At 41.3% G+C, this 143,761-nt stretch overlaps 7 protein-coding genes and 1 long non-coding RNA gene across 18 annotated transcripts in view; 5 read left to right on the forward strand and 3 right to left on the reverse strand.

The window, feature by feature from the left end:
* The window catches only part of LOC147313713 (zinc transporter ZIP3-like), a 6,808-nt gene extending 4,234 nt beyond the window's left edge, over positions 1 to 2,574 (reverse strand). Inside the window, exon 1 of one of the 4 annotated variants that reach the window (XM_086263473.1) lies at positions 2,264 to 2,574. The gene's annotated coding sequence lies outside the window, so the exon portion shown is untranslated. Of the gene's footprint in view, positions 1 to 1,715; positions 1,886 to 2,263 lie in introns of those variants that run through there. The other 3 variants (XM_086263472.1, XM_086263470.1, XM_086263471.1) reach the window with 3 other exon arrangements.
* A 7,790-nt stretch (positions 2,575 to 10,364) lies between these two features.
* sgta (small glutamine rich tetratricopeptide repeat co-chaperone alpha) lies at positions 10,365 to 26,412 on the reverse strand. 3 transcript variants are annotated; one of them, XM_086263476.1, is made up of 13 exons: positions 24,279 to 24,413; positions 18,235 to 18,352; positions 17,895 to 18,081; positions 17,635 to 17,738; positions 17,131 to 17,221; positions 15,323 to 15,422; positions 14,866 to 14,970; positions 13,561 to 13,696; positions 13,416 to 13,478; positions 12,298 to 12,335; positions 12,055 to 12,219; positions 11,844 to 11,967; positions 10,365 to 10,876 (listed from the first exon to the last, which is right to left on the reverse strand). In XM_086263476.1, the coding sequence occupies exons 4-12, from the start codon at positions 17,671 to 17,673 to the stop codon at positions 11,856 to 11,858; spliced, it is 849 nt and encodes a 282-aa protein (XP_086119602.1). In that variant the 5' UTR covers positions 17,674 to 17,738; positions 17,895 to 18,081; positions 18,235 to 18,352; positions 24,279 to 24,413; the 3' UTR covers positions 10,365 to 10,876; positions 11,844 to 11,855. The 3 variants fall into 3 exon arrangements, with proteins under 3 accessions (XP_086119602.1, XP_086119601.1, XP_086119600.1); XM_086263475.1 differs by lacking the exons at positions 17,895 to 18,081; positions 18,235 to 18,352 and adding an exon at positions 26,374 to 26,412 and having other exon boundaries at positions 24,279 to 24,462; XM_086263474.1 differs by lacking the exons at positions 17,895 to 18,081; positions 18,235 to 18,352 and adding an exon at positions 26,294 to 26,406 and having other exon boundaries at positions 24,279 to 24,462.
* A 1,151-nt stretch (positions 26,413 to 27,563) lies between these two features.
* On the forward strand, positions 27,564 to 35,994 carry reep6 (receptor accessory protein 6). 4 transcript variants are annotated; one of them, XR_015124982.1, is made up of 8 exons: positions 27,564 to 27,775; positions 31,089 to 31,182; positions 31,740 to 31,878; positions 32,093 to 32,261; positions 32,350 to 32,492; positions 32,966 to 33,046; positions 34,113 to 34,135; positions 34,584 to 35,994. XR_015124982.1 is itself a non-coding variant. In XM_086263481.1 (8 exons), the coding sequence occupies exons 1-6, from the start codon at positions 27,643 to 27,645 to the stop codon at positions 33,036 to 33,038; spliced, it is 693 nt and encodes a 230-aa protein (XP_086119607.1). In that variant the 5' UTR covers positions 27,565 to 27,642; the 3' UTR covers positions 33,039 to 33,046; positions 34,113 to 34,135; positions 34,584 to 35,994. The 4 variants fall into 4 exon arrangements, 3 of the variants coding, with proteins under 3 accessions (XP_086119607.1, XP_086119606.1, XP_086119608.1); XM_086263481.1 differs by having other exon boundaries at positions 27,565 to 27,775; positions 33,024 to 33,046; XM_086263480.1 differs by lacking the exon at positions 32,966 to 33,046 and having other exon boundaries at positions 27,565 to 27,775.
* An 853-nt stretch (positions 35,995 to 36,847) lies between these two features.
* Positions 36,848 to 50,175, forward strand: lg15h19orf25 (linkage group 15 C19orf25 homolog). The gene is made up of 3 exons (XM_086263484.1): positions 36,848 to 37,063; positions 37,592 to 37,776; positions 40,057 to 50,175. Exons 2-3 carry the CDS (start codon positions 37,635 to 37,637, stop codon positions 40,236 to 40,238), a joined length of 324 nt encoding a protein of 107 aa, XP_086119610.1. The 5' UTR covers positions 36,848 to 37,063; positions 37,592 to 37,634; the 3' UTR covers positions 40,239 to 50,175.
* apc2 (APC regulator of WNT signaling pathway 2) lies at positions 41,280 to 83,650 on the reverse strand. 2 transcript variants are annotated; one of them, XM_086263477.1, is made up of 14 exons: positions 83,433 to 83,650; positions 72,204 to 72,365; positions 64,790 to 64,880; positions 63,016 to 63,370; positions 62,489 to 62,597; positions 62,233 to 62,346; positions 61,316 to 61,390; positions 53,226 to 53,324; positions 52,677 to 53,082; positions 52,290 to 52,388; positions 51,503 to 51,642; positions 50,998 to 51,192; positions 50,593 to 50,807; positions 41,280 to 49,991 (listed from the first exon to the last, which is right to left on the reverse strand). In XM_086263477.1, exons 2-14 carry the CDS (start codon positions 72,342 to 72,344, stop codon positions 44,480 to 44,482), a joined length of 7,551 nt encoding a protein of 2,516 aa, XP_086119603.1. In that variant the 5' UTR covers positions 72,345 to 72,365; positions 83,433 to 83,650; the 3' UTR covers positions 41,280 to 44,479. The 2 variants fall into 2 exon arrangements, with proteins under 2 accessions (XP_086119603.1, XP_086119604.1); XM_086263478.1 differs by lacking the exons at positions 72,204 to 72,365; positions 83,433 to 83,650 and adding an exon at positions 66,878 to 68,965.
* LOC147313718 (uncharacterized) lies at positions 57,618 to 60,827 on the forward strand. Its single transcript, XM_086263479.1, has 5 exons — positions 57,618 to 57,851; positions 58,431 to 59,238; positions 59,496 to 59,652; positions 59,756 to 59,793; positions 60,127 to 60,827. Exons 2-5 carry the CDS (start codon positions 58,515 to 58,517, stop codon positions 60,684 to 60,686), a joined length of 1,479 nt encoding a protein of 492 aa, XP_086119605.1. The 5' UTR covers positions 57,618 to 57,851; positions 58,431 to 58,514; the 3' UTR covers positions 60,687 to 60,827.
* LOC147313719 (uncharacterized) lies at positions 75,909 to 85,618 on the forward strand. Its single transcript, XR_015124983.1, has 3 exons — positions 75,909 to 76,034; positions 80,758 to 80,914; positions 85,339 to 85,618. It is a non-coding gene; the product is annotated as an uncharacterized LOC147313719 (long non-coding RNA).
* Positions 85,619 to 88,674: 3,056 nt separating this feature from the next.
* Positions 88,675 to 103,514, forward strand: diras1a (DIRAS family, GTP-binding RAS-like 1a). 2 transcript variants are annotated; one of them, XM_086263485.1, is made up of 4 exons: positions 88,675 to 88,884; positions 97,453 to 97,637; positions 98,148 to 98,318; positions 98,594 to 103,514. In XM_086263485.1, exons 2-4 carry the CDS (start codon positions 97,500 to 97,502, stop codon positions 98,882 to 98,884), a joined length of 600 nt encoding a protein of 199 aa, XP_086119611.1. In that variant the 5' UTR covers positions 88,675 to 88,884; positions 97,453 to 97,499; the 3' UTR covers positions 98,885 to 103,514. The 2 variants fall into 2 exon arrangements, with proteins under 2 accessions (XP_086119611.1, XP_086119612.1); XM_086263486.1 differs by lacking the exon at positions 88,675 to 88,884 and adding an exon at positions 91,387 to 92,045.
* The last annotated feature ends 40,247 nt before the right edge of the window (positions 103,515 to 143,761 follow it).

A 143,761-nucleotide genomic window follows, 5' to 3' on the forward strand; every position in this document is an offset into this window, starting at 1 on the left:
AGAATGATTAGAATTTAAATAAATGCTCCTGTTCACGTGTATTAATACTACTTTACTATTATATTGTTATGACATGAGGTTCAGTTAGATTTGCACAAAAACAGAAAAGTCCTTCAAAGACCTGCTTTTTAATTTCACAGCTTAAATACATTCAGCCGTATTTTTCACTTTTATTTGAGTAAATAAGTTGAATCTGTATTTCATCTTCTACCAGTTTAAAAAAAAATACAAGTATCTGTACTTCTAAATGAGTGAAGAATGTATGTAATTATACCATATGGGGAACATATAAAAATATAGAGTTTATGCATTACCACCACCTGGAAGTCGATATTTTTGCATATTAATATAATTTTAACTCTTATATCAAATCTTATATTAACTTTCGAACACTTTATGTACACCCCAACTTACACTACCATTAAACTAATCAGAAGTATAGTACAGTGAAAATAAAACTGAAATTTAATTTACTTGAGAGTTTCTTTGTAATGGAGCAACACAAAAAACAGCTGCAGAGGTCATCTCTTATGTACTGAACAGGGAACAGGAAGTCTCTGGCTAAAATCTGGTTGGATGAATCCAGGTGCAGATGTATCACAGCTTAATCTGGTTGGTTTGTTAGAGTCTGCATTGTTCTTTTGTGAGACAATGCCAACAGTTAAATGCCTTTTTGGTGCCTTTGGAGTTTATTTCCTGGTTTGTCATTATTTCCTCCTAAAACATCAGGTGTATGATACACCCGTTTTATCCTCACCAGTTAATCTGGATCACCGGCGCTGTGCCAAAAACGTGACTGTCTGTCACAAAAGTATTGCTGACATTTCTATACGTTTTCTATGTTTAATGCTGTATTATTACTTATTTTGGTAAACAGGCTGACATCAACAGGATTTACAAAGGGGTTATATGTATAACAAAGAAATAACCTGTTTTGAAAGACTGTAATATTGTACCTACTTTGTATTCTACATTAATTTTAATTCAGCCCTATTTGGGTTCCTAAAATCCTTCCATAGAACTGCTTTGTTACATTTGTCGCCATTCCTGCTGCACTCTTGGCCACATGTTTTACTTTTTAATCTCAATCTCAATGAGAATTATCACCTGAGTTGTCGCCTTAACACCAAATAGCAAATATGAAACAGTGGCTTTGCAGGTCACCTAAAGCAGGGGTGTCAAACTCAAATACACAGTGGGCCAAAATTCAAAACTGGAACAAAGTCGCGGGCTAACGTTAATATTTATTGAAATATATTTATTCCTCCAGATATAGGAATGAATCTTTTCTTATGGACTCAAACACATTTTGCTAAAAAACTGAATATGGAACAAGCAAAGCAAAGCTTAATACTAAACAAAATATATATTAGCTGTATAATACCAGTAGGCCAGCTCTGATAGTAATTTGGTATGGCTTCGCGGGCCAAATGTAATTAGGCTGTGGGCCAAATTTGGCCCGCGGGCCAGAGTTTGACACCTATGACCTAAAGCAACACCTGAGTTTAGACACCACTCGTGCTATTAATACATTAACTATTATCAAATATCGAATTTACAAACTTAAATATAGCGTTTCGGAAAAACTGTTACTGAGGGAAAAATGATCTGAATGTTAGGTCATTTGTATTGTCATATGTAATCAGAAGGTGGGTTTTCATTAGTTTGTGGCAGCCATTAAAACGCGTTGTTGTCGCCTTTGACACAGTTACTACCTTTAGTCAGAACACAAACACCGCGAGCTCTCCCATTGTGGAGATTACCCCATTCACCGGTTTTCTGTCCCACTGGTTTTATCCGTTTTTTATTTGTTATATTAATATATAATATGATGCGGGAGAAAAACATGTCAAACCACCAAGCGGAAATACATGCTACTTCCGGTGGGTAATTTCATAATAAGACAACTGGGTCCTCCTTTACGTCTGACAGTCTAATCAATTTGTATTTATTATTGTAATTCAGCGTCACAACTTGTAATCACGTCTTTGGTCCCATTTCATCAAGTGTGTAATACAAAGATGAAAGTTTACACAAGGCAAATAACCGCACTGTTTCCGTGCGAAAACTGTCTAACAGCGGCTAACTTGACGCTAGCATTAGCTTTCTGTCATTTGTTCATGGGGGGCTAAAGAGGCTAACAAACCGGTGTGGCGCTCAGGTAGGGAAAGCAGTTGTTTTCCTTTGCTGTTCACGCTTAACAGCGGCTTTAGCTCCGAAACAACAAGATAAACCGCAAATATCACTCAAACACCGTGTTTACCTGTTAGAACATCCGCTCTCATCTACTGCAGGTGCACAATAATACTTCCGCGTTTACATCACGCAACGCAACCCCCCCGGGCGTGATGACGTAGTCCACAAACAGGGTGACGTGCAGCGTCCTGGCGTGACAAAGGATGGAGACGCACGACCCCTGAAAGGACCAGCCGAAGGAAAATTGTTTTAACGGATTTTTAAGTATGATTTTTTTTTTCCTGTCCATACATTTTTTTAACATATTCCGTTATATGAAAAATATTCAAATTTGATATACGTGTAATTTCTTTAAGGTTTTCAAAAGTGCTAAATATTGTGTCGACCATGTTGTTATTGTTTTCGATTGGTGTGAAATTAGGTTAAGAGTAGTTATTGAATAAACTGGACTTCCTCTTTTTTCTTTTTATTCCTTTGAGTCATGAGAAATGGCCAAACTCTGCCATTCCTACTTCGGGTTTCCTTCTCACTATAATTTCTCCCCTCATAAATGTGTATGTTTTCCTGTAAATATATATTTCTTTCAATATTTTTTTTTAAGTCAACCCATCTTACATTTGACACTTAATTAATTAAATCATCTAGTCCAGTGTTTTACTGGACTCAGTAGACTTCTACTTTTGGAACCAGCGTTTTCTGTTTTTTCTGGCTCTTGATTTGTCTTCTTGTGACTTTTTTTTATTCATCCATCCATCCATCTTCATCCGCTTTGTCCGGGGCCGGGTCGCGGGGGCAGCAGCCTAAGCAAAGAGTCCCAGACCTCCCTCTCCCCAGCCACCTCCTCCAGCTTATCCGGGGGAATACCAAGGCGTTCCCAGGCCAGCCGAGAGATGTAATCTCTCCAGCGTGTCCTGGGTCTGCCCCAGGGCCTCCTCCCGGTGGGACATGCCTGGAACACCTCACCCGGGAGGCGCCCAGGGGGCATCCTTGTCAGATGCCCGAACCACCTCAGCTGGCTCCTTTCGATGTGGAGCAGCAGCTGCTCTACTCTGAGCCCCTCCCGGATGGCCGAACTTCTCACCCTATCTGTAAGGGAGAGGCCAGCCACCCTTCGGAGGAAGCTCATTTCTGCTGCTTGTATCCGCGATCTCGTTCTTTCGGTCACTACCCACAGCTCGTGGCCATAGGTGAGGGTAGGGACGTAGATCGACCGGTAAATTGAGAGCTTCACTTTTACACTCAGCTCCCTCTTCACCACGACGGACCGGTGTAGCGTCTGCATTACTGCAGCTGCAGCCCCAATCCGTCTGTCGATCTCCGGCTCCCTTCTCCCATCACTCGCGAACAAGACCCCGAGATACTTGAACTCCTCCACTTGGGGCAGTAACTCATCTAGGGCTGCCACAAACGATTATTTTGATAGTCGACTAGTCACCGATTATTTCTGCGATTAGTCGACTAATCAGATCATCATCCATTGGATGTAAAACGTACAGCTTATTGCACCAGCAGCATCTGCTCTTATATAACTATCATTAGCTTACAGCTTTAAGTGTTTAAGGTCTGTGCTAACTAAAAATAAAGACAAGATGATAGTTTATTACATTTTAATGAAATTTGCAGATTGTTTCGGTGAAGTTTAATAAACTCCTTGCTTTCTAAAATATAACAGGACACCGGAGTAAATTCTCCAGCATCTCACACTTCTGATGATCAGCTGTCTGCTTGACGTTTATTCAGCGGTGTAAAAATTATAACTTTAATCTCAGCCAAACAGGAACAAATAAAATACTGAAAAAAGCCAAACAATAACATTTTTAAGTTATCTAAGTGACTCATATATCATGTTTAACCTGAGTAGCGAAAGACTGTGGTGGGTTTGAAAACGATTTGCTGGGAGTCCGGTGTTCTCACGGCTCTAGTTAGCCTAGCCCCCGGCTAGCTATCGAGCTAGTGGGTAACAGACGTCTCCGAAAACGTCGGAGCGCTTTTGAAAATATGTGGTGTCCTGATAAACTGAGCAGATATTTGAGGTTTGCACAGCTACATTCTCGCCTGAAAATATGTTAAACGTTTATTTTGTGACCCAGAAAGAATAATAAGAGTAATATTAAAACTAACTAGCTGCCGCCATTGTTGGAAACTAAGCTGGGCTGCGCTATGAATTCTGGGACACAGCTGCTGCTTCTTCTTCTTCTTCGGGGTTTAACGGCAGCTGGCATCCTTGTACATGCAGTGCTGCCATCTTCTGTTTCAGTCCGTTATTACACTCTTAAATCCTGCTATTATTCCTGCGTCTTTTGGGATCTTACAAAGCTTCAAACGACGCGTCGACTATTAAATCAGTCGTCGACGATTTTGATAGTCGACGTAATCGTGACTAGTCGACTAATCGTGGCAGCCCTAAACTCATCCCCGACCCAGAGTGGGCACTCCACCCTTTTCCGGCTGAGAACCATGGCCTCAGATTTGGAGGTGCTGATCCTCATTCCCGCTGCTTCACACTCGGCTGCGAACCGTTCCAGTGCGAGCTGGAGGCCCTCACCCGATGAAGCCAACAGAACCACATCATCTGCAAAAATCAGAGATGAGATTCTGAGGCCACCAAAGCGAAAGCCCTCCGCCACTTGGCTGCGCCTAGAAATCCTGTCCATAAAAATTATGAACAGAACCGGAGACAAAGGGCAGCCCTGGCGGAGCCCATCACCCACCGGGAACGAGTCCGACTTATTGCCGGCAATGCGAACCAAGCTCTTGCAACGGTTGTATGGTCGAATGGCCCGTAGCAATGGGCCAGACACCCCATATTCCCGCAACACCTCCCACAGGACACCCCGAGGGACACGGTCGAATGCCTTCTCCAAGTCCACAAAACACATGTAGACTGGTTGGGCAAACTCCCATGCACCCTCAAGTATCCTGTGTAGCATGTTGACCTATGTTTGTATCAGCCACTAGATGGCACTGTGTCGCTGCAATGTGTGTAATTCACTGGCGAGCAAGAAGCTTCAGGGCAAGGGAAAAGAATAAGAAATAAAGTGGAAGCGGAGCAGAGATCAGTGTGTGCGTGCAGTTAATAAGAAGCTCGGTATACATACAAAAACAACACATGGTGTCAGAGTAGCGGATTCTACGCAATCCCTCGCCGTCGGACAGCGCAGACATGGAGGCTTACGGCGTTCCCACACCGCGTATGGATTGGGACTCCAGCAACCTGCCCGAGGCATGGCGGCGTTTCAAGCAGCACGCCGAGCTAATGTTCGCTGGTCCTCTTCGGGGGAAGGAGGAGGCAGACAAATGCAGCTACCTTCTTCTATGGGTCGGTGAGAAAGGACGGGACGTCTACAACACGTGGACGCTCACGGCAGACGACTCCCGAAAGCTTCAGACGTACTACGATAAGTACACTGATTATATCATACCGAAAGCTAACCCAATCTACGCCCGATATAAGTTTCATGAAAAGATGCAGGGTGAAAATGAGACATTTGAACAGTTTATTACGGAACTGAAACTACTTGCTAAAGACTGTGGGTACCCAAATACAGATGAAATGGTCAGGGATCGCATTGTATTTGCCACTAACTCGCCACACGTCCGAGAAAAGCTACTCAGCCAAGGCGCAGAGCTCACGCTAGAGAAAGCTATAGATATAGCACGATCACACGAGCTAGCAAAGCAGCAGCTAAAAACTATGGGTCACTCCAGGGGCCAAGAAACTGTGCACGCCATCGGCAGGAAATCACACAGACAAGAATATCAAACAAGAAGCGTGAGACCAAAAGAACACGCTAATGCAACACTAAAAACGTGCAGCTATTGTGCCGGACAACACAGTAATAAAGACACCTGCCCAGCAAAAGGGAAGCAATGTGCAAAATGCAAGAAAATGAACCATTTTGCGAGAGCATGCAGGTCAAGACTCCCTTCGCAGACAAAAGCCCACCTCAAATCAGTACACACTGTGAGAGAGAACATAGAAATGTCAACTATGGACACAGATGAGGACCAAGACTGTTTCTACATTGATAGCATCACCATAGAAAATGAAGGAAGAAATGATGAGCAAGCATATGCAGACATGCAGCTTGGTCCCCCCCCACAGACAGTGAGGTTTAAAGTTGACACTGGGGCGCAAGCAAACAATTCCAGCTAACATGTTCCAGACACTCTTCCCACACGTGACACTGAAGCCTGTCACACACAAGCTCACAGATTATGGGGGACACTCACTCAGCGTGGAAGGAAAATGCCAGTTAAAATGCAAACACAAAGACAAGACCTGCACGTTGGAATTCCATGTTGTTAACACAAGCGCCCCACCTGTATTAGCAATGAAAGCTTGCCGTGACCTTAACCTGGTAAGGATCGTGATGGCAGTGACGGAGGAAAGAGGCAAGACAACCAACAGTTCACAGGCAATACTAGACGAATATGCAGACGTATTCAAAGGGATAGGAGAATTTCCTGGTGAATGCAGTTTCCATGTAAATCCAGACGTTGCACCCACAGTCAGCCCACCTCGTCGGATTCCCATTGCTCTGCGAGCCCGACTCAAAGACGAGCTCGACAACATGGAAAGGAATCAAATCATATGCAAGGTCACAGATCCTACGGACTGGGTGAATGCACTTGTTGTCGTGGAAAAACCCAAGACGGGCAGACTCGGAGTATGTCTGGACCCCAGACCCCTCAACAAGGCTATACAAAGACCCCATTACCCTCTACCCACCTTGGAGGATGTCACCACAAAACTTGCTGGGGCCAAGTATTTCAGTGTTTTGGACGCCAGATCAGGCTACTGGGCCATTAAGCTAAGCCACGAATCATCTCTGTTAACCACATTTAATACTGTGTTTGGCAGGTACCGCTTCCTCAGGTTGCCATTCGGCATAATCTCAGCCCAGGATGAGTTCCAGCGACGCATGACGACAACCTGAGGGCCATGCTGCAGCGCAGCAGAGAGAGAGGTGTAAAACTGAACCCTGACAAGTGCACCATCTGCGTCAAAGAGGTCAGTTACTTCGGTCACACATTGTCACACGAAGGGCTGAAACCAGATCCACAAAAAGTAAAAGCAGTCCAAGACATGGCGCCCCCACAGAACAGGGCAGAATTGGAAACAGTGCTGGGGATGGTTAATTATTTAGCAAGATTTGCCCCACACCTGTCAGAGATAAATGCTCCGCTCCGCCAGCTGTTAAAGCAGGACAGTGAGTTTGTATGGGACAAGAACCATGACAGAGCCTTTCAACGAATGAAGGAGCTGATCACTAAAGAACCAGGCCCAGTTCTCTCCTTCTTCAACCCCAAGAAAGCGCTACGACTCCAGGTCGATGCATCCAAAAGTGGCCTCGGTGCTGTGATGCTGCAGGACGGCAAGCCAGTCGCCTACGCATCCAAGTCACTTAACAGCACTGAGCAGAACTATGCCCAAATAGAAAAAGAGCTGTATGCTGTTCTCTTTGGTTGCAAGCGGTTCCACGAGTACATGTACGGGCGACATGTGACCATTGAGTCGGACCACAAGCCACTCGAGTCCATACTCAAAAAACCACTAGCATCAGCACCACCACGGCTACAGAGGATGATAATACAGCTGCAAAAGTACGACATCAGCATCATCCACAAGCCAGGGAAAGACATCCCGGTAGCCGACACGCTCTCCCGGAAATCCATAGAGTTTCACGACAAATCACTATGTGACGGGATGGATGCGCAGATCCACTCAGTCCTCAGCAACATGCCTGTCAGTGATCAGAGACTCTCAGAGATAAGAAACGAAACAGCCCAAGATCCTCAGCTCAACAGCCTGAGACGGACCACATTGAGTGGATGGCCAGATAAAAGGTCTCAATGTCCGCCTGACATTCAGGAGTTTTGGAACCACAGGGATGAGATCTCACTGATAGACGGGATCATGTTTAAAGGAGAGAAAATGATCATCCCAAAAAGGCTCAGAAAGGACATGATAGATCGGATTCATTCCAGCCATATGGGCATAGAAAAGAGCAAAAACAGAGCCAGAGACCTTCTGTTTTGGCCAGGCATGGGAAAGCAGATTGAGGAAGCCGTCGGAGCCTGCAGCACATGCCAGGAGAGACAAGCTGCTAACCCCAAGGAACCCCTGTTGTCACATGCAATACCAGAATGACCGTGGCAGGTCATAGCCACCGATCTGTTCACTTGGAACTCGGAAGACTACATCATCATGGTAGATTACTACAGTAGATTCTTCGAGTTGGAAAGACTGCACAGCTGCACTGCAGAAGCAGTGATCCACAAACTAAAGTCAGCCATGGCTAGGCATGGTATTCCAGAGTCGGTGATTAGTGATAACGGTCCGTGCTATGCTTCGAGTAAGTTTCAACAGTTCGCAAAGTCATGGAGTTTCACCCACACCACTACTAGTCCCCATTACCCACAGAGCAACGGCCTAGCCGAGAAAACAGTCCAGACAGCAAAGAAACTTCTGGACAAGGCCAAAGCGGAACATAAGGATCCCTACTTGAGCCTATTAGAATACCGGAACACCCCCGTGGACAACTTAAAGTCGCCTGCACAACTACTCATGAGCCGGAGACTTCGCTCCATCCTCCCTGCAACACCAAAACAGCTGGAACCCCAAGTAGTTTGCCAGCAAACAGTGCGTGAGAGGAGAGAGGTCTGCCAGCAGACTTATTTCAACAGAGCCGCCCGACCTCTGCCTCAACTATATCCTGGCACACCGGTCCGGTTCCGGCAAAAAGACGGTTCCTGGAAACCAGCTGTGGTCACAAGTTGTGCCGACACGTCCAGAAGCTACAACATAACCACAGATACAGGACAAGTTTACCGGCGTAACCGCCGACACCCCCGCGAAAGCAGGAACAGCGTAGGAGGTGAGGAGTTCATTCAACCAACAGGCATCAGCGATAACAGCTCTGTGGTATCTCAGCCCCCGCCTGTGGAGCCCCCTGATAAAGACATTACAACACCTGGATACACGACTCGTTATGGGCGTGTTACCAAACCAAGACAGGTCTTGGACCTGTAATATTGTAAAGGGTGCAGGCGGATCGCTGCCCTAGAAAAAAAAAAAGGCTGTTTATATGTTTGTTGTTCCAATGATGTCACTAAATGCATCTCTTTATTATGTTTGTGATATAGCCAGTATTGAGTCGAATGCTATGTTATCAATGGATGTGCTCAGGATGTTATTCCTGTAATTTCAGTTGCCTTAGAAATTTTACAAGCCTGAGTTGTTTTTTTTTTTAAGAAGGGAGATGTAGCATGTTGACCTATGTTTGTATCAGCCACTAGATGGCACTGTGTCGCTGCAATGTGTGTAATTCACTGGCGAGCAAGAAGCTTCAGGGCAAGGGAAAAGAATAAGAAATAAAGTGGAAGCGGAGCAGAGATCAGTGTGTGCGTGCAGTTAATAAGAAGCTCGGTATACATACAAAAACAACACATCCTGGAGAGGATAAAGAGCTGGTCCAGTGTTCCGCGACCAGGACAAAAACCACATTGTTCCCCCTGTATCCGAGGTTCGACTAGCGGACGAACTCTCCTTTCCAGCACCCTGGCATAGACTTTCCCAGGGAGGCTGAGGAGTGTGATCCCCCTGTAGTTGGAACACACCCTCCGGTCCCCTTTCTTAAAGATGGGGACCACCACCCCAGTCTGCCAGTCCACAGGTACTGCCCCTGATCTCCACGCAACATTGCAGAGGCGTGTCAACCAGGACAGCCCTACACCGTCCAGAGCCTTCAGGAACTCGGGGCGGACCTCATCAACACCAGGGGCTCTGCCACCAAGGAGTTGTTTAACTGCCTCAGTGACCTCGCCCCCGGAAATTGGCGGGTCATTCCCCTCATCCCCAGACTCTGCTTCCTCCTCGGAAGACGTGTCAGTGGGATTAAGGAGGTCCTCGAAGTATTCCTTCCACCGCCTGACAATTTTCTCAGTCGACGTCAGCAGCGCTCCGCCAGCACTATACACAGTGCAGGTAGAGCACCGCTTTCCCCTCCTGAGACGTCTGACGGTTTGCCAGAATCTCTTATTTTAAATTAAATTAAATCAACACTACAACTCGGAGCAGCTATAAGAAGAGACTTCACTGAAGAAGAGGAGCTGCATTAGTTTTGCTGGTTGTAAATAGATAACCACACTTTGGAGGAAATGAGTAAAATGTTGAGATGGTCTTTTTATTTAAACTGTGTTCAAACAGCCTCCCTGGTGCCTCCTCAGAGCTTCGTGTGACCGAGGAGTCATTAGTTCATTTACACTAAATTAACCCTGACACTCATCCTCACACACATACACACTCATACTCTGACACACCCATCAAAAACAACAAAAATGCATTTACAGGTACACTGTGTAGTTTCTAGAGGATAAGACTTTCCAGGTTTCTACAGTTGCTTAACATCTGGTGTCCAATATCCTATCAGAACTTCTCTGATTATTCTGCATTTGATCTAAAAACCACACAGTTGCAGGAAGTGGGTGGAGTTTTCGGTGACGTGCCTCCTGAAAGACAAGGGAGGACTCGCTTGCGCTCTCTCTCTCATGCAGGAATTAATCAGCGATGGAAAAACAGAACTTCTTTCGAGTCCTCCGAGTTATTATGATCCAGATCAGAAAGAAAAACAGGTCAGACAGTGCGTGCTCCTCCTCCTCCATAAACCCGTCCCACCTGAAATAAATAAGGAAACAAAAATATAAACCCTGCCAAAAGGAGAATCAATAAAGTCACAGCTCCACATTACAGCATGAAATTATGAACATCTTCATGTCTTGAAGAACACATTTTTTGTACTTGAGTGTAAAAGTCTTACACGATCAATATGGTCACGCTGTATTTTCAATTATTAGTTTTTCTGTATCTATGAGGACTCACCTAAACACAGGCTATCGGGGCAGAGATATATATTTTAACTGAATGTTTTTACAGCTGAAGGTGAAAAATATGTAGAATCCCTTTTATCTCATAGATCAGTGTGCTATAGTGCATATGACTTTTTAAATTCCAGCTTTCAGTGTCCTCCTCCTCCTCAGTATGTTTGCTGTTACAGGCAGATATTCAAAACTTCGCTCTGAGTTCGAGGTGAAGGCACTGCTAGATTTGCCTAAACATTGTGACCAACGCTGAGGCCTCACAGGAGGCCGTCAGCTCTCCAGCAAATTTGCTCTGTATTGTGATCAGTGATCACTGACATGATAAAAAACCATTTACAGGAAATAATGACAATGATTATGGTTCAGTTTCATGTGTACAGACACAAGCTAAGTTTAAGCTACTGCTCTAAGTTTGTGCTAAGAACAAACTTTAAGATTGTAAATATGCGCAGGAGTTCAGCGAATAGCAGTTATTACCAGGAACAATAGTGGATACATTAACATTACATTAAACTTTGATGTCTTTGTTGCTGTGGTTCCATTTTTATGATAGTTGCCAAAAACGCAAAGAAAGGAAAATAAATCTTACATCACACAGACTGTAATTAAATAACTTCACTGTCTGAGCTTTTCTATGTTGCATGAACTATGCAATCATGCATGACTGGTTGTGACACCATCCGGATGAAGCTCATCTCATACACTGTGGATGAAGAACAGCAGTAAGACCTGTGGTGTGTTAAACTGAATTAGTGTGTATTTACTCTATGCGAGGGTCACGGCTGCTCCTCATTCCCAGAGCTGGGTGTCTGATTGCGCATTTGACTCCTCAGCTGTTCGATGAGTTCAGGGTTCTGCTGCTGCATCTGCTGAGCGAATTGCTGCCCTCTGCAGAAGCAAACAGAAAGGCAAAATCACCTGTTATTCATTGACACCACCAGCTTTAAAATACAGTCCCTGTGCTCTGGTACGTACGCCTGGATCAGTCTTGATAAATCTCCAGGTGCTGCAGCACTAGGAGCTGCTGGTGCAGCACTAGGAGCTGCTGGTGCAGCCCCAGGAGGCGGGGCTGCACCTCCTCCCCCTCCAGCGCCCCCACCTCCCAGTCCACCATACGCTCCAGACATCATCCCGGACATCCTGGAAGATAGGACAGGAAGTTAACTCTGAAAAACCACAGAGGAAGAATGGATTTCAGATGAAGTGAGACAGACTTACAGCTGCTGAACCTGAGGGTTGTTCATCAGAGACGAGGCCTGCAAAGAGACAAGAGTAGGATGGAAAAATTTACCGAGTAGAAACAGAAACTGTAAATACCTAAATTAAAAATAATGAGCAATGCTGATAAATTCTCAGAGTTCTCACTGTCTATGTAAGCTGCAATTTAATCACTGTTCAAATGTGTCTGTGGTTTTTTCTGGTCATTTCTGAAATTCTACACTTCTTTAAAGGAGTGTCTTGTAATTAAGAGAAAATAAAAAACATTACTATACCAATGCTATGCGTGGCTGTTGAGTCAACAGAACTCATTATGTTGCTGTGTGCATGTATCTTTTAGAAATTAGTATCCAAGTGAGTTTTACCTACCAAAACTGACAAGACACACACCAGCATTATATGTGCTGTATGGACTAATAGGCATGTTACAGTTTCTGCATCTGAAAGGTCGTTAGGTTCTGACGAGGATGCAAATTTGGCCATCATACAGATTTGTGATTTACTATTGAAAATAACCAAATAGCAATAGCATGTGAATGCTATCAAAACCAGATTTTTTCTAGCATTTACAGGAGCAAGCAAGATAAGGTTAGCCACCTACACCGCACCAACATGTTTACTGTCAATTAGGAAAGTTAGCCGATAACGTATTTTGCCAAAATCAGGAGACCTCATTGACTCAAAGAACTATATTGCATGAAACGGGATTCGATTTTGTGTCAGCAGAAAGACAAACAAAGAGCTCAGGTTGGAGTTTGTGTGGCTTCCATGAACTGAGCTTGGCTTCACTGCCCAAAACTGGCTTTCTTTCTGCTAAAGTAAGCCACACTGATAATGTGGTACCCAATGCAGCATGTTGCTGGCTAACCTTCACTTGCTTGTTTATTATCAAAATAATTTCTGAAGTCACATGACTTTGTGCTTTTGTATATTAGAGGCAAACTCTTAGAATGTGGTCTCATCATTTGTACGATGGTTCGATGCAGCAGAAAAGGTGATTTAAAGGAAACCGAAACAAGAAAATTAGCTGTGAGCTCTGACGAGTGCAACTGGTTCTGATGGCTGCCAAAACTCCGTGACCGCTTAGAAATGTTACAGGCCAAACACTCAGATCTCACCATGTTCATGAAGCCGGGGTTACTCAGCAAACCAGCTAGATCGACTCCGCCCAGCCCTGCAGTCTGAGAGAACAGAGACAGGTTCACGTAAACACAGTGCTGTCGGGAAGTCGGAAATTTGATCCCTCATCCTGCCTCTTCTCACCGGACTGGACGTGTCCATCTTCTCCTCTGCGATCTTCAGATTGGTTTTGTAGGTGTCGTTATCTGGGTCGAGCTCCAAAGCCTTCTTATAGTAACTGACTGCTTCTGTGTGTTTGTTGAGGCTGGCCAGAGCCAAACTGAAACACAAGACGACAAGTCAGGGCCAGAGACAGCTGAAAACAGAACGCAAGGAGCTTCCAGCTTTTCATTCTTCATGCTCTAATGCTGCATGTTTGTCTACTTAAACAACTGCAAACTCCTGTATAACTGGTTAAAAATAAATAAATAAATAATGTAAAAACTTTGTGGAAATAACTTTGTGCTGGCTGACTTTGGTTTTACGGCTGCAGTCAGCACTGACCTTCATTTTCAGTAAATCTGCCACTTGTGTTTAATAACTGACAGTTTTCTTCCAAAGGCAGTGAAAACACTTCATAAATATCGTAAAACAAGATTTGTTTATTTGACCAGCTTCACAAAATCCAAAGATATTCAGCTTCAGCACAGAGCTTCATTTATGAAAACTGCAAACTTTACTTGTTCCTAAAATACTTTTACAAAGGCAGAGTATAAATACTCATCATCTTAAGAAGACACAATTTTTATATTTTATTTTACTATTCAACAGATAAATCCTGAGATCTGAAGGAGCCAAACACTGTGAAAGCTTTCTTTTCTGATGCTCCAAAGTCACTTATTAAGAAAATAAAAGTTATAGGAAAATTTTTAAGTTGGATCTCTTTGTGGAATCCATTTGTTCGAAGAACCTGGTTTCATTTACGTTCTTTTATCCCCAGTCTGTCTGATTTTAAAGGACATAGAGACAACAATCCTCTGATGAGCCTTTGTTGCTAATTCGTCTGTTAAAAATAAACGTGTATATGTAATGGAGAAAACTACAGCCGTGATGCAACAGTGTCCAGGGTGCAGATCAGAATCAGAAATAGTTTATTAATCCCGAAGGAAATTATAGGTTACAGCAGGCAGCAGGCTAATGGCACATGCGCACTTACAAAGGAACCCTCTGACCAAACTTTACACAAACATGTCAAAGAGTAGGCTGATAGGAAAAAAAAACACCAAGATTTGCTATTAGCTCGGGTCCACACCAGCAGGTGGCGCTGTGAGACGCATCCTTGGTGTAAAAGGAAAGCTCCTCTCTGCTGCCTAAGAATAAAGAAATGCCTTCCTGCAGTTTCCTCTCTGATAAACACAGGACATTTTTTCTACATGTGAGATGTTTTTGATGTCAATGTGAAATCGCTTCACGGCAACAATGAAAGACAAAGAGAAGATGCTGTCATACCCCATCCGCCCATAAGCTTTGCTATAGTTGGGGTCGATGCTGATGGCTCGTTCACAGTCCTGCACGGCTCCTGCGTAGTTCCCCAGCTTACTGTAAGCTGCAGCTCTGCACAAAAAACACACAAAAACTAACTGCTTCACGTGAACGTCAACAATCTGAACACAGCAAAACAACTGCAACAGAGAATTTGCATAAAACAAACATAAACAGCACAGAAAAAATCGTTTCTAACAATATTGTCATGTGACAAGATGTGAAGAATTTGTTTTCTTAAAGGACCAAACTTAAAGGTTTTATGTAACAAGGTATGTAAAAATATCTAAAGTGACAAAACAAGTGAAAACACATGAAAAGTGTTTGTTCTTTTGTTTCTGGTTCATCATCAAATACAATTTTACTGTTTTTAAAATAAAATGAACAACAAATATTTAGTGATGCTGAGGAAATGCTGACCGACCTGTTGCAGTAGTAGACAGCGTTCTGAGGGTTGATGGCGATTGCCTTCGAGTAAAACTCAACAGCAGCTGCAAAGTTGTCCACCTTCATCTGGTCGTTGCCTCCAGTCGAGAAAACAGAAAAGAACAAAAACACCTCACTCACCTGAGCACTGTGCAATAAACTTTATACAGCAACGTCACTCTAATGTCATCTCTCACTTGCTGTCCTTGCTATCATTAGCATTAATTATTATTACACAATATTTATTCCATTCATTTGGCATCACTGATTTTTCCTAGTATTTTGCTGTGTAGAGATACTAATGCTATAGTATCATGTGAAACATAGACTTTTATATTTACTTTTAAATGTTATCTTTAACTTTCTCTATTTCACTTTTTTTAAGCTATTTATTTGACTTTATTTATTTTTTACAGACACTTTTTATGATTTTTTTTTTTACCTTATTAAGTAAAGTTTTTGTCACATTACCCTTTATTTTACTGAGCTACTCTACTATAAGCTTAATTTTTTTATTTTAATTGCATTTATTGTTTTGGCTGCTGGAATCTCCCAACTTCATTTTAATCCTCTAAGTGATGACGTGATGAATCCTGCTTCCAGGTCCAAACTGCTCCGTGTTTATTAAGGCTGTTGTGTTTTTAACATGTTTTAATACTTTGTACCTTGTTCTAATCTCAACAAGCCCATAAAAACAGTCAGTGATCACTGTCGGCCTCTCTCGGTTTTAATCATCACTGTTCATTTTACAGCTCAGTGTTTAAACCCTTACGATGTAACTGCAGCCCAGCAGCAGTATATGAATGACTAACCTCGTATTGTGGATGGATTATCTCAGTTGTTCTCCTGCTGAAGTTTGGTCCGTTTACAGCATCCTGCCATGCGACTGCATTTGTCCCTAACTATCAGGAACCCTCAGGTTAACTTTTATCGAGTGGAAAAAAGTTAGCGTTCATCCTCCAGCTTCACTGTGTTTATGCTAACATAGCTGTGTTGCTAGTGATCACGTAGCACATCATTATATAGCAGCTAACCCAACTTAAGTAACCCTACAAACGTCACTGCTGTTTAGTTTTCTGTCTTCATTTATGTTGGAAGTGATAGCAGAGCTGTACGTTTGAATTTATTCATAAATCTCTCAGTCAGAACGTGCTATATCATGCTTAGGTGGAAGCTAGCGAGCTAACTTCCTGCTAACTTCTAACTCTGTTAAATGTAATAAATCCTGTTTTCATGGATGCCTGGATGTTAAACTTCATTGTTACACCTGGTAAAGCAGCAACGCTGATCATTTTATTAAAGATGAAAGAATTTAGACAGTTTTTAACTCTCAGTGATGCTGCAGTGTTCATTTGACTTTATAACCTGCAGCAGAGTTTGGGCCTGACACGGCTGATGTCTGACGTAAAGACCAGATAACAATAAATACATGTCCTCTTATTTCTATACTGAGGATAGATGATTAGACAGAAGTCAGCACTTTAGCTTTCATCATTAACCTGCCTTGAGGCCACTGTTGTTGCCTGCTTACATCAACAGTACTGCATTTGTGCTTGAGTAAATTATCACGTAACTTTACTTCTGACTGCTGTATTTCCAGTTAATGTATCTGCTCTGCCTCTGTGAGTCTCTGTTATAGAGTGTCAGGAAAACCAAGGGTTACTTCCTACAGCTTTCCAAAAACCTGATTCAAGGAGCTGCAGGTTCATTTGCATCATCTCTTCCTTGTACCAGCTTAACCCTACAAATGAACACAAAGACAAACTAGCTGCTCTAGATAACGTGTTCACACCAGCCTGGACTCACCGTCACTTTTGAGTCTTTCAGCCTCTGCTTTCTGTTCCTCTGTTGGGGAGTTTGGGGTGGAGTTGTTGTTGACCTGCGACTGAGCTGAATACTGTCAAACAAACAAACACTGGGTTAAATGAGACTTCCTGTAAAACAACTATTAAAAACAGACAGACGGACTCTTCAGGTGTGCAAGATCACAGAGAAACACTTAAAAAAAAATGCTCATGTAAAATTAACATCTGGTGCAACCTGCACTAAGGCCAGTGCTCCATTTAAACGTTTAAAGAATGGCATTTGGATCTTCACCAGTATGTAATAGCTTACTTTGCCTTTTGTAAGCCACAGCAAATAATACTGATATTTATTATGCATTTCGTTTCAGCTCTGGCTTTGGAAGAACAGTGAAATTAACTCAGACTTGCTGCAGGACATTGATGCAAAGGCCAAAATGTTCAGACTTGTCATCTCTGCAATACAAAACAAACCGTTTGGAAAGTTGCAAGGGTCTTCTGCGTTTACCTTTGCTGTAGCGGAGGTAAAGATCTCCGGTAACGTCATGGGGACCGCGAGACTCTGGTCATCGGTGGAAACCTCAAACGCCGTCTCCAAACACTGAACAGCAACTGAAAAACAATAAGATCATGTCAACAACAAGCTGGTTCTAAAAGATAAAATAAAAGAGCCACACAAAAGGAAGAACGATTCAATCTGTCGTGATCTTTCAACTACTCCAAGATGTGGAATCAGAAACATCCCTGTGTGTCCTGAGGTCTTCTCACCTGTTGGGGAGTTGGATCAGGTGTTGGGGGAGGATAACAAACAGTCTGGGAGCACGTATGGCCAGGTTTACTACTGCAAACTTGGTTCTGGTGTAAAAGTATTGTTGATATTTACTGCGAGAGCACAATGGGACAATGGGAATGGGAACTGAGGTTTGTTGTGACTGACCCTGTTGCACATCTATTTCTGGAAGTTCAGAGAGGAGAGTATTTAAGTCAAGCACACAAACTGATTTACTAAAAATTGCATGTCTTATTTTTTGCAATTGATAATGAACTGACTGACAGTGTTTAAAAAGAAAGCACAACTTTTGTAAATCACCTGTAAAAATAAACACACCTATGAGTGCTATTTGGAAATTGTGCTCACATGGCATCTTGCCCAATTTAGTACATCTGGCCCACAGTGAGGTATTCTCTTAGAGCATCTGGCAGAGCCTGAGGTCCTTTTCCATCCTCTGAGGGGAAACGTGGATTAACTGAGGTCACAGAGTTAGTTAAAAAACTATTTTGTGACTGGACTTTATGCAGATGTTGTTTGTCTTGAGCTCTTCGGGTGTTGTGAGGGTTTCCTGGTTGACACGTCGATAAAATGATCCAACTGTTTCAGAGGCACACTTGAGGACAGCGACTCTGGAATAGCCAGATATGGTGGTAAAACATTCCGTGGCATAAATGCCTTTCCCTCTCTGAAGCCTTTATTATACTTTGTGTCTAGAAGTCCACTATGGTTTGCTTAGGTCAGAGTGATATAAATTTTGTCAACAGATATTTGCAGCTGTCTTGTGTCCACAACAGAGCATCATAAGAGAATGTCTATGACAGAGTAACGGAGGAGCCATTAGGTGAACCTCAAATTCAGGAGAAACAATCAGGTTTTCATACTGATTGAGGCGTATTGGACCAACTCTTTATCCTCTCAAGGACACTTTGAAGTGATGGTTTACTCATCTAGACACCATTTGTTTTGTTTTTCTCGAGAAAGTATTCAACGGCATCCATGTAGTGTTACAGCACGTGTTACATGTGCTATGTAGAGCTGAGCAATATAAGATTTTTTCATATCACGATATGTTTTTTCATTTCAGGCGATAACGATATCTATCACGATATAAGCCAAATAACTATATTTGTAAGATTTAAATGTGCCGTTGCTCACAAGTAAAATGTGAAATAATCAGCAGCTTGTTTTTATTTAAATATTTATTTCCCATAATAAGTTCAACAGGGTAGATGTACTTAAGGAACATGAGACTTTTTCAGATAAATAAAGGCAAATATTGTAAACTACACTAAAGGCAGCCGCTAAAGCGTTTAAGTTTCAAAATAGAACAAACGAAACAGACTAAATTGTCAATTCCACTTAGAAACAAAATATTAATTCTACAAATAAATCTTAGTTTGTTTTACAGAAGAACAGACAAAACTGACTAACTTTTGTCAATATCAAATAAACTGAGAACTAAAAGGAAATTCTCAATCTCTCCTTGTTGTATAGCTGAGCTTTTCAAACAGTTTTAACAGTTACTTTAGTCTGACAAAAGCCGAATGACGAATTAGCGCTTCCAGTCAGAGACTGAGGCTACGTCCACACGTACACGGGTATTTTTGAAAACGGAGATTTTCCGTTTTCGTTTTAAAAAATAATCCCGTCCACACATAAAGGCAGAAATGAAGGAAAACGCTGCTATGAACATGCCAAAGCAGCAGGTGGCGCTAGATTCCTAACCGTGCAGAAATGTTGGCCAATCAGAAGTCTAGAAGCCTCGGTGGGAAAAAGTAAACAAAGCTGGGGCACAGAAGCAGAACCGAGTCGTATGTGTGGAGGGACAGTAACTGTGTGTATATGTAAGTTGTATATGTAAGTTGTCGTTGTATTTTTACTCAGTTGTATATAGTATTTGTATTTGTATTCTATTTTTATCTTATTGTATATTATTTTATTCTACTGTATATAGTATTTTATTTTATTCTATTCTGTACAGTTGTGTACTGTATTTATTCTTATTGTATTCTAATTTTTGCCTCATAACTTTTGCACTGTCCACTTCCTGCTGTGACAAAACAAATTTCCCACGTGTGGGACTAATAAAGGTTATCTTATCTTAAGCATTTAAACACTGCAGAGAGTAGAATTAACAGTATTGTAGAAATTCATTTCACCGAAACAATAACGTGGCGCACAGTGTGACGCATGCACCAGTTTATTGTATTTCCAGACTTGCTTTCGGCACATTTACAGTGCACGCTACTCTGTTTTTTGTCAGATTTGAAATAGCCGAAATACCTTCACCCTACGGAGCTTCTATGGCTCTTCCGTTCGACAATCTCTCCGGCGTTGGAACCATCATCTGTTTTCTCTTCGGTCACGCTCGGTTGATTTCTCTAGTCGGCACACTCATTTCCTCCATTATGCGCTGGCTGCTTCCCAAACAAATACACATGTGCGGCTTGGCACTTGTGCTGTACCTAACAAGTCACGCGACGTGACGCTGCGGCTGTGATTGGTTCGGCTCTGCGCTACTGAATTTGGATTGGCTGACCTTTTTTTTTTTTTTTTTTTAAAAAGAGGACAAGAGCGGCGAGGTCTATTGCGATAGTTTAATTTCTCTATCGAGTAAAAGTTATATCGCGATACATATCGTTATCGTTCTATCGCCCAGCTCTAGTGCTATGTGAGCTATTTGGTCTCTATCAGGCTACCAGGCACAAGTTTTGAATTAGTGATGGCAATGCAAACTGCCAACCTGCCCTATGTCACAGATTCTATTAATAATCTTTGTGGACAACACAGAGCAACAGCATTCAGCAGGTGAAGGGTGTCAGGTTCAGTGGTCTCTTTGCTCCTTGTTGATTTATTACAATTCAGTTTTATTTCTACAGCACACACAACAGATGTCTTAAGACACCGTATAGTGTGAAATAAAAACAGAACACAAAGAACAAAAAAATTAGAGAGTTTACAAAAGTTAGTGACATGCAATATAAGGACGCTGGGAGTGAAAAGAGGGGGGGAAGAGGATGATGAAGAAGCGCCAGTATCTAAAGGCTCTGGCTGCTATAGTAATGAATAGTTTTTAGGTCAAGATTTCTATTCAAAGACTGATCTAATGTGCACTCTTTGCTGGGCAGAAGTACAGAGACTTGTGTTAAAAAAGTGAAACAAAAGTGAAGTACTGATTAAATTTCACTCAAGTAAAAGTGAAAAAGTACAGGCTCTGAAATGTACTTCAGAGTAAACAGTAGCTCTTTTCTACTTGCTGTTTTTGCCCAAAGCTAAGTAAACCTGTGCTGATCCTTGTAATGACACAATAACAGTATAGTCAGGAGATAAAGTGAAATTTGGCAGATGGGTAAACCTGTAAGCCATCCTTTCTGTGACTTAATACTGATCATAAACAAAATAACTGTTGTGCACCAGCCCAACACAGTGCTTTACAGCACAGCAAGCTAACTTGTTTATCCTGCATTAAACGGCAGGATTTTATGCAACATGCATTCATAGACACGATGCATTCGTGCATCACGTGCATCAAGTGCTTTGAGGGTCTCGTAAAGCACTATATAAATGCAATGCATCATTATTATGTCTATTTTGCAGGAATGTTACACATAAGCTTCACATAAATATATAGTATTTGATTAAAAAATCAAGACATTACATGTACAGTGGGGCAAAAAAGTATTTAGTCAGCCACCGATTGTGCAAGTCCCCCCACCTAAAATGATGACAGAGGTCAGTAATTTGCACCAGAGGTACACTTCAACTGTGAGAGACAGAATGTGAAAAAAAAATCCATGAATCCACATGGTAGGATTTGTAAAGAATTTATTGGTAAATCAGGGTGGAAAATAAGTATTTGGTCAATAACAAAAATACAACTCAATACTTTGTAACATAACCTTTGTTGGCAATAACAGAGGTCAAACGTTTACTATAGGTCTTTACCAGGTTTGCACACACAGTAGCTGGTATTTTGGCCCATTCCTCCATGCAGATCTTCTCGAGAGCAGTGATGTTTTGGGGCTGTCGCCGAGCAACACGGACTTTCAACTCCCGCCACAGATTTTCTATGGGGTTGAGGTCTGGAGACTGGCTAGGCCACTCCAGGACTTTCAAATGCTTCTTACGGAGCCACTCCTTTGTTGCCCGGGCGGTGTGTTTTGGATCATTGTCATGTTGGAAGACCCAGCCTCGTTTCATCTTCAAAGTTCTCACTGATGGAAGGAGGTTTTGGCTCAAAATCTCACGATACATGGCCCCATTCATTCTGTCCTTAACACGGATCAGTCGTCCTGTCCCCTTGGCAGAAAAACAGCCCCATAGCATGATGTTTCCACCCCCATGCTTCACAGTAGGTATGGTGTTCTTGGGATGCAACTCAGTATTCTTCTTCCTCCAAACACGACGAGTTGAGTTTATACCAAAAAGTTCTACTTTGGTTTCATCTGACCACATGACATTCTCCCAATCCTCTGCTGTATCATTCATGTGCTCTCTGGCAAACTTCAGACGGGCCTGGACATGCACTGGCTTCAGCAGCGGAACACGTCTGGCACTGCGGGATTTGATTCCCTGCCGTTGTAGTGTGTTACTGATGGTGACCTTTGTTACTTTGGTCCCAGCTCTCTGCAGGTCATTCACCAGGTCCCCCCGTGTGGTTCTGGGATCTTTGCTCACCGTTCTCATGATCATTTTGACCCCACGGGATGAGATCTTGCGTGGAGCCCCAGATGGAGGGAGATTATCAGTGGTCTTGTATGTCTTCCATTTTCTGATGATTGCTCCCACAGTTGATTTTTTCACACCAAGCTGCTTGCCTATTGTAGATTCACTCTTCCCAGTCTGGTGCAGGTCTACAATACTTTTCCTGGTGTCCTTCGAAAGCTCTTTGGTCTTGGCCATGGCGGAGTTTGGAGTCTGACTGTTTGAGGCTGTGGACAGGTGTCTTTTATACAGATGATGAGTTCAAACAGGTGCCATTCATACAGGTAACGAGTGAGGGACAGAAAAGCTTCTTACAGAAGACGTTACAGGTCTGTGAGAGCCAGAGATTTTCCTTGTTTGAGGTGACCAAATACTTATTTTCCACCCTGATTTACGAATAAATTCTTTACAAATCCTACCATGTGAATTCATGGATTTTTTTTTCACATTCTGTCTCTCACAGTTGAAGTGTACCTCTGGTGCAAATTACTGACCTCTGTCATCATTTTAAGTGGGGGAACTTGCACAATCGGTGGCTGACTAAATACTTTTTTGCCCCACTGTAGCTTTTATATCCAGCTTGTCAATTAGTATCAGTTTGTCAGCGGGCAGTCCTTACCTTCAAAGATAACCCCTCTTCCTCCTCTACTGTCCTGTTTCTCCTACATCTTTCTCTATCTCTGACTCAAGTTATCTCTCATTCTTTTCTCTCCCTGAGAAATACAGCAGCTGGACCTTTAGCTAGCAAACACACTCCATGACAAACTGCACAAGAACAGTTTGTGTGTTTACTGATGATTGTTGAGCAATTACAGAAACGCTGCATTTGAAAATAGCTGCTACTTAACACGTTATTCCCTGTATGCTCGCTCCTCTTAGGGATATCTGCACCAAGAACACCACTGGATTGTTCGGCTCCACTTAGCTCTATAAACAAAGCCTCTTTCATTTCTTTGTACATGATACAACCTGGTGATGGATACACCAATAGGACTGTCTTTTATGTGCTACTGGTCCCAACTGGGCTACTTGGCTCAAATCCGTCTGATTTTTGAAGGCACAGACTAACGTCTTAAACCCAAAGTAACAAACCCATTTGGTAAATTTAAGCGGTAAAAAATATAAGATTATGTGTAAAAATGTAGACAGTCAAAGTAAAAAGTTGTCATAAAAAACAATACTCAAGTAAAGTACAGATACCTAAAAATGAGTTACTCTGCTTAATTTTGAAGTATTTGTACTTCTGTTTCCTCTGCTGCTCCTCCAACCCAGACTCAGACATATGAAGCCAGGCTATGTGTGCTGCTGTATATATGTTGTGGAAAGAAATATTGAAGTGAACTTTTTTTTAGTGCTGTAGCTGACTCAGTCAGAAGATCTGCTGGCATAACAGTCAGTGATGATTTTGACCAAGATCACAGTCAAATGGAGTCACAGGAAGTTTGAGCTTTTGTAATAAAAACAAATATAATAATAATAATAATAATAATAATAATTCCATTCATTATGATATCCCTGGTCCGTGGTTATAAGACACTACGACACACGGCAGCAAACCACACAAACTCTGAACATCATACTTATTCCCCATGAGAAAGTCTAAGTGTGCATTCTGAGTCAGGAGAGAAATGAACTGAGCAGCTTCATGTTCTTCTTCTTCATGTCTGAGGACTCACCTTCGAGACTCTCCTGAGCATCTGAAGACAGAGTCCCTGACTGGAGCTGGTCATGGAGGAACTGGATGATGGAGAAAGCGAGGCGTTTGTTGTCTGTCATGGCGGCAGAGGTGCTGCGTCTCTGTGCTCACTGAGGGAGAGACACCCTGCAACTAAAACCTTGTTTCCAATAAGAACCGGAACCCTGTAAATGTACATAATGCATGCAATGAAATCCAAATCATTTAAATACCGCTTAAGCATTATATGAAAATAGTGCAGTGCATTTGTTCATTAAAAAGAATATGTGCCAACTTTGAATTTGATGTGAGCAACATATTTCAGCAAAGTTTCAATATGTACTACATAACCTCTTCTTTTAACAACACTAAGAGGAGATCAGAGGGTAAGCACATAGCATATCAGTAATGTGTTCTGAGCCTAAAGCCAGAGTTTTCAAGCTTACGAGTGTGGCTAACTTTAGTTGACTATAGGAATTTATGTTAAACACCTTACACGGTACGGACCAAACCAGAAATGTTGCCGTGCCGGCGTATTTACACTATAAAAACCAGTCTGTTTTCAAAACTGTGCTGCCTGCAGGCCTAAGGGTCACAGGAAAAGGTTTCCAGCCTTTTGCCCTCATGACATTTCTGCTAGCTCTCTAACTCTTTCTATCTCACAAACTGCAGACCCCATCTTTAATTCTGAAATACTCAGCATCAGTAATGCCCTTTTTTACACCTCATTAGGTCAGTAATTAACCTCATTAGCTGTCAGATATTGCAGACGTGTTTGATTTTTTTAAAATCACATCACTCTCTATATGTAGACATGCAGCATGTATTTATATGCATGCATACATTTTGTTATATTTATTACTTTCTTTGGTATCAACCAGGATTGAGTACTAACTTTGATGTACTTTGATCACACCTGCTTATTTTGAATTTGATCTCTGCAGCATGAAGGAATGCCTTTATTGTCATTGCACAAACTTCTTTGTTTCAGCCTCTGCTATATTGCTGTTTTGAGGGGGGCGTAGAGTTTAGTTGTCTGGGTATTCTGCCAGATAATGCTATTAATGATACATTAACACCTTGTATCAACAGTGATTAATGCTCGTCAGGGACATGGAAGTACCTTCTTTCCACCACACCATATGTTTAGCCACCCCCTTTGGTATTAGCATGGAGAATGTTCTAGCAACTCCAGCACTGTGTGAGCAGAGCTAACGTTAAACACCTCTGAACATAAAACCATTACACAAACAGAACAGCTGATGCGGGCTGATAAAGGAGATCTGTCTGTCCTGTTTTAAACTGCTCAAATCAGTGAAGTTTATGAGGAGTCACCGCAGACACAGTGACTCAAGATCTCTGGCTAATTTCTAGCTTGGCGTGCTAACATACCAGTTAGGACAACTACAAATCAGCACACATCTACGGTTTATTTGGCTCTTGAGGGTATACGTTACGTTTTAAAATGGGTTTCCTGGAACTGCTATGACAAAGCTCGCAGTCTAACGCTATTACTATAATCGGTACTGAATTAGGTGGTTATGCTGTATTGGTGAAACCCTGAAAACTTAAGACTACAACTGACTCGTCGGACACGAATTTATCTCCTTTGAAGTTAACAAGCAGCTGGTTTATCTTCAGACTGAGCATGACTCGAAATGGAAAGAATGTGTCAACAAAAAGACGAAGCTGATGCTAAAATGCTTGTATTTAGTCAACCCGTGTTACTTTCTGTATGCAACACAGGCCGGATTTGACAGATGATTTCGAGAGTTAAAGATATGTCTTTAAGTTTTCCTCTATTACACCTGAGGGTCGCTCTAGATTCTAGAAGAAAGACCACGATGTACTGCAAGAGATTTGAAAGGAGCGTGACGTGTTCGTCAAACCATAGCGGCACGATGCTAACGGGTGGCTAGCTGATCATTTTCCTTTGAGTACATAGGCGCTGCTTTATAAATAAACCTTCCACGCTGCCAAAGCGAGGCTGACAATACAGCTAAGCGTTTCTCCTACCTGTCGTCTCCGAGTTTCAGATGCGAATCAGTCCTAAAAAAGAGAATTTACGTTGCTTAGCTTCTTTGAGGAACACTCACTCAGTTCGTTCATAAGCTTGTCGCAGAATGATGTCATCATGCGAGGATGCAGTTGAGGGGTCGTAATATTTTTAGCGACCTTACTCACTGCCACTGCATTATTATTATTTTTTTAATTAATTATTTATATTAAATTGAACAAGTCTGGCAGAACACACAACTGTGAAATAATAGAAAAAAAATAATAAAAAAAAAAACAATACACTGAGGGTTTTAACACAAAACACAACTTGTATGTACTCTTTGTCCTGGGCCATTCTGAAGGAAGCTTAAATTTCCGTCGTTCTTACGCATCTTTACGGACACTAAAATTTGTACCTGACAGGGGCGCCTCCAGAATTCTTTCATAGGGGTGGCCATATGGGGACCACTAAAAATATCAGGGTGGCACGCAAAAAATAGAATTTCTCCTTTTATTATGCTGTTATCAAATATAGGTCACTTGACAGAAAAAAAAAATCCCCCCAAAAGAGAGAAAGTAAAGAATTTTATCCAGTAGACTCGCTCATTTTTCAGGAAGTGATGCCTCCAACTGGTGAGGCATCCTTTTTCTTTGTTTCATTCTTCTTTATTATTATTATTGATATAAAGCTGGCCATTTTCACATGACAGTCACTTTCAAACTTTTTTAGAACTGCATTTTTTTTTAAAGGAATAGAAATGGAGGTGCTCCAAATATGCAAGAACAAAATGTCCCTCAAAGTGAGAAGAGTCAATTTTAAATCAGGTAAGTATTTCATTTGTTTTTATTTTTGATATATGGAAAACTGACATGCATAAAGGAATAATGCCACATTTTTACCAGGAAAGGTTAGTTAGTTTTCTTGAAAAACATCAGGTAAGAGTATTAAATTCCCTTCAAACCTTTGTCATGGATCATATATACAGAAACCCATGTTTATTATTATGTTATCATGTTTATTATGCTTTTACACTTAAATAGTTGTTATGTGTGCTTTGGGCTTTATTCTTTTTACAATAGACTTTTGTCACTCCTCTCTGAAGTATTTTGAATTGTTCTAAACTGCACTAAAGTGTTGTGTAGCTGTGTAAAGCCTAGCTGATAATCCTGTATATAGCTTCTTCACTTTTTACTCTGTCTTTAATAAATGAAAAATATTTATAAAAAGAACTTCTCAACACCTCCTTGCGTGCTCCTCCTCCTCATTATAGCAGATTGTGGTTGTCAGAGGATTAAACTTGGCCCCGGACTCACCGCAGGCTGTTGTCCTCCGACTTCTCTGCTGTCTGAGGACCAGATTGAGGACAATGGGCCTGCTGAATATTATCAGCTCTATCAAAGACCGAGCTGAAAAGTTTCTAAATGAGAAAAATGTGGTGACGGATATTCTGGGGAAAATGGAGGAGAAAACTGGGATCAAGAAGAAGGTCATTGCTCTTGGTACGTGTGATTTAATCTTCTAGAATTATTTTTTCCCAACTTGCTGCTTTGTGTAGTAGCACATGGCTGATTCTGGATCATTCTGCTCTCGTTCTAGATGTAGTTGGTTTGTATAAAGCTTGTTGCAGGCCAGTGGAAACCTGAAGAGGATTCAGTTAATCCTCCTGTGATCAGCTACCGTCCACAACAGGAAGCTGGGAATGTTCAGGAGGTTTTCTGCTTCGTTTATTCTGCAGTTAATCCTCTGCACTGATAAATATTTTGTCATACTGAACTCAGATAAACTGGCTCTGCGGCCCTCGGGGTTTTAGCATCGTTAAGCTCCTGGTTTTGTGGCAGTGCCTGCTTCATTGTGTCCAGTTCCTTGATAGGACATGTATCACCCTGAGCTGAAAGTCTTCTGTTTAGTACTTTCTCTGACTAAGCAGTGATGGGCAGAAGTCTCCTTATCTTCTTATGTTTTAGTTCCTGGATCAACTATGTTAGCAGCTTTAAAGGACTGGTTTTACCCCAGTTTGATGCTGGTCCTACGCAGAGCTTACGTGTAACTTTTTGCCTGCTGCACAGAAGACCAGTCATAAAATATCTGTGTAGGCTTCATACCAGGAGTCCTTCACTCTGAATGGGTAAATATCTACAAACACTAATGTGGTTCAGTGAAACCTGCGGGAGTCTCAAAGCTTTCTGCAGCTGTAACCTTGAATAACTCTCTCTCTTGGGGAAGACAAGATAACTCTTTATTGTTATTGCACAGTCATAAGTGGCTCAATAGTACAATGAAATTGGAAAAACTGAAACTGGGACTAGTATCTTGTGTGGAACTAAAGCTGTATTTTAACACCTTTAATTAAATTCTCTGTCACAGTTTGGTTTAGACAAAAAACCCCAAACAAATTCTGATAGGACACCAGATGTTTGAGGTACCACGATAACTGGCTAATGATCAAAGCCAGTCATTGTTTACAATGATACATTATTTCATAAGCATAAAGGGCACTTTAAACAATGACAGGTGATATAAGAGAATTATAACTGCTTAGAAACAATCAAAAGAATAATCGTACCCACACTGGCAGCTCATCCAGTTTCACACGTTTGCAGCAACAAATGGAGAATCTTTTAAAAGAAACTTTGTTACAGCAAAATACACAAGACTTCACTTGTGACGTCAGATTTTATAGATTTTAAAATGTTTTCACAAATTTAGCAAAACAAAGCTAAACAACAAAAACAACAACAACAAAAAACTCCAAAAAACCCCCCAAATAATCCCCCAAAAACAAATCCTAACCTTCTCCCCATCGACAGATTTTTGGTAATCTTTTGGGTATCAAGAGGGTAACAGAAGCTGAGGTTGTTAACAGGATTCTTTCTTTTGACTTTATTATACATCTTTACTGTCAGTTGTTTCCTAGACCATGTGGTCCCTAACATGGTCACAACATGTTAGCCATTTAGATGGAGGCCTGTTAATTATTTTTAGTCCTGTGTGGACATCACAAACTAATACAGATCCAAATATCCTTCTTGATCCTGGGACCCAATTCCTTTGGTGGAAGGTTGAAACTTCCGGCCTTGGAAGAGTTACACAGACTCTCAGACTGTTCTTCATATTTAATTATTTTGGGATTTATTGTCTTGTTGGGTTTCTGGTTTCAGGAATTTTAATTAGTTTGCACCATGTTACTTCATCTTCATTTCTAAAGGGCAAATCATCCAAATTAGCAAACTAAAAATGGGGTGACTGGAGCTCAGGTGGTAGAGCAGGTCACCTACTAACTGGAAGGTGTTTCAATCCCAGTCTGCTCCAGTCTGCATGCCAAATATCCTTGGGCAAGATATTAACCCCGTGTTGCTCTCCGATGCATGGATGGGAGTATGAATGTGTGTGAATGTTAGACAGTAAGCGCTTAGAAACAGCTACGAACAAAGTGCTTGTGTGAATGTATAAGTTGTGTAAAGCACTCTGAGTGCTCAAACAGAGTAGAAAAGTGCTATATAAGAACCAGTCCATTCACCATAAAAATGGCTTTTCCCTCTCAAACCGCTGCTGATTGATATATTTCCATCCAGCTTTGACAAAGAAAACCTCTGTGGCTTCAGGAGTTCATTGTTTGGCTCGAAATAAAAAACGTTTCTGCCATAAAATCTTAAAGGCAAAACCTCAGTGTGTCCATACTTGATTTGTCTACGGTCAGTTCAGTAAAGGTTATTCAAACATCACAGCAGTGTGTTCAGTGTTAACAGAAAATGGGAAGAGAACAACCACGTTGCTCTACTTCTGCCTTTCCTGCTGAATTTCTAAAGCTGTTGCACATTATATTGTTTTATAAATATGTCGACATTTTTACAAGAAAGTTTTGTTGTTTTCTAAAAATAGATACAGATCAAACAGCGTATTTTGTTGGTAGTGTTAAAAGGGCTCTCAGGTCCGTGTGAACACAGTGATCCAGTGAGCAGGGAACAGCAGTGTATTGAGAGCACGTTGATGCTGGTGCAGTGGATTTGTAGCACATTAAGCAGGACATGATGTCAGCGTGGTGCCTGGTGCTCGCTGTCTCCCGCTCTGAGCCTTGACGTTAAAGCTGATTATCCACAGAGACAGGCAGCAGAGCAGCGCCGCCTCCATGTGTGAACAGCAACATAAGCTGATCAGAGGTAGGACACTTTTTTACAGTACTTCCTGTCTGTCTGGCTGTCAGCCAATCAGTGAAATTTTGCTTGTTGTTCAGATTTGTTTTGATATTTGGCTGAATCGCCCACACTGTTGGCCTGTGAGCTCTGCACTCTGTGCAGAGAATATACCTTGTTATTCCTGTCTTACATGGATAACGAAACAGGTTTTACTTCCTGTTCATGATGGACATCACCTTTCTTCATTGTAAGTTATGGAAGGCTATGAAATATATGGAAATGTACATTTAGGTGGAACCACAGATCGCAATGCTGCCTCTTAGCAAGAAGAAGTCCTGAGTTTGAATCCAGTCTGGTGCCTTTCTGTGGGGAGCATGTTTCACCTGTGTTTACACGAGTTCTCTCTGGACACTCCAGCTTCCTCTCATAGTCCAAACACATGTTCATTGGATATGAAATCAAATTATGTAATGCTATGGCCCTGTTCTTTTGCCCACGTCTACATTGCTGGTCAGTAAGAAGTCTTTTGCAGGAAACACTTTCTTCTGCATGATTTTGGTTCCAAATTGGTCGAGTCTGTGCTAAACTGGCTGTTTTTTGCAATGCAGTCTAATGAAATAGACTATATTAATAAATAGCAGCAGTACATAGAAAACAAAACATCTGTGTCTTCATCCAGGTGCCGTCTCGCTGACCGGACTCTACCTGGTGTACGGATATGGTGCCTCCCTCCTCTGCAACCTGATTGGTTTTGTTTATCCAGCTTATTATTCGTAAGTTTTTATTTTTAATTTTTTCTTTTTTCTTTTCCTCGTTGTGGTAGGAAGTCATTGTCATACTCAGTGGATCCATGTGGCAGTCTCAGTATAACAACTGTGCCTACAATACACTGAGTTTTCTTGGTATTATTATCTTTTTGTGACATTTTTGGCATACAGCGATCTTTTCCACAGTATATATTTAATGATATTTGGACATTTTATGCATTTATATAAAGACATTTTACTACATTTGGAGACATTTCAAAAAATAATTTTATTAGAAATGTTCAGACATTAATGTCATTAAGCTTAAGGATGTTGTCTGGTGTGTATTCTGGTTTTGCCCTTGAAGAAGCACAACTGATAAAGATGACTTTGTCTGGATAATTTTGACATCATTGAAATTGTGACTGATTTCACTGTTAAAGTTTATGATATTTATATCTGTAATACGGTTCAGTGACTAAAGCAAATAGTCGTGTTACTGGTGCAGAGGCACAGAAGTCTTTATCATATTTGAAGGATCAACATGTTTCTCAGCTCTTTTACAATACTCCAACTTTGTGCAGAGTCAAAGCCATCGAAAGCCCGTGCAAAGAAGATGACACAAAATGGTTGACCTACTGGGTGGTGTACGGTGTCTTCAGTCTGGGCGAGTTCTTCTCTGATATTTTCCTCTACTGGTTCCCATTTTACTACGCTTTTAAGGTGAGATGACATGTAGCAAGCAATGATACATGCTAGACCCCTTTTTGGAGCATACCCTAAAGAACAAAATGCTTCTTTTAGGATGAAATATAGAAACAATATTGCATTTATATCCACTACTACCTTTTTTGAAGGGCTATGACCGTCATACTAGAATTGAGATCAGGTAAAAGGTTTCAGTGACTCCAGTAATCTCCTTCTTATGTGGTTCCAGTGTCTCTTCTTACTATGGTGCATGGCACCAATGTCCTGGAATGGCTCACAGATTATCTACAACAAAGTGGTTCGGCCTGTCTTCCTTCGCCATGAGGCCACAGTGGACAACATGGTCAGCGACCTCGGTGGGAAGGCCATGAGTGCTGCCGAGAACCTCACCAGAGAAGGTAAAACTGGCCCAGGACCACCGCTAGGGCCTTTTACAGAAGATTTAAATATGTACGTACTTCCTCTCTCGCTCTTCTCCCTCCTTAGTCCTGACCACTCTGGTGAAGAATAAAGCCATGATCATACCATCGCCACCTGTTGCTCAGTCTGAAGCTAAAAGTTTACCAAGTACATCAGGAGAAACATCCACAGCTAAAGTTGGTCCATCAGAGATGAACGAAGAAAGAAGAGTATGTAAAATACACGTTTTCACCCTTTACTCAGTCCGTTCACTTTGAATTATATCAGTGAAAGCAGCTCAGGAAACTTGCAGTCTGCTGGTTTATGTCCTCTCTATAAGCTGCTGAGTGATGTGTTCTCACTCAGAAAGCCTTGTAGCATCTCTCTTTACTGTCAGTAACCCAGCTGGGAAAACTGATCAGCAGTCCCTTCAATATAGAATCCCACTAACACTGTTTATGTAGCGGATCAGTACTTGGAGTTCAAGAATTGTTTAGATCAAGTGGCTCTGATGAAAGCTGATTTGTTTCTATAAAAGTTGTCCACATAACTTACAGAAATCCACGGTTATTAATGACACCTGTGGCTGTTAAGTGGACTCCAGTTATGATTTTGTTGCTTGTGTTTGGCTAAAGTGGACTCACAGTTGATGCTGGAACAGACCTGTCCTTCATTTACATCAAGTGTTTATGTGTTCATATAGGAGATGAGGAATAAACTCTGACCTGTTGCTAATACAGCTATCTTGTTACCTGTTCCAGCCTTTCCTGGGTTAACCAGTTTGGTAAGTCAGCTGGTTAAGTGTTAAAAAAGTAGCACAGTGTTGTACAGACAGTGAATGTGGTGTGAAGCATGTAGACCAGCAGTGCTTTTAATGGTCTGAAGCTAAAACAGACAGGATACTTTATCCTAGGTGTGAAGACCTGAACTGACCTTCTAATATTCCCTCCTCAACTTTACCTGCAGCTCTTAGTGGTCCAGAAGAAACAGAAGCACTAGAAAATGATCTGCTTAGTAGTTTTCAACATTGGGTCAGAGTAAAGATCAGGACCAGAGGGTGAACTAAAGGCCCAGTATGAGATAAATATGTTTAGAAAATCTAAATTATTATTATTATTATTATTATTATTTTATCTGAAAGTGAGTAAGTCCAGAATTACAGTCTTGCTGCAGCTCTCCTTCCACACTACCTACACCAAAGCAGAACATGTGGGTTGGATGTGTATCAACATACCATGGTGGCAGAAACTTTACGCACACTCATCATTGGCATCGTCTGCATGAATCTCGTGGTATTTTGGGCTTTTCAAGATTTCTTTGAATTGTTCCTCTTCCCACGGTGGAATAACTGTACACCTTGCATGTTTAAAAAAAACAACAAGAACTGGATGCACTTTGAACTGATTTTGGATTTTCTCTAGTCCACACAGTCACATACCCCCACTAATGTTTGGTTAAATGTCCATTATCTAGTTGCACCTGGACCAGACACTTCTGGTATCCATCAGCAAGCTTTGAGCAGATATTTAACCACTCTTCTTGGCAGAATTGTTAGAGTTTATTTGTGTTTCAGTTGTGTTCATGTTTGTATTCTTCTGACCATCTGTGGATTAGTGAAAAACATTAAAATGTCCCAAACCAAGTACCCATGACATTCATGCCCATGATGAGTGTGCGTAAACTTCTGACCACAACTGTACATTCAGAGATTAATTTAAGTATTCAAATTAATCCATGAGGTTGTTTTAGGAACCCCCCCCCCCGCCCCCAAATAATTCACTTTTCACTTCCCATTTTAATGTTTTTTGTTTCTAACCTTTGGTTGTGTCTGTTATATGTCTGCTCATCAGGATGAACTCAGTGTAGACTGATGGTAAGTTACTCACAATAACAAATCAAAGTAATACAGAGGTGATAAATAACTTTCTTTCTAAAATATTTTCTGAAAGTCAAACTTCACATCCAGATATTTGTGTTCTGTTCAAACAGTTTCTACAACTGAGCTGGAGAGTAAAAAGTTAGCTTGAGGGGAGGTGGGGGATTAAATACGTCCTGTAATTGAATTCAATCAGTTTTTTTTAACTATTAAAGGAGATGAACATGAAAAGGAAGCAAACAAACACTCAGTTACTTTAAATAACCAAGTAACAGGATTTAGTTTGTGTGTTGAAAACACGCCATAATAAATACATTCTATGTCTATGCTTCTTATTAACGTAATAATTATGGTAGGATTTTACTTTACAAATTAAAAAAAGAAGCAGGAAATCACAATCCGGTAAAATAATAAATGAGACTGTGTTTCTTTGCTGTTTATTCAGTTCTTTAGATAGCAGCAGAGGAAGAGGAGGAGCCTTGGTGAGGAAGAAAAGGAGGGAAAGAGGGTTTTTCCTCATCATCCTGACAGATTTCAACAGGATTGTTACCTCTGTCAAAGAGACTGATTTCCTTTTTTTAAAAATCATGTTGTAGTTGTGCAGCAGGACATTGTGAAAAGATCTTTTTACTTCTTTGTTTCAAGATTTCTGGGAACAATTCTTTTCTTCTTCTTTTTTTTAAGTTATTAAATCTTTTCTATGCAAACCTCCTGAATCTGGATTATAAATAACTCACAGAAGCTGTATTGTTGCCCTGGATTTTACTTGTTTCTACTGTCCTGATTCAGATAGAAGACCCAGAATCTAAATGTCTGCTAAAGTAAATCAAGCTCACATCCACACTTCATAAGAATAAGTCAAAAGTTCATCTTACATTTAAAGATTCTTTATGAAATAAAATTAAGTGTTGGTTTTGTTATAGGCTGGTCTGACCTAAGTTTGTGGGGATTCTACTTTTGCAGCATAACTATGGGACTGCTAGCTGGCTGGACTGTTTAGCTGAGTCTGTCAAAGTCTTTGCAGATGTGATCATTTATTTTCAGACCCGGGCAGCTAAAGACTTTTTCCATCATCTGCACTTAAATTTTTCCAAATACTTGAATGAACTGGCTTCAGCAGAAATGATTTCTGTTTTGTCTTATTTGCAGGATCTACTGTTTAGCACAACGCTTGCCGCACTGCTTTTTTTGGTGCCCAAGGATTCCAATTATTTCTCTTCGTGACTCGCTCTGCCCTCTGACTAGTTTGACTTTATTTTTTTTTTTTTTTTTTTTACTAGTTTGACTTTAGATGAGTAGCTTCTTTATTCTTCTCATAGAATAAATGACAATTTTTTTGTGTTGCCAGGGAGATCTGTTATTTAGGTGTATCATGAGCATAACAAGGCAAAAATGGACAGTACTCTAGTAATCAGAAGGTCATAGTCACATTCTTTGGGTGCAAAGAAATACGTCATGTGTTCCTGGATAATACTGTATAATCACAGTAAACAGGTGTACTAGAGTAGTAGACCTGTTCCTATTTGAGATGAATGAGATAAATGAATGCTTTTGTGCTATTGTGAGCTAAGCAGAGTCATGGAGCTGGAAATGAGATCCACTTTACATGAGAACTGTGCAGAATAATTCAATTTTCACTCTTCAGCTAAACGGCTTCTTTAATGTGTTCACATGTTTGCACATTGTTGTGATAGACTGTGACATGCTTACCTGATGGAGTTTGCACTTGACCTTTTTTTTTATCATTTGTTATGTAAGTAGTTGCACACTTGACTTTGTAACAGCAGCAGTTGGCTCTGTACTTGGCTTTGCATGTTTCTCCTGTTCGTACAGTAAAATCTAACCTCACTGTGTCACACATGCTTTAGTTTATTGCACCTTCTGTTTTTATTTTTGAAATATTTCCCACATATTGTTTCTATGTGCATTACTGCCACCTTCTGGTACATTACATCCTGGAAACAAAGACAAATTACATACAGTACTTTAAGATAAAAAACAAACATTCAGGGTTTCCTATGAAAGTCTTTACAAATATCTGAAAATCTTGCCCATCCCTGCTAATGATGACAGTAAGATCATCGTTTTCTTAACACAACTCTCCTCACCAGCTCCTACCAAGCATGCAGGAAAAACTATAAAAACTCTTTGCAAACTAGCAGATTTACTGATTCGTCTTCTATCAAAAGAAAATGAATGTGCAACAGTTTAAGTTTCTGACATTTTTCAGCAAATGTACTGAACAACTGCTGGTTTGGTTAATATTCATATATAATTATTGCACATGTATGAAGGTGAACAACATGAGAACTCCTTCCCAGTGAAGCTAAAATATGTCCATCCCGTCATGGTTGGATTCCTCATTTAGGAGGATGCATGTCAGGAGGTACTGTTCCAGTCATAAGAGAATACATGTTACCGGCATTTTTTTTTAAAGCAAACTGTGAGCAAAGCCAAATGGGAAATGCTACACCTGAACTGAAATGATTTTATTATTCAAGCTCTGATTCTTGATCTGATCTTCTCTTCAGTTCACTTTTTTCTCCACACAAGTCTGTTTGAATCGTGTATTGTTACGTTATTTTCAAATTCATTCTTAAAAGGACAATTTCAAAGGCTTTAATGACTTGCTGGAAAATGTTTGTGACAGAGAATTAATTTTACATACAATTTATGGTGAATCCGGCATCAAAATTCAGAAGAAGAGTTTTTAGCTTCTGACTTGTCATGTGACGCGTCCGACGTGCTGACGTGGCAGGCGGCGTACTGACGTGCGTAGGTTTAAGTTTGTTTGCTAATGTTAGCCGTATTATCAGCAGAATTAGCTTGTTTTTTTGTGCTCCTTAGTCCGGGTTAACGAACAGTGAAGACGGGGAACGACTGTCGAGACGCACTGCAAGGTTTCACCAGCCAGGACAAACTCTGGTAAGTGCTGTGCATCAGCTACGCCTAATGCAGCCGAACCCTTATTTCATAGATTCAGAAATAATATAGAACCTCTATCCAGCTAAAATAAATGCATGTGTCGTAGTTAAAAATACTTCTCAGCAATTTTCAGAATTTTTTCCAAAATTCGGCTTCAAAATATTCCACCGGTTAATTACAGTTTTATTTTTTTTTCTACATTTAGCTGCAAATCGTTTTTACAGTGATTAGGCTAGCCGCTAGCATTGCTGTGTTCGGCTCTATAAAGAGAAAGGAATGGATGAAGTTCATAAAGTACACTCTTATGATTTAGATAATTCTTGAATGACTTGCTTTAAGCCGACTTGGCGAAGAAGAACGCAGCAGTTTGGAAATATATTTAAAACGCTTTTTATTTTGCGAAAGATCCTCCACTTTTTTTCTAAATGGAGCTTAAAAACAAACAGTAATAGTTTGGTGATAAAATTGCTGTTGAACACGAGAAGCAGATTTGGACCTCATTAAATAAACTCTGTTACCCGGGGTCAGGTTTGTGTTGCATGCAAGCAGCTGGAGTTCAAACTGTAGGAGAATGAATATTGGCTCTAAAAGTAAGAAGCGGATGGTGCTGCCCAGCCGTCCTGAGCCCCCGACCGTGGACCAGATCCTGGAAGACCTCGACAGAGCTGCTCCTGATGACCCGATCTTCAGCATCCTAGAAAAGACTGGACAAGGTGACTCCACAAGGACGTGTATAGGGTGGGGATGATAGTGAGTGGCAACTTTTAAAACTGGGAGCACTGGGAAGGAGAGACAGAGAAAGAGCAAGTTTGGGATCTTTCATTAAAGCAGCATGTCAGAAGCCACAGTCACTTTTGTCACGACTGATGATGAATATAAGGGGCAGAAATTGTCATTTCACTGGCCATTGTAAGTAGCTTCTTGGTCAGGAAAAAACCCACAAAGTAAACCATTTTATATTATTTTTGAATAGTTCAGCATATTTGAAGTAGGGTGGTGTGATGTTGTCATCTACTCTTTTGTGTTTGAATCCATTTTAGTGATTTAAACTATAATCTCCAAGTCAAGCAATGTGGTTTGACGGGGTGCCACTTTGGCTCGGTGGGCGAGCAGGCAGCCACATGCACTTGCTGGGTTTGACAACAAAACACAATGGGAGTGATTTTGGGGAGACAATAACGTGATGTAATGGCTGCAAAAGTGACAGAAAGCAGTACATGCACAGGATTGGACTGAAACGTGCTAAAAGGAAGTTCATCTGTGAGTAGGGCTGCTCAATTAATCGAATTTTAATCACGATTACGATCTGGGCTTTCAACGATCATTAAAAATGACTGAGCCGATTAAGATAAGATAAGATAGAACTTTATTTTTATGTCTTTATGTCATCCATAAGGGATGCATTTGACATATGTTTAACATATTATAGCCCAACAAGTTACTTATAGCACTTTAAATATGAGCAATCGCTTTTTGGCAAATACCGGAAATCAGTTTTTGGCAGACAATCACTTTTTGGCACAACACCGGTCCATGAAAATATTGTCGGGCATAAACCGTCCATGGCGCAAAAAAGGTTGGAGACCGCTGATTAAGAGGACCCGAGGGAAGCTCGGAAAGCTAAGCAGAAGTTATTTGGAGAGGAGAGTGACTGCCGTTGGTTGAAAAGAGAGGTAAAAAAAAACTTCAGTGGTGTTGCACACTATTTTATATTATTTTTCAAAGTCATTATTCAATACATTGTTATTGTTAACCCTTTAAAGCCGGTCAGAGCAGCACGCTCAGTTTTGTGTAACTATTTTTAAATCCCTGTAGAACCTGAACCGTGTAAGCTAGCGCAATATTTTGTTTTGCATATGAAACCGGAGGAGTTGTACTTACATCTGATGCCATCAGCTTGTCCTCGGTCACGGTTTCCTTCCACATAAAGCTTTACAAAAATTGCATAAAAAGCTCTTGCAGGAACAAAAACATAATTTTCCAGAAACACGCTTTGCCGATCCGACCAGCTGTTCGTAACACTTCACACATTAAAACAGAAGTCAGCGCGAACTATCGCATGTCGCCATTTCCTGGCCGAAACCGGAAGTGACGTCATTTTCGCGGAAATTGTAGTTTTTTACTTGTAGGCCTTAAAAGCCTATACTGGTCATGTTTGACTTTTCTGAATAGTTGCTGTGATGCTTAGAACTCAAACTGCACTGCTGGAAATAGTTTATTTTGATGCACCTGCTGTTTTCTTTGCAAATTTGCATCATAGGATTGTTTTTTCGTTTTTCCTGCAGTATATAAAAATTGGTGTATCTCCAAAATAAAACTATGAAGACACTCAAAATAAATTTCCTGTTGTTGTAAACTATTTTTTGCAACTTTTTTGTATTTAAAGTTTTGAGGGATAAGCCTCTTAAATTTATCCAAGTAGAAATATATGTAAAAAACCCAAAAACGATTTTCAATTTTTTTGTAGTTTATTGCACTTTTTTGCAATTAATGTAATTACTATGGACTTAATGCATACATATTATTAAAATATGGGCTATAACAGTTGTATAGCAACTTGAAATGCTCCCACAAATGGCACTACAGCATGTAAAAAAATAATATAAGCTCTGGCGGACTTGGTTCTATGGTAGATCTTAAAGGGTTAAATAAATATCGTCAAATAATCGAGATCTCAATTTCAGTGAAAATAATCGTGATTATCATTTTTGCCATAATCGAGCAGCCCTATCTTTGAGGCAGAAAAAGATACAGCTAATTGCATGACTCCTAATAATGTAGAAACACATTTACTGTTAGTTTAGTCATGTTACTCTCTCCCCCAGTGTTCAAGGTCTGTTAGTGTGTTTTTGTAGTGTTTTTCTAAGGTGCCGTGTATTTGACCTCTCAGGGACACTGTAGATTTCTTGCTTCAAACTTCATCCGACGCTGCTGCTTTATAGCAGATATATAAACTGATCGAAATCTCAAGGTTTACTCTGTTTCCTCCTCAGACGTGCCCCGTGCCGCAGACAGCGAGGTGGAGCTACGGTTCCAGAAGTGTCGTCGATATCTGGAGCTGAACAAGGAGCTGCAGGAGGCTCGGGACCGGCTGGTGCAGCAGAGGGTAGAGCTGAAAGCAGCAGGAGAGCAGGCAGACAGAGAGGTGGAAGAAATCAGAAGTCAACAGCTCTGATTTGACCTTCCCTGTTGGACAGACTCTCCTTGTCATTCGTGGTCTGGCTCGGTTTCACTGAAGTCTTCTCAAACTCACTGACTCGGCACAAACCTGCGCTGGTGCCACTGCGTCAGACGCACAGCACTAGCTGACCTCTAACCCTAGAGCAGAAGTACATGATTTTGTATACCTAAGGATTGTTGGAGATCAAGACTACTTCACAATAAGTCTGATGCTGAGCAAAGCTTTAAATGTGAAGCAACATGAAGAGTTTGATGTCAATCATTACTAAATTATAATTAGTATAGTTAATGTCTGTCATGTAGCAGTTTAATATTTCACATTTTTCCAGTTGTATGTTAACTCAGATTGAAATAAATGTTGATGTAATGGATCAAGCAAAAGTGCCAGATTACATATTGTAAAGGGGAAAATAAAATGATCAGAGTTGTTTGGTTAATCGGTATCTTAAAGAAAGCAAGAAAGCACCTTGTCTTAAGAATTGCTGCCCAAATTACATTTACTGCCAGTTTGTTGTTTCTACGGGTTCCTGTAGGTCATTAAGGCTTTAATTCAAAATCAAGAAAAAGAAGGCCGTAAACCCCCCCCCCCAAATAAAGTTAAAAAAAAAATTAATGGTTGTATTTAGAGATGATGTATGTTTGACATTTGACTTTGAAAGTCATTTTTTATGAAGAGGCTGTTGTTTGAATATCATTTGCTCAGAGTTATTTTTTATAAAACGCATTAAGCTTTTAATCATCTTTGGAAAATTGCTGCTTTTCACAGTGTAACCATACTTTTTTAATACATAGTTTGGGAGATTTTGTTTACAAGTTACATTTTGTATGCAATAAAACTGCCATCAGAAGAGGGCAGCACTTTACCAGAACATTTTAGTGTTGGGTCCAAATAAAGTGAAATCCGTATAAGAAAGCTCCTACCGGCTATAAAGACACACTAACCAGTGAAACCTGACATTTGCTCAAAGCAAATTACTACTTGTTACGACTCCGGCGGTGTGGACACCCCTGACTGGACAGAACGTCGACACAGCTGTTTAAGGAGAAACATCACTTTTTATTGAATGAAGACATTTAAAATGACATACGTCTGTTTTGCACGTTACCATGATACCTCTGGAGCCTTGTTCATGCTCACGATGCTTCGACCAAGTTCACAGTTAGGTTCAGACCTGCATCAAACTTGTCTCCAGTCACGCATAAACAAGGCACCAGCAGAGACTCAGATGGTATTTGTCTCCCTGCTCATCTTGTTCACACCTCATTCAGTCTGGATGGGGCTGCTAATGTGATTCTGCACCCTAAATCTGTCTTTTGAGTGTCAAACACTCAGCTAGTTTCCTCTCAGGTCTACAGTTACAAGCTCAAAAGGTTTTCACTGGATGTTCAGAAATATTTTAATCATTATGTTTGAATATTTTTCCCTGGTTAGGAAAGCTCAGATCAGATTTCTTTTTTTAACCGATTTATTATTGATTAATATTCTACTTATTTACTCAATTACTTGTTAGGTCTACATCATAAAAGAGTGAAAAATATCAAATGAAGATTAAATGTTATGTCAGAACAGGTAATTTTTTTTACATCTTATTGATGTGACTTTTCTTCCTTTGCTTTTTCATGGGGAATATGTCAAGCTAAGGATTTAACAGGTTATTTGATTTTTCTGGTTTGCTAAGTGATAAAGTAGCAAACAGCTGCACCTCTTAACTGCTCTCCTAACAGTTTAAAAGACTAAAACACTGTGACTTTCTCAGCTTTGTTGAACCACACTACTGTAATCATGTGCGCAGTGTTCTGCAGATGTTTTCAGTTACTTCTTCCAGAGCTTTGCACAAAATCCAATCGTGTTTGACACTCAAGAGATAGATTTCTGTAGTGAATCACTTTTAAAACTTTAAATTGGTGTTGGGACTTGAAAGGATTGCATTCGGAAGCTTCTTGGGTTTTATTGAAACATGCTTTGAGAACACAGTAAGGAATTATGTTTTTTTAAATTACCGGCCCCCTTAACGTAGACTAACTTTCATCCCATTCAGCTCAGCGGGCACACATGAAAGAGTGATGGTACAATTACAGAGAATATTCATCGTCTTTGTATTTTCCACCTATCACTACTTTTACAGCAATACAGTTAAGCGGATATTAACACATTATAAAGACTTCCAGAAGATGACTTCTGTGAGAACGCACGTCTGTCCACTCAAAGCCCGACCATCAGTGAAGTAGCAAACAGTACCTGAATCTAGTAGCAAACACAACGTCAGAGGCATGGAGTCGCTTTGCTCATCTATGCTGACAGCTTATATCTTTATAGGTTTTTGCAGCACAACAATACAGATGGCAGGTAACGCTGTTGTCGGGCTTTGGAGAGTATATTAACACTGAATATTATTCAGTGTCCACAATGTTAACAGGTGTGTGTATACAGTCAGTGAATATATTAGCATGCTGTCAGGGAGCGACACCAAGGCTCTTCTACCCACCACGGAGCTGTAGTATATCTGCATATTTACAATACTGATTAAGACACATTAAGAGAACTGGAAAGAGTGAAATCGTTCAGAATCTGCTGATGCTTTCTGTGGAAGATGCTGTAATATTTCTGCATGTTTGGGTCATTGCAATTTTCAAATGACAGAGTAGAACTGTTTTATGGAAATGCTCAATTTAAACTGCTATAATTCATTGCTGTAGAGTAAAAGTTTTGTATAGCAATATACATTCAGACATTCACTAAACACATGTGCAATCTGACTCGACAGCTGCGGCATGATGTCTGTTTTTATGATGCTAATAGATTATCAGAAAGGTGTTAATGGTATTGTTCACTGTCAAGGTCATAATGGATAGTTCTTATATTTTGCCCCTCTAAGCGAATGGACAAAATGTTAGGAAGATTAACCAACATTTCACTTGAAATAAACATAATTATCACCTTTGTGTTAATGTAAAAAAAATCCGAAAATGTGTGGTATAGCTGTTGTGCAAGACTGGACAAAAATATGTTTGGTGTGAACAAGAAGTTCTGAGAATAGGACCAAGAAAATCATTTCGATTTACACTTCTGACTTTCTGTCCAAGCTCATCTTTTTGGGCATGTCCAGATAGCGTCTAATGTGGCTTTATTTGAATGATTATGTGGAAGTCCTGTCCTCGTGCACTTGGTGAGAACATTCAGTGGAAATGACTTGAAATGTTGTGCATCAAAAAGCAGGACTTTTAGAGAGATCTAAAAATGATGACCATGAATGTGAGACTGACCAATTGTAAATCAGGAAAGGTTTGTGAATTCTTTTTGGACCTTTTTAAAAGTAACTTTTTGATCACACCTTGTATATTCATGTTGTCGAGTAAGCACGCCCAAAACCTCAACATATTCATTTTCACTTTCATTTTGGTATCCAGATTTTTCAGTTTTGTACTAGTTACATTTTTATCATTTAACGCATTACAAAGGATGCCTTTGAAAAGACAACAATGCGTTGAGTTTTCAAAAAACATCCACAAAGTGTATACACACATCAGGAAATTAATAAAATAGGAAAATTCACAGAAATACAAGTGTAATATTGATCGAGAACAGCGATTTGGGGGGAAAAAAGTGCATTTGAGCAACTGGTTTCCTCGGAAATGTGGAAAACCTACTGGGCTCTGTATGTAACAGGAAAGGCTAACATCATATTCAGCTGAGCATGGAAGGAGGACTCCAAGCGATGATGTATTTATGTAAAAAATACTTTACATGTTAGTGTATTTATGTCAGTAAGAGTCTGTCAACAGTCTGCCACAGTTTGAACCTTTTTATGTAGAAGTCCAACCAAGTGATCATTCAAAAGTTTGCATAATATTGGTCTTTTTAATCGATTGTGTCCAAGAGACTGATGATATACGTGCTGAAATTTCTAATTTCTACTAGGCAATGATTATTCTACAAATACAAAAAAAAGGAGTACAAAAATGCACGTTCTCTTCATGTGAGATTTTCCTTAGAAGTGCAATAACTGACAGTTATTGGTGGTTTGTTCAGGTCAAACTTGCCTCAATGCATACATCCAACTTTGTATGAATGGTAGAAGGAAGCCATAATCAATTGCTCAGAGAAAAACTTTGATTCCAGTGAATGGTTTAAATAAGGGTCAATACCCGAGGTATGGGGACCAGCACACTCCTCATCTGTCCATCTGAGTGCTGGGTCATCTGTATCAACCAATAATCCACCAAATACCCCATGGCTCACTTTTTCCCCCCTGACTTCTCAATTATTGTCCCTGCTTGGTTCTGGCTGTCTTGTAGACAGCATGTCATGGGGCTGGGGATGTAATTAAATGGAGTGACTCGTGCAGCCTTGCTTGGGGATCCCTGTCGGAAAGTCACAACTCCACCCATGTGGCTATCTGCTGTTCCAGTGGAGATGGTGCTCCTCAGAGAGCCTTCGGAATCTCCTTCCTGGAGGTTACTCCCAGAGGTGGCACTAATCTTTCTGAGGAGGGCCAGTCTTGCTACTTCCTCAGAGATCACTGGAGCTGTTTCGACTGTAGGTGAGGTACTTGAGTTGGTCTTGTTATTTGATAAATCTTCTGTCTGGACGGTTGCATCACTTGTCTTGCGGGATGCAAGTAGAATGGTTGGCAGTTTTCCTGGAAGAGCTGGTGGCTTTGGCTTTTCTCCATCAGGAGAAGGCACCAGAGGTAATGCATTTGCTGGCAGAGTACTCTTCAAGATTTGAGGTACATCTTCATCCCTGATCCTCCTCCAGGTAACTCCATCTTTTAGACGAGATGCGGACCTCTGCCCTTTCTTCTTGGTATCATCCTCACTCTTCGCTCTTCCACTTGAATCAGATGAAGAGGAGCGGAGGGAAGAACGACTGGTCACTCGGCTCAGTATGTTTATGCTTGGTGATGAGGCATGACGTTTAAAGGTGTCCTTGTCTTGCTGCTGCCTGAGTCCAGAAAGTCTTCCAGGTCCATTTCGCTGAGCCACCCTGCAGGGGCTTTCAGAGCTTGTTCTCCTAGCTGAGCGTCTTGAAGATAGGTCCCTTTCACTGGATGTTGCTCTTGATAGAGTTGCTGTCTGCTTGTGAAGGCCGGTGTTTGGCCTCTGGATTTGTTGTTTTTGATCTGGATCTTTTACTTGCACCCTTCTTGGGGGTTGCACAGCAGCCTTAAGTTCCTGACATCGGGATGAGCACAAGAAGACAGCTGAAGCTCCAGGAACTGCTCTGCGAGGTGATCCATTCTGAGATCCTGGTGTATTGCGAGCAGAGCTGTCACGTCTCAACATGGTCTTTGATTCCTTAATGAAAGTTAGCTGTCTCAAGAATCCATTGCGATCAGACTCACTGCCACTTGAATGGACAGAAGTCATCCTAACGAGATCAAACCGATTTGCTGGTACCACCCTTTTCCCATTGACCTGATTTGTTTGTCTACCAGTTGTTTGGTTTGTTACCAGTGGGGACAATGGTCTGGGTTGCCTGACAGAATTTTGCATGAAAGGAATTCGGACAGGAGACTTTTGAGTTTTAGGTGGTGGGGATTTCTCATTTTGATTCACAACAGGAGAGCGTCCTTTTCTTTCAGGAGGACTAGTAGCTGGTGGGCTACTAGCTGGTGTAGCATTCTTTTTCTGGATGGATTTGTTAGTCTGAGCTGGAGAAGTTATCTTCTTCTGTGACTGTTTGGATGGTGTTGAGCTCTGCGATGATCCAGAAGATGAACTTTTTGGTATTCTTGGAGGTGGGGTAGAGCTCCTCTTTGGCAAAGACAGTTCCATATCCTGGGGGTGGCCTAGCCGGTGAAGGCTCTTTGATCTGTGCTGCGCTAGGTTTGGATTCTTTGGAGCATCTGTTTTGGTTGGTACTTTTCTGGGAGGTGGTCTTTGTGATGGAGCCGTCTCTTTTTTCGGTGTATAAATCACTGTCCTGCCTCTGAAAACCACTGGTAAGTTTGGAACTGGCTTGCGCTGTGCAAAGTCTAAAGGTTTATTTGCCTTTTTGTCCTTAGCAAACTTTCTTTCTTTGGGTGTAAAGCTGGATGTTGACATGAATGACAGGACCGACTCAGTCTCTTCAGAGGACGGGTCTTGAGACTTTGAAGCTTGTAGTCCAGTGACCACACAGTTAGCACCTTCTTGTATGGCTCTCCATTCAACACTATTGAGGTCTGACTCTTTATCCCATGCCATGTCATCACTATCTATTTCCTCATCCACGTCCCACCCACCAGAAACCTTGTGTTTTTGTTTTTGAGTATTTTCTGCTTTCTTTTTCCTGGCAGCCAACTTCCTTCTCTGTTTGGGCATGGCAGATGTTATGCACTTTTGAAGGAGATCGTCCTCTGAATCCATGCTGACAGAGCTTGGCGAGCTTTGCTCTTCGTATTGGCAGTGAATGTTCACTGGCTTTGTTTGCTGTACTATGTTCACTGCTTTATTGTGTCTGTTCTTGTACCATATTTGTTGGGCTTTTGATTTATGATCATCATATTCAGCATCACTCAGTGAACTGAGAGAGGAGCTGAGTGAATAACAAGCCATTGATTCATCTTTTATCAGATTCTGTTTTATCCTGTGAAACCCTCTGGACTTTGCTTGGGAATTATCTGACCGGCCAATATTTGTCATGCTTCGGGAAAGATTGCTTTTGCATGGTTCTCTGAAATGTTTTCGATTCATGACCTCATTGTCATTGTCATAGAAGCTGTTGCTGTCCTCTGAAGACAATGTTGGTTGTCGGTACATTTTATTTCCTTTTTGTGAACCCATATTGATGTTACTTTCTGTGTTTTGCTTAATGACAGGCAGTTCCAGTTTTCTGATGGGGCCTTGATCTTGTCTCCTTCTTTGTTGTTTAGGAGACTGTTCACGATTTTTTTGGTTTGCCACTCTATCAGCTACCTCTTTGCTCTGCATCAGCACCTTCTGAGTGGGAACGACATGTCTGGTTGTTCTGCTCATTTGTATCTCAGGTGAGTAGTTCATCCGGTTGGGTTTGTGGAAATGTGAGAATATTCGCAAGTCTTCAATCCTCTTTGCCTCATCGTTCTGTTTGTTCATCCCTTTAGCTGTGCAGTCTTTAGCCCCCCTCTCCCTCACTGGATATTGCAGTGTTTCATCACTCAAAGATGTCGTGCTTGAGAAGTTGACAGGTGTTCCTTCTGCTGAATCAGTAAAAGATGAATCATCAAATTTTAAGTCTTTTTGAGGGATGACAATTCTTCTCCCGGGACACATTTGGGTTTTGCCATTTGGGAGCATCATGTAAACTGGAAGATGAATTGGTTTTCGGCCCTGGGAGTTCAGAATATGAGGAGGGATCGTGGTCATCAGGCAAGGTTTTACTTTTCTCAACTTTGATGGCATTGCTGAGTTGATGCATTCCTTTAAGATTTCTATGTCATCATCTGAATTGCCCTCACTGTATCGCTCCCCATTGTCATGTCCTTGCTCATCCTCCTCAGGGTTGTCGTTTTGCTGGAGCAGGGGAGTTAATTTGAGCTCTACATCTTTCTGTATGTAGTGCTCGTGTAGAGGTAGAGCACTTAAACTGGAAGCACAAGAGAAGTTCTCGGTGGGTTTTTCCACAGTAAAGTAGATCATTGTGTCCAAATCAGGAGGAAGGTTAAACCTCTCCTTAGAGTCTGCAATCTCCATGAACTTCCGCAGACTGCTTTCCCATTGCCCTGCTATTCCTGTCATCTGTGTTTCTGGCCCATTGGGCTCAACACAACATGGAGTTTTACTTCGACTGGGAGGCATGGTTTGCCCTGGGCTATCAGGAAGATCACTTGGGCTTATTGTTCCATCAATCATTTCACTGCATGGATCACTCTGAATTGAGCTGGCAATGGAAGGAGACTCAAAGCTACCCAGTGAACTGACCGAGCTACAGCGACTCATTACCAGGGGTGTCTCATGGATGTAGTTCTCAGATGAACTAGAAGGTGATCGGTCTTCAAGTATGGCAGGTGAAGCTCCTCTTAGGAACACTTTTTCCCTTTTGGCTGGACAGGGGATCTCAATGGGATTTGTCTCTTTGCTTGGGAAGGTTTTTGAATCAGTCATTAGCAGTTGACTGTCACTCAGATCCTCCAAGGTTTCATCCTCTTCAACTCTCGTCACCATTTCTCCATCTTCCACTTCAATTATTTCTAATGATGAGTCACTTTCCAGTTCATTTTCACTTTGCCCATCCAGAGCTCCATCGCCTGAGGAGAGGGAGGACAGCGAGCTACAGCGAGAGAAGCAGATTGGGGTATTTTCCACAGAATATTTCTGGACTGTCTCCATCGTTCCGATGGTTGGGCTTCGGGTTGAAGTGATTGGAGAAAATTTTGCAATACTCCCTCCTGTCATCACAGTAGGTACCCATGCTTGCCGCCTCATTGCTTGGGCAGCCTGGACATTGATAGCAGTCTTTGCTACACCAAATTTGGCTACACTCTGAATGAGAGGGACCTGTTGATAAGTAGGAGAAAGTTTTATTGAAGTCATGCTGACATCAGAGGACACTTTAGTGGATGCACTAACTGGTGTTTGTACAGGTGGATCTTGGTTCTTTTCTGTGTTTGCATTGCTGAGCTCTAGAACTTTTACATTTTTGTTTTCAGCAGAATCTCTCTCTGGAATTTCTTGCTGGCTACTCTCAATCAGGGCAGCAGGTCCTACATTAATATACTCTTGATGGGCCACTTTCAGGTCGAGCTGATTGGGTCGTTGCTGTTGCATCATTAGAGCTTTTGGTGAAGGGCGCATCTGGTCTTTGCTTCCGCAGTATCCATCACTGGTGCTGCCGCTGTTCAGACTATCTGTTGATACACTAGTATGGGCAGTTTTGAGGCGCAAGAGGGCATGGGCTCTGCTGAGCCGCTCCCTGTGGGCTAAGCTGCTTGTATCAGAGAGACGGCAGGGGGAACATGACTTTGCCCGGGCTTCATTGAGTTCATCCAGTCCATAAGGCCAGTCTGCCAGGTGGTCCTCAGAGCTTAGGCTTAAACTGTCCTCTGAGGATGTGTGCATGGTGATGTCCTCCACTAACCTGTCAATCTTGGCAACTGTGTTGGTGATCTTTTCTGCTAGCTTCTCTGCAGCAGCAGAGACCACATCATCAGGAGAAGCATGTTTCTTCTCGACAGTCTGAGGCGGGTCTACATCTCGCTCAGGCTCACTATCCCTCTTGCGAAGCTGGTTTTGCAGGAGGTTAGAGTTGGTGAGAAACATGGACAGCATGGAGAAACTCCCAGTGTCCAGGCTACTTGAGATGTTTGGAGCCTCATCATCATCAAAACAACCGGAATCAGATGCGTAATCCTTTGCCAAACTCTCGATGTAACGTAGTGGCTTGTTGAGGGTCAGGTGTTTGGGGCTCTGTTTCTCAAGGGTATCAAAGGTTTCTGCGAGATGTTTGGCATCCAACTCTGCCTCCAGAGCTTTCTGCTTCCTCATGTAGAGTGAGGGCATGCAAGACCCGGGGGATACAACCGCAGTGTCCTTATATTTAAGCGGTCGATTGGTTAGGAGGTTCCTTAAAGCTGCAGCGCTGCCCATGGCTATCATCTTGTGCTTGGAGTGGATAAGATTGCGCAGCATGCTAACTGCCCCGAGGTCCCACAGCAGCTCCTGGTCTTTTGGGCTTCTGGCCGAAAGGTTCCAAAGAGTCCCGCAGGCGTTGCTTACTATGGTCAGGCTGTGGGAGCGCAGGTGCTGCAGCAGAGTCTGGAGGCAGTTGTGGTCCCTGAGGATTTGCCTGCGAAGAAAGAAAGAATGTAGAAGGCACTTTAATAACTTTGCTATATACAACTGAAAAATCCCTCTTTTGTAGTTGTAGGTTTTTATGTTTAGTTCAGATTATGTTATTTTATACTACTGTATGGTTTCTGATCATATATCTGGTGAACATCACATTGTATCTCCTTTCTAATGCATCAACGTAATGTAATACAACAATGTCTGAATAAAATCTGATACTTTTTTCTACAAATGTCTCCAAATTTATTTTAATATAATACAGGAATAGGAGGAAGGGATCTAAAAAAAAACAGTGAATAGAAATCTAATTACAATAGAGCCCCGTTTTTAGGGGAAAATCTGCATAATTTATTAATATCCTGTTGCTGCGGCGTCTGTGCCAGCTCCTCTGTGACATCATAGAGATCCATGAATAAAAAAAGTGTTAACCTGAGCACTGAGAGCAGTCTGAAGTCTAAGCAATTAGCTCACTGGGATTACTTGTACATATGCTCATGTTTAAAGTTTTTACATGAAACGTTTATCATGAACATGGATGGAAATAATTGTTGTCTGGGAACGTTAGATGAGGGTGAAACCTCTGAGTCTCATGAGCACACCTATAGTCTTCTCGTGTGGCAACCAGACTGGACACATTTCGAAGGATTCCTCCGCCGCTCTCGATGATGGCAAGTGAGTTGGTCTGACAGCGATACGTCAGTGTGCTGACCAGGAAGCCCAAAGCGCCATCCACCGAACAGATTGCTACCTTGTTGTCGATACTGTGAGCGGACAGGTTCCACAGAGCGCTCAGAAGACTCTTCAACGTTGACTCCTGCAGAACCAAAAAACACAAAAACAGGTTTCTTAGGTATGACAAGGAAAATGGTAAAAAACAAAAAGAAAAAAGCTTAAACTTTAAAAGTTGTAATAAATTCTGTTTCATTCTGTTCCTCCAGATTATTCTCTATGATCTTCCAAAATAAAAGCTTCTCCTTCTCTGGGGGGAGATTTGTTTTCATTACCTTGGTGGCCTGCAGCGCGCAGGTCATCAGTGCAGACACACAGCCGATGTCTCGGAGGACTTTCTTACTGCTGATGTCAGCCCTCCAGGACAAGTTCCTCAGGATACTGGAGACCACCTGATGGAGCTCCTCACTGTCGGAGGCCAGCTGGGCCACCAAAGCCTGGAGACAGCTCTTCTTCGAACACAGAGTGGCCTGCAGGAGTAAAATGAATGTATTACTGTAGTGGATCAGTAAAAAGGGCTGAGCCAGATTTAAATGATGCTACTGTCAAAGTAAAGCAAGTAAAAATGATCAGAGAAAATAATAAATTAAAAAGAAAATTTAAGATTGATTTATTTATTGTGTTGACAGCAAAACTATCTGTCCTGATCAGACTTCTGTTGGGACTTTTAAATTAAAGTGATCATTCTGAAAAAGGCAGATTAAGGGAGTGCAGGTGTGAGTGGGGTGCTGCTATTGTTGCACTGCTGTCAGTTAACCTCCTCACAGTGCCTTTCTGTACCTTGTTGACGACATCCCCGAAGGTGAGATTGGTCAAAGCCATCCCTGCATAGCGACGCAAAGCCATGTTGATGGGGTCGTTCTGCATGCCGTACATTTCCTGGTCCAGGTGGATCAGATCTGCCACCACCTGCAGACCGCCTGAAAGAAATAAAAAACAAACTCATGTGAAAATACCGAAACACATACTACAAATCAAAGCTCTGTTGTAGCAAAGATAAACCAAAGTATTTTTAAACTTGATACTTTACTGGAGTCATTCCCAAACTTTGGCCCAAATTCAAATCTTAAATTCTTCCAAAACTCCTTCTAACCTTTACTTTGTCTTAACGTCTTTTATTACTTTTGCCACGCGACAGCCACTGCTCTACTGTGACTCCCCCAATGATGAGACATAAAACAGAATTTATATTCCATGGCTTTATTAAATATGTTTGCTATTTAAAATATAAATATTTTGTGGTAATTGTAAAATAAATTCCAAAATTGAATAATAAAAAAATCATAGGGGGTCATATGTTGAGTTTCTCTCTGTATGTATTATTGTAGGGTCTACCTTACAATATAAAGCGCCCTGAGGTGACTGTTGTTGTGATTTGGTGCTGTATAAATAAAATTGAATTAAATTGAATTGAAATAGCTGAAAAACACATTAAAAATAAAACAGATCAAATATCAAATCTATGCATTACAGGAAATAACTGATACTTTCACTGTATAAGTGCAATCGGGCATAAAAACGAAAGCGTCAAAGAAACTGCAAACTGGTCCTTTGGTGTCAAACAAACCTAATTCGTTCATGGCTCGTCGAAACTCCTCTTCGAAGGAGAGCTTCATGATGGCGCACATGGCCTGACAGATTTGAGGGTCCACGGGTTCAGGGATATCTGTGGAGAAAAACAAGATGTTTAACTTAATCCACATAAGTTTGCGTTATTTTGAACATGTCGTTTTGGTTTCATCAGATTTACTGGAACTTGGATCACTGGTGGTTTTGTCTGTATCTATAGATTTATAGATTTTTGTCCTCTACTGTAGGATACAACTAATGTAACATGTTTGTTTATCTGTAGGTGTTGTGATGTCACCCACCAGTTAGTGAACCCCGTTATGTTTTTTTGCTCGGGTTCTGATGTTCAGGTTTTTTTTGTTTGTTTTTTTTAAACATGGCTCACCTGTGGTTCTGGTTCCCCCTGGTGAAGGTGTCCCGGCGTGGCTCTCGATCCAGTCCCAGCCACTGTCGCAGTAGGTCCGGATCTGCTCCAGCATGTGCAGGACCTTCATCTCCCGGCGGGCTTGGCCCTCATCCTGCTGTGAGTAAATGATGTTGTGGAGGGCAGCGCTTGCTCTGGACCTGGCCTCACGGCTGCAGCCTGTTGTGGTACCACCCGCTGCTGTCTCACCAGGACCGCTGCCTCCGTCCGGGCCTTCATGCAGAATCTGGACCAGAAGGGGGACGCAGCCAGACTTTCTCATGGCAATGCAGCTGTCCTGAGAGCTGGAGAGAGCCAGTAGAGTCCGGGACATCTCCTCCTTATCTCTGTTAGCCAGCATGGAGAGCAACCAGAAGACCATCTCCACCTGCGGAGGAAACATCAGTAACGATCTTATCCACTTCCACCAGCCATAGTTACAAACTATACAATGACAGGGTACGCTTTTGTAAGTTTCACTCTATAAGTACAATGTTGTAGACATTAATTGAGTTTTTGGTGTGTTGTTACCTTGCTACCACCGTCTGCAGCTTCTGTTCCTGCTGCTGTGGCTGATGATGAGCTGCTGTTCTCTGGTTCTCCAGCAGGGGGCTTCTCGGCACCAGAGAGCTGCACACAGAAAGACAGAAGAAGAAAAATGCATAAAGATGGTATCTTTGACCTACTTCTAGTCTGATCTCCACCTTTCGCATATACAGCTATACTTTTTGATTTTTTAAATTAATTTCCTTTATCATTATTTAGAAAAAATAAATTATATTTTCAGTTCAGTTTTATTTTTATCATTAACATTATGGGAGATGTTTACCTCAAACAAACCTGTTCAGAACAGGTACTACAATAAACATGGAAGCAGGTGATAAATCTGCAGGTGATAATTTCACATTTTTATTCATGTACAGTAAATATTTGTATACATTTAATTTTAATTTAAGTTATTTATAATAATCATCTTGGTGTGGACACATTGATCGTTGTTTCATATGAAGAAAAATTTGTCTCAAAAATGTTACAAATGCGTTTGGTATGATCCACAAATGTACACAAAGATTCATAAGTGCGTGTTTCAATTCACACAAAAATATAAAGCAATATGAACACATGTAAAACTATTTTACAAATGCATATACCCAAACCTGAATAAATGCTGATCATTTATAATTTATAAATTCATCTTCACAAGTCAGATAATTTTCTCTTTCAAAATGTTTTCTGTGCATACAAATGTCTAAAAAGGTAAAATCCCTCTTGCTCACTTACAGAACCTTAACAACGTGTGCACGAATCGCCTGATATGCACAAATCACATCACATCCCCACGTGGGGTTTTGAGACAAAGTTCACGCTGTCAACAGATCCACAAGTGAAAGCTTCTGTAAAACTGAGACATCTGGGCTTTATCTGTTTTCCTGCGTTTTTCCAAATAAAGCGAGTGTGTCTTCTAAATAAATAGAGCAACTCGTCACCCCTCTTCTTGGAAAAATACATTTACCAATTACAGGCACACGGTGGGCTGTAAATGTTAATATATGGTTTAAATAAGCTGCTGACACATGCTGATGTGTTCAGGATTAGTCATTAGGCTAACATGAATGTTATAATAAGAAAAGCCATTTGTGTAAAACCCTGCTATTCAAACCTCGTGTTTATGTGGAGCAGCCAAGCTGTATGACATGGAGGTTGGCCTTAAAGGAGGAGGAGCTAAAACAGCTGGTTTCAGACAGGGAATGAACTGAAGGGCTGCAGTAAGCTCAGTAGAGCTAAATAAGGATTATTTTGAACCTTGAATCATGCAAAGCTACTCTAGTAGAGTCCAAGAATTAAAAGATTTGCAAGACAGAGATGAGCAGAATGGGCTGAATATCGGCCAGTGTATCAATGTCAAACTCTATTATTAATGCTCTACGAACCGATTAAAATATTCTACACATCTGCAGAATTTATAGTGAGATTTCTTAGGAAACACTAGACAGAGGACATGTGGATGATGTAGGATCTTTGATGTCTTTACTGTGAAATGTTCATTTAAGAGCCCGTATCACAATCTTCTTGCATCCATTTGTTCTAATTTCTTTGTGAGGACCTTTATTTCCTAAGAGCTTCCCCTAAACCAGAGCATGAACCCTAAAACCAGGTCTGACCCTTCACACCTGAGTCCGCTGAAGGTCTGTCCAGCAGTGAAAACCAGACCCTCCTCACCAGGTCTAAACCTCACACTGGTCCTCACACAGATAGACATCCACTCACAAACACACAGCTTCATTTGGATTCACAGACTGAAACCTTCAGAGACTCCCATCAAAGACCCCCCCCCTTTCATCCCATCACCATGGTAACGCCTAGGGGTGTGATGTGTGAGCCAAAGACTGTCTACAGACAAAGCGGTGTGCGTGTGTGTGTGTGTGTGTGTGTGTGTGTGTGTGTGTGTGTGTGTGTGTGTGTGTGTGTGTGTGTGTGTGTGTGTTAATCTCTTTTTTCCTCCTGAATATTTTTCCGTCCTCCAGTTGGACAGACTGAATCTTTGGCTCGGATCCAAACATCCTCCAACACGAGCAGCTGCAACGTGACGAGAAAATGGCGGACAGCATGCGGCGGAGATAAAACATGATCACTTTCATTCACTATGAGGGAGGACGACCACCTCTAGCAAGACTAAAACACATAAACACTCAAACACTATTTTGAAACCTTTCAGCCTTAGACCGGCCATCCAGGTGCTGCACAATCATCCACAGAGTCAGAGACTGTGAGATAGGCTACTGCCACCATCAGGTCACGCTGAGCTTTTGCCACAAGAATCTTATTAAAGACGCCTCTCAGAACATTTTTATGGACTGCTCTTTCTGTAATCTTTTTATCATCTGTTTTTAATCCCCTGTAAAGTTATAAATCCTTTTAAAAAGACATTCATGTTTCAAATTTGTGAGCAACACAAAATAAATTCCTTCTGTCTCTACTGTTGTCATGGAGACAGATATCTTTAAACCTGGATAAATAAAACCAGGACAGATCCTGAATCCCAAAGCAGGAGAAGAGCTGGAGCTGTTGTAATTTGGGTGAATTGACCCTTTTAATGAGGTGATATTTGTTAGTACTGTCTGGCATCCACGTATCCATTTCTGTGGTCTCATTATTCTCAGAGGGAGGCAGAGCAGAGAAAAGAAGCACCGATTCGCTCTCTTTATCTCAGACACACTTGCTCAGTGCCAACCCTGCAGCTTGGCAACAGCCAATCGTAACGCAGCTCTGAGCTACATAAAAAAACAGGTTTCTCTGCACAGCAACGAGTGGAAGCTGAAGAGCAGGAGAGCGGAGCTGCTTAAAATCTGTTATGTCTGTTTTTATTTTTTCTTCACTCTCTGATGCATTTTAAGAAATAACACTTTCTCATAGGAGCCACAAATGAAAGGTTTTCACCTAATTGACACACAGCTGGCAGATCACTGATAAACTGATGGGTCTACAGAGTTTTTCAAATAAGTTCAGGTTTGCTGCAATCACCAACAATCCTTCTTTATAAAGCTGAATTTCTTTACTCATATAATTTTTTATACATTTTTCTAGTGTCAGAAAAAAGTAAAATCAAATCAAAAGGTCCCGAGTTTGTTGTTATAAAGAACCATTAAACGAACAAGTATTTACATTTCAGATAGATATAAGCAGTATCTGCTGGGCTGAAAAATCAGTTAAAATCACCAGCGTGAGCTTGCAGAACCCAGCAGGCAGGACATAGGATCAGCTTTTTGAGTCACTCATTTGGCAGAAGGCTCAGTCCATCTGGACCAATACCTCACAAAAACAGTTTCTTTCCATCTGCAGTTGGAAAGAACTTTTAATTAACATGTTACACTTATATGCACTTATTTTTTAATAATTTTGCACATTGGACACACTTTGAGGTCCAGGCAGCGCCTTCGATTAGCTGATGCCAGCCATAGTGGACAGCTAGCATCTACAGCTGCTTGTGTCAGCATCCAGGTGTGAATAAGAGGCAACACCTCGAATCAAGTTTAAGCCTTAGTCTCATTTAAACAGGTGACTTATTTTTAAAAAACATTATCCCTGGTACAGTTGCTAAGATGGAAAGTTTAGCTGCAGAGACCAAAACTGGCTGTAAATGTGTTTATTTCTGCTGTAAAGTTGGTCATTCTAAAAATGCGTGTTTTTGAGGATTAACTTCCTTTTCAAAGCCGCCACATGCAGCCATTAGAGGAACTGCAGCCTTCCACTCTTAATCTGTGGCTTCTTTTTCCAGCTCTGGAGGCTAATGCTCAGTAAACATGAGCTATCCCATTTTTTAAAAATGCAAAAGTAAGTAATGAAAATTAATATGCAAAATGCTTAGCATCATAAATATAAGATGCCAGGATTTAGTTTTATTGGGAAAAATATAACTGCTACATCTCACTTCACATCTGACCAAATACTAACACTTGACTGATAAATCATTTTTGTTTCGGTTTAGCTGTAAAGCTGCACTGACTGACCTTTATCAGAAATGAGTTTAAAGCACCTTTGAGATACAAACAGTTTTTGCTCAGTTATTGAACTGAATATCTAATTTCTGGGATTTTCTTATGGAGCACTTGGTTCCACATCAAAGACTGTTTATGTGTGAAGAAAGAAAGTCTGGGAAGAAACATTGTTATTGCTTTTTGTATTGCACCCAATGGTCTGCTGTCAAACATTTGTTGTGCATAAGAATGCCGACCAGTTGTGCAGGTAAAATAATAATAATAATATTTTAAATTTCAGGCCATGTTACTGGACTGGACTGCTGTGTACATTGATGGTCAGTGGTAGTCCAACATGTAGTTTCTGCTTCAGGGCACCGGACCATGTGACTACAGCCATGCAACTGAACTTGACTTCATATTTCGTCACAGCAGAAGCAAAGTGGAAGCACTCCCCACAGCCAACCAATCGTCTGCTCTGCAGTAAGGTGAAAACATGGAGACAAACTGGTTGAACCAGAAACCAGTTCAGAAATGCAAGAAAACCAGAGGGAGACACAGATTTACAGCAGAGACAGAGTGTGTGTCTGTGTATGTGTGTGTGTGTGTGTGAGGCCTTGGTGTTTTGTTTTCAAATCTTTTCGTGGTTTGCAAATGAAAAAAGAAGAAACATGAAGCAGATGTGAGTATTTCAATGAGACGCTGTTGTTAAGAGTAGATTATTGGATTAACTCCTAACAAGCCTAAACATGACCTGAGATTTACCAACTACGTATGAACGCGCTTTCTGTTTCTGTGAAATCTGGATTCAGAAAATCATATGATTCAAGTATTTCTTTAAAAGGACCGAATCAGCTGTTTAGACAGGAAATGGTCGTATTTTTAAATGTAGCAGACTGAATATTAATATCTGTCATTCAGAGCTCAGGAGAAATTTACCAGTTACTTTCTTTCTGTCCAGAAGAAACATTTTAGTTCCTGAAAAATTTTTAGAGAACATGTATTTTGTTATTTGTCATTGTTTAGCTAGAATTGGGTTAGAGAGGAAGTAGTCTGAGCAAACTACCCCGGGTTCCCCTTTCACCAGACCAGAAGGGATTTAGAATCCTTACTTTGACCTGGAAAATCTCCCTTTGGAGGCATCCAGATGGCATCCTGGTCAGACACTTGAAGAGCCCTGCTGTCTCCTTAAAATCCTTTTATTAGCAGTGCTACAGTCAGAAATCAAATTTATCATTTCCACACATGTCTGTTCGTACAGGTGATCCCCACAGCCTGAATATCAATATCTTAAAGATTGCTGTGAACACGTCACAAGGATTAAAGAGTTTCATAGAACAACAAAATGAGCCACAGTGAAAAACCTTCAGAGCAACAGGATGAGACAGAGACTGACATACACGAGGATGACAAACTTCACCTAGAGGACTGTAACGGTAAAGATGATCAGGCGAGAGATTTACTCAAGACGAGTCAGACGGAGAAAAGGTCGGTCAGTCCGCTCACTCTTTTCAAAGAGGACTTGAGCCAGTTCAAGGAAGGACTGTTGAAAGTGTTCAAGGACAAAGACACAAATCCTAAAACAACACAGCCACCAGAAAAGCCGACCAGCACTCTGACTCTGCTCAAAGAGGACTTGAATCATTTCAAAGAAGACATCTCCAGCATCTTCAGAATCGGCCTTTCAAAGGAGCATGAAGACAAAGATGGTGCTGCAAAGCTAGATTCCTCCAACGCTGTCAAGATAAAAGCCACTAAAGCTGAAAGAAGTGACGAGTCCCTCCTGAATCTGTTCAAGAGAAGTAATCTTTCAAAGATTACCCCCAAAACAAACGATCGTCAGGAAGTTAGGAAGACACTCCCAGTAAAGGCAGAGGAACAAACGGATAATGGATTTACCAACAAAAACCCAATTAGCACCGAGGAAACTAATAACAATACGACGGAGAGGCTGAACGACTCAGGCGACAGCAAGCTGGATGCAAATGTTTCCCAGGAGGTAACTGAGAGGAGGAAGGCTTCCTCTGAAACACAACAGAGCCAGGAGGCGATGCATGCATCAGAGAAAGGTGCGTCCTGCTTTAAACCCCCCCCCCCCACACACACATGTTTACAGTCAAACTCTACCACAGCTTCTGGTTTTTATTATTTTGTCATATTCATATGTGTGTTTGTGTGTCTGATGAAAATTGAAGGTAAATTAAATTTTTTTTTCTTCATTCAGCTTCAAATGAATCAAATCTGCTGAAGTTGTTTAAACAATTAGATCAAACAGATGGATCGAAATCTTCATTTGATTATTTTTCTATTCATTTATTTTCTTCAGTTGATCAGTTGGGTGAGAACGGGAAGGGGGGACATGACTCGTCAGCGCCGTCAGGAGAGGAAGAGGAAGAAGATGAACCTTCAGAAACAGTTCAGTGTCCTTTGATGTCTAGGCTCACTTTGATCGCTGTGGGAAACACCGACAAAGCAGACCTCAAGTGAGCCAAACCATTTCAAACATTCGATCTCCAAATAGATGTAATTGCAACGCTGATCAGATGTTACATGTTTTTTATGCTGTGACTGTTTCTGGTCTTTTAGGGAGTTGCCAGGAGGACACCTGTGGGCACTGAAAAACTGTAATTGTACCTCTGCTTCTTTAATGTCTCTGTGTCTTTAAAGGCCACTTTAAAACCCTTTGATTTCCAATACCTTAATTTTTCTATAAAATCTCCTGGTAATGTTCTCCCTGAAAAATAGTTTCAATCTAGCTGTGAGATTTTGGGATATTTGACAGGGTGGTATCGCAGCCTATAATCATTAAGTACTGACTCTAATTTCCTTCAAGAAAAAACACTTTTTAAAGTAAAGACCATTAAATGTAATTACTCATTCTGAGAATGGCTGTTCATGAGGTGGTCATGTCCCAAGCTCAGTCCCGGGCTAATCAGCTTCTCCTGTTTCACCTTCAGTTGCCCACTACCTGACCCTTGACCCCAACACTGCCAACTCTGAGATCCTTCTAACTGACAGTAACAGGAAGGCAACTCGTGTCTGGTCAGACCATCAATACTCGGAGCATCCGGAGCGGTTTGAGTTCTGTCCTCAGGTCCTGTGCAGGGAGGGACTGCTCGACAAGGTGTACTGGGAGGTGGAGTGGAGAGGTGGTGCTGACATCGGTGTCACCTACAACAACATCTCTAGAGATGGAGACACAGTGAACTGCCTGCTGGGACACAACGAGCGTTCCTGGACTGTGGAGTGCGCAGAGGGAAGCTACACTCCGTGTCACAACAGAAAGAGGTTAAAGTCGCTCTCACCTGAGAACTTCACCCACAGAATTGGTATCTATCTAAACTGGCCTGCAGGCGCTCTGTCCTTCTACTGCGTCTCTCAGGACATGATGGTCCACCTCCACACTTTCAGCTGCGCCTTTACTGAGCCACTGTACCCGGGGTTCTGGGTGTGGGCATACAACGGCTCAGTGTCTCTCTGTCATGTGGAGTTGGAGTGGGAACATGCACTAAAGTGACAACAGGACGACCCCAGGATACCCAAATGAGACTTTTCTCATGGCTGAGAGCATCATGTGGAGTTATTCATCAGTGTTACTCATTGTTGGAGCAATGCAGTCTACCTCCATGCTGTAGGAGAACTTCTGAGGGCAAATTTTCAGGGGAGTGGGACCATGGGGCGGGGCTTCAGAGGTAGATTGGGGGCGGGGTTTCAGAAGTTGGACAACGCAGTGAGAGCAGTGATGCAAAAACTATACCCACAGCTTTGCAAATAACACGTTATGTGATGAAACATCAAACTACATCGATATAAACACGACTTCCTTATTCTGTCTGAATTCATGCTGATATCGTTTCAAAAATCACGACACTGGATCACAGCAATCATGAATACTAACCTTTCCTGCTTTTTTCTAGCAACAGATTTTTACACATTTCTGCTGTTGGTCACCCACAAGAAAAAAAATCCACCAGCATCAGACACCAGAAGCCTCAGCTGACCAATCACAGCTCTTATAGTCGCCATGTGACATCTCTGCATCCAATTAAAACGTCTACAGAATTCATCACTAACACATTTAATGCACAAATATCCTGTGGATTCACACACTGCTGTGTGTGTGTTAGAGTGTACAGTATATCTGACCTGCAGCTGGCTCTCCTGACTCCCTCGGGCCTCCTGCAGCTCTTTCTCCAGCTGCTCTAGACGAGCAACACGCTTCTGCAACACACACACAGACACACACATTTCAGATGCATCCAGATGTGTTTTTTCCACCAGCAGTTGTCGCTGACACAGCTCATGGGCAGAAATCTCTAGTCGCTGTAGTTTATAATCTAATTATTCTGACATGTCATCATGAATACCGGGACTGATGACTCAAGCTGTGGATTTGCACTTTATTCACGGCCATTTTGTTCCCACGACGAACCCTCTGCGTGGATTAGGGTTCTCACGATAATTCACTTCAGTTATATTACTGTGATATCCAGGGTTAAAAAAGAAAGTAACAACGTTGGCTATCGCATGGCTCATCAAGAGTTACATTTGACATGGGGTTTCTGAGAGATTTGCCTACTATAATATACCCGTTCACAGCAGCTGTTTAAATTCATGGAGGCTTTGACTTTGCTTCATTACACATGTGAACTGTTTGTGATGTGGACGCTAACACAGGTGGGAAAGCAGCTGACTGCCTTCTAGGCCTCACATCCACTTGCTGGCAGTTACTGAAGTTGACCTGTTTGCCGTATTCGTACTGTTGATGACACATTTCAGTGCAGTTATGTGACAGATAATCGGACACACTGTGAGGTTAATTATACTAATAAAGATGTGTGAGAAATTCTGGTGGTTACTTAGGACTGACTGGCAGGTGTGTGTTTGTGTGATGAACCTACACGTTTGGGCCAAACTCAGACAGCACTAGCTAGTTTATCCAAACATGACCTACAGCGGTGGCCAAACTTCAGAAACGGACTTCATAAAACTATGGAAATGTCAATGTCCAGTGTTTGGCTTCTTTCAGTTGTTATTAAGGAAACTGAGTTGATCAAACTCACCTGCGTCCTGTGAACCACCTCATCACTGGTGCCGAAGCGTTCCTCCATCACAGACCGGATCTTCTGAGCATCGAACTCCAGCTTCTGCCGGATCATGTCTATCTGTAGTGAAAACTGTAGCAGCAGAAACACACCGAGGTCAGAGGTCAAAGGTTTCTCTGATTACTGGACAAAATAACAAGTCCATGTATGAGTAAAAACACCCAAAGGTTGCATTTCTGTGGTTATATCCTTTATTATATCAATAAACTCTCACCGTGTCAATGCGTGGCAGCTGGGCCAGTTTCTGTGACAGCTCCTCAAGCTGGCTGAAGAACCAGCAGCGCTCCCTCTCTTCTCGGTCAATTTCCCCCAGCAGGAGGTCCCTGTAGATAGTTGTAACCGTTATTATTATATCATAACCATACATCATAACACTGACAGGCTAAAACCTGATTAGCATCAAGTAAGGCGGAGCTTATTGCCATTCGTTTGGTGGCTACATCAGATGAAAAGCTCTTCATCTTAACTACCATGGAACAAGTTACATTAGCCTGCAGGTCTAATTTCCTTTTAGAAAAAGTTTTTTTTTTGGACATTTCACAATTAAACACTACTTATATTGTGTTATTATACATTTCATTATTTAAAATCTTAAAAAATTGCTGATTAATCAGCTCTCTCACACGTTGTGTCATCTGTAAACTCAGATGAAGGCTCTGGGTCCGTGAACTTGACTGTACCAGTCCCATGTGACCTCCCACCCTGAGGTGCCTCAGTTAATATTTATGTAAATCAGCTTACCTCTCCTTGCACAGCTCGTCCAGGTGATGGTCAATCACTCGTCCGTCTGCTCCAGTGATCATAGCTATTTTGGGCGGGGCTCCATCCAGGAAGTGATGCGGCAGGATGACAGCGGCAGTCTTCCCGGCAGACACTGTGCTTTGACAGGATGCCGATCGGTGAGGACTCCTACCTCTGCTTACTGCGGCCATCGAGGAGGAGGAGGAGCACGAGGACGGGGCCAGAGCTAGGTGATCATCTAGTTCTGCACCTCCGCCAACACCTGGCCCCGCCCCTCCTAGGCAGCCTGTCAGCAGCCTCAGGTTATGAGGTTGATGTTTGAGTTCGTAGTAATTGGTGAGGTCCATGTGGAGTTCTGAGGGAGGAGGAGGAGGAGGTGAAGGAGGGTCAAGAGCCATCAGATCAACAACTCAGGCTCTACTTTTAAATCTGGTTTATTTAAAATTGGAATTTCTGCCTATGATGTAACAGCAGCCCCGGGATATTCAGCGTTTGATTTTAGAATTACAGCCACTATCTTTTATTCGTCAATAATACTCTTCAGCATATTTATACTCACATTTTTTGCAATATTTCTGCATAAAATTATTTTGTTAAAGGACTTATACTGTGTTTAATCCATTAAGTGTCCGCACTGACAGAGGCGAGGCTCAGGGCAGCTGTGGCTACAATGTAGCTGCCATCACCAGTGTGTGGATGGGTGGATGACTGGATGTGTAAAGCGCTTTGGGGTCCTTAGGGATTAAGTAAAGCACTACATAAATACAGGCCATTTACATCTGGTCATTTCTATGCAGGTGATAGGCTTGTCTTCATTTTGCTTATTGTGATCTAACATTATATTTAAGGAAAAAAAACAACAAACATCTCCACTTTTTTCAGACTTTAACAGCAAATCTGTTTTTTCTTTGGATGTTTTGGTGTTTAAATGCTAAATTTCTGTGACTCATAAAACGTGTAAACAAAAATATTCTGTCATTAGCAACAATCTATTTTTTATTTAAATGCTCTGTCATAAAATCTGTCATCTGTCTGTCCCCGGCTGGCTTTCACTGGTTACCAGTACCATAAATAATACTAAAGCACTCTATTTTTTAACTGGACCACCACTTTTAAGTTTGTATGGTTACATTTGAAGTAAAGTTGTCTAAATTCAGCATTAATGCAGCTAAACTGTTGGTTTTATGTTTATTAATTAGACTGATTTAATTTCAGTTGTGTAGCTGAGTTGACAGACAGCTGAAGTCTATAAACACATCTGTCAGCTGGAAATGAACAAATTCCTGTCCAGACAAAGTAATTGACAATAACTGGCTATTTAACTGAATGAGGCCTGGCTTGCTGGAGCCAATCAGATTAGCTGAATGAGTCAATCTGCTTTCTCTGTAAGTGATGATTAGTCTCACTGGAGGCTCTGAGCTCTGAGCTTCACACACCAGCAGAGTCAGGTAGGTGCAACCGGGACAGAAATTAGAAGGAAAATTACAACAATTAAGGGGGAAATGTAGTCTCCAGATGTACAGTGACTAAACAGACAGTTATAACCTTCTCTCACTGTGATTTTAAAGCAAATTATTGTCAACATAAACCATTTTTTCTAAATCCAGAAAAAAGGGACGAGCAAATCTGAACCTGGTTCTCAAGTTGTAATGTTGTTCAGTATGAGGGGAACTTTCTGGGGGTGAACATCCCAAGTTCCTTAAATGGTTCCTAGAAAATGGTCCTCAGGCAGAAACAATCCTCAAATTACAAAAAAGTCAAGCCAGATTTCGACCTTTAAGCTGGTGCAGCACGTCGCTCCTTCCAGACGATGCCAGGGTCCCTGCCTCCTGTTCCAGCTTACTCTGCAGTTGTTTCAGCACCTCCTAAGAAGAAAACAACATGAATGTGGTGAAACTCCACAAAAGACATTTCCAGGTCAAAAGGTCACTTCCTTGTCAGGGGCTGGGTCTGAGACCCAGTGTTTTGTGTTATCATTCATCTTTGATTTCATCGTGGTTTATCTCTGCTAGTGTTTTGGTTTCCTTTTTGTATTTCTAACTAGTATTTCTTGATTTCTAGTCTTTAGGTTGTGTTTCTGTGCCTCCCCTGTGTTCGGTGTTTCTACTCTGTGCCTTCCTGTCCCACGTTTCAGGTCTCTGTTCTCTTGTCTTCCTTGTCATCCTTGCCCCTGTGTTTGTGTGTTTCCTGTTTTACTTTGAAAGTCTGTGTATTCTGCTTTGCTTCCTTTGTCTTGTTATGTCAGATTAGCTCCAGCTGTGTCTCCCCAGGTGTTTCCACTTCCCTCATTATAAACCCTTGTGTGTATTTAAGTCCTCCTTCTCTTCATGTCAGGTTGTCTGTTGTCTTCATGTCAAGTCATGCTCACAGAGTCTTGTTTTCTGCTGTCGTACTTGTGTTTGGATTATTTCACAGTCATGTTTTTGGATGTTCCTGTTCAGTTTCATGTTGTCTCTTGTCCTCATTTTCATGGTTAATTTTATTTTTCCAGTTTAGGTTTTAGTTAAGTTCTGTCTTTGTTTTGTCTCGCCTTGTTTGGCTATTTGTTCATCAGCCTAAATAAACGTCTTGCTTTTTATTATACTTAGTTTCCTCTCCTCAGCTTCGCAAACACTTCCCTCCTGATCTCGTTCTTCTTGGTCTCATCTACTAAAAAAATACACTCGCTACAGTAAAGTGATTAATTGTAACATTGAGTGGTGAGTGTTTTTAAATGAGTGTTAGATGTAATAATTCCTATGCTGGATTTGTATTTAAGGTCAATATAAAACTTCCATAGTGAAATTGCCCATTTAACCTCCTAGGACCTGGCGTCCACATATGTGGAAATTTTGCTCTACAAGGGCCTGATATCCACTTACGAGGACATTATACTGCCTCTATTTTATCAAAATTTAAAACGAATATCCTCAATTAAGCAGTAAAGTATCTTATATATAATAACATAAGCCTTTTGGGGTCCTTCTGTGAGGCGTATTATTGTTGGTCTTGTAGCCTGTAAGGTATATTTGATTTAAAGCGGATTTGATAACAACAAAGAAGCTTCAAACATCACGGAGAAGTCATTTTCCCTCATTTTTAAAGTCCGGTTTTATTCCCACTTTATTCTGTGACCTACTTCTGGAAACTGAAAGAACTGACTAACCCTCTTTTGTGTTTTTGTTGTTGAAGTATACATTAAAACACACTTTCATTACAAACTTGTATTTTAAACGTATTTGTGTCATTTTGGTATTCATATAGATTGAGCTGTGCACACAGAGAAACATGTCTTCTGTGTTTCTCTGTATGAATTAAAGCTTATATTCAAAATCCAGCAAATCCCACTTAAATGGACGTTGTTTTTGCATATTCCAGGAACGCAGAGACAAATGAATGAAATCCGCACAGTGCGAGCAGTGCAGGGATTTTTGTGGTATTAAAAAACATTTTCTCTTACAGTTTAGAAAGATTATCCTCCGTGTACAAGCAGGAGCGATTAGTCTCAGTGAAAGCTCTGGTTTTTTTCTGCAGTTGACAAAGACTTGGTTTCCCACCAAAATAAATAAAACTCAGCTATTGAATCTCATGAGATCTGTGTATAAACATTAGTTGCTACATGACACACAGAAATATCTGATGACTGTTAGTGATTTTTTTCAAACTAACCAGACAAAATGATTTTTTTGATTTATCTCCATTTTTATCCTGACTGATGAGATTAATAAACATAAAAAGATAATAATCCCTAAAAGCAGCAGACAAAACGTCACCTCATCACTGATAGAGATAAAAAGCAGAATAAAAAGCAGTCCTTCCTTCTCATCAGCTAGTTGTAATCTATCAGTTTGGATATTAAAGGTGTTTTTATCAGTCGACTTACCTGCTACAGGTGAACTTGGTGCAGCAGTGAACTCTGTGTGTATGTCTGCTCTCTCCGTTCTCTGTCCTGGTTCTGACTAAAACCTGCTGATCTCTGCCTCATAATCTAGCTGCTCTCAGCATCTGGACACGTGAGTCAGTGCGTACATGTGTACATGAACATGTGTGTCTGTGTGCCTGCAGCTGATGGGATTTACATCCAGCAGCCTTTGAGTCTTGGCCTGATTCACAGCCTTCTCGCTCTCAGTGTGAATTTATTCATTATTCTGACATAGAAATAGCTGATTTGATTAAGATGTCTGATTACGGGCTATAAAATTTAAAGGTTTATTTTTTAACATCAGGATTAGCAGTTTGAACAAATAATCCTAAAATAATCTTAATATGAAATCAACAAGCTTAAGAAGAGTACACGTGACCCTGGAACCATGTTATGGACATTTTATGTTCAGCCCAGCTGGTTACTGACATGTCAGATTTTTTATTCTGTTTCGGTGTGCAACTTTGCCAAAACAATGTGGGACTCTGTAGTGACATGTTTAGCCGCATGTTCTCCTTAAATTGCTGGCTGTCTGAGTGGTGTCCCAGAAACGATGTGGGGTTCATAGATAATTGGCAAACCTTCTGGAGGAAACCTGGTCTTGTTAGGAGAGACGGCATCCATCCCACTTTGGATGGAGCAGCTCTCATTTCTAGAAATATGGACAAATTTATTAAACCCCCCAAAATATGACTATCCAGAGTTGGGACCAGGAAGCAGAGTTGCAGTCTTACACACCTCTCTGTAGCTTCTCTCCTCCTGCTACCCCCCCAAAACCCCATCTCCACAGAGACTGTGTCAGCTCCCATCCATCCATCCATTCGCTTCCGCATATCCTTTTCAGGGTCGCGGGGGGCGCTGGAGCCTATCCCAGCTGTCATAGGGCGAAAGGCGGGGTACACCCTGGACAGGTCGCCAGTCTGTCGCAGGGCCAACACACAGGGACAGACAACCATTCACACTCACATTCACACCTAGTGGCAATTTGGATTATCCAATTAACCTATCCCCACTAGCTGCATGTCTTTGGATGGTGGGAGGAAGCCGGAGTACCCGGAGGGAACCCACGCAAACATGCAAACTCCACACAGAAAGACCCCGGCCTGATGGTGGAATTGAACTCAGGACCTTCTTGCTGTGCGGCAACAGTGCTAACCACCGTGCCACCGTGCTTGTCAGCTCCCAAAAAGACAAAAAACAAACTAAAAACCATCAACAAACAACTTAAACATAAACAATCACAAAGAAAGAACAATACAGTATCCACATCTGAACCAAAGAGTAACACAGTGAAATGTGGATTATTAAATATTATGTCTCTCTCCTCGAAGTCTCTGTTAGTACATGACTTAATAATTGATCAACAAATTGATTTACTCTGCCTTACAGAAACCTGGTTGCAGCAGGATGATTATGTTAGTTTAAATGAATCAACACCCCCGAGTCATTCTAACTACCAGAAACCTCGAAGCACAGGCCGAGGGGGAGGTGTGGCAGCAATTTCTCACACCAGCCTATTAATTAATGAAAGACCCAGACAGACTTAATTCATTTGAAAGCCTGATGCTTAACATTGTCCACCCCAGCTGTAAAACTCAGAAACCAGTCTTACTTGTTATCATCTATCGTCCACCTGGGCCTTACACAGAGTTTCTGTCTGATTTCTCAGACTTTTTATCTGATTTAGTTCTCGGCTCAGATAAAATAATTATTGTGGGTGATTTTAACATCCATGTAGATGCTAAAAATGACAGCCTCAACATGGCATTTAATCTGTTATTAGACTCAATTGACTTCTGTCAAAATGTAAAAGAACCCACCCACCACTTTAATCACACTCTAGATCTTGTTTTAACATATGGCATAGAAACTGAACATTTAACAGTGGTTCCTGAAAACCCTCTCCTGTCTGATCATTTCCTGATAACATTTACATTTACAATAATTGATTACACAGCGGTGGAGAGTAGACTTTATCACAGTAGATGTCTTTCTGAAAGCACTGTAACTAAGTTTAAGAATATAATCCACCCACTGTTATCATCTTCAATGCCCTGTACCAACATAGAGCAGACCAGCTATCTGAACACTACTCCAACAGAGGTCGATTATCTTGTTAATAATTTTACCTCCTCACTACGTACGACTCTGGATACTGTAGCTCCTGTAAAACTAAGGTCTCTAATCAGAAGTACCTGACTCCGTGGTATAATTCTCAAACACGTACCCTAAAGCAGATGACTCGTAAGCTGGAGAGGAAATGGCGTGTCACAAATTTAGAGGATCATCATTTAGCCTGGAGAAATAGTTTGCTGCTTTATAAGAAAGCCCTCCGCAAAGCCACAATATCTTACTATTCGTCACTGATTGAAGAATAAGAACAACCCCAGGTTTCTCTTCAGCTCTGTAGCCAGGCTGACAAACAGTCAGAGCTCTGTTGAGCCAACCATCCCTTTAACGTTAACTAGTAATGACTTCATGAACTTCTTCACAAATAAAATTTTTATCATTAGAGAAAAAATTACCAATAATCATCCCACAGATGTAACATTATCTACAGCTACTCTTAGTACCATTGATGTTAAGTTTGACTCTTTTTCTCTAATTGATCTTTCTGAGTTAACTTCAATAATTACTTCCTCCAAACCATCAACGTGTCTTTTAGACCCCATTCCTACAAAACTGCTCAAAGAAGTCCTGCCATTAATTAATTCTTCGATCTTAAATATGATCAACCTATCTCTAATAATCAGCTATGCACCACAGGCCTTCAAGCTGGCTGTAGTTAAACCTTTACTCAAAAAGCATCTCTAGACCCAGCAGTCTTAGCTAATTATAGGCCAATCTCCAACCTTCCTTTATATCAAACATCCTTGAAAGAGTAGTTGTCAAACAGCTAACAGATCATCTGCAGAGGCTTATTTGAAGAGTTTCAGTCAGGTTCCAGAGCTCATCACAGCACAGAAACAGCTTTAGTGAAGGTTACAAATGATCTTCTTATGGCCTCTGACAGTGGACTCATCTCTGTGCTTGTCCTGCTGGACTTCAGTCCAGCGTTCGATACTGTCGACCATAATATCCTATTAGAGCGATTAGAACATGCTGTAGGTATTACAGGTACTGCGCTGCAGTGGTTTGTATCATATCTATCTAATAGACTCCAGTTTGTGCATGTAAATGGAGAGTCCTCTTCACAGACTGAGGTTAATTATGGAGTTCCACAGGGTTCAGTGCTAGGACCAATTCTGTTTACATTATACATGCTTCCCCTAGGCAGTATCATTAGAAGACATAGCATACATTTTCACTGCTATGCAGATGACACCCAACTCTATCTATGAAGCCAAGTAACACACACCACTTAGTTAAACTGCAGGACCTGGATGGCCGCTAACTTTCTGCTTCTTAATTCAGATCAAACTGAGGTTATTGTACTCGGCCCTGAAAATCTTAGAAATATGGTATCTAACCAGATTCTTACTCTGGATGGCATTACCTTGGCCTCCAGTAACACTGTGAGGAACCTTGGAGTCATTTTTGACCAGGACACGTCCTTCAACGCACATATTAAACAAATATGTAAGACTGCTTTCTTCCATTTGCACAACACTCTAAAGTTAGAAATATCCTGTCTCAGACTGACGCTGAAAAACTAGTTCATGCATTTATTACTTCCAGGCTGGACGACTGTAATTCATTATTATCAGGAAGTCCTAAAAACTCACTGAAAAGCCTTCAGCTGATCCAAAATGCTGCAGCAAGAGTCCTGACAGGGACTAGAAAGAGAGAGCAGATTTCTCCTGTTTTTGCTTCCCTTCATTGGCTTCCTGTTAAATCCAGAATTGAATCCAAAATCCTGCTTCTCACATACAAGGTCTTAAATAATCAGGCCCCATCTTATCTTGATGACCTTGTAGTACCATATCAGCCTATTAGAGCACTTCGCTCTCGCTCTGCAGGCCTACTTGTTGTTCCTAGAGTATTTAAAGTAGAATGGGAGGCAGAGCCTTCAGTTTTCAGGCCCCTCTTCTGTGGAACCAGCTTCCAGTTTGGATTCAGGAGACAGACACTATCTCTACTTTCAAGATTAGGCTTCAAACTTTCCTTTTTGCTAAAGCATATAGTTAGGGCTGGACCAGGTGACCCTGAATCCTCCCTTAGTTATGCTGCAATAGACGTAGACTGCTGGGGATTCCCATGATGCATTGAGTTTTTCCTTTCCAGTCACCTTTCTCACTCACTATGTGTTAACAGACCTCTCTGCATTGAATCATATCTGTTATTAATCTCTGTCTCTCTTCCACAGCATGTCTTTATCCTGTCTTCCTTCTCTCACCCCAACCGGTCGCAGCAGATGGCCCTGCCCCTCCCTGAGCCTGGTTCTGCCGGAGGTTTCTTCCTGTTAAAAGGGAGTTTTTCCTTCCCACTGTCGCCAAAGTGCTTACTCATAGGGGGTCATATGACTGTTGGGTTTTTCTCTGTATCTATTATTGTACAATCTACTGTGCAATATAAAGCACATTGAGGCGACTTTTGTTGTGATTTGGCGCTGTATAAATAAAATTGAATTGAATTGTTTGTGTGTGTTGTGCTAGGGCAGACCAGTTCATGCATGGCTCGGGACTTTGTTTCAACCACATTATTATTGTGATAAATCTTAAAATCAAACTCATTAAAAATATTAGATATAGTTTAGCAAGTTTAACTCTGTAATTTCATTATTAAATATAAGTTTACAGTAAAGAATTATTTAGCAATAAACGGAGGAATATGAAATTAGGTGGAACCACAGATAAAAGATAAAAGACAAAACCACCTTAAAGTCACCAGCTGGTGAGGGAAGTCTTATTTTTATAAATCTCCACTTGGGCATTATAACAATCACCATGTTGCCTGTTTGGAAATAGACATGAAGAGCAACGGGAATATTTGACATGGCAGCACCCTGTCGATCCAAAAACACCCTACATCATCTCCTGCTTTATGGTCTTTGTTTACTCTAGCATAATTCATTTTATGTTAAAATTTTTGAAACCATAAACTCAGCTGGTAAGTGTTTAATGAGGTCACACATTATTTCAGTAGTATGTTTGTTTCCTGTAGTTCTTCAGCACAATCAGACTTCTTTTACAGCCAGAGGAGTCGCCCCCTGCTGGCCATTAAAACGAGAAAAGTTTCAGACACTTCCTGCTCTGCCTTGACTTTAACTACGCCCATCATTTATATGCAATTTACGGGTGGAACCAGCGGCTGCAGAGAGGCTCGAAGTGCTTCGATCGTCACTGACCTTCATGCCGAATGTCTCGGTCTCAAGCTTGGACAGGTGGTTTGAATTATCCTCCAGCTCCCTCCTCAGGTGGGAGTTCTCCTTTCGGAGCGCCTCCACCTGGTGGGCCAGCTGGTCGTAGGAAGCCACGGTGTTGGCCATCTTCACACTCTGCAGCGCCTCCTGCAGGAACACACACACATAAGAGGATGGTTAAAAGCTGGAGGCAGGTCTGATGACATCACACAGGCAGCAACTACCTGAAGCTGAACGGGAGGAGTGTGTGAAAGTATGAGTGATGGGTAACTTTGCTTCCTCGCCTCCTCCGGGCAGGACGCTCTTGTTAGATAACATATTATCTAAGTTCTCCTCGGGCTTTTTCCCCTTTCCAGTCAGCTGATCCTGAAACAGCCCGAGCTTCAAATTTTCCACTCAGTCACGTCTCATATTTCTGCATTAGACTTCCGCAGTACTCTTCACAACTGTGTCGCACATAAAACAACCACGTCTCCTAAAAACGGCCTCAAACTCAATTATGTGCAGCTACAAATATCTCATTAAGGAAACATCATTTTTTTACATTTTCTTTTTGATTTTTAAAAAAAATGATGTTTAGCACTTTTGAGTTAAAAGATTTAAATCTTTCGCTTCAACAATAATGATTTTCAAGCGGTACAAATAAAGCAAAATGCGTTTGTTTGACTTAAGGGTGTAATTTTCAGTACCTAGAAATAATTACTGGTTCTTTTACTTAAAATGCAAATTTCATTTAAGAATACCTTTTTTTAAAGTACCAATTTAACGTAGTGACTTTAGAGGTAAAGAAAAAACTATATTTCCCATTCTCACACTTCTGTTATTATAAAGTGTCAGAACTGCATTATTTATAAGACAAGAGAAGATAATATATATTGCTGCAGTAACACAAAGGCCAAAAAATAAACATAACCTTTGAACAAATTGCTGAAATAACATAGAGTAGTCTGATGAAATAGATTTATATATTTACATCTCAATGAAAAAGGTTAATTTAGTAATAAAATATATATTAAAAAGTTAGATACAGAAAAACAGTAAAAGGGCTCTGTGTTTTCTTTTACTGTACCTACACTTTAAGTATGGGTAGGAACTGGTATTAAACATTAATGCCAGTATTTCAAGAAGCTACATTCATAAAAACATTGAGATGTGTGACATGTAAGTGTGCGCACACGTCACTGAAACATCTAAGTTTGAATATTAGGTTAACAAAGGTCTTAAAGGTAGCCTGATATCAGCTCCAACTGCAGGAACACACAAAGAAGAACAGAGGAGTGTTTGGTGACGCAACACAGATAACAAATAAATTGAATAAAAATAAATCGTATTTGAAAGGCACAGATGCCTGAGTGCTTTGAGCTGAGCCCAAGCCTGAGTTTTGTGATCTGCTTCATAAAAATAACCATTTCAGCGACAAATCGGTGCATAAATATTCATCAAAATTCAGGAAATCAAGCTTCTCAAAATTTCCCATGGGAGACCACTGTTTAAAATGTCAGGGGTTTGGGAAAGACAATTATGAGAGTTGTGCATCATGAACACATTTGTGCACAACGCATAGTTAAAATGATGAAGAAACAAATGTTAAAACCAGATGAATGCATGAATGTCACACTGAGGCTCTGTGACAGTTAGGGTCAGAGCTGCACATGCTCAGTGTGGTTTTTAGTCCAAACCAGGGTGTGACCTTCACTGCAGAGAAGTGGCAAACAGAGACGCACACTGCCGTTTGTTTGTGCTGTGTTGTGAATAAACTGACGCTACTGTCCTGCGTCTGGTTCCTATTCAGATGTTTTCAAGGATTTTCTTTTGTCAGGTTTCTGTCCAGCTCAGCAAATGTGGAGTCAGTGCACCAAATGTCACTCCTGCATTCATTATGAGAGGCTGACCTCCTCTTCTCCTCTACTCTCCCTCCTCTGCCTCTCAGGGGATTGTGGGTAAGAGCTGCAGGTCTGAGAGAGGCAGCAGGATCCAGATTTTATTGGATGTGATCTCGTGTTACAGGAAGATTGCAGAGGACTGAGGCTCTGTACCACCCTTTGATTTGATCATGGACCGCATGTGCTGCACTTTGCTTTTTTTATCAATTTATTCACAAAGTAATAACTGTACATTTGGCGAATGGCAGCTTTCACTCTGCTGGTTTTATTAGTGGATGGAATAACAGACAACGGGCTCCTCAAAAGAGAGACACCTCAAATCTGTTAATAATCATTTGTCTCCAAGAAAAGATAGTTTCAGTCAGTTTAGTCGGCAGGGCAGTACATTAGCTTCACCCATGGAGCACAGAAATGCTCATTGTCTCTGACAGTGATGAATGACTCAGCATCCTAATCCAATAAATCTCTCTAAATCCATCTGAGAGCTGAACTCCTGAAGAGTAGCAGAAGCAGCAAAAACCATCATTCTGGTCCTTCATTTAGTTTTTACGAAAAACTTTCTGCTGTAGGAGGCCACAAAGACATCTACAAATCATTACTAAGTAACATACAAATAACATGATAGAAGTTCAGTCACTAAAAAGGTGAATTTTAGCGAGTGACCTAAACCTACCCACATATTATTTGTCTGACATTTCCATTAAGGGAATTAAAGATAATCCAGAGGTCCTTTTCAAAGTACTGCAGCCGAGGTGAAGCACAGCAGCCAGCTGGCCACACCCGCCAGTGTCATCACCCAGCTTTCCATCAAACCTCACGTTATGCCATAAAAAATTTCAATGGGTTAAAAATTATACCCACTGTAAAGTTGGAATAATGGTCACAAAGAAGGAAATTTAGCACTAGGCTATAAACATTTTTTTCTTTAAATTTGGACATTTTGCGAGTCTCTGGGAATTTACTCGCTGTTGGACACGGCCTCAAGTAGCCATTAGATGAACTACAGTTTTTGGCACTTATACTGACCTATGCTGACAATCGGTGCTGCCATAAGTTGATATCACTCTGATGAACTCCATTAATGTCCATCATCACAACAAGCAAAGCCCAGGTCCGGATCACTCTTTGGGTGTGTTACCTATTTGGATACTGAAACCACTGCACATAGTAATAACTTCAATAACACGCTATAAAAGGAGCTTATTATTATTATTAAATGTCAAAACAAACAAACAAAACAAATCTGTTTGAAAGGAGGCTATTTTGAATCCAAGACGTCACACTTTGTGCTGTTCCTTGATTACTTTGGTTTCTTTGAGTGGAGACATTCAAATTATTGTAACTACAGTATCACTAATATTCAATTTGTCACACACAGAGTTTGCCCACAAAAACAAACCAATACAGGTCGTAAGTATAGCAGTCTAAATGTGTGTGAAGGTCCCCAGACAGTACAGACCTGAGCTAGTGTGTGTGAGTGTGTGTGAGTGTGTGTGTGTGTGTGTGTGTGTGTGTGTGTGTGTGTGTGTGTTTCCCCATCAAAGTCCTCGCATATATGGTTATTCCCTTTAACAGGGTAACATGCTCATCTTCACCCCCCTCATTACCATGGTGACAGATTTGCATGGAGCGATGGCTCTTTCTGCCTCCCTTTTCATCTCACACACACACACACACACACACACACACACACACACACACACACACGCACACGCACACACGCACACACACACAGACACGCACTGCCGCAGTCAGTGCAAAGCACTGACTGCAGAAAGAGCTGCTCTGGAGAGGCAGGCCAATCATACAGAGAGTTAACGAGCGCTAACGGACCCCCTGTTAAAGGTACTGTTGCTATGGAAACAACTGATTCGATGCATGTGACCCCAATATGAGTCGACTGCATGAGATGAGAAAGGATGAAATAATCACAGTGAGTAGACAAACCTTTATTAAAAATACAACTAAACCAACAAAAAACTAAACAAACACCTCCGCCAGTAAACCTTAAACCATCACTGCAATGCCAACGCACACACACACACACACACACACACACACACACACACACACACACTAATCCAGTCTTGCTGGATTCGAGGAGAAGGCTGAAAGTCATTAACCTTCACAGAGGCCTGACAGGGCTGATGATTGACTCGGAGAGAGAGAGATGCTAAAAGAAAATCCTGTGTCAGCATTTAGACCGCAAGAGAGGAAACAGAAGGAAAGGAGGAAGAAAGAAAGGACGTTTAAGAAAGACCAGTGAGAAAGACACAGAGTAAAGAAAGGAAAGATCAATGACGAATGAAAGACAATGGGAAAATCTAAAAGTCAAAGTCAACCAACCACGTAGTTTAAAAGCAAACACCGAATGATGGGAAATGAGAAACAAAAAGCTTAAAATTAAGCAAAACAGAAAGAAAGAAATACACAGTGAAAAAAATTACTAGAAAGACAAAAGGCAGAAAGAAAAAAACACAGAGTAAGAAAGAATGGAAGGATAAAGGAAAAAGAATAAAGAATAAAAACGATCAAATAACAAACAAACGCTGAAACCTGCTGACATGGTAAAAGCTGCAGCTCAAAACACATGAATGAATTCAGATGTACGTCATAAATCTTCAGCATCTAAAGATTTCCAAACTGAGCCACTTCTGTCTTCACAACACCTGGAGGTGACTGAATGTGACAAAATGTTGCTGATTTTTTATGCTGCACGTAGGAGAGTGCAACATTACGAACACCAGCTGTCCCATTTTCTACAGAGGAAGCGTGTTTGTTAGCTTGTTTCAGTCTAAACAGCTGAAACAAAATAAATCATGTTGGTTTAATAATACAATCTGGTGCTGATTGAATATGCAACATAAAGTAGTTTTAAACCCGCAGAAAAACACTGACAGGATGCTGGCACCATTTTCCTCCTCTTTCTTTCACCCTTTCTTTCATGCCTGGAGGATGCGGTTGCCACAGTAACCAGACAGTCCCAGAGGAGACAGAGATGTAGGGAGATGGAGGATGGGAGGATATGGGGGTGGAGCAGGTGGCAGGATTGATCGACTCTCACTTTGTTCACGAATATAAAAATAAAGCAGGTTACAAACCTCGAACTGGGACTTCATGAATAAAAACACATTTTACATCCAAGTGGGTCAAACTCACAGAGGGGAGATTTCTGCACAGAAAGTCTCATTGTTATATATTTACTTGAAATATATTTTACTGTGAAACACTGAAAACGAGTGCTGTTCAGGCCTCTTCAACCCTGATTATGTCTTTTTGATTAACTGTAGATACTTGATGCAAGAAACTGTTGGTTCTTTGTTTTAAATATATTATAAAAAGAGTTCTACATAAACTCATAAAAACACTAATAATAATAAGCCTTGCAGTAGTGCTTGTTGTGATTTGGTAAATAACAGATGACTGCAGTGATCGTTGTGTACGCAGCTCAATATCAGTCAAAACAATGACTGAGCTGCACTGATGCAGGTACTGGAGGCTGTGTATGCAGTGCATGATCTTAGTGTACATACTGTGCACCTGTTTAATGACAACAATGAGCTACAGCTAGCTCTTAAATACCTTCATGTTATGTTACTTATGTGTTATGCTAGTGCGCTATCATATGATTTAGTCCTATTGATCGCTTGATATAGTTTGATATATTTTTATGATTAATTAATTAATGACTCAACTGGATCTCAATTTAAAAATGTACCATTAGGTTATGAATATTAGAAAGTTATGTTGACACTGAAGGAATCACTGTTATCAAAAGTTCACCAGGCGAGGCACAGAGAAAGTTTAATAGATAAGAAGAAAAAAATTTATTTTTTATGTCTCTACCATAAAGGGAAGGATGTTTATCAAGTCCTAACAGCTACTAACTGTTAATAAAATGCTGCTCTGACCGGTTGATCAGCTTCAGGTTTGTCACGTGAGGCCTGGAGGAGGAACAGATGGATGGATGATGGATGAAAATTTTGCTCCAGCAAAGCGAGCGCCTCTTTATTAACCACAACAATCAGATACTTCCTGTCAGCAACACCAAACAGCTCTGCTGCTGCTGTTGTTGATGAAATGTGAGACTGAATGGTGGAGGCTGCTACGGAAGAATAAGCGTGAGAGTGAAAAGCATGGAAGCAGATGCTGATCGAAGAGGTGATTGATTTGATGACATAACAGTGAAGCAGTCAGTACAAACAGCTGCTCCTGTTGTGATGAGCAGACTCAGCGACAGGACGAGAGGACGTGTCAGCGAGCAATAACGCAGAAACACGTTCCTCCATCTTTGTTTTATGCTGCAGAAGTCGACCTCCTACAAATGACCTACATTCTCATGCAGGTGAAGCAAATACAGCAACACAAAACCAGCTGAATGATGCAGCAAATAAATCTGCAGCACTGTTGATTAATCACATTTTTATGAATCTACTTTCATCTGAGCTCAATTTATTTGCGCATTTTGATAAAATTCTTCTTTTGGCTTTTCGTCCTTTTTCTCAAACTGCAAGAACATCTGGAATGCCATGAATCCAACGCTCAATCACAAAAAGTTCCCTCACTGAGAGCAAATAGCAGCAACAGCTTCAATCCCAAACAGATGATGGAATGAAGGTCAAAGGTCAGAGGTGACAGACTAAACTGATGCCCAGTCTGACAGAAAACACTAACCCCTACATAGCATAAGCTCCTCCTCCAACTTTCCAGCTCAGAGATCTGTCTGCGAGTCTCGCTGAGTCCGAGAAACAACGTTGCCAGAGGTCAGATGACCTTTTCCTCTGATTCAAGGAGGAAAATCAACAGAAATATGACAGAACGAAGAGGAAACAGACTGGACGTCAGTGCATGTGCACTGTGCTCATCAATAACAGTTTTGAGTGACTGTCTGAGAGCATATTTAAAGTAAACAGATAAAATCAGCTCTTCACTTTGAGCAAACCAGCTGATCAGCTCACTGATTTCCTTCCTTTGATGCTGGTTTCCCACAGAAAATTATTTTGTCCCATTATTATGCAGGGATGCTGCCGTTTCATTAGACTTTTCTTTTGATTTGAAGTGGCAGGCGGCAAACCAGAAGTGGGAATAACCCTGTCATGTGACCTACAGGGTTACAAGCATAATGACTCTGAAAGGCGTTTCAGGCTAAAGGCCGTTCAGAATGATCAAACAAGATTATTCAAAAACAGCAATATGCAGTTATTTTGCTATTCACATGTAAAAATGAAAAATAGATGACTTTGGTGGAGGACACAGGCTCACCCGGCCTGGACCAGCAGTGTTTTTGACCACACAGCCCGTCTCACAAGGACGACTGCAGGAAGTCAGCGAGTGCAGGAGGGGAGTCCAGATGACAGTCGCAGCAGACTCTCAGGCCGCAGGCAGCCACACGGCGAGTGACAAAGAGCTGGAGCTGACATCCAACTGTTGTGTACTACAGAGAGCGCAGCGGGAAGAGACCACGATGCAGAGTCAAAAACAACGAGTAATACTCCGTCCATAGGTCACCGTGGCTTGAGCTGAACTAGACTGTGAGCGACTTTGAGCTTTCAGGCAGGGGCGAAAAAGCATTACTGTAATCATTATAATTAATCATTTGAAGTCAAAAGTCGAATTAGAGCTCAGCTCAAATTCTGGATATGAAATCTGTTTCCTTATAAGATCTTCAGCCCCTTTTTGCCACCTCTGTCTCTTTCTTGTCTGACAGTTATAGATCTGAAATGGATCTTTTTTATTATCTTAATCTTAATAGATTGTTTAATAAGAGTGTTCAGCCTTCCATAACACTTTGGTCTTTAGTTGGTTCATTGTCTTTTAAACTAGTTCACTAAAATAAAATAAAACCCCTCATTTTGTGCATCCTGGGATTTGTAAAACCGTGAAAACAGAGTTCAGCATTTCACTGTAACTTGATGTGCAGCAGAGGCTTCCAGTACGTTTTCTCCTGGTTTATCGGTGTGTTACCTAACACAAACACTGTCATACCTACAACACATGAGGAGCCACTGGTGCAACACTTGGGTAACATAACAGGGGTTTCGTGCACTATAGCTCTGTTTTTGTGTCTTTTAAAGCCTCTGTTTATTTCCTGTAAATGAAAGCTCGATGTTTGTTTCCACTTTTTGGTTGGGGCCCGTGAGCTCGGATATTATGATGAGGACTTTATGATAATCTCTGCGTTCTGTTGTCTTACGTACAATTGGAGGAAAATATTTGGAAACAAATCAGAATTAAGAACATTAAAAAAAGAAAAGGTTCACACAGATTGTGAGACATCAGACTGCGTCTCCTCCTACAGAAGACTGAATGAGACTGACTACATCAACACTCGTGTATTTTGGACCGCTGTCTCTGTCTGCAGTGGTCCTTCTGTCTTTCTTAGTTTTCAGTGTTTTTCATATATTTGTTTATCTATTGATATCTGATCTATTATCTATTTCTGCTTGTATTTTCTGTCTGACTCTGACTCTCAGTCTCTAAACCGGGGGCATCATTGACCCGCTGAGGCTTCTTCACTAATCCTTCTATGCTTATTAAAAAAAGCTTCAGAATGGTCCTTTAAATGCAAACTGACAGCTTTGTTTTGTTATTTTCTGTATTTGAGCTACTTCAAAGTTTTCTTTATTCTCTTTATGTATTCATTTTTTACTGTGAAGGGTGTTTCTGAGCAAACAGAGATGTGAGACAGCAGAGGAGCTGCTGGGAGCCACACCCTCCATCTGTGCCAGCAGCCTCCATCACACTCACTATAACAAAGCTTCAGATCACCAGGAAAAGACGTCTACATACAGAACAAATCCCAGAAAACTGAAGGTACTGTCTCTGTTTCTCATGTGATCAGTCAAACCACTAAAGGGCAATAGCCCCACAGTTTCTCTCACATTATTCTCAATAATGTCTGTGAAGGTTCGCAGTCATCATGGTCGCTGTAGTCTAAGGAACTTGGAAAGAAAAGCGTCTGGACTTCTTTAAGTTTCTCTGAAGACGTTAAGAGAGAAGAAAATGATTCAAAATCCTGTAGAGCACAGCACAGAAATCTTATTAAGCTTGGGGTTTAACTGAGAGCAGTCATGCGCCTTTGTTAGGGTCTCAACAGAACCGTGGGCTGGCTTAAAAAACAACTTGAGTTTTGCTGTGATTTAATCAAAGGAAATATTTTTATGATGAAGGATTTGAAATTATTCATACAGTCAAAGCAGCTACTGAGGATGAGATTTTTACAATAGCTCTCATCATGTAATCCAGCTCTCTCTGATGATGAGGCTGGACACTGGAGAAGCAGAGCAGCTCCTGCAATCATCGCTGTAGAAGGATCACAGCACTGACAGCAGAGATTTATCTGTAAATGTAGAATAAATCCCACCAGCAGTTTAATACTCACACAATACGTTTCTTAATTTTTTATTTGGTTGTTGTTATTCCTCATTATTCATCCAAAAGTTATAGACCCTCTTAAGCTCTGACCCACTACTGCACTTTGTACGCTTGGACTGATTACCACATGGGCAAATGGCCACATACCCAGCACCCTGCAGCCAGTGGAAGCCCACGACAGTTGTTGTATTTCAAATATTTGCATAAAGGGATTTTTGTTTGAATGTTTTCTAAATTGAACAATCTAAGGATTACGACAGAGGTCTAATATTAACTGTTACGGTGATAGTCGTGGAGCATTCAAGGACTACCTGAGACAAGGAAAGTGAGCTGCATCCTCTGACGTACGTGGAGGAAAACAGTTCTTAACTGTGGATTAAATTTTGCTAACACATACAGGTGAGACTGCTTAACGAGTATTGTACTGTACATGGTGAATAAAGGACGTAACAATAATTTAACAGGACAAAATGTAAGTATTACATGTTGTAATTGTGAGCTACCTCACATTTTCCTCTACAACTCTGTGCTTGGTACAAATACCAGACACCCTGTTTACAGAGTAGGCAGGTGGGCCTGTGGCAGGTTTGTGTTCAGGCTCGTGATAAACCGTGATCTCCTTTGTCCTTCCAGGGACACAGATATATACTATTCACTATCTCGATCGGTCTCCTCTTACTTACTGACCTACATCTGCCAAAACAGTATTGTCCCTAACGGTACCTTATTCTTATTCTTTCTATGTGTACATAAAGCTGCAAAGAATGTGGAACAATTACTTCTTCTGATGTTTGAACTTTCATTACATTTGATGTTTCTTATGTTTTTATACTGATTTTATATAATTTGCTATGTGTAATTTTAATAAATGTTAAAGGTCGTAAATACAACTCTGATTAAATGTCCGGCCTAAATTCACACGACAGCATTAAGGTGCCATGAAAGTACCTTTTTTTGCACCTTTTTTCATTCCTTTCAGAATTCTTTCCTGTATATTTCCTGTGAAATATTTTCCCTGAAATGCAAAACTTTCATTCAGTTTTATTAAGAAAAATAGCTCTGCTTTCACTCTTCTTTCTAAGGAAAGTTTAGGTGCTTTATTTATCAGAGCCTGGGCCTATTGATGCTCCCCTTTGCCCAATCCAGCTTGTTCAGTAATCCTGGACCCTCCCCTACACCACACAACAGAAAATACAAACCTACAGCAGCTGCACCCTTCATGTTCACCTTCTGCAGGCCTAATCAATGCAATAAATCATTCAGGAGCATGGCCTGCTTTTCTTCACCAATTCACAGATTATGCATGTGCATTAAAAGGAGCATATATGAAAAACAACCAACATAAAACTTCGATCTGACAGACATAAAAGCAGAAGCAGAGCAGCTCCAGAGGAACAATCACCACCACGTATTTTCTTAAAATCAGCACATTTCAATCACGATGAAGACAAACAATAAACAGAGAAACGCTGAAGAAAGCTGCGACAGCTCCAGCAGAATAAATGAATATTTAACAGAGTGGGGTGATGCATCCTTAACCAGTGAACCCAGTGAAACCAGCGCATACTGGGGGAGACTGCAGGAGACCTTCAAGGCCCAAAATGATCACCCAACTTAAAAAAACACCTCACAGTAAATTTCCATGTGACTTTCAGCTGAATGAATATCCATAGAGGATTTTCGATTTGATTTTTTGTTTTTACGATAAAACAGATATTTTTTCTACAGGACGCTTTCTTGTTATTCTTGAATCTGACCTCCTTTTTAGCTGCTGCTTCTCTGACGACATCTATGATTCATCAGCTCCTCCATCCTCCTCCATCCATCTGCATGCATGAAGGAGAAAATACAGCCCTCCCTTCCCTTCCCAACCCCATCACCTAATACCCCGCATGAATGATGGATGAAATGAAAACAGGGTGGAGGAAAACAAGAACATTAAAAATCCGACTCAAACCTGAAATCTCCGCCGCAGCTTTTAAAATCCGGACACATCAGCCTCCTCCCGTCTGACCTGCGCTCATCAGCGAGTCTCTTTATGTCTTTATCCGCTGCGTTTAGGAAGAGAACCACATCTAGTCGGACCGAACCGGACCGGGAGAGGACAGGAGGGTCGGTACGGTCGGAATGAGGGGTGAGATGGAAGCGACAAACCGAGGAGCGGTCGGTCCTTACCTCATGACTCTGAGACTCCGAGCAGAGCTGAAGATCACAGAGAGAAGAGAGAGGGAGAGAGAGAGAGAGAGGGGGGGGGGGGGGGGGGGGTGGAGGGAGGAGACAGAGTCGGGGGGGAGTTAAATGGAAATAGAAAAAGGTTTTGTTAAAGACCGCTGAACTCAGTACAAGAGCAAATCATCCTTTTAAAGTTATCCTCACTGTTTACGCACAAATTAACAGACGCATCAGTCTGAGAGGGACACATGAATCACACCTCATTAAATGTGGCTAAAAACAGAGAAAGCTCAGATGATATTCAAATGCATGTGGAATAAAAAATATAAAGTCAAAGCAGTGAGACGGGATCCTTAAGGTGAAGACAAACACATTACATGAAAAAGGAATATCTTTTCATTCACTGTTTGAATCACAGCTGGTTTCTATATAAGTTTCCACTGTGTAAAGTTTTTGTGCTTTAAAGATTTAGTTTGATTGCTGAGAGGTTTTAGTTGTTTAGTTGATTATTTGTTGTGTTTGCGTCCTCCTGTGTTCTTGTTCTTCAGTGTAGTTTGTCTCTGTTCCTGTTGTACTTTGGTAGCTTGTTGTCTCAGGTGTCCTCACCTATTTTTTGTTCCCCTTGTGTCTCCCATTCCCAGTCAGTCCTCACTGTATACGTAGTCCTGCCATTCATAGCTGTAGGTTTGCGTTTCCTGTGCTCCCTGTTTGCCTGTTCGTTGTGTTTTTTGGACTCTAATCAATTGGCTTTGTGTTTCATGGCTCCTGCCTCCTGTGTCTACAGTTATTGCACTCCACACACAACTAACGATGGCAGTTTAGGGAAATCAATCCAACAGCTGTTGGAAAAAAAAGTACACGTAAGACTGCAGAATTAATCAGCCCAACAAGCCAAACTTCACAGTTTCAGGACCAGCAGACTGAAAAACAGCTTTTTTCAGTGCAGCATCAGGCTGTTCAGTACTTACAACAGACCAATTACATGCTCACCACTGTGGAATATTCACCTTATGTGCAATAGCCCCAAACCTAAAACACCTCTGTTATGTCCATTTATTCCACTGCCCACCTGTGCCATCATTTGAGCTGGTATCATTAGATTTTTAATCTCATTTATTGTTTTATGTATGATAGAAGAAAATACAGGATATATATTTCTAGGAATTATATTTTATTCTTATTGTATAAATGTTTATCTTTGTATGCACCAAATACAGCAGTGCTTCTAATTTTGATGCATGTATGTTGTTGCTAATAATGACAATAAAACTTAATATATCTTAAACTTTGAGAATCCAGCTGGTCAGGAAAAGCTTACTCGGCTTACTTTATTGTTTCAAACATTACACATGTTCTTTGGTCTTTTTTTTCTTGATATGATTGTTGGTGTTGTTTCTGCATCATTATAATTTACATTACTCCACAGCTATCAGTGTTATTGACCAGTCGTGTTGTTGGGATATCAGGACTGGAAAAACATTAAACATTTAACCTAAACCAAAATCTTAAAACTGTAGATATAACTGTATAATTCAATAATTTACTCAAATGGTATTTAACCTAACTTATGGCTCTTAAAATATTAGTTTCTAACGGTAACTAAGCAGCAAGTAAAGACACAAATAACACTGAGAAAAAAATCAACTATACCTAGAAATAATAAATCAATGCTGACTTTTGTTTTAACACAGGACCACAGCCTCCCAGGTGGAATGAACCCAGTGATCTACCACAACCTGCTCCTCGCACATCACCTCAGCCGACTTCTGAAAGCGGCTTTAAAGTGTTTCTGTCAGAAACGCCTGAAGACAAGCAGCTCCTGCTGCAGTCTTTTCCTTCACAGCTGCAGCGTGATTTGAGAATGTGAGGAACGGGAGGTGCACTGATGCTTCTGCACCAAAATAACAAGAATGTTATATGAGAATGTCACACTGTTTATTATAATAATAATTTATTCATAACAAAATAATATTCCTCACATTCATTATGGAGGCTATGTGCTGTGCACAGCATATTTTAATGCAGTACTTGTGATTCATTCTGTTTCTTTAAATTAGAATTAATTAGTTTGTTGTGTTTAGTTCACTTTACAGTCAGGAACTGAATCTCTGCCACTTCCTCCTGCATCCTTTTCCTTCTTGTTCAGAGAAATGTTCACATTGGCTTTGATTGTAGACATTATTTAATAAATCCTTTTATCAGTTTACATGTGTAATTGTAAAGAGCTGATTTTCTTTAGAAACATCGCTAAGACTATAGTATTCTTGAAACCTGCCTCTCTGTCTAAATACAAAACCTAAATTTAGCTGCATTCAGGAAATATCTGATCAAACTGGGCAAAACCTCAAATGCATCAAACCAGTTTATCAAGAAAAACATTAATTTCCGATTATGAACAACAACAGTCAAAAAACTGATGAATATTGAAATTCACCTGGCTAAGTTTAGAATAATTATTAAACTGTTAACAGAATGTTTGACAGCCTAATTACCTTTGTTTCAGTATAGTAGACATTGACTCATTACCATCACATAAACGTTAGCTTTGCAGTGCTTCATCGTTCCCGCTAGAGGGAGATAAGTGACCGTGTTTCTATTTTACTTTATCCGGGTCTTTCCAACACATTCAGCATTTTTTTTTAAATCCATCCGTTCATCCGCAAAAAAAGGAAAAGAAAAGCAGAAGGCTAAGACCACACATTTTTTTTAGCAGTCATTATCAGTAAAAAGCGATTTTAGCAACACAGTAGCATCCCCTGGCTGCAATATCAGTAATACAGACAATATAAATCAGCTGACTCTGACTTACAAACTGAGGGATACTGTGCACCCATCCACCACTTATACATATGCAACTTATCTGGATTTCCCCACCCAACCCTCCAGCTCTCCTGGCAAACACTGAGGGATTCCCAGCAAGCTGAGCGACAAAATCTCTCCAGTGTATCCTGAGTTTTCCCCGGCGTCTCCTCCCAGGGAGAGATGCCTGAAACACCTCACCTAGGAGATGCCCAGATGTCTACTGGGCTCCTTGCAAACCACCAAGCCCCTCACCCCATGTCTAATGGTGAGCGCAGACATCCTTCAGAAGCAACCCATTTAAAAAAGGTGCACATATACTTAAATTAATGATTAAATAATACTATGTATTCTTTGACAATAAATGATAGATGAATAATCAGCTGACTCTCCAATGCTTTATCATCTCTTTATGGATGATCAGGAGATAGGGGGGGAGGGGGGGGGGGGGGGGGGTTGCATCAGCATGTGATTGTGAGTAAGTTAGAAACTAATAAATGTGGCTTACAGTACAACGTGCTTTGAGTGCTCAGTTACAACAGAAAAAGGCTATCAGGAGTACCGATCCCTTTACTCCAGCTCCACCATCTTGGACTGCAGCTGCAGCCTTTTGTTCTCTGCAGCCTTGTAGCGGCAGCAGTTCTCCACCTGCTGGAGGGTCTTATTAGTCAGATCTGGAGCAGATTTCAAACTGTCATCAGCAGCTGCAGTTCAAGACACTGGAGATGGAGTTTGTAAAAGAGGCTTGAGACACATGAGTGATCTTTAGAAATGCCACAACAGTTTAACCTGCAGTCAGGGAAACACAAGACGAGGAGGACCGGAGCCAAGCTGGTTACTACAACTTTGAGAAAAAAAACGGAAACATTAGGAAATCAGTCACATTGTTGTCTCAGGTAGATAATAAAATTAAAGTAAGTCACAAAATATAATATTGCTCTGCCCAAATATAGTCTATTTGTGGGGAACAGTGGACTTGTTAGTCACAAAAGCTTTGTTACACTTCTTGATGGTCCTTTAAGAGTCTAAGTGGGACCATAACTTACAGAGTATCATCATGCTGTGTTCAGTAAGACTTCAAACTAACAATTAAGAGCATGAAGTCATCAGGAAAGCGCTTCCAGCCTCTTCACTTTTCCATGACGCAAAATTTAGATTGTAGCCTGTGATAACTCCAAACACTTACACATAACCATATCAATGTAAACACCAAGATGCAATCCCCAAACCTGCAAGCAACACATGCTTCATCTGTTATATCAGCAGCTCTTTGTCCTCATGCACCACGGGACAATAATCAATGCGATATCGATCACTCACTACTGAAGCCTCACTGTAACATTACGTAACATTACACTAGTCTTATTTGCATCTATTGTTTTCCTTTTGATGAAAGAAGGATCGAGATAATTGTTTTGAAGGAAAACCAAAACACAAAATGACTTTGGTACATTTGATCAGACGATCAGGAGTCACACAACCCTAAACAGGGACATTTGATCACTAACAGGTACACAGCTTATATTACAGGCAGCCTGAACAGCCAATACTGCGTATTTCTAATGTAACCTGATAGGATTCAAGCGTGATTTTTACTTCTACTGTATTCTATTTATTCTGCTCATTGCATTTTTTCCTGTCGATGACGTGTCTGACTGACGCTAAAGGAGGTGAAGGTGAAGAAAAATGTATTTTTATTTTAGAGGAGGAGGATGAAAAGAAGACTTCCGGTTATTCTCAGCCTTCAACCTAAAAGCGCGTAATGCTTTGAAAATAGAAAAAAACACAATGAAAGTTATTTATTCACAGAAAGTTTTATAATCGTATTTATTATCGGTGATGTGTACGGGTGAGTGTAACGGGGGGAGTGCGGGGATTAAAAAAGCTAAAAATGTTCAAATTTGGGCGAGGAGGAAAAGAAGCCTTAATTTATTTACTGTCTCTTTTTTCACAGCAGAAAACCTCAAATCTGACGAATGTGCCTTAAAGGGTTACACAGCCAACTACTGAAGGTAACAATTGAAATCTTTAGCATGTTTAGTGCTACCCATTTATCCTTGAGAATACAGATATTTGGTGTAGCGGATTTGAAGCTTTAAATAATATTGTATGCAGTCTGTAACTTCAGTAAGATCATCCGCAAGAGCCCTTTATTCTGAAAATCCATTCGAACGGAAGTCTTGTCCTGCCAGCGGAGTCGCGGAAGGAGGTGATGGAGGAGGGAGGAGAAGGAGGAGGAGGAGGAGGAGGAAGAGGAGGTCTGGTGTGCGCTGAGCAGCAGCAGCAGGTCTGATGATGGTGATGATGATGATGGTGATGATGATGGTGTGAGTCAGACAGCCGAGGATTCAGGCTGCTCACAGCCGCTCCGGAGTAGACAAACCCCGCAAACACACACACACTCACAGGGAACGACGGAGAGGATCCGCGGAGATAAGGTGAGTCCGCAGGCATCACACCCACACCCGCCACTGCGCTGACACTCACACCGGAAAAAAACAAACGCACCGTCAGCCGGGGAGGATGTCGGGCAGCAGCCGAGGAGCAGAGCTCCACGGCCGGTCTGATTTCACCACCCGGCTCGGTGCTGGTTTGACTGTATTCCAACAATCTGTGCGCGCGCGCATAGGTGTGCGCGTTCATATAATGGTTATAGACGCGCGTGCCCGACTACGCGCACGCCCGAGGAGCAGTCTTACTATTGAGTGCAGTCACAGTGATTAACATGATGTGAGGAGGTAATGACACCGAGGAGCTGCAGCTGATTGAGAGAACAAAGCTGCAGGTCAGTGTGTGTGTGTGTGTGTGTGTGTGTGTGTGTGTGTGTGTGTGTGTGTGTGTGTGTCGTGACAGTGTTTTATAGTCGTGAAATGCCATCACGAGCACAAAAAATAGTACCGTAAAAGCTGCTGTAGTGAAGATGCTTTTTGAGTTTTAACTTAAAGAACAGTCACACGGTGACCGAAATGTGGTGCAAGTCTCAGAACAGAATGATCAGCAGCCCAGCCTTATCATACTCAGTGATGGAAGTCATCATCATTGATAAATGGTATTTGAGTCAAGTATACTTTAGTTAGCCACCTTTATAGTTAAGAAATAGTGAACTGCATTTAGTAATGATCAGTATTTAGATAATAACTGGTTTGGAGAACACATCCAGATTGGGTTCATACTCAGAGTGCATATGTAGGCAGGGAGCAGGCAGTAAATACAGTAGCTTGTTTTAGTGTCTTAACAGCTAATGAAATCATAATCAATACTGTTTACCAATGATTGATGTAACCTTTTTGTGTCATTAGTTTGTGCAAGAAAAATGACTTTGTGAACTATATGTTGCATTATGTGTGATGTCATAGCTAACACGAGAAGTCAACAGTTGCACTGAGATGATATTTACACAGATAGTATTTTGATTTTTATTACATGTTAGTTAAACGATTACCAAACTCACTGAGTCCCAGAATGATTTACTGCTCTTTAGTCAAAGCCGTTGCTGTCTTAGGGATAAACTCAAGTTTTCCTTTAGTGTCGGCGCTGTGACGCGCATGTGACGTCATTAGCCATTTCCGGGTCAGATGCTTCTTCAAGTTCCCAAAAGCAAACAGAGGCAGAGGCGCCTCTGAGAGTTAGAAAAGGTCCAAAGTCTGACATAAAATGGTCAGCGTGGCTGTTCATAAAGGTGTTCAAGTGTCCACGGAAAAGGATTTATGAGGTTTAGTGGAGTTTAGATAACTATCTGGTGTCTGGATGACACTATACTAAATACTACATCTACCCTATAACTTTGGATGTGAGCACAGACAGGAAAAAGAAGTGAACAGCATGCACATCTGGTGGCTTAGAGGGTTGAACCAGTCACATAGAGAACCATTGCCAAACGAATGCAAACACATTAACACAGGTAAGATAAGCGTTCGGTTCTTCTCATCATTCCTGATCTGGAGAGAGGAATGCCATCATATGGCATCGAAAACTTTAGAACATTTGGGATGAGCCTATGCACAGCTGGAGGTTAGTTATTACTATGTTGCTGCATGGTTTGGATATTCGCAGTGAAAAATATAATTCGCAGTTTGCAGTTTGGCAGGAGTCACAAAGATACACTTCAGACCTCATTGCTCTCACTTCTCATTCACTTTGAATGAGTTGACGTCACGTGTTTCTGCTCCATGTGGCTGTTAGCCAATGACAGGCTCACCTGTGCAGTTGAAGAAGCTGATTTTCAGTCTGTCGTTTACAAACAGTTACAGCAACTAGCTGGGATAATGCTAACTGCTGATCAAAGCTTGGCTAACGTGCTCTGTGATAATTAGTTACTCGTGCTGTGATGATTGTGGCGGCATAGACCACATTAAACATGAGGAACACCAAACATTAAAGCAAAGCATAAGAAATCTTAGTTGGCCTGAGACTGATTCTTCTCTGAAGTGTTCGATTGTTTGGCGTTCAGGATGCTGCGTGCTGCCATTAACAGTGCATATAAAAAGCTTTGGAAGTAAGTGAAGTGTCAGCGCTGTGTGCCTGAGATGAGTGTATGAGTATCCATATCAATATAAAAGGACAAATGTAGCTTCCGGGTCTGAAAAATGAAGCCAACACAGATGTGCAGATGTGTTCTTCTTAATGGCCACCAGTGGGCGATGGTTGTGGTCCATGGCAAAAACACAGCGATACACCGACTGTAGTGTTTGAAACTTTTGGCTTTATTTAGTCAATATGATGGATCTTACTCTGGAATGTATCTTACTCTTTTTGTATTTTTGTATTAATAGTCCAGTTATAACATTGATCATCCTCTTACTTATCCTCATATTTAAAAGCCAAAAACAAATTAAAATTAAAAAATAAGTAAGTGGAAATGCAGCGAGGAGCCTCCTTAAGAAATGAGCCAGCTGAGATGGCTCTGAATGGGATGCCTCTTGTGTGCCTGCTCAGAGACCTCGGGGACAGACCCAGGATACGCTGAAGTGATTATGCCCTGTGGCTGACTTGGGATTGCCTCAGTATCCCTGGAAGACCTGGAGGAGATGGCAGAGGGAGGAAGATCTCTACTTAGACTGCTCCAACCTCCAGCTGGATAAAGAATAGAAAATGGATCGATTAAAGGCTGGAAACAGAAAAGAAACAAACTCACATCTGAGAAGCAGGAGCATTTGGATGCTTTTAGAGGAGAATGTGTGTTTTTTAAAATCCACTTCTTAATCAAATCCTAAAATTTTGATCTGGCAAGCAGACAGGCACAAGTATGTAGTGACACAAGTAGAAGGAAAAAGTACAGTACTGAAATATGAGTTATTTGCATTTTTGTACTCCTCAGTCTGCTGCAAGCTTCCTGTTGGACCGGTATACTCGCTTCCCACATGTTCACGCCTCAAAATCAGATTTTATCTGAAAAGCTTTCAGTTTACGATTCATTCAGATGTTATTCTCCACAAACATCTCAGAGAGTTAACAGCAACTCCAACTCATCTCCAGGAAGAAGTGGCTTTCTGAATCACATTCAGCTCTTTGCTGCAGGATATTAAACACTGAGATTTTCAACAGAGTGTGAATGATGTGAGGAGTTCAGCTGGAGGTGTGAAACTGCAGCAACCTCAGTGTAAGTGTGAGTACTTGGATTTCTCACGATGTGGGGACATGAATGAGTTCATGCAGTCACATTGTGGTGACGCTTCTCTTTTTAGAGAAAAAATAACATTTCTATACCGCCAGTTGTTACATTTTAGAATGAAGACTTCAAGGTTCTGTTAACTCTTCAGGAAGTGACTGAGTGTTACGCGATAAAATGCGTGTGTGAACTTTGTGCTATTTTTTTCAGGTCACACCTTCTTATTTTAGACAGGAGGGAAATTACATAACGTGTTAATAATTTCATGTTTCGGGTTCGTTGTAATCCTTCATTAAATCCTGTGAAGTTTCATTTAAATCACCAAAGCTATAGAAGAAATAGACGAAAACTATTAATAGAATGTCTTATATTAACACACAGTAAGGCACAAAGGGGAAAGGTTTGAATGTGGTAAGAAAAAATGGAAAAACAATAAGAAAGGACCCACAGCTTCCTCCCACAGTCAGACATGGTTGTTCAGTTAACCCATGATTCTAAACATGCTGTAGGTGTGGATGTGAGTGTGAACAGCCCTGTGACGAACTGGCGAGCTGTCCTAGGTGTACCCTGTCTCTTGCCAGGCCCCCACCCACCCGATCCTGAATTGGATAAGAAAAATGGATGGATTTAAGGATGGGGAAAAATAAACAAATACAGAAAAAAGAAAGAAAAAGGACACAATGTGTCACAAGAATCTTAATATATACATTTAATCTCTCTATGTTTGCCAACTCATTCTAAACAGTCAGGAGGTGAGAAACCAAACTTGGCACAGAGTCTGCACACGCCCCCTGTAGGTTCTCATCTATATCAGTTATTATGCTGCTATCGTGTCGTCTTAGCAACCAACTAGCAATAGGCTAAAATGGACTGTTTTTAGCATTTACACACCTATAATAGCTAAAAAAAAAAAGAATGCTATCATTTTAATTTCACAACACTAACATTCATATAACTCTGCAATATCTAAATAATACATGATATATTATAATATTGTCATGTTGCCTAGCAACCATCTAGCAACAGGCTTGAATTCATGAAAGGTGACACCCTATAGCAGCCAACAGCATGAACAGGCTAAACAATGCTGCTAACAATACTACAAAAAATAGCATTAATACTATTCTAAAATGTTGATGTAATGTTAATATTAATCACTTCATTAAAATTTCTGTAAAAAGTTAAAGTTACTGGGTAAGGTTGTGGTTCACGTTAAAATTCACCCTTTCAAACCAGTAACTCAGCTTGTTTAAAATTTATGGAGTGAAACTAACAGACCGATGTCACACTGTGTTCACATTGTGCCTGACTGAGCGATGCAGGTGGCTTTGATAAAACTGCATTTTTTATACGGCCTGATACAAACTCAACTTTAGCTCGACACAATAAAAAGAGGGAGGCTCCACCTTGAGTCTTTTTTCAACTCTTACATTTTGAAAGTTAAATATTTATTGAGTTAAATTCTTAAAGAAGCAGGCCACTAAAGCAGCAAAGTAATATTTCAGAAATCCTGAGGCATCTGTAGAAACTTCCTAGCTGGATGATATGCTGGCTGGATATAAGCTCCTCAGTGCACCCGAGGGCATCCTGATCAACCACCTCAGCGACTTCCTTTTTAGTGGCTCTAGGCTGAGCAAAATAACAGTTAGGAGCATGAAGTGGGCAAGTCCCAGTCTAAACTTAGCTCAAAGGCAGTTCAATGAAAATCTCTATCATTTTGAGTAAAGAGTGTTTTTTTCCTCATACCTTAGAGGTAGAGCTGGGCGATATGAGATTTTTTCATATCACGATATGTTTTTTTCATTTCAGGCGATAACGATATCTATCACGATATAAGCCAAATAACTATATTTGTAAGATTTAAATGTGCCGTTGCTCACAAGTAAAATGTGAAATAATCAGCAGCTTGTTTTTATTTAAATATTTATTTCCCATAATAAGTTCAACAGGGTAGATGTACTTAAGGAACATGAGACTTTTTCAGATAAATAAAGGCAAATATTGCAAACTACACAAAAGGCAGCCGCTAAAGCGTTTAAGTTTCAAAATAGAACAAACGAAACAGACTAAATTGTCAATTCCACTTAGAAACAAAATATTAATTCTAAAAATAAATCTTAGTTTGTTTTACAGAAGAACAGACAAAACTGACTAACTTTTGTCAATATCAAATAAACTGAGAACTAAAAGGAAATTCTCAATCTCTCCTTGTTGTATAGCTGAGCTTTTCAAACAGTTTTAACAGTTACTTTAGTCTGACAAAAGCCGAATGACGAATTAGCGCTTCCAGTCAGAGACTGAGGCTACGTCCACACGTACACGGGTATTTTTGAAAACGGAGATTTTCCGTTTTCGTTTTAAAAAAAATAATCCCGTCCACACATAAAGGCAGAAATGAAGGAAAACGCTGCTATGAACATGCCAAAGCAGCAGGTGGCGCTAGATTCCTAACCGTGCCGAAATGTTGGCCAATCAGAAGTCTAGAAGCCTCGGTGGGAAAAAGTAAACAAAGCTGGGGCATAGAAGCAGAACCGAGTCGTATGTGTGGAGGGACAGTAACTGTGTGTATATGTAAGCATTTAAACACTGCAGAGAGTACAATTAACAGTATTGTAGAAATTCATTTCACCGAAACAATAACGTGGCGCACAGTGTGACGCATGCACCAGTTTATTGTATTTCCAGACTTGCTTTCGGCACAATTTACAGTGCACGCTACTCTGTTTTTTGTCAGACTTGAAATAGCCGAAATACCTTCACACTACGGAACTTCTATGGCTCTTCCGTTCGACAATCTCTCCGGCATTGGAACCATCATCTGTTTTCTCTTCAGTCACGCTCGGTTGATTTCTCTAGTCGGCACACTCATTTCCTCCATTACCCGCTGGCTGCTTCCCAAACAAACACACGTGTGGCTTGGCACTTGTGCTGTACGTAACAAGTCACGCGACGTGACGCTGCGGCTGTGATTGGTTCGGCTCTGCGCTACTTAATTTGGATTGGCTGACCTTTTTTTATTTTTTATTTTTTTTTATTTTAAGAGGACAAGAGCGGCGAGGTCTATCGCGATAGCTTAATTTCTCTATCGAGTAAAAGTTATATCGCGATACATATCGTTATCGTTCTATCGCCCAGCTCTACTTAGAGGGTTACCTCAGCAGCTGGAGCTTGGAGTGAGAAAGAATCGACTTTTTCTGCTGGAGAACAATGGCCTTAGACTGAAAGAGCTGACTTTCATCAGTGCATGCTGTCATTTGTGTTCATCTGCAAAAACGGACGCACCTCAACTTCGCCCTGAGATCCTCTCCATGACTATGATAAAACAGGATGACGGATTATGAACGAGGCTGTGGATAGAGTTTTGTGTTTATTGTGTGTTGGCCCATCAGAGGGCGTAATCCACCAAATAACTTGACTTTTGCCTGTTATAGAAGATTTTTCTTTATCAGTCTGATCGATTGGTGAGCTGAGCAGAGTGGAATAATCTTTTTAAGCACAACTTATACGATAAAAATAATTTTTATCGTTCTTGCTTCGTCTCCATTTAAAGCAGGCCTGCACTGTCAGTAGCAATGACAGTAATAATTAGAATAATGAAATTCATATCCTGGTCTCACATTGGTCTGTTTTTTTTAGATTCTGTGTCTGCAGCTCTGATGCTGCTGCTTTAGTTGGAGGTGTTTTCCCTGCTGCCTGCCTCCGCGCAGGAAGTGACATCAAGTGATGTGGGCAGGCAGGTTACCTTGACAACAGCCCTGCTGGTGCTGATGACATGTTTGCTCTCCTCTCTCAGTGCCGTCACCACGGCGACTGGAAACACACTCTCTCTCTTTATCACACACACACACACACACACACACACACACACACACACACACACACACACACACAGTACATTGAGATGCTGCCATGGTTATATCCAGAAGCACAATGGAAGCTATCATGAGGCAGGTGTATGTGTGATGCTCGTCATGCTGATGGATTAACGAGGTGGTGATTGGCTGGTGGTCTGAATCTGTGGCAGAGATAAGGAGGTGGTGACGTTGGTGAGGAGGAGAAGGAGCTCCCTTTAGACTCGCTGTTGTCTTTCCTTCTCTGGGGTTTGTTTTCAGCTCTCCTCTTTAACGACATGGAAAAGTGTCATTTGTGCACGTTAGTCATTCTGAAGGGGTGGAGGGAGGCTCACAGCCTGGAAATCCTGAAATTACTTAAATTTGCCTGTATGTATTTGTACTGTTTCAAGTGATTAAACCAATAATGAAAGTAAGTACTAAAGAAAAACCAAAAAGAAAAATTCTACATTTTTCAGTCATTTCAATGATTTTTCAATAATTTAAAGTCCGGTCATTATACCTGATCATTTTTAGAGGAGTGTTTTTTCTTTGTGAACTTGCGTAAAAGTTACCTTTGAATTATTTAGACACAAAAAGGGACCTAACTTAAGGGATGACAACTTAGCAAAGGACCAGTTTTAATTGTTGGTTATTACCAGCATGTCACAAAAACACATCATTTGTTTCAAATTCTTCAGTTAGAAAGGAATACAATAGAGTAGAATAGCCCTTTATTGTCACTGCATATATACAACGAAAGTGTTGAATCTCTAAATGCAAAAGGTAACACAAATAGATGTAAGATAGTAGTTTTGCACCAGCAAAGTGATTCCGAGGGCTTTTAGCTAAAACTTGCCATGTCTTGGCATTTTTTGTCAGTCTTGTGTTGTGAACAAAAATAGTTGAAAATTGAACAAAATTGGCCTGAAAAACTATCTACATCCGATGAACAGCATCCGAAAGTCCTGTCCTTAAGAAATAGGAAAAAAGCAGCTAAGACCTGACACAGGACATGACAGACGCATCTGACCCTCGATCCATCGACTGTTCGCCAAAGATTCATCAGATATGGTCTCTGTGGAAGTCTGGCTGTCAACGAGACATCGTTAAAGAGGTGAAACAGGAAGAAAAGGCCGAGGTATACCAAATTACACAAGACTGGACTGAAAACAAGTTGTATAGAGTGATGAATCTAAATTGAATTCATTGGCCATCAAATAACTGTCGACAGGCACGTGTAAAACTCGGTGTGGGTGAGCTGTAAGGTGTAAAGCTTTAACAAAACTAAATAAAGTGTTCTTATAAAGGTGAGATGAGCTACACGAGGCACAAGCAAAGCTGGGCTTTTTACTATCTTGTACCTTAGGTGGACCTGGAAGGTGCTCTGCTACCTTCATGGACACCTAGGGAAACAGAGTAGTTGTCCACACTTCACTTTTAGCCCCACACTTCAAATGAATGCAATGTTTAAGGTGATATAATGTGCAGGACATCGTTTTGACCCTTTCATTTTGATCCAGTCGTATTAAATAATCCAGCTTATGTTCTTGTCCTGTCTTCTTTAGCTTACAGATCGTAGAGCCAGAGAAGCAGGTGAACTGTAGTTCCCAGAATGCCAGAGCAGAGTAATGACTACCGGGTGGTGGTGTTCGGTGCCGGCGGGGTGGGGAAGAGCTCGCTGGTGCTTCGGTTCGTGAAAGGCACCTTCAGAGACACCTACATCCCCACAGTCGAGGACACCTACAGACAGGTGGGGCTCTTGAGCATCTTCACGCATGATCAGAAAGTTTGGCTGTAAAAGTTTCTAATACCATGAATGAAATGTGCATACATTTAAGGTTTCTGCAATTACTAACACAGAGTGAGTAAATGAGCCCCAACCATGCCATAGCTTTGCCAAACATCACCCACATCGTTTAGTGTTATTTGGGCTCTATTCAGTCTTCACAGCAAACTATTAAGTGCACCAGGTCTTGACCAAAATTGGCTCAAGTTTGATGTAGAATATTTTTGCTATATTTGGCTTAGAACCATTTTATGAATTATCATAAGGCCATCAGCACTGATTCATTGCTATCTGGGGCATCTCAGATAAGAAGCAGAAAAAGCTGGTTGGCTGAAGCAGTTAAAAAGAAACTGACACTTGCGTCTGGATAATGTTTCCTTCCACACTGCAGTAACAGAAATGTGTAAACGAAACCCTCCTATCAAATCTGCTGTCACTGTTAATACCTGACATCAGTGCCTGTCATCCCTGCAGGTGATCAGCTGTGATAAGAGCGTCTGCACGCTGGAGATTACTGACACAACAGGAAGTCACCAGTTTCCCGCCATGCAGCGTCTGTCTATCTCCAGAGGCCATGCCTTCATCCTAGTGTACTCCATCACCAGCCGCCAGTCACTGGAGGAGCTCAAACCCATCTATCAACAGGTCACACTCTGCAGATTAATTGCACCACTGCACATTAAACTCACAAAAATCTTTCAGAAACTTTGGTTTTCCAACGCCATTGTTATCACAGATGTTGAAGCACACACCAAACACACACCTCCACAGATGATACCGTCAGTCTGGTGGTGCAGAAACAAAGTGAAAAATGCCTCAGTGATATGCAGTTCACTGCAGAAGTCATGCTCAGGACTGACAGCTTCATCTTTGATGACCTAATGTTTAGTCCTAACTGATGTTATCTCATGCCCATTTAGGTTTTGGCCATTAAAGGCAGCGTGGAATCCATTCCCATCATGCTTGTGGGCAACAAAAGCGATGAAACGGCTCAGCGTGAGGTGGAGATGAAGGAAGGTGAGGCTCAGGCGGCTGCCTGGAAGTGTGCCTTCATGGAGACGTCGGCCAAGACGAACACCAACGTCAAGGAACTGTTCCAGGAGTTGCTGGCCCTAGAGAAGAAGCGGGACATGAGCCTGAGCATCGACGGGAAACGGTCGGGAAAACAGAAACGAGCTGACAAGCTGAAGGGAAAGTGCAGTGTCATGTAGAGCAGCTGGCAGCTGCAGAGGACTCACTGCAAAGGACTCACAGACTTTAGAGTCTGTCTGAATGCTAGAGCCCAAATGAACAAAATGACTAATAACTTAAAATGGAATCTGGAATATTTGAATATTTATATCAAGACCTCGGGCTCCTGCTACACCTGACATGGATTGTGTTTATGGTCTAAACTATTTGTAAAAAAAGCAAACAAAAAAACTTTTTACACACTCAACTAACTCCTGCCACTATTAACAATTACATGAAAGAGTAAGGAGTACTTCACTAATGTCATTGTAAATGTTGAGCCAAAAATCAGATTATGGTTAAGCTCGAGTTTGTTCCAGCAGTTCCTACAGGACCAACCCAACTGGTCCTGACAGCTTTATTTTAGAGATGATCTTATTTTCAGCTCATTATGTTTCTGGGACTCGACAACATTAGACTTGCATGATTCTTAGTTCACAGAAACTCATTGTATACTGGCCCTTTATAGAGCCCCTCAGTTCTGTCTAAAACCAGCTCTCTCCTCCATGGTTTGTAAAGGTCCCTTTCTCTCCGAGTCCTTTGTGTGAATTGGCCCACTGTTGGAAGCCTGCCGAGGGGCAGCATGCAATGCTTGTGTGCAGATGACTGTGTAAACAAAAAGAAAACAGTTAAAACCCAAACACACACACAAACAACAACCTAGGGTGGACTTAAAGGACTATAGCCTTCACAGGGTCACCTGTGCAGCCAGGTGAGCTATAGTGGTACCCTGGATATCAATTAATTTAACATGACCTCCTACAACACAAGATGGTACATCTCAAGGAGTTTATCCCAATAAATACATGTTCAAATGTTTATGTAACAAAGTAAGAAAAAGCAGAGTAGTTCCTGTGTAAGATTTTATTTTTCGGCATGCTGCTTAAAATAGTGGAAATAAAACCAGCGCAGCAGGCTTCACACTTAAGCTAAGTTTAAGTACACAACCAGAAAGCACTAGTTTTTAAAATCTAACAGTTATTAACTATTAACCATTAGCTCACAAGAATGATGAAACTCTTTTGGCCTGCTTTCACTTGTCCCCCGTTGACATTCTAGCAACATGCAATGATGAGCAAGAAACCCAGGAACTGGATGGAACATGTTAGCATGCTAAATCTGATGTTGCAGAATATAAACTCAGTGATACTACATTTACTTTAGTCATCTGTATGACATGCTCAACACTAGTATTTGGGGCTGTCAGGTTTGCTAAAACATGCTAGCATGCTAATATATTAGGCATTCCCCAAAAGAACATTTGTGGCTGCTTGCTGCCCCCTAGTGGCAGAGGGGAGCATGGTTTACGTTTTTGAAATCCTGTGGCACTCTTGATTGGCTGCCTCAGGACTATTCATCATATATATACCAGACATTTATTCTCCGTCCTGCAGATAGGGCAGAAAAATAATTAAATAATCCTTTATCTAAGAAGTCTAACTGCTTTTCTATTGTGATTCCCTCCTTGGTGGCTGTGGCTGTTTTTTATCTTGGAGCTCAGCTTTCTGCTGTGATTAGATCTTCAACATGCAAGCTAACAGTGTTTAGCCTCTGAACTCTCAGCTGACGGACTGCAGTGGAAACATCAGATTTCACCTTAACTCAGCAGGAAACTACAAAACGGCTTCAGTGATTTTCCAGCTGGCCTTTTGCACTGTTTTCATTTTCATCAAACACACAGAAAACAAAACATTGTTAGCATTAGCAGGGAGGTGCAGGGAAGCATGCAGCTACTGTACAAGTGATTTAAAGGAACAATCCAAAATATCTGGAAGCACCTTTTGTAGTGGTTCATCTCTGCGTGTCCAGCACAGAGATGGAGCCAGGACGTGTTTAGTCTAGCTTAGCACAAGGACTGGAAGCAGCAGGGGAAACTTCCAGCAAACCTAAGATAATGAACTGTGCTGTCTTATGCTTATGCAATGCTAACTCACTATCTGTTAGTGTTGATAGTTTTTAGATGCTTTTAATTAATTAATTCCAAAACTACTTTTGTGGTTCTTAAAAGATCAGTTATTTTCACACACCAGGGTCAGGACAGAGAGGCAAACATTATTAAAACAGGTCCACTCTGCTAGTTTCTAGCTCTGTATTTTTATTGTGAGCCTCAGTTTCACAGTGATCGTTATTGATCACAGGCCTTGGTGCCATTCCTCAGTTAATCGTCCGTCTCAAATAAGCTGTTTTAGCTCCTTCCCCTGCAATGTAGCTTTCCTCTGATTGGCTGACCCTGACTTTGGATGCTTTTAAATAATTAATATACGTTACTATTAAAATGAAAAGGAAACAGTCATTTCTCTACCAAGGACAGGGTTACATCTTTTACCATCTTACAGTGCAGGATTTTCCCAGGTCTTTTTAGACAGTACTCACGGCCACTGATCAGTGGTCATGACAGTTTACATATTAATAAAAAGAAACTGACCTCAAAGCTCAGGTTAGTCAGTAATGCTAATGTTGGTCATTATTCAAATAGGAAACCTGCGGCTTAGAAGACCATAAGACTCAAATATTATTTTCAATGTGGCAGAAACTGTGAAACAGTTGTCTGTGCATCTCTGAGTGCATCAAACAGGAGCTTTGCATAAATATGTGCACGTAGCTGCACTGCCTGAGCTTGTGAGATGCATCTCTGCCGTCATTTCGCTCCGGGGTCTGACTATGAGATCTGACTCACTCCTATATGTAATATCAAATGTTTGTGCTGACTTTTGATATTCCCATGAAAGTAATGTCACATCTAAGGAACAAGAAGTCCTGTTCCAAAGCTGAGAATGTGTTTTACAAAATTTACCAGCGTGTTAAAGCTAAAATATCACAGTAACTAATTCTTCTTTTAAGCTGACTTCATGTTAACTGACTGTCCTGAAAAAGAATCAAACTAAGCAAACATTTTATTTAAAATAACCAGAAACATGTGAGACGTGTCTCGATCAGCCATGTCACTGGACCTGTTAGAGTGTACCAAACTCCAAAATTTGCATGTCACACCCCTTTTGCCACTCAGATTTTCATATTTTCACCTGAGTTTCTTACTCAAGGTGCTTTTTACATTATTTTATGGTTCAGAATCCAACACACAGATGCAGGAGACAGAGCCACAGGTCGTCTGAGTAAATCCTGAACCACCGTAAACAACATTATTTTTGAGTGTGTCGTAGAGGAGCTTTGTGTAACCAGTGAGAACTATAAGAGTTCGCTTCAGGAGATGTGACTGAAACAGTATTACTGGCACTACTATACTGACAGCCTTTTATCAAATGAATATAAAAAACCCGATGGGTTCAGATTTCTTCCACATGGTTTATAATTTTACACTGACATCATTCAGAAAGCATGTGTAGTTTACTAGTTTAGCCCCCATCGTGGGATTTTGAGTGATTGCTTTTATTATTATAAAAATACTATTAATTTAAGAATGAATATTTGAAGTTTGATACTTGTATCCACCTGTGAAAGAAGTTTTATGCTGCATGATTGTAACATAGTTCCAATATTGATTTTAGACACTATACTTTGGAACTCTTATGGTTACTTGTAATAAACATTTTAGGATGAAAACTTTTAAAACCACACGTTAAACGTATCCAAGTAGCTTTTCTAATAATTACAGTTTTTGCCCCATAACAAATCATCCTGTTTAAAAATCACATCTCTCTGAACATTATGGCAGTCATACTGGCGCATCATTGCAATGACCAGCAGTGACCAGTACAACATCTCTTTGTACATATTTGTGCTGTTCGTGCTACTTTAAACAAACACTATTTTTGCCTGAACAAAATCCAGGCTGACGTAGTGAAAGCAGGTGTAGCTGTGTACAAATGAAACTATAGCAGGACATTAGAGACACAGCTCGGTGGAGCTATGCTAATTCCTTTCATGTATTTCTGTGTTCATACTAGCTCCCAAACAGTGCAGATTATTAACACTGAGCAGGGCAGGGAACATGAAAACGCTGGTGTTGGACTGATTTTATGGGAATCCTCGTTTCCCCACTTTGCTGATCCACAGTGGGAGCTAAACTGGAATTTTGTGTACCTTGTGCTAAGCTAGCCTTTATATTTAATACTCTTGAAGACCTCAGATATGTATTTTCTCATCACACCAACAGGATTTCTAAATGTTGGGCTGTTCCTTTACCTGGCAGGAAAGCTGACCGTGCTACATTCAAAATGCCTTTCCTTCCATTTTACTTGACAATTTATAATCTGAAAATAAGTGAGCTTAAAAACTTTACGAAGCACAAACGCTAGAACACGTTAGACGAGCTCATGTTATGTACACGTCAGCTTTGTATTTAATTTCACTGTATAAAGCTTTTCATCATGCTGTGTTCTTGAACTGTCACCATGCCTCACTGTTAGCTGTGTTCAGCTTTAGCAATATCAGAAACGGCTGCACTTTGTACGTGGGCAGTAGAAATAACTCAGCAGTTTATTGATGCCAATAAATTCTTTTATCAGCAAATTCATGATCTTATCATTCCACTACTGCATGTACATGTTCAGGTTAACTGACTTAATCTGAACGCAAGATGCTTTCATTTGTATTTCCTCAACATGAATGACACTCACAAACTATGAATGAATAAAAAGGATATATATTGCACTCCAAAGAATCCGGAATACAGATTATTTTTTAGTGGTAAAGATGGGAGTAGTCCCTCCCCCCGCTCCCACAGAGCCAATAAAAGAGCTGAACAGAAAACATCTGATACAAATTTGACATTGACAGCAGTTTGTGTGGTGGCACGGATCTGATTGTTATCATAGTGAAGGTATAGATACGTGTATATACTAAAACAGCTGTATTGATCTACTTTACTGACCTGGGCTTAAGCTCCACTTTATAATCCTGCAGCATTGTTCTGTTAATGTGCTACCTACAAAATAGCTCTTAAAGTCGCAACATGGAAATACAAATGCCATATGACGGCTGTAGCTCAGGTGGTAGAGCAGGTCAACTACCTAAAGGTTGGTAGTTCAATCCTAGTCTGCTCTAGTCTGCATGCCAGATATCCTTGGGCAAAATACGAACCCCAGGCTGGTCGTGTGAATGTGTATGAATGTTAGTTAGATAGCACTAAAAACTTGTGATTGGGTGAATGAATGAGTTGTGCAAAGCGCTTTGAGTGCTCAGAGTACAAAAGTGCTGTATGAGAACCAGTCCTTATGTTTAGTTTCTTGCCAACAATGTGAGCATTAGTTATATTTTCTTACCTATGCTATATCTCAAATTGCATCCATCAGTAAAAATGAGTCAGTGGTTTGTACACTTGTACTTGCATGAATTTTAAAGAGTGTTGTGCAGTTTTTGGAAATAAACTATAATGAAATTTTTTTTTCTGCAGTAAAGACAACAACACAACAGTACCCCATACATGTAATGTCAGTACCTTAGAAAAAAAGAATAAAGGGGAAAAAAGCCATCACTGGCATCAGTGCCGATGATGGCCTAACGATTGAAGACTGATTAGAAACTAGTTGCTGATTGGTTATGATCACTGAGAAGTGTGAAAAGTGTACAACGAAATACTTAAAACAGTCACATTTAACTGTTTACTTCCGGTCTTCGGTGCCTTTCAAGGACCCAGTCTAAGCAGACCAGGTAGGCCAAGTCCTGTGAAGGATGGATTTTGACCCAGAGCCCACACAGCAACACAGGGACAATATGCTTGTATTTAAGTTGTGTAAACTGAAAAATATTCAAGGCTTCAGGGACTCTTCTTGTTGTTTCTCTTCTCTCTATGCAAACACCAGTTGTTTAGCAACAGTGAAGCTTTTACCCCAACAAAATAATTTGCTGCCATCTGGTGGTTGGCATCTATATATATTATCTATCTATCTATCTATCCATCTATCTATCTAACTAACTAATGAATGACATTTAAATTGGCACATCAAAGGGTCTCATTGACAGCACAGAGATAAATCAGATGTCTTACTCGTGAGGAGCAAACTCAACCTAATTTAACAGTTGAAAAGGGTCAACTTTCTTTATAACGTGACTTTATGTGCTACAGCTTGAGACCCATTGAGTCTGGGTTATCTTGTGAGGCACTTCTGTGTAACCGGAAATCCAGAGAGTGTGAATGTCAGATTATATTAGAGACCTTCTTCGTCCTCCGTAACTCCATTGAATAAACTATTATTATGCACTTTTTGTCCAGAAGCTGCTGTGCAAGCAGTTGACTCCGAGAACATTTGTTTGTCAGCACACACTGTGCGGTACAAGATATGTGGGTTTGTGTGAGTAACTGGTCATTTGAAGAAGAAGAAGAAAGTGTACTTTATTGGTCCCCGTGGGGAAAATCCCTCTCTGTATTTAACCCATTCACTCAGTGAAGCAGTGGGCAGCCACTGGGCGCCCGGGGAGCAGTGTGTAGGGACGGTACCTTGCTCAGGGGTACCTCAGGGTAGCTGTTCAGGGGAATCGAACCCCCGACCTTCCGATCATGGGGCCACCACTCTACCTACTGAGCTATCCCTGCCCATTTGTTTGTGCAAACTGCTTGGTGGATTTTCCCCTGCAGCCACACAACACAGTCTAGTTTGTACCTGAATTTTGTCTTTTTATTTTTTTTAATCTAAATAAATAAATAAAGTAGTAAAGTCTGCTTTACTACTGTTTACCTGTTTTAACTTGGACCCCTCTGAAATGCACTTCAAGACAATCAAATTAAGAATAAACAGTCACTGTAACAGCACGGTGGCACCGTGGTTAGCACTGTTACCGCACAGCATGAAGGTCCTGAGTTTGATTCCGGGGTCTTTCTGTGTGGAGTTTGCATGAATCGAGCAAAGCCGCCACTCCCGCACTAACTGTAACCCAGTCAATTCTTGTTATGCTGTTTTGTGGATCACAAGGTTTAAAACTACTTATAAACACACACACACACACACACACAAAGTAACTCCACCACAGTGCCTATTTCGGGTCACTTTTGCCGGTCCAAGCCCGGATAAAGGAGCAGGGTTGGAGTTGTGACATTAAAAAAACAATGATTGCTAAAAGAAATTTAATTTGTAGTTCTAAATAAATTCTAACTGCATTTAAGACGTGCTTTGCTCACTTTATGTCTCGTTCCACGTTGTTATTTCTCTCTTCAACAAGGTAGGTTACAATTACATTAGCATGACCAATTATGCAAATTAGGCGATGACTTTTAGAACAGCCAATAGCAATTTTCCTTACTGAGGAGTTGGCAACACTGCCCTAAGCAGAAGCGAATGGACAGTCTCTGTAACCTAGAAGCATTTATTCACCTCTTCAAAATTTTATTATAGGCCAACTATAAATAAAAATGTATTTGCTTTATTTTAGTTTTGTGATATGAGTTCTTTTACACAATGCTTTAATTTCTCTTATTTATTCATTATTACATGTTAGTCTTTGTTTTGTTTCTGTTTCTTTTGTCTTGGTTGTTGTATTGCTGATAATGTTTACACTCCGTGCTTACTGTCCCTTGTGGTCCACCGTAGTGGCAACGGGGAGTGTTTGCTGTCACGAAAGTGGGTGTGTTTTATGTTGAAATGGACGAGCGGCAATAAAGATAATGGTGGCTCACGAAGCAGATTATGAACACGTTATTCATAAGTTTGAGACAGAATATTACATGGTGTCAGAGTAAATCGAACTAAACGCCCACCGACAGAGCGAAATGGATTCGTCGGGAGTTCCTGCACTACGGATGGACTGGGATTCAGCCAATCTTCCCGATGCCTGGCGGAGGTCCGTGCAACATGTGAAGCTAATGTTTAGCGGCCCGCTAAGCGGCAAGCCCGAGGAGACCCAGTGCAGCTATCTTCTTCTGTGGGTAGGAGAAAGAGGCAGGGACATTTATAACACATGGCAGCTGTCTGATGAAGAAGCTAAAAAGCTGACCACATATCTCGACAGGTTTGAACAGTACCTCATGCCGAAAACGAACACCATTTTCGCCAGATACAAGTTTAATGAAAGACTCCAAGGTGAAGGGGAGTCATTTGAGCACTTTGTGACCGAGTTAAAGTTACTCGTCAAGCAGTGTGGCTACGTTAACAGTGATGAAATGGTCCGAGACAGGATTGTCTTTGCAACCAGTTTACCACAAGTCAGAGAAAAGCTGCTGAGCCAAGGGTCAGATTTGACTCTAGAAAAAGCCATAGACATTGCACGCTCCTATGAGATCGCACGAGAGCAATTGAAAGCCATGGTTGACCCACACACAAGCCTGCAGGGAGCAGCGCCCGCGCATGCAGTATCCGCTAAGCGCCAGAGTACGCAGCAAAAAGATAGGAGGGCACCTCATTATAATAAGATGGGAAAAGTGTGTGGAAGATGTGCACGAGCACACAGCCAGAAGGAGTGTCCTGCAAAAGGGAAGAGGTGCAAAAAGTGCAATAAAATGAACCACTTTGCCAAAGCATGCCGTTCACAAGCACCACACCAACCCAACCCAGTGTACTCTATTAACCCTGACACTCCAAGCGATGAAGCGGAGCTATTCATAGATTCCATAACAAAGTGCAACGAAGGGGAGGCCGATGAACAGGCTTACGCCGACGTAGAAGTAGGCTCACTGCATCACACCGTGAGTTTTAAGCTTGACACAGGAGCCACTGCTAACGTCATCCCTGCACGATTGTTTAAGAAGTGTTTTAAGCAGGTTAGCTTGGCACCGCCCACACGCACACTATCTGGCTATGGAGGAGAAAAACTCAACATCAAGGGCACATGCCAGTTGAAGTGCAGGTGGAAAGGCATTCACAAGATGCTGACATTTGACATAGTAGACACTGCAGCACCCCCCATCCTAGGGTTGAGAGCATGCCTGGATCTAAACCTAGTCAAGCTGGTCATGTCAGTACAGATCACAAATGTCATGGAGGAGTTTGCCAATGTGTTCGAGGGCATAGGGAAATTCCCAGGAGAATGCGACTTACACATTGACCCAGACGCCATGCCCGTTGTGTGCCCCCCCCCGGAGGATCCCTTTCACACTGCGGGAACGACTGAAACGGGAGTTGGATGACATGGAGAAAAACGGCATAATCATCAAAGTAAAAGAACCCACAGAATGGGTAAACGGACTGGTGGTCGCAGAGAAGCGTACTGGGAAGCTCAGAGTATGCCTCGATCCTCGCGAATTAAACAAAGCCATCAAAAGACCTCATTACCCGCTTCCAACATTGGATGACATCACACCAAAGCTGGCAGGAGCACAGTACTTCAGTGTCATGGATGCTCGCTCAGGCTATTGGGCCATCCAACTAACCACCAAGTCATCGCTCCTCACCACCTTCAACACGACCTTTGGCAGGTACCGTTTTCTGCGCCTTCCTTTTGGGATAATATCAGCACAGGACATTTTCCAAAGGAAAATCGATGAGACGTATGAAGGGCTCAATGGAGTGGCAGCCATCGTGGATGACATCCTCGTGTTTGGCAGGACAAAGGAGGAACACGACGAGAACCTCCGTGCCATGCTTGAGCGCACACGGGAGCGAGGAGTACGTCTCAATCCAGAGAAATGTGTCATAGGCGCCACAGAAGTGAGCTACTTTGGACACAAACTCACCCGGGAGGGCATCCAGCCAGACCCAAAGAAACTGCAGGCCATAAAGGACATGCCACCTCCTGAGAATAAGAATGAGCTTGAGACAATCCTTGGAATGGCGAACTACCTGTCCAGATTCGCACCACGACTATCAGAGGTGAACGCACCGCTGCGTCAGCTGCTCAAACAAGACTCAGAGTTCATCTGGGATCAGACCCACGACAGAGTCTTCCAGCAAATGAAAGATCTCATAACCAGAGAACCAGGCCCCATACTGGCATACTACGACACGACCAAGGAGCTACGGCTACAGGTAGATGCATCAAAGTATGGTTTGGGAGCTGTGTTAATGCAGGACGGACATCCAATAGCATATGCTTCAAAGACACTGACCCTAACAGAAGTCAACTATGCACAGATCGAAAAAGAGCTCTTTGCAGTGCTGTTTGGATGCAAGCGTTTCCACACGTACATATACGGCAGGAGAGTCATCGTAGAGTCGGACCACAAGCCGTTGGAGCACATACTGAAGAAACCAATCTCTGTAGCCCCTGCTCGTCTGCAGCGCATGCTGTTACAGCTGCAGAGATACGACATAGAGATCGTGCACCGGCCCGGAAAAGACATACCTGTGGCCGACACACTGTCCAGGAAACCATTGCCCGACCAAGACAGCACGCTGAGTGAAGGCATGGAGGACCAGATCCACTCGGTGATAAACAGCCTCCCAGTAAGTGACAAAAAACTCTCAGAGATACAGGCTGCAACAGGATGCGACCCGCAGCTCACCCTGCTGAAGCAAACTGTGCAGGATGGCTGGCCTGAAGACAGAAAAAAATGCCCCAAAACCCTTTTGGACTTCTGGACTTTCAGAGATGAAATTTCACACTCCCATGGCATCATCTTCAAAGGTGACAAAATTATAGTGCCAACAGCCCTAAGAAACAACATGCTGGAGAGAATCCACACTGGGCACATGGGGATTGAGAGGAGTAAGCAGAGAGCAAGGGACGCCCTCTTCTGGCCAGGCATGGGCAAGGACATAGCTGCCACGGTGGAAAACTGTTCCATATGTCAGGAGAGGCGCGCGGCGAATCCCAAAGAACCTCTCATCCCACACCAGATCCCTGAGAGGCCATGGCAGGCAGTGGCCTCAGATCTCTTCACATGGCGTGGACGGGACTACTTGGTAGTTGTGGACTACTACAGCCGCTACTTTGAGGTCGAAAGGCTATTCTCTACCACTGCAGGGTCCGTCATCAAAAAGCTCAAGGCCATATTCGCCAGACATGGTATACCAGAGACGCTTATCTCAGATAACGGCCCACAATACAGCTCTCGAGAGTTCAAGGATTTTGCAGTCACATGGGACTTTGTCCACACGACCTCAAGTCCTTTGTACCCGCAAAGCAACGGCCTTGCCGAAAGAACAGTCAAGACGGCCAAATCAGTTCTGGATAAAGCTCATGCTCAGGGAGTAGATCCCTACCTGTCCCTATTGGAGCAAAGGAACACGCCAGTCGACAGCTTCAGGTCACCCGCGCAGCTCCTCATGAGTCGACGTCTACGCTCAGTGCTTCCTGTTACCGGATGCCACCTGGTACCTCGCATCATAAGCCCGACGGTTGTGCAAAAAACACGGATGGAAAGACAAGAGCATCAGAGGCGTTACTACAATCGCAGCGCCACACCACTACCGAGGCTGCAGCAGGGGGACCACATTCGCTTTCAGCACGAGTCCGGAGCCTGGAAACCGGCTGTCATCATCCGACCTGCAGAGACTGCCCGCTCTTTCGTGATCCGCACTGGCGAGGGACAGACTATACGGCGTAACCGACGGCACCTGAGAGGCGCCAAGGCGTCACCGGCACCTTCAGCACCAACATCCGATCTGGTAACCCAGCCAGATAGTGCGGCTCAACAACAAGCAGAGCCCCTGTCACTATCTAGAGACACTACAACACCAACCATGGACACTAGCCCTGCACTGACCACCAGATCAGGACGAGTGGTCAAACCGAGGGTTATTCTTGACCTGTGATGTAAAGGGTGTAGGCGGATCGCTGCCCTAACAAAAAACAAAAAGGAAACATGTCAAATGTCCATGTACTAATGAGTGCATATCCCACATCGCATTGTTGTTGTTAGTTTAGGCCGCAGTAATTTTACACATGGCAATGTTGAAAAACTGTTCCTTATCCTCAGGTTCGGGATGTTCTATTTTGAAATGTATACCAGCTGTGTCACTGGTGGGCATCTAAAAAAAAAGGGAGATGTTGTATTGCTGATAATGTTTACACTCCGTGCTTACTGTCCCTTGTGGTCCACCGTAGTGGCAACGGGGAGTGTTTGCTGTCACGAAAGTGGGTGTGTTTTATGTTGAAATGGACGAGCGGCAATAAAGATAATGGTGGCTCACGAAGCAGATTATGAACACGTTATTCATAAGTTTGAGACAGAATATTACATTGGTTACATAACAGTCATGGCTAAGCTAACATAGCTAAGCTAAGTCATGGCTAAGCTACGCTGTGAGAGGGTCTGTTTAAAAGTAAAAAGCACAACATCTGATGGGAAAGCCAAGGCACTGCCTGTGTTAAAAGTACACAGTGAGCTTTTCTTCACCAAAAATTCTCATCTTTTAAACCTGAAAACACAGTGAATATAAATTAAGATCATAAAATGACAAAAACACAAGGGACATAAACCCATCTTACAGCGTGAAAGCTGTGATTCCTGTTGTTTTAGTTCATATCTCCACCCTTCCTGCTTCCTTCTCTGACTGTAGACTGAATGTGCTTGTTACATTTATTCACCTAAGTTTCTGTGAGAAAGTTTGTTTTTCACCTTACAAAGTTCTACTTGAAAATAAAGTAATTCAGTCTGTCGTTCTAAACTCAGTTCATATCTGTCAGTTTATTAACTGCATCATTAAAATGTCAGCACCTGGTCATGAACTCTGAATTAACTTCATTCACAGGTAATGTTAGTCTATTGGAACTTTTTAAGTGTGTTTTTAAACATGTTTGTCCAAAGAAAGGTCAGCAGCCTCTAAGTCAGCTAACATGTCATCAGTTTGTCCTTTGACTTTATTATGAAATAAAGTCTCATTTGTAGCAACAGTCTCTAGAATGATACCTGCAACTTTTGTGCAAGGTGTCATTCTAGAGACTGTTGCTACAAATGAGACTTTATTATGAAATAAACAGTGCGGATTATTAACACTGAGCAGGGCAGGGAACATGAGGCAGGGAAAACGCTGGTGTTGGACTGATTTTATGGGAATCCTCGTTTCCCCACTTTGCTGATCCACAGTGGGAGCTAAACTGGAATTTTGCATACCTTGTGCTAAGCTAGCCTTTATATTTAATACTCTTGAAGACCTCAGATATGTATTTTCTCATCACACCAACAGGATTTCTAAATGTTGGGCTGTTCCTTTACCTGGCAGGAAAGCTGACCGTGCTACATTCAAAATGCCTTTCCTTCCATTTTACTTGACAATTTATAATCTGAAAATAAGTGAGCTTAAAAACTTTACGAAGCACAAACACTAGAACACGTTAGACGAGCTCATGTTATGTACACGTCAGCTTTGTATTTAATTTCACTGTATAAAGCTTTTCATCATGCTGTGTTCTTGAACTGTCACCATGCCTCACTGTTAGCTGTGTTATGAAATAAAGTCTCATTTGTAGCAACGGTCTCTAGAATGATACCTGCAACTTTTGTGCAAGGTGTCACTGCTGTTATCTTGCTGTTTTGTACCTCATTCTTGTAGAGACACAAGAAATCAAAATCTGCAAGCATACGTAAAAGATAGGAAGACGAGTTGGGAAAAAGTGAAACTGAAGCTACCTTCATTACACAAAGACTTTAAAGAATTCAGTAAAATGGCAGGAATGACATGGTGTAATCAGGTGGATTAAATGCATAAATAAAGATTCCAGAGTTTGATGTGACTCATGTTTCCTCTGTTTGTGTTTGATCTGCTGTCCTGAACTCAAACAATGGAAAACACCAGCCTCAAACTCTGAGTCACCTGCAGAACAGGTACAGATGTTCTGGCCTCTGGATTTTCATGTCAGTTTGTGGAAACTCTTAATGTGGTTGAGCAAGTTTTACACAAGATGCTGCTGCAGGTTTAAAAAAGAAGCTTTACTCCAGGGCTCCTAAACATCAGCAGCTCAAATACAGGATTCAGTTTGTGTTGCAAGAATTCAACAACAACACAATGAAATTGAAAAAAAAAGAAAAAAGAAATCCAGCACTACCAAGCTGAAACATTTAAAGCTTCATTCATCTTTGTTTTTGGGTTATTTTAAATCTTTACATTTTTAGGTACTAAAAAAACATTTTTTGCTCATTTGTTTTCAGTTGGGGTGATATGAAAATGAAATGCATGTTCAAAAATGTGCTCTTTACATTAGCTGTATTTTTAATGCCATGGTTCGGATCATTTTGATCAGTATTTTCAGGTTCTTGTGTTTTGGTATTATTCTGTGTTATTATTTATGTTCTGATTCTCTAGTTGTGCTGTTTTGATAATTATTATTATCCTATGTTTCAGTTTAATTCTGGTTAAGAGTTTAGTCCTTAGGTTTTGTTCTTGTCCCCTCGTGTTCAGTGTCACGTCTGTGCCTGTCGTGTTTCCTGTTTTACTTTGAAACACTGACATGAGACGCTCCTGTCAGTTTTGCTTCCCTTGTCCCGTTAAGTCTGATTTTTCCCAGCTGTGTTTCCCTCCTGTCTCCCATTCCCTGATTGCTCCGGTGTGTATTTACGCCGTGTGTTGTGTCCTCTTCATGCTGTGTGTTTGTCTCGTGCTCCTGTTAGTTTCCTAGTGTTTCGTTTCACGTTTGAGGTTTTGGTTTGTTTGTGTGTTTATTGTCCTCGAGCGTTTTTCTAGCAATAAAAGCTGTGTTTTGAGTTTAAGTCCCATCTTTGAGAGTCCTGCATTTGGGTCCAATCCTGCCTGCTGCACATCACAACATGAATTTCAATAAATTTGATGTGTCTTCAGGATTTTAGGCTCAGTTCTTGGTTTCCACCAGTTCTGTAAGCATCATTTTCACCATCTCAGCGCTGGTTTTATGTCCATTCAACCCGTTCTCACTCCCAAAGTGTAACATTTTATGCTACGTGACAAATCTTTGGTATGCTAAGCTTTCAGCCAAACAACACATCCTGTATTAGGAGTTTGGAAAAATTAGGAAACATGAGAACAGCTGGGAGCATCAATCTATTGGATTCTATCCACAACCCGACGCGTATCATAGGAACGCGGAAGGTCAGCTTTCGCATTCCTGAGGAACGCCTCGGGATGTAACAAATCGTCGGTCTACTACACGGTCGGAGTGAGAACAACCTCGTCCATTGGAGCTGGTATTTCATGGTTATTACTTATCACCTCTGTTAGCAGCCCTGCACTGTATTCTGCTAGTATTGTGCTTCCCAGTACACATACAAAATGTGTTACTTAACAGTGTAAGAGAAAGTTTTCAAAGAATCCACCATGCTGGCTCTGGAGCAGACAACCAAAGAAAGGTGTCTCAAATCATCTGTGATGTGTCTTATCCACTTTGTGCTATTTCCAGCTATTTATCTGGAAACAGCTGGAAACACTGAGCCTGAATGTCTTAAGGTTTTCAGTGTCTCCAGAGTGACTCGCCTTTACTATTTTAATTTTAGTAACGCTCCCAAACCCAAACTGGGGAAAACGGGAAAATCTGCAGTATTCTGGGCTTTAACAGGCTTTTCCATGGTGATGGTGACAATATTTCTAGATGTTGTATGCGATTAACGCTGCTGGTGGTCACAGATGAGTCACGATGTGCCCCGTAAACCTGAGTCTGGTCCGAGTTTCCTCTGATAAAACTATAATGAGGCCGGTAAGTGTGAGCTTGCTTTTCTTTTGCTGGTGCCAGACATCTCGGGATATTCCTCTTGGAAAGGATTGAAATGCTTATAAAAGATCCAATTTCAGAGGGCAGACTTGGGTTAGGATGACCTCTTCTACTTATTTTTATCTTCTGTGAAAGTTTACATGAAGCGGGCACAAAGACAGCTTTTGTTGTTGTTTGGATTTGAAACTAAAATACACTGAAACTAAAATTCTATTGGGTCAAATTTGAACTATATTGAGATTAGGATTAGTATCAGGGGCCTGGGAATGCATCATGTTTTCATGTAGGTCCTCAGAAAGGTAGAAGGACAGACCTCTGCCTGGGCTCAGTGTTCATCAGTCAGCAGCAGTTCAACACAAACACATCTGTTATGGTTTAGTGTTTATTATCATTGTACAGGGCTATTCTATTCAAACACATCTGTTATGTTGATATTGGTCTGTCTAATACCACACACACACACACACACACACACACACACACACACACACACACACACACACACACACACACACTATCCTCTGACATTGATGCCGGGAAGTCTCTTTTTCCTCTTATCGCTGCCTTGTGTTTCGTTTGTGGACACATCACAGAGATGCTCTCTGATTTGTCCCCCAGAGGCTGGATCCCCAGCAGCCAATCAGTTTTCTCCGGGGCTGTGGTGCGCTGCATCGCGTGAGGGGGGCATGATAACCGGGAAGAGTCTGGAGGATGTGAGCATCACCTCCTTCTGGTTGTTTCCGGGAAGCATGCACGCTTGTGTGTGTGCGTGCGTGTGTGTGTGTGTATACATGTGTGTACATACCCGGCATCTCAGTGTGTTAGTCTCTCAGGCTTGTCTTTTCTTGACGTGAAACTGACAGTTTGGATACACTCACACACTTCAGTCCACTGATCTTATGTGGTTATGTGAATGAGCAGCAGCAGTTATTCTCCATTAAATGTTTTATGTCTTTCTAAAAAAGAAGATTCAAAGAACTGTAACTGTGAAATCACAAATTATTACAGCCAAAAACTGCAGTTCCTCTTAAGTCCACTTGAGTCTAACCACAGAAGTGAGACAATTCACACATCGTTCGATGCTAGAAGGCCCAGTATTTGTGAAAAAACGTTTTTGGTCTTCCTGTGAAGAGGTCCTCTGATTGTTGGGATTTGGTGCTATATAAAGAAAACTGAAATGAATCGACAATAATAGATTTTTATTTTATTTTTTTTAATCAGGTTATTATCGGCTGTTGTTTGCTGCTAGTTGTCTGCTCGGCTTCAGCTCAGTTAATTTTTCTTTTTTACAGCCAGCGTCTTCAGAAGCAGTTTAACAGGCAAATGATTGTCATGTCTTAAATTGTACCACCAGCAGATCCCAGAAGTCTATTCTTCAGTTATTATGAGTGAAATTGCAGTATTTTGTTTGTGTATACTTACCACATGTTTGTATCTGAGTGATGCAACCACACTATTGATGTAACTCACTATCCGAGCTAGTGCTCCTCCTGTGTGAACTGGTCATTTGTGCTTGTTTGAATAACTGCTTGAATAACTTCATTAGATATGCTTTCTACTCTGTAACTTTCATTACTGTGAGGCAAAACATGAGGATTTCTTGTGGCAGGAGACTTGAGGTCTTCCTGCAGATGGCGCTGATGGTTCAGTAACGACAGCTGGTCGCTACAATGAGCTAGCAAAATCTGCTAATTCATGTTTTGACCAGCAGAGGGGGCACTGACACCAGGTATCAGCTGCTTTATCAGCTGCAGGTTGTTATGAACAAAACCAAAATCAACATGAGTCACACACAGACAGACAGAGGGACAGACAGTTTAGTCTGTCCTGACTCACATGTCTGCTTCACTGACCACCTCACCGTCTGGAAAGATCAGACTCTGTCTCCTCTCTTATGTTGAACGAAACATCAGTTCTCCCAAAAATAGCTCAAAACGTGTTGTGTTTCCTTCACGGTTGAACGTGACTCACAGTTTTTACTCACACTGAGCTTTTTTGGGACTCCCAGTCTGTTTTCAGACAAAGAGTCACATAATTATTGCGTGTTTCGAAATGCATGTGAAAACTTTTACTGATTTTCCAGCCGCTTAAGGTGACTAAGATCTGCTGCTGACTGTTACTGATTCAGTTTTTTAAAAGGCGGCAGCAAAACATATTTGCAAAGAAGCTCATAAACATTTTCTGCTTGTAAGAGGAAGCTTTGGCAGTTTGTTGCTGAGGTTTAAAAACAAAACACAACAACAAGGCGAACAAAGAAAAAACATTTCATTTGGAGAAAACAATAAATGCATTAAAAACAAATAAAAACAGAATGCTACATGTTTGTATTATCAGATGAAGACATGTGAAGCTCACAGTAAACAGACTGGCAGCAGGCCAGCTCTGGGCTGGGTGTGCTGAGTCATGTTGTTGAGTCATGTTGTTGAGCTGCTCTCCTCTTCTTCTTCTTCTTGTCCTTATTACTGGAATCAGTCATCAGCTTTTATCACATTTTCCACTTTCATACAGTTTTCTGGATTTTGTCATGTCTGTTTTTCACCCGTTTCTTTGTCTCAGCATGTTTTGCTGCTGCTGTTCTGCAGTCGATCTGCACTTTGGTGGATCATGATTTTACCATCTGTGTTTTCTGCGCTGTTAGCAGCAGACAGGACGATGACTTCAGTGCGTTCGGCACGAGCGCGTGCAACTGAAAAATGACTTGTCAGCTTCACGTGAAATTCACTCACGCTGCCCGGCAGAGTGAACTCTGATGGTTCTGTTGATGCTTTCTGCAGAAATCCAGTAAAGTCCTTAATGACAGAGCAAACATAGAAGCTTCGTGCCAACAAAATACTGATGTTTGTGAAGAACGTAGCCTGTGTGAAGCTGAGCAAGAGAGTATGAATAAGAATAAAATGCGTGTCACAGTCAACAGCATACCTGAGATCACAGTTTAAGACACATCACTATTTACAATACAAATAACACAAATGATGTGTCTAAAACATCTGACATTATCCTCATGGGAATTGTGAACACGGATGAGAAAATATCCCCTGTGAATATGTTCAGCTATGGGAAAAACCTGTGCAAACAAGAAAACTTCACATAACTGTTCCGCAAACGTGTTAATTACTCCAACTGAGACGACAGCTTCCGCTGCACAAATCAGATGGTAACTCATAGGACATGTGCACACAAAACAGTAACATAGACAAACAATGTATGCACAGCAAACCTTGGCCTAGTGTGCAAACGTTGTGTACCCCTGCATATACACAGCATGCTTGAATGCCCAGAATCAGCTCAAATAGTCTATCCTGAGTCTGGGTGCTGACAGGGAACCAGATCTTGTGCACATTTTGGTCACTGCATGTGGTGCACTGTGCTGTAAGTAACCAAATCTGGCTGATACTTCAGCGTGCAAACGGGGGCAGCCAGGAATCAAACCACCCGCCTTCTAATTAGAAGACGATTTGTAGATGATCCACTTATCCAACTAGGTGTGGCACAATAAAAAAGTTTAGAAAGTTTACCCCCCTACACACACACACACACACACACACACACACACACACACACACACACACACACACACACACACACACACACACACACACACTTAGTTAGGTGTTGCTATCCTTGTGGGGACATCTCATTGCTGCTTACCCTAACATAACATAACCTAATTGTAACCCTGACACTAAACCACATTTTGAGTGTGAAAAATGCCTTCAAACTCGTGGGGACCTGGAGTTTGGTCTCCACCAGTATAGTAAATTTCAGATCTTAGTCTCCACCACACACACACTTGCTTGTGTTGTTGCTGCTGCAATGCTCGTTTCATTTTTGACCTCCCGTTGCTGAGACAGTTGCGATTTCCTGTAAGCGAACAGCAGACTCAGATCTGGTCTCAGTCCAGGTCTCGTTCTGCAGAGTCAGTCACAGGTAAACACAGCTGTCACTATGCGTGCAGCATTATCCTCATTACCAGCAGCAGCAGTATTCATTGGCTCTGTTTCCTGCAGCTCAAGGACTTAATGAGGTCGAGCCAAGTTGGAATGTTACCTGGTATCACCTGAACACTGCTGTACATTCCTCTGGGAGGGAGGGGGAGTGGGGGTGAGGCCAGAGGGGAAGTAGAAAGTCAAGCTCATCAAGACTCATACAAAGAAAAGGTGGATTATTTCCCTGAAACAACTTTTTACATTTCTGGAGAAAGCTGACAGAGCTCCACCCGCCTCGTGCCTGTTTTTGACTGAACTGATATCGGGCTCGTTTGTGGCATGTTTGCAACCAGAGAGGGGTGAGAACAGGGCTGCTTTCCTCAGGGACGTTTCAGGGAAGTGACACTTTCATACCCACCCTTTCCCCTGCAGCAACAAGAAGCTTGTTAGAAACTCAAGAGACCAGGGAAAGTTCCTGCTAAATGGCCCAAAAGGTGGCCAAACATTTACTGCTGGAGCAATCTGTAATGACCGTGGGAAAAGCAGAACAGAGGTGGGAAAGTCTGTCATCTGAAAACTAGAGACTCCAGACTTTCATTCTGTTCAGTGTGTGAGCTGAGGTTGAAAACCAGAAAACCCGAAAGCACCACTGGCAACAGGATCTCATCACGTAGCGGAGAGAAAGTTCACAGGGGAAACCCCGCCTCTTTGCCCGCCCGTGGCGCTGCTCTCTGGGGGAAATGAAGGTGACGTGACTCATGTAGAGAAATTCTGACTTTCTGCCATGATGGAAGTAAAGTGTGCTGATATTTGACATAATGCAGACTCATACAAAAACAAACAAATAAATATTGGCTCCTAAAAACGTTTAAAATAAACATGTTAACCCAAGCCGTCTAAATTCTGACTTTTAAAACAAACAAATGAAAAACAACATTTGACATTTCATTTAGTCTGTACGCGTATCTCTGGGTATTAGAGATATTTTTAAATGTGTAATTATAAACAAGCTGGTCCCTCTGACAGCTTTCTACTAGTTTATGAATTTTTCAGCACATTTTGTTCCCTTTCATGCAATCTCAGATGTTTTTACTTTTACAAAAAGAGTGAAAAAATGCAAAGCATTGTTTTCTGTTTGACCTCTCTTTCAGCCTTGGCCTGTTAGATGCGTGTGTGCAGGGACCTGCTGTCCTGATCTGTCCACAGGGTCAGTTAACCAACATGTTCTCTGACTCACAGGAAGAACAGGTGGAGTAAAGGCAACATTTACTGAGTCACTGAACACACAGAGACCCTGCATCACAAAAACAATCAAAATCAAAGAGGCAAAAAGGCTGGAAGAAATGACTGCTGTGGCCCAAGAGCAGGAAGCTGTACTGCTGAGCTGATGAGGGTACTGGGAGCAGGTGTGTGGGTACATCAGGCGGTTGTGGAGAATAGCTGATGGGAAAATTTGTGCCAAACAGGACGGCCGTCACACAGTTTGGAAATTCAAGACACAGAACAATCTCAAAGATGCAAATAAAGACCACAATGAACCATAAGCAGACACACAAAAAAGCCAAAGAAGCGAATAACAAATAGGCACAATGCAACACAAAAAAGACTGCAAAGAGAATAAAACTAAATTTTAGAAATGCAAAAAGAAATTATGGAAATAAACAAAGGTACAGAGGACAAAAGGAGACATAAAACAACTTCAAAGTTGTAGAAAAGATCCTAAAACAGGCACAAAACTAATATGGAAAGTCCAGAACAGGGCAGACGGGCACAATGTGACAATAAAATGACTGCAGTTATGCATACAGTAAAGGAAAGATGCAAAAAGACCACATAGAAACAAAGTGATTTGCAAATAATTTGCAAAGATGACCTCAAAGATGCAAATAGACACAAGAACAAGTACAAAAAGAAGCCCGGCCACTGCAGCCTAATAACACACTCGTGTTATTTGCAGCAGTTTTGAGTGTCGTGTCAGTGTGGTGCTTTTGCTTCTGCACAGCTGTTATTCTGTGATGTGTTCATGCTTTCGCTCTTTGTTTCACATGAACAAGAAGATCAAGATAAACACAGAACATCACCAGAGTTCAGGCTTCTCGTAGCATCAGATCCTTCACATGATCAACATTTAACAGCAGCAGCAGGAGACGCCATCACCACCACGCTCAGATCGTGCTCAGATCTCCCTCCTCCTCCTCCTCTCACTGTACTGATGTAACTCCCACACACTCCTCCTCCTGTGTGTGTGTGAGGTCTTACCACATACAGCATTCAAACTGTTACAGACGCACAAATAAGCACACGCACACAGTATGACTGTGACCTTTGCAGGGTGACAGCAGGCTGAATCATCATTAGATAATAGATAAGGAAAGAGGGGAGCAGTAAACATGATAATCATGATTATTGTGGTGCTGAAGAGATAAGACAGTTTCATAAAAACTATAATTACTATAATTACTACTAATAATGATACTAATGAAGAAAGGAACAACACAGCTAGATATCTGGTAAACATGAATTCGCATGGCAAGACTGTGTGTTTGTTTACATGGACACAGGTTGTTCTATATTTTTAAATAAAGAATTTTAATAGGACTTGATTTTGTATCTGCACCATATAAGTTTTCTGTGAGCTGAAGCATCATCAACTCGTGATCTTTTTCTAAACCTAAATCAGAGTTTTTATTGCATAAATCTGACCTTTTATCACTTTATCCTAAACCAGTAGCCTTGTTATCTAAACCTCACCAACAGAAAATGAAAACTAAAGTTAACTAAACTAAATTAAAGTTAACTTGTAAGGCAGCACAACTTAATCAAGTAGTTTTATTGCCCAAACTTAACCAAACAGCAAATGAAAATGAAATTGGACTCTGAATGAAAAAAAGTGTGACACCTAATCCACGCATTTCCACTGAGGAAACTTAGAACCACTGGCATCTTTGGCAAGTGAAGGGAAAAATTCAGTTTCACCCAGAGAGCAGCTGCTCACTGGATATTTTCTCTTTTTCATCCAGACCCTAGAGAGAGATGATAGTTCTCCCAGTAGGTCACAAGTTTTTGAAATACGTTTGCAGTACCAGCCTGTCTGACACCAGCACTCGTGCCATGTTCAAAGTCACGTAAACCACCCTTCTTCTCCATTCTGAAGGTTGTTTAGCTTCTTAACTAATATGTTTTATTCTTTGTTAACCTATTTTATTTTTTAAGTTCAAAATAAGCCTCACTTTTGCCTTCTTGTGGACTGTTTCAAGAATAAAAACATAAATCTGTACAATTAGCTTCTGTCTGAAATGTGCAGCTCGCACCTGAAACTGTAACTCATGCGGTCTCGACTTCCCCTCTTCCAAACAGACTCATGCTCAAAGACCGGATGATGCTTGATTAGCCAGGTTGTGTACGGTATTCAAGTCTGACGTCATTAGCCGTGTCTGGGCCCAAACTCCGCTTCAGGTCCCAAAGTCAAACGGACCAAACTTCAGTCAGGAGAACATCTGAGATAATCCATCCACAATACCAGGTTAGTCATTCATATACTGCTGCTGGGCTGCAGTTACATCGGAAGGGTTTAAAACTGAGCTGTAAAATGAACAGTGATGATTAAAGCTGAGAGAGGCCGACAGTGATCACTGACTGTGTTTAGGGGCTTGTTCAGATTAAATAAACAAGAAACAAAGTATTAAAACATGTTAAAAACACAACAGCCTTAATAAACTCGTCGTTTGGGCCTGAGAGGCTTTGGGCTCAGGAAGTATTAACTTTCATTTCACTGTTATGCAGATGATTCTTAAATCTATCTCAACCTCAAAAGGAATACCGCAGCCTGTTTGGAAATCTTGTTGGATTGTCGTGCTGACATAAAATCATGCATGGCATTAAACTTCCTCAGTCTGAACGAAGAAAAAAACAGAAGGGGCCCTTTGTCAAAGAAATCTGATGGTGGTTTAAACAAATAAAAGCTGTTGTTAGATGAGGGTTTTTTCAGCTGGGGTCCAGAACGTGGCAGCTCCTGACATGTACATGAACCAGATTGAAGGACGGGGCCTTTGCTGCAGCTGCACGTGACTTTGGAGCAGCCTTTCCATTTAATGACTTTTTTCACCTTGTTTGAAATCCTCTGTTTCTTCAGAGGGGAAACTGAGCACATGCAGGCTGCAGTGAAGCTCGACCAACCTTGGCCAACATGAAGCTTCACCCTGAAGCATCTTGATGGACTCAGTGGTTTGTTTTATTGTGAATCTGATTAGAGGCAGAAGCACTTAACAGCTCAGATTACTGACTTTCATTAGCATGTTAATGTATCTGTAAAATGAGATGACAGAGCTGCTCATCAGCATTTTACAAAACATTCGATTCAGCCTGTGCAGAGACATCAGTCATTATATCCGACATGCTCGGCTTGCAGCTCAGGTGTGTGCTCACTTTGAACTCTGATTTATGTTGAAGGAAACCTGGATCGATGTGTTCTTACTGACTGAAAACATATAATGCTCCTCTAATGTGCACGTTTTTAATCTTGTACTTTAATTGCCTGGTTCCATTGTGAGCATTGGGCGGTTTGTACAAAAGGAGGCAGGGTATAACTGTGACTCATGTTATTGAGCGGAATCGCTCACATTTGTACATCTGTCAATAACATTAATGAATTATTGCAAATCATGAGGTGGAGAACTGAACCAGCAGGTTGGCCAGAGGGAGATACAACAGGGCTAAAGCTTCATTTAAGGATCTAAATGCTCATATTTTTATTTGTTTCTCGGAGCACAAATGCTGAATTTTCATCTCTCCAGTTTTAGCACCTAATTAAGTTTTTACAGAACAGTTTATAGTTAAAATAGCTGACGTGCAGTCGAGCTTTTTATTTATTTACTTCTGTAGCTAAAATTCTGAAGTTACAGCTGGCCAAAATTAGATTGGAGTACAAACTTTAAAAGTATGACGGAGCATGTTTTCCTTTACTTTCTCTTTAAGACATGAAAGATTTTGAAACCACGTGGCGAGAGTGATGCACTGCAACCTTATAGGCGGATGTCAATCACAATTTGTTAGTGAGTGATCCCCGATAAAACATAGAATGACCAATATTTTCATAGGTTTTGTTTCATAAAGAATATGATCTGAACTGAGTGACTGAGCCCATGAACTCAGCTGGAAAGTATCTTCTGAGGTCAAGTCAGAGAGCTGTTTTCCCCAACAGTCCTTTTGCAATCACATGCTGTATTAAAAAAGAATGCAGGTTTATGGCATTTCCACATTTTTCAGACTCAGAAGCTGCTTCAGTATTTTATACGCCCTTTGATTATTATTAACTATAAGCGATCCCCCTCTGGATGAATAAAATTACCTGAAAAAGAAATGCAGTGACTCACACTTGGTTTGATGAATCAACAGGATGCTATTTGTTGTACAAAGACACAGACATCTGATGGTTCGATACTACAGAGCATGGAGTAAACAGGAATGTGAAGTATGACAAGTATGAAGCACACACGCGCCACAGGAGCCTATTGAAAACCAACTGTCACTGTTTCTAGTCAGCTTAATTACTGAACTTGACTGACCTGCTGGAAAGAACATTTCCGCTTCAGTTTCACGAGACGACATATGTGTGTTATGATGCATGCATACCTGGGTTTCATGCAAAGAGCACAGTGTGGCCTATTACAATCACAGAATGACTTAAATGTGCAGAATATAAGTGAAATTAGTCCAAGTCAGGCTACAAAACTGCAACATGGCGATAATTAAAATGTGAACTAAGAGTTATTGGACTCTGGACTCAATACTGTCAATCAGCTGACTTAAAATGTAATATAAGTATATAATCCATACATTTTATTAACTATTTTTCCAAGTCAGAGTCATGAGGGTGCTGAAGCCTGTTCCAGAGGTTCTCTGTTGCTTCTATTACGAGGGGCAAAACGTACAAATTTAAACCTGTAACAGAAACAAATATTATATTTCTACGTGTCACCAGTGCTTAGAAAAGAGCATTCATAGAAATAAAGAGCAAAATGTAATTTCTGAACATTGATGGGACACTTTCAGGGAAGGTGAAGCGCTGAGAGTGTTGCTATCATCACCTGATAAGTTCGTACTGCAGCTGTCTGACCTTCTGGTTATAAACATATATAGTTGGAGATGGAGGCTTTACACCACACACTGGCTATTTAGTGGGCTGAAAAATACTTTAGACAGGTGTCATTGTCTACATCTTATGTTAAACATGTATTAATACTGCTTAATAAACTTTTAATCCTCAAGCTGTTATTTGATAAAGAAGAAGATCAGAAGATTTTTTTTTTTGCTTGATTTTACTTTGTCAGGCTTTCAGTAAATTATATGGAATTTATCTAAAATGATTTTTCATGTTTCTTACCTGTTGGAGTGAGAATGTTTAACCATGAGCCCAAAGCTTCTTAAAGCTGTAAATCAGTATGTGGACTTTTCCCTCAGCTGCATGACGTAAATATAATGACTAGGCAACATGTGCGCTGTTGTTTCAGACTTTTTTCACACTCCACTTTAATCTTTGAGTAAATCTTCTTATGTGTACTCTGGACTTCAACACCTGCATACAGCTGCAGGAAATTCCAATCATTTGTGTGGCGCAGCAGCTAAAAATAATCTCAGAGGCTTTTGAATCTCAGAGCTGCAGCCAAACAGTCTGCAGGAAAAAAGACGCTTGTTTCTAACAACTGGAAATAGTGCAGAGTGTGCTGGGAGGGAGGGAAGAATGACGTGAACACAGGCTGCGGGCCACGTCAGCTAAAAACGGTCAGGTTTTATTTTTATTTTCAAACTGCGTCTGCTGTCAGACCTCCACAGAAACACCTCAGAAGTTCTGGCAAGTGTCTCCATGTCAGGAGACAAAACGGTTGCTCCTGTTGGTGGACAGTATGTGTCATGCAGGCCATGCTCTGCATTGTTTGAATTCTATGGTGGGAGTAAAAAACAAGACACAAAGGGCAGACGTGTGTGTGTGTGTGTGTGTGTTGTGCAGGTGTGTATCATTACCAGAATGCAGTGAAGGTTGTGAATGCGCCGACTTGCTGGAGAGGAGATTCAGCTCGTTTTTGAGATGATGACATGATGTCTGGACTCTCACAGCTCAGCCGTGTTAAACTAGTAAACAGATAAAGTGGAGTTTAAACACTTTTTAATATGTCCAGTCTTGCAACATTGGACAGTTTTCTCCTTTAAGAGTTTCTTCTTATTTATTCACTGTAAGTGAGAAACTTAGGGATAGATGTGAAAGGAGCAGAAAGGTGCCTTAAAAGAATCACGTGATCCAACCCGAACATTTATGTTTCATCAAAACGTTTCTACTATCAGCAATAGCTGTCAGAGGATTCAAGCTTGTAGCAAACGTCAAGAAACAGTCGGCTTCAGATACATATTTAAAATATTTTGCATGGTTTATGTGAGGGAGCCAACCGGAAAGAGCATATAAGGCTTAAAGGCAGGAAGAGACTAGAAGTAATGATTCACTGCCAAAGAAAAGCAAACAAATTCAGCGACTTGTAGAGAGGACACCACAAATGGCCACATCCAGAGTTTCTCTGACTACCAATGGGAGCAAAAGCTCACCAAAACTGAGATGTGAGTGGGTGGCACATGCATGCAAGGGTTATCTGCACAACTGAAGCTTGGGATGTCCATTATAGCAGCTGACCGTCCACTGAAAAGAGATGCACAGCAAACTGTTTGCTTTAGAGGTGGATGGGTCTCCAGGTGCTTTAGAGTAAGGACAAAGGCTTCATTCTCACGCGGACCCTTGTTGGGTAATGTCTACAGAATTCAAAGCAGTTATCAAGGCCAAAAACGGTCCTACTTTTGCAGCACTAAATGTTTAAATGCAGGGATTTATGCATCAAGATGATCTGAATGTTCTGTCCTTCCCAGACATTAGGAACACACGGCTGGTGTTTATTTTCTGGTAGAGTCTTTGTAAACGTGCAGCCTGATGCAGCTGGCGTGCAGCAGGGAGTGGCTACACTTCAGTCTGCAGCATCACAACAACAGAAAAAATGTGAGGTATTTAAGCCTTTTCAGATGCCTGAATACCAGAGTGAGACGGAAAGTGTTTCCTCTAATTGTCTGACAGTTCCAGCTTCTTCTGGACAGGCTGGCCTGTACTGGACAAACTGGTCCCTGTTGGTCAGACAGGCTCCAACAGGAAAACAAATTAAGCTGGATTAATCAGTGCTCCCATCTTTATGTACTGTGCAATATAAGGTAAAGTCTTCACACAGAGATGTGAGGAGGTTTGAACTGAGCCCAGGACAAACTGACTGCTTGGCTGAACGGTTGCACTGATGGTCCAAACACTGGAAGGTCAGAGTGAAGAAACTGTTGTTGATGTTTTTCTGGTGAATTTCAAAAAGGAAAATCTGTCATCTGGAAAACGAAATTCCCCTCGGAGGTATGCTGGCTGAAATCATTTCCTAACGGTCACACGCCCCCGCCCCCCCTTTCCCGCTTCAACACAAACACTCCTCTCTGTTGTCTCCACCCGGCTGCATGTGTTTCTGGGCGTTAGTTTAATTCCACTAACGTCAGCTCTATGAGGAGGAGTTGGTCTTTATGATGATTACACAAAACAGGGAGGAGAAAGGAGTAATCAATGAAGGAGGCCCGAAACAATGAAAGGAGGTGAAAACAAGAAAATGTTAACAAACAATAAAAAAGGAGAATAAAATAAGAAGAAGGACAAGATGTGATAGTGGATATGAGATAAAGAGCAGGTAAAAATAGCCTGGAGAAAATAAAGAGATACACAATTACAAAACACACTGAAAAACAGTAGAAAACTCTATGAACATATTCAGTGAAACACTAAGATGTTTGGCTTTGAAGTTACTTTTATTGCATTTAAAAAGCAACAAATTACAAATATTTATTGATTAGAAATTCCTACATTGCTGCAGTTTTGGTTAATAAGCCATCGGTTTCTCTTGTAAACTTATTGTTGAATCCACACTGAAGGCACTGCTGGACAAAAGTTAACCCTCAAACAGATAAACCAGAGTCGCACTGTCTGCCACAAGTACGCAAGAAACTGCTAAACAAACGAAACACTGAAAATCTGCCTTTAGATGGACTGTAACTGCGTCACGCACACACACACACGCACACACACACACACACACACACACACGCACACACACACTCACACGCACACACACGCACGCACACACACACACACACACACACACACACACACACACACACGCACACACACGCACACACACACGCACACACACACACACACACACACACGCACACACACACACACACACACGCACACACACACACACACACACGCACACACACACGCACACACACACACACAGACACACACACACGCACACACACACGCACACACGCACACACACACACACACACGCACACACACACACACACACGCACACACACACGCACACACACACGCACACACACACGCACACACACACACACACACACACACACACACACACGCACACACACACGCACACACACACACACACACACACGCACACACACACGCACACACACACGCACACACACACACACACACACACGCACACACACACACACACACGCACACACACACACACACACACACGCACACACACGCACACACACACACACACACACACACACACGCACACACACACACACACACACACGCACACACACACGCACACACACACACACACACACACGCACACACACACGCACACACACACACACACACGCACACACACACACACACACACACACACACACACACACACACACACACACACATCCTCTGAGGTGTGAAGTCTGGTTTTTGGATTTTGGGTCCATCAGGTGATGATTGGAGCTGTTGGATTTCACAGCTTTCATATGTGAGAGCTGTTTCAGTGACTGCTCCCACCCACCTGCTGCTTACTGGTTTATACTGGGAGGCACGACTACTGTTTGCTGCTCAGTTTGTTAAAGTATGCTTGCTAATAAGTGAATACAGACAATAGTACCACAAAAATGAGAATACAGTTAAGAATCAATCTTTAAACCTATGGAAACGTAACGCTGATGTTTGCTTCAGAGTGAACATGAGGCAGCTAAATAAAAACAAAACAAAGGAACTTTGAAACACGTTATCATTCATGAGGCCTGAGAATAAACTCGACACCTGATCATCCCCTGGCACCATTAGAAAATCACAGGAACTGGACTAGACTACCCAATCACAGCTATTTTCACAATAGATCATACGAGTCGTATATAAGCTTGTATAAGTGAAGATGTCTGCTAATGTCATGCAGGTGTTTTTACAGCAGAACTATAATCCTGTTCTAAATCTCAGCTGTAGTTTGTTTGTAGTATTTATGGTCTAAGTCCAAACGCACTATGTTTGGTTCTTCTTCTTGGTAGCATAAATGAAGCATATTTGTCCTGAGCCCAGCATGGGTGTGTGTGTGTGTGTGTGTGTGTGTGTGTGTGTGTGTGTGTGTGTGTGTGTGTGTGTGTGATTAGACGACGTGATGAATGAAAACAAAGTGGTGCAACTTCTGACCCCCATGCTGTTGAGGAGCAGGTCAGCTAAGAAGTTCTCACACTGTCCTCCTGCAGCTTCACACCTCCATAACACACACACACACACACACACACACACACACACACACACACACACACACTGGCTTACAGCCAACATATGTGACTTGATTTTTGTCTCTAAAATGATTTTAAGTCTCCACGGTGACACTGAAAAAACAAAAGAGACACCTACAACATGAGGGATGCGAGTCGACACCCCCCTCGGTCCCACTTCAGGTGTCTGAATCAACACTGTGCCTGAAAATCTTCTCACACTGACTGTGACCTGATGGCCTTGAGAGTAAATACCTCCTGTTCTCACTGCAGTATGAGGGGAGCCATAATGAATTTATGAAATGATGACATGATTAGAACGTATTTTATCAGAAGAAGCAGTTTATGAATGATCATATTACACCACAGTTTGATCCTCATCGATACAGAAACTGTCACGTTCCCCTGGCTGCCACTGATGCTTCCTCCCACTCTCTTTCTTCATCTCTACCCTCAGGTGTGTGTGTGTGTGTGTCTGACAGGGCAGGTCTTCCTGGTTTTCCTCCAGATCTACCCCATTACTGGTTCTGCTGGTTTCATGCCTGCCACACCTGCCACTATCAGGTCATCGCCCACCTGTGTATTTAATGACCAGATCAGTCCTTGAATCATTGCCAGACTATACAGTGTAAAAATCGGCGTACGACACCCACGACACAGGCCGTGCATAACGGCACCATTAAAGTTACAGTTTTGTTGTTACTTGTTACAAAAGTTATCAAGTGCAATTCACTACCAGTGGACTCCAATCCAGATGTAAACCACAGCTGCCAGGTGATCAGCACCTAAGCTGAATACTTACGTTCATGTTCAGTTTTTCCTTTTTTCTTTTTATCGTTTTCACTTTGACATTGTGGGTTATTGTGTGTAGAATTGTGAGGTGAAAATGTATTTAATCCACTTTGGAATAAGCCTGTAACAGGACACAATGTGCAAAAAGTGAAGCCCTGTTAATGGCAAATAACTGTCTTGTGGCTTTTAATTTTTTTTTTTTACTCTTACTGTTGTCTTGCTTTTAATATAATTTCCCCTTGTGGGACAATAAAGTATTTGAATTGAAGTGTTACTTTTAATATTTGTCGTTATCAGTTAAAGGGACGGCTGTTTATTCTGGTAGCAGTCATTTGTAATCAATAGTGAGGTGATCTAAAACTCCTCAAAGCATCTGTATTTCAGAACATTAACACTTCTTAGTGATTATTAAACTGAGACTGAATGGTGTGTGCAGAGAAGCCTTTTGCATTCAGTTATGAGGTGTACAGCATGTTGCTGAGGGCCATCATTGGACAGTCGGCCAGCAGCGGTGAATCAAAAGTAAGAGAGTGAACTCCAGAAACAACCAGACCCTGAGGAGAAGCCAGAATGTGGGACCACTGTGACCTGGCTACGAGTGGCTGGATGTTCATTATAAACTGCAGGTGGTTGATTAGATGATGAAGGAACTGATCCAGCATGAACTGGTGTGTAACAACGCCCACAAAACAACCTCACAACTGGAGAGAACGATGATGACAAAGGGAAAAAGACACTGAGGGGAAAGAGGCACAAACAAACATGAGGGCACTGTGGCAGAGCTTTCTTTAGACTTGTTTTTGGACCAAGGCTGCTTTTAGACTGGAGTTTGACATAATTTGGGTTTGTTACTTTCTCCATTTAAACCCTCGTTTTTAATGTTTATGTTGAAATGAAATGTTTGTCTCAGAGACTGGATAAAAAGATGGCTCACATGTCCAGTCTTCCTTCCACACCAAAATATGGCAGAAGCCTTTCTGATATCTTATATTTCATTTATATTGTCTTTCAATAGAGAGAAATCATTTATAGGAAATCAACAGTTTATTAATCAAATCATAGAATTTAATTAATAAACTCATTGATGATTAGACGCTGATGAAGCAGGTGGTGGGAGAGGTGAAGCAGGTGGAGATGTGGATGGGGAGCTTTATCTAACCAGGATAAGATGGAGCAGAATGAGGGGCAAGAAAACGATTCAACCGGAGGGATGATGGTATTAAATCTGACAGTGTGTGAAATCCATGTAATGAATACCAGACTGCTCAAGACACATGACTGAATAATAACTTACACACAGGCCTCATTTTGAAAGTTTTATCGTGTCAGGGTTTCTGGGTCTTTGACCCAGTATTCTTAGTTCATGTTCACTGTTTATATTCTGTCTGCTTCACCTCCTGTTTTATTGTGTTAGCCTTGGTCCATGTGCATTATGTTCCGTCCTCTTCCCGTTTATCATTAGGTCATTATGTTCAGCTGTGTACTCACCAGGTTCTAATCTCTCATCACTCAGCCTGTGTATTTATGTCCCTCAGTTCAACCAGTCCGATGTCTTGTCATTGATGTTATTGTGATGTTGTTCTCGCCGCCGTTAGGTTGTCTTCTGTTCAGTTCCGTCAGGTCAGCCGGTCAGTTGTCAGTCAGTCTTTCATTCATCCATTCAGTCAGTCGTCCAGCCGGCCAGCCGTTTCCTACTTCTGTTCTGTTTGTTCACTCCGTTGACAATAAAACACCAATCTTCACCTACCTGTGAGTCCAGCGTTTGGGTCCTCCTTCTTTCGTCCACGACCTCATCCTGACATATCGTCATATTTCTGTAGTAGTATTTGCTTTTACTGGCTTCACTGTATTGCTTTTAAAGTCAAGCAGTGTTTTTTTTTTTAAAACAAAAGTTTTTGGGAGGTTTTTGTTTCTAAAGGAGACCTGGAGTCTTTTGGTTTTCCTCACAGTGACTCTAAAGCGACAGCCAGAGGGCAAAACTCACTGTGAAGTGGATGGTTAAAACAATTAATAATACACTTATCATTACGCTAAACATAACACTGCTAGTCTAAAGAGTCCCAGCTGATTGCATTACTGTGCCAAACCAAACTCCTCAGAACAACTGCTGTAGGTTAGGGAGCAGCTCTCTGCCAGCTTAATGTTTAATAAATAGATTTATTGTTTCGGGGAATTATTTTATTATTTTAGCAATGTTGCGGGTCTTATGGCTGAAGAGTTAAATCTCAGAACTGACTTCTGATGGCTTCTTTTTAAATCATTAGTGTTCTCTTCTGCAATTCAGATTTACTCACAGATTTGTGAGCGTGAGCTTTTTAGACTCCAGTGCAGCTCATGTGGTCAGAACGACATTTACGCCTAAATAAGCTGGAGATCGTGCTTGTCATCAAATTTGAACTTGGAGAACCATCTGCGGTCGCTTACAGGAGGCGCAAATGTAGTCAGAAAATCCTCACTTCATTGTGTGTGCTTGACCTTTCTGTAATGTGTAGCTCATGCAAACAAAACTCTGGAAGCTGGATAAATGTGGTCAGCTCTGCGTTTACTGTGCAGCTGCCCAGCTGCTGGCCTTTCGTTTTACATCACAGATGTTGCAATTGCTGACGTCCATCAGAGGAAATCTCTGCTCAGGTTCCCGCTCCTGCTTCTGATTGGACCGAGCGGGTATTCTGGGAAACGCAAACCTCCCACGGTGCTTCTCCATCTCAGCAGCTCACCGCTAATGTGCAGCATGAAGATGCAACCGGAGCAGCCGAACCACAACAGGCCAGCAGCTCTTGCAGTGTGGCCCTGGAGCCCAGACACTCAACTGACATGCTGGAAAGACCAGGTTTGACTGGCACTGAGTCGAAACTCTAAATGTAGAACAGACGTGAAGATTTATCTGTCAATGCTTTATTTGACATCTAATTACAGACTGCTACAATGCGCTGTCTTATTTTAAGGCGGACTGACTGAAACCTCAGGTTTCTGCTGATCTTTAAACTGGAGCTGCTTTCTGTGAAACGCTGCATGGTGCTTTTGATCCTGTTTTATTGGTGCAATCCTGACTTTACTGTGGAGGACAACAGCAATAAGATGAACTCTAAATATTTTCTCTTTATAAGCTACAGAACCCAGTTTCTTATAGGGCACCTTGGAAATGAAGCTTCACGTGATGATGATTAATTCATGTTGCTACAGGAGGCAGTTTTTACTACCTGAAGCCTGTGTGTTTTGATCCCAGCCTCCCTGCTGTCTAACAGCTGAGGTCTCCAGGAGGGTCTGTCCTTTTCAGAGGTCATGGTGCAGCTAGTCAAAGCTGACCTTTGACATCCAAGTGTCTGCTCGCTGTGGTGATAAGTTCTCACAGTCTGAGGTGTCACATCTTCACACCTGCCACACTTCAGTCTGTGAAAGATCTGACCTGCCAGACCTGCAGCTGCAGAGAATCAAACCCTCACCTCACCAGGGCACCATACTGAGGAACACCCCAATATCAGATCAGTTTTCCACTTTTCCAGTTTTTAAATTAGCTTCGGTGCAGATAAGTCACTGGCATTTCTGCATCATGTTCACAAATGGCTGCTTTTTTGCGTGATGTAGCTTTAACCTGTGTGGATCTCAGACCCTGAAATAAGATGAAATAATAAATGTCTCGCTTTAAACATTTGATATGTTTCTATGCTTTATTGTGAATAAAACATGGCTCTATGAGATTTGAAAATCACTGGATTGTGTTTTTCTTTACATTTTGCAGTGCTCCGACTGTTAGCAATTGGAGTTGTGCATTAAACCTGCTGAAACCTCCTTATACCATCTTTTAGCTTCTTATCAGCATCTTTATCACAGAGTTTTATTGTGTTTCTTTTTTATGTGCATTTATACTCTTGTGCTTTTCTAGTCTTACTGACCAATCAAAGTGCTATAGACTACAGCCCATACATACATACATAGAGAACTTTACGGAAGCACTTTGTCTGCTTTTCCTCCACGGCCAGTATAGAACCACCAGTTAACCTACCACGCATGTGGGAGCAAGATGGAGTCCCCAGAGGAAACCTACGTGGGCACAGGGGGAACGGGGCCCCACCCAGTTTGTGAACTGGGAAAGTTGTGAGGTCACAGTGTTACCACAGCACCATCATGCTGCCCTAACATGTGATTTTATGCTATTGTTTTCTTCGTGCCTCATTTAGGACTCGTATGATGTTTAAATGCTATGGTAGCATTTTTCTCCAGTAATGTTTTTTCCTCTCTTTTGTTTGCTAATGTTAGTATTTGTTCCAACATTAGTTGTGTATGCTAAACTCAGTGACTGGTCTTTATGCAAACTTTAGCATTTAAGTTCGTTTCATTGTTTTTCTTACACTTCTTTTCTTATGCTAACTGACGTTTTGTGCTTTTATTAAATTAGGATTCACTAGTTTTTCATGCTAACGTTTAGATTATGTTTTCTGCCGTTATTTCTATTAATCTTGTTGTGCACATTATTGGTTATGATTATGTCATTTCTTTACTGCTAGTCTTAAAGGTTAGACTTAGATTAGACCTTTTTTCTTCTTTTAACCTTAGATGCATATTGGGGCACTTTTGTGATTAAAAATTGTGCTGATGGTTTTGTTTATATTCAGCTTCTCTCGTCCCCTGGAGCAAACCTTCAGTTTGTCTCTTCTCTAAGCTGGGCTGAAGTGATGCTTCTATTTAAGTGGATTTAATACATTTAACAAACCTTAAAAGTAAAGAAAAGCAGAACATTGGAGAGAGAAGCAGATTCATCTGTTCCCACTGGAAGTTACTCCCATGTTACTACTACTACTCTACCTCTACTACTGCCATTGCCAGCGCTGCTCTCAGTCAGTAAAAACATGAATGATGACTAAACCTGGGCTGAATAAAATAATCTATTCTTCATTCATGCTGTTAGCTCCCACACCGTTACCATGGCAATCAGCATCTCCCAGCCTGGTTGGTGAATAACAATGAGTCCACACAGAACAGCATATATACAGAACCTGCTGTTTGTACAGTACAATGTATGGCATTCAGTAAAATGCTCATTGAAAAGTTTGCAGCAACAAAACAAAATATCAAATATGTGCTTAAATATCAGTACAAGCTGTAACCTACATTTGTGCACACAGGAAGCACTTGTAATGCACACAGTGATGAAGGGCGAACCGTGACAGAGAGGAAAGCAGCAGCAGGTTGGAGCTGCCGATGGTTGTAGGCAGCTCTGTGGGTGAAGATGCTGAATGTGGGTGACGGTTTCTGTATTACTAACCACAGAGGAAGAAGAGCTGGCGCGCAGCGTCGACATGTAAGATGACAACAAGAAGATAAGCTGCATATTTAATCTCCACTTGATGGATCCTTTTGATTGCAGGTTTATTTTGGATTGTTTTAAAATGTATTTTTAATGCCCCCCAAAAGTGTGATATAACTGTTACATGCAGGAACAGAGTTTCAATCAAGGATTGTGGAATAATTATGGATTAAAACTGTGAAAGTTTTTGTTTGTTTTTTAAACTGAACGTTCCTCGAAGGTGACTTTTACATTAACAGTTGCTGATAAAGGCTGTAACCACTCTTACAATTGGTAACTGATTTGTGATATTGCAGGTTCAGTGATGCTAAAACATACAACTGAGTGTCACCTGCATATATGTAAATATTGTCCTACAAAAGGAAAAATAACAAACAGCCCTTCTGATTTATAAAGCTTGTCCTGAGTGTGGCGGTAAAGGAAAGACCATTAAAAATCTAAAAGGTAAACCCAGACATCGTCTGCAGTGATACACAGCTGCACCGTGCGGTCGGAGTTTCACTTCCTGCTGTGGTCGGCGACTGAGGCAAAATCAGATAAGGGAGTGGAGCTAGCAACACAGAGCAGCAGAGTGACGTGTTAGCACGTTCACTTCCATTCTGTGGTCCAGTTTACAGTGTGGGAGGTCAGAGGTCGGGTTTTCCTGCTCACTTGTCATTAGTGTGGTGATGTCAGAGCCAGTGAACAGTTGTGTTCACACCATCCAGACGCCATCAGCAGAAGAAAAACACCACGGCTGAGTGTGATTACAGTTTGATCCCAGCTATGATCTCTGTCAACTTTCATCCCAAAAACATCCAAACACACCACGTGTGATGGCACGCTGTGATGCACTAGGTTACAACTCTTACTCTGAAATGGTCATAATCTCTGTGCAGGGTTACTCTAGTAAAGGAGGATATTTAGCACAAAATGTGATGAATAACGAAACCTAACCACATGGTTTTAGTGACTAAACCTAACCAGTGCAGAGTGCAAATGAAATGACTCATAGTTGGGGAAAAAAACAAAACACAAAAATCCAAACGGGGTACTCGTCACAGCCATCTGTCTGGAAAACCTGCAACGTACACCCCTGCTAGCCATTCATCTCCAAACAGACCTTGTAGGAGTCTAAAACAGGACTTTTAACAAACATTGCTGATATTATCACATTTGTTGCAATTTTATGCACCTGTATGAAACCCCAGAGATGCAACTTTCATGCACCAACAGCACGATGAGGATCTACACAATATTACGCAAGAGGTTTATTGTTGAGGCTGAAGTAAGTGTGTGCATCCAGGATGTGCATCTATAGGTCCTGAATATGAATAATTACTCTTTTTATAACTCCAGTCAAGACCAATGATGCATCCTGCTGCTGACACGCTGTCTGCTCTCCCACAGACTTCCTGTGATATTAGTGAGCTTCAGCACACTTTTGATCCTAACAGATTTTCATCAGTTGAAATTAAAATGACATCAAAATGAGATTTAAATAAGTATGTGTTAATGCGCAGCAGTCTGAAGTAAACAAACAAACAGCTTCATAAATAACGGCAGGCAGACCTAAGCATGTGTGTCTTTGTGTGTGTGTGCGCGTGTGTGTGTGTGAGCATCGTTGTAACTGGAAGTCACATGACTCTGCAGAGAAATCCCCGCTTCCTGTTGCTCTGTCCTTATATGGTCGCAGCTCGTCTGACTGACAGCGTCACGCTCTCCACCAAACCACCGCCTGCCCATTCTCTTCCCCATCCCTGCACAGAGTCAGTATGCATAGAATCTAATAGCATATTGTCACCTGACCTGTTGTTGTTTTATTATTATTTTTTATTTTTTGTTTCACACATGGCACAGCAGTAATGCATTCCCATGCACAACCTTCCTTTCAATTAAAGTAGCACTGTTTCCATGCATGAAAAGGAGCAGGAGGAAGAATAAATTCTTATTGATACCTGCCCCCTATCTGTGATAATGCAAGTAGGCAACCAAAATTACACTATGACAATTTTCTGCACATAACAAAACAAAACAAAGCAAACAGAACAATATACTCAACAATGAGCAATACCACTAAGTATCAAACTAAAAGGATCATTTTTCTACAATTAAATTCTATTCTTTTCAACTTCTTCATATTGGTTTATCATTTTATTCTTATAGCGGATTTTAAATTGAGAAACATTTATATAACACTTAAGATGATCACTGAGAGAATTCCAGTTTCTTATGCCTGTGACTGTTGGACACATTTGCCTTTGTGTGGTTCGAGCTCAAAATAAAACTTCCTTCTGCCGTCCCCGTTTTCTGAACACAATACAAATAAACTTTGTAACTTAAGAAGTAGTGTTTTATTTTTCGCCCTAAACATAATAGTTAAAGTCTGTAATTTCACTATGTCTTCTAGTTTTAATAATTTCGATTTTATAAACAAACTATTAGTGTGTTCTCTATATTTAACATTATGCATAATTCGAAGCTTCTGTAATAAATATAATGGTTTCATATTAGTCACGTATGTATTCCCCCATACTTCAACACAATAACTCACATAAGGTAGAAACAATGAAAAATATAATATTCTCATTGTCTTGTAATCTAATATATATCTAACATTACCCAGGATATAAATACTTTTAGCCATCTTTTTTTTAACATGTTCAATATGAGGTTTCCATGGTAACTTGTCGTCCACTATTACACCCAGAAAACTGAATTCTGTCACTCTTTCAATTAATACTCCCTCTATAGATAATACTATCTCTTCCTCCTTTACACGGTTTCCGAATATCATAAACTTTGTTTTTTCCAAATTCAGCGATAACTCATTTACATCAAACCATTTTTTTATTTTTTTCATTTCAATAACCATAATTTTAGCCAATTCTTTCAAGTTTTCTCCGGAACAATAAAAATTTGTATCGTCTGCAAACAAAACAAAATTCAACATTTTTGACACATCACAAATGTCATTTATATATAAATTAAAAAGTTTTGGTCCTAAAACAGAACCTTGAGGGACCCCACAGTCTATTTTCATTCTATCAGATGAATTGCCTAAACACTGCACATACTGAAACCTATTATCTAAATAGCTGCTTAACCAATTCAATACCATTCCTCTCACACCATAAGTTCTTAACTTAGAAATCAAGATGGAGTGTTGCAGAGTCAAAAGCTTTTCTTAAATCAATGAAGACCCCTATAGTATATTTATTATGATGTGTTGCTGATGAAATGTCTTCAGTAGTATTCATTAATGCTATTGCTGTTGATCTGTTCTGTCGAAATCCGTACTGACTTTCGCTTAACAGTTTTTCTAATGCTGATTACAGTATAACTTAATCAGGCCTTCTATCACATGTTATAAACTCTCTCTAACTCTTTTCAGAACCAGTCAGTAGAGACTGATAACATTTAACTCTTATTTCCCAGGAGAGGTACTTTGATGGATTCAGACCATAAAGCTTTAAAACACATTTCTGTGAAGTGACTTTGTGTTTCTTTGTATTTCACAGGTGATCCAGGATCAAAGTAACCACCAAATAACTTTGTCTCCTGCCACCTTCCTCTCGTTCCGGTTCTAAACGACCCCTAAATAAAAATGTTATATTACTTGGCATATTTTTATAATATTGCTCATGCATCAATCCCCTGATCAAGCATTTTTAAACATTCAAATTAAAAAGTATTTCACAAATTCAGTTGGTAAATCATGCAAACCCGTGAGGTCAACCTGGACAGCATTCGGCTAATTGGATCAGGGACAGATGGAAGGATCCATCTATCCATCTTTCACTTACCCAATTCAGGCTTGCAGGGGGGCAGGAGTAAGTGGCAGAGTACACCTGTTACTTTAACACAGAGAAACCAACAACAATATGCATTCACTTTCACAATTTAGAGTCACTAATTAGTGTAGCCCTTCACAGAGAGCTGACGCGGGCAAACATGCAAACCCGGGCCAGCTAGTGAATTTGAACCAAGCACCTCCAAGCACGGTGCCACTGTGTTGCCCTTGGAAGTATTTAGATTTTCTTTTAAGAATCAAAATGCACCACTGATTTTCACCACTTTGTCCATTGCCATTTTAGTTATAGCCCAAAGTGACCATATTTGAGTGCTAATGCCAGTAACAGTAACAGAACTCAGGCATTTGTGTGCTAAGTAGAATAATAAAATATTAGACTTTCATGCATCAGCTGGAGTGAAGACTTTTTGGGTTGGTAATATTTGTCAGATGACTCCTTTATAAATACTCCAAACAGCAGACAGCTAGATGTGTTTGCCATGATCCTGCTGATCAAAGAGGCCCAATAATAATGCAAACTTTAAATCCTATTAAATAACTCTAACAGGTGAGCTATAAAATAACTACACAAAGAGATGCTAATGACACTTTCTGTACTGGCCTGTAAACATTTCTGCTGATGTTTTAGCACAGGAACCTGTGGCCGTTAGCTCAGGTGGAGAAAGTTCTGGGTCTTCATTTTTCACCCCTGGATGTTGCCACTTGCTCACTATCAAACTCCCATTACATTCTGCACTCGGCACATTCACATAAGAATGTTGGTAGAATTAGGTCATGAAAACTGTCCTTTCTCACGTTTAGTGCTCAGCAGGAAGTGATTGGATTCAGCTGTGTTCTCACTAATGGAAATACTGTGTGGTTTTAGGTGAGTGTAGAGAGTGGTGAGAGAGTGCAGGAGGCAGCACACATAATGGCCACTTGCTAGGAGTAGATGCACTGGATGTTTCAGTGCTCTCCGACACACGGGGTTCTCCAGGGAGCTGGCAGGTTAAAGGCCAATATCCAATCCAAATCATCACTCATTTGCAGTCGAGAATAGTCTCCCTGTTGGTCTGGACAGCCGCTGAAGGATATAAAAAAAACAACAACAGCAATAGAATAATATTAAACACAAAGTGAACCCGTCTTCCTTCATTAAATAGGTTCTTTTAGATGTTAAGGAGGAATTGACTTAACCAGGCTGGCGGAGAATGAAGACAACCGGACACCTGCTGCAGATGGGGAATCAGTGAACTTTTATTGAGACAGAGACAACCTCTCAAAAACAGCTCACATCAAGAGATTCCTGATATTTGCTGTGAGGATGAGTATATATTCTCTAAAACTTACAGGAGGGGGTTGTGAGGAAAGTGCTGCATTAGCAGAAAAACAACTCCATAAAAGGAAATCGGCCTTGGGTGTTCTAGTCTCTTCGCTTGCAGATATCTTTCACCTGCAGGATGAGGCGATCGCTTCTTATCGCTCTCAAGGCCAAAGTCGTGAGCACATTTTTATTACACAGTTGCACAGTAACTTTAAAGCTGAACAATATTTAAAGCTGAATAATGTTTAAAGCTGAACAATATTTAAAGCTGAATAATGTTTAAAGCTGAATAATGTTTAAAGCTGAATAATGTTTGATCAGATTATATTTTCTTCAAATCCCCCTTTTGACCCATCTTAAATGGGTCAACACACAAAAATAAGTAACATTCAAAGGAACACAGAGACGTGTCGAAGCCTGGCTCGAAAAACTCCTCGGGTCTTATCATTTGTCTTTATCTGTCATTGCAGATGAGGAGAAAAGAGTCCAGGCACCACCCTGCCCAGGGGTCGGCTGCAAGCAGTCTCGGTTCCCGACGAAAGCAGTAACAGCTGTCCTGCACACAAGGGTACAACGAGTTAGTGCAACCAGGGTAGTGACACAAAATTAACAGTTCCTGTAACTCAGCAACCAAAAAGCATAAGTACTGATAAAAATGTGGAGAGTACAGAGTATACTATAATAATGAGAGATATAAACGTGAAAATGTGAAAGAATAAATCAACCGTAAAATAAACTCAGAACGGTAACTGCTAAGGACATTCAAAAGTGAATATGGTAAAACTGGAGAGGAAGTGGTGGGCAAGACCCTAGGGGCTACATTTGTCAGATTGGGACTGTCAGAAGGGGGCGAAGCTTTTGAACTTGAAGGTGTCAGAAGTGTCGGGGGCCCTTCACAGATCAGGATTATGCCAATGGGAATGAGACCCAGGGCCAGGAAGCAAACAAAGACGCAACATCTTTGCCTGCCTGTCATTTCAGGGGGAAAGGGCCAAGACATGTTTACTTAGCTTGGATGTCGTCTAATAGAGGATGATGGGGCACAGAAAGGTGGTCCAGTTCCCCCCACCTCGCCAAGGGCGTGTTCTAGGAGTTAAAGAGCAACAACCTGCAATCTGTACCAAAAATCTTCATAGTCCCACCGGAAAATCATAAGAGTAATAAACGATTCAGCTCAACAGACAAGTATCATGTTCAGGTTTCTCCAATCATTAAATCACTATTATTGCCACAATTTGCTTTATTCACCCTTTGGGCAATGTTATTCCAAGAGAGAGAGAGAGAGAGAGAGAGAGAGAGAGAGAGAGAGAGAGAGAGAGAGAGCGAGAGCGAGAGCCCCTAATGGCCAGTTAGTGGGCTCTAGGTCAAACTGTCCCCAAATTTGTTATTTGTTATTATTACTTGTTTTCATGTCACTTGTCTGTTTTCTACTGCACCCCTCTCACCAAAGCAAAGCAAACATTAGCAGCACATTGACCGTAGTCAGGCATCCTCATTCCATAGGTGCTATAAAACATTTCCTGTAAAAGAATCACAGTTTTCAAGACAGGGTGTGTCTCCCCCAACACTCTCACCAGAATACAGTGTAATAGCATCCCCCACTCCTAACCCATAAACACCGTTTCTTCACACATCCGCCCAGAAATCCTGTAATAGAAAAACATTAAAACTGTAACCCTGTAGGGAAGAAAATGTAAATGGTAACGCTGCGCAGTTACCTCTGTAAGCAACACAAGACACAAAAATGGCATTTACAGGTTCACTCATCCTCGAATATTTTGTCATCCTTCTACTCCTGTAAAAGAAACCCACATAAATTTATCCACCCTTTTATCCTATCTAGGTGGAGGTGGTTAACCTTGAGTCATGGTCAAGTCTTGTCATCTTTTACCAGTCAGTCCGTTTGTTTTTATTCCCAGTCTTTCATCCATTCATCCGTTCTTTGCTGATAGTGAAACCTGTCGTCGCATCTAGTTTCCACACTCAGCAAAATGACGTCATCTCAAAAAGAAACAAGAACTTGAGTTTGGATTACCTCGCTGAATCCTTTTTTAAACAGGGACTCTCGTTTCTAATTGTCCCCACAAGTGTTTCCTCCAGAACCCATTTCAATGCGGAGAAACTCACTTACAACAATTTTCTCGCCGACGTGTAATGCTTGTAATTTCCGATGTGCAGATCTGCTTAAAGAAAAGATTCACAAACAAAAATCAGTAAATATAAAACAAAATAAAATGAAAAATAACAAAAACAAAATGCAGACGCCCGGGTCTTAGGACTTGTCACTGAATATTCTTCCCATCAATAAAAATACCAACCTAAACCTACACAGAGTCAATTCAACACCACCTCAATCTTTTCATATTCATAAACCTATATGTTTTGCGTTCGTGAAACAAAATTGAACCATTAAGTAAGTTGAGCTCTTGAAATGTTTTAATTCTCTTAATTCTGCCAGTTTATTTCAACACTTATTCAATGACTTTTATTCAACTGCTACTTGGTCACTCGACTTTTACCTGTTCAAATTGCCTAGGGTTCAACAAAGTCTAGATCCCCGTTTTCATGAAACTTGAACGGTGTACGATGATTTACTTACAGTAATTTAGAATCATCACTCAACCTAGCTCTACTACTGGCACTGCGTGACTTTTCTCACACTGGAAACCAGAATTTAGTACAGAACTTTAATGCCTCAGGCAATCGCGTTCAAGGGCTGCCCCCCCTTCTCTTCTTCTTTGTCCGTGTGTTCCTCCTTTATTAAATCTCCATCACAATGACGTGGCGCTCTGAAATAAAACTCACACTGTTAATTCCTCGTTTTCACTCTGCACCACTGCTCAGAGTGTTTTCTTTTCTTTTTAGTGTAGAGTAAACAATTAAGTCGAGGCCTTAAGCCCCAGATATCTCGCACGGGCATCATTTTCATAACCAAACCGCTCCGGACTCTGCTCCCCAGACCACACAAATGCCCTCTGGGCTTATTATTATAGCAAATTCTGTATTTGACTTTGTTGTGTGCAGCATTGAGCCTTTGTCAGTAAAGCATTCTTCATTGCAGCAGCTGGAGCATTGTGTGTCACTTCTTAGTAAATTAAATCAACATTTTGATTTTAGTGCATGGGTATGTATCAGTTTTTACTCCCTCAACAAGTGCATAAGTGTTCATGTGTGTGTTTCCCTTCATTCTAAGTAGGCGCATGCAGAAGTGTGTGTTCGTGTGTTGGTATATGTTTGTGTTCATCACCTTCCTGTTCTGTAGTTTAGGTAAACCAGCGGCCTGACGCATGGCCTAGGGTCCTCCCCTCCTCTTTGGGTCTGTTTATGTTGTCCTTACTTTGCTCCACGGCCTTCTGCAGCTCTGCTGTTCGGCTCTTCTCAGAGGTCAGCATCCTTCTGCTCACCGTCCCTTTTCCTCCGGGCTTAATGCGCGTCTCGTCACAGCTCTGTCAGCTGACGCAGCCTGGGAATTTCCCCCGTGTAGTGAAACGGGCTTTAGGTTTAGTGCTCTCCGTCTCTGCTGCATGAGATCACTCTTTTGCAGCACTGTTGACATCCTCAAGTTGTTGTTGTGAGTCCAGCTGCTGTGGCCTTCAGGGGTCAAAGGGTCAAAGATGGTCGCGGAGAGGGCAACGATGGTAGAGGGGA

The sequence above is a fragment of the Aulonocara sp. 'chitande type north' Nkhata Bay genome, linkage group LG15, assembly GCF_057382095.1.
Source record: "Aulonocara sp. 'chitande type north' Nkhata Bay isolate Kocher_YH1m ecotype deep benthic linkage group LG15, A_spYH_male_GT1.1, whole genome shotgun sequence".
Classification (NCBI taxonomy): domain Eukaryota; kingdom Metazoa; phylum Chordata; class Actinopteri; order Cichliformes; family Cichlidae; genus Aulonocara; species Aulonocara sp. 'chitande type north' Nkhata Bay.

Bases quoted from the DNA above. Each gene is read 5' to 3' on its own strand.
- sgta (XM_086263475.1), bottom strand. From the start codon at position 24,378: ATGACAGACAACAAACGCCTCGCTTTCTCCATCATCCAGTTCCTCCAT. The intron at 17,739-24,278 runs GTGAGTCCTCAG...ATTGTTTTTCAG, and splicing joins TGCTCAGGAGAGTCTCGAAG to TTGCTGTTCAGTGTTTGGAG. The intron at 11,968-12,054 runs GTACGTACCAGA...TTGCTTCTGCAG, and splicing joins TTATCAAGACTGATCCAGGC to AGGGCAGCAATTCGCTCAGC.
- reep6 (XM_086263480.1), top strand. From the start codon at position 27,643: ATGGGCCTGCTGAATATTATCAGCTCTATCAAAGACCGAGCTGAAAAG. The intron at 31,183-31,739 runs GTAAGTTTTTAT...AACTTTGTGCAG, and splicing joins GTTTATCCAGCTTATTATTC to AGTCAAAGCCATCGAAAGCC. The intron at 32,493-34,112 runs GTATGTAAAATA...TCTGCTCATCAG, and splicing joins AGATGAACGAAGAAAGAAGA to GATGAACTCAGTGTAGACTG.
- lg15h19orf25 (XM_086263484.1), top strand. From the start codon at position 37,635: ATGAATATTGGCTCTAAAAGTAAGAAGCGGATGGTGCTGCCCAGCCGT. The intron at 37,777-40,056 runs GTGACTCCACAA...TTTCCTCCTCAG, and splicing joins CCTAGAAAAGACTGGACAAG to ACGTGCCCCGTGCCGCAGAC.
- LOC147313718 (XM_086263479.1), top strand. From the start codon at position 58,515: ATGAGCCACAGTGAAAAACCTTCAGAGCAACAGGATGAGACAGAGACT. The intron at 59,239-59,495 runs GTGCGTCCTGCT...TATTTTCTTCAG, and splicing joins GATGCATGCATCAGAGAAAG to TTGATCAGTTGGGTGAGAAC. The intron at 59,794-60,126 runs GTAATTGTACCT...TTTCACCTTCAG, and splicing joins CCTGTGGGCACTGAAAAACT to TTGCCCACTACCTGACCCTT.
- apc2 (XM_086263477.1), bottom strand. From the start codon at position 72,344: ATGGCCAACACCGTGGCTTCCTACGACCAGCTGGCCCACCAGGTGGAG. The intron at 63,371-64,789 runs GTCGAAATCTGG...CTCCTCCCTCAG, and splicing joins CGTGCTGCACCAGCTTAAAG to AACTCCACATGGACCTCACC. The intron at 53,083-53,225 runs GTAACAACACAC...TTTCCTCCGCAG, and splicing joins CTGCAGACGGTGGTAGCAAG to GTGGAGATGGTCTTCTGGTT.
- diras1a (XM_086263485.1), top strand. From the start codon at position 97,500: ATGCCAGAGCAGAGTAATGACTACCGGGTGGTGGTGTTCGGTGCCGGC. The intron at 97,638-98,147 runs GTGGGGCTCTTG...TCATCCCTGCAG, and splicing joins TCGAGGACACCTACAGACAG to GTGATCAGCTGTGATAAGAG. The intron at 98,319-98,593 runs GTCACACTCTGC...ATGCCCATTTAG, and splicing joins TCAAACCCATCTATCAACAG to GTTTTGGCCATTAAAGGCAG.